The sequence below is a fragment of the Crassostrea angulata genome, chromosome 10 (assembly GCF_025612915.1).
Source record: "Crassostrea angulata isolate pt1a10 chromosome 10, ASM2561291v2, whole genome shotgun sequence".
NCBI lineage: Eukaryota > Metazoa > Mollusca > Bivalvia > Ostreida > Ostreidae > Magallana > Magallana angulata.
The window spans coordinates 29,916,572-30,042,825 of NC_069120.1; the positions used below are offsets into that span (position 1 = coordinate 29,916,572).

At 33.2% G+C, this 126,254-nt stretch overlaps 4 protein-coding genes and 2 long non-coding RNA genes across 12 annotated transcripts; 4 read left to right on the forward strand and 2 right to left on the reverse strand.

The window, feature by feature from the left end:
• Window positions 1-25,604: 25,604 nt before the first annotated feature.
• Window positions 25,605-70,333, forward strand: LOC128166590 (allatostatin-A receptor-like). Of its 5 annotated transcripts, none has more exons than XM_052831859.1 (5): window positions 25,605-26,882; window positions 40,303-40,353; window positions 50,817-50,849; window positions 64,663-65,871; window positions 68,575-68,713. In XM_052831859.1, exons 4-5 carry the CDS (start codon window positions 64,683-64,685, stop codon window positions 68,580-68,582), a joined length of 1,197 nt encoding a protein of 398 aa, XP_052687819.1. In that variant the 5' UTR covers window positions 25,605-26,882; window positions 40,303-40,353; window positions 50,817-50,849; window positions 64,663-64,682; the 3' UTR covers window positions 68,583-68,713. The 5 variants fall into 5 exon arrangements, with proteins under 5 accessions (XP_052687819.1, XP_052687822.1, XP_052687820.1 ...); XM_052831860.1 differs by lacking the exon at window positions 25,605-26,882 and adding an exon at window positions 37,681-37,705; XM_052831862.1 differs by lacking the exon at window positions 64,663-65,871 and having other exon boundaries at window positions 25,666-26,882; window positions 68,575-70,333.
• An 8,088-nt stretch (window positions 70,334-78,421) lies between these two features.
• LOC128167743 (allatostatin-A receptor-like) lies at window positions 78,422-79,572 on the forward strand. The gene has a single exon (XM_052833635.1). The coding sequence runs from the start codon at window positions 78,441-78,443 to the stop codon at window positions 79,521-79,523; it is 1,083 nt and encodes a 360-aa protein (XP_052689595.1). The 5' UTR covers window positions 78,422-78,440; the 3' UTR covers window positions 79,524-79,572.
• Window positions 79,573-80,570: 998 nt separating this feature from the next.
• On the forward strand, window positions 80,571-81,590 carry LOC128165927 (uncharacterized). The gene is made up of 2 exons (XM_052830864.1): window positions 80,571-80,719; window positions 80,924-81,590. The coding sequence occupies exons 1-2, from the start codon at window positions 80,571-80,573 to the stop codon at window positions 81,588-81,590; spliced, it is 816 nt and encodes a 271-aa protein (XP_052686824.1).
• Window positions 81,591-82,549: 959 nt separating this feature from the next.
• Window positions 82,550-84,602, reverse strand: LOC128166650 (uncharacterized). Its single transcript, XR_008241162.1, has 2 exons — window positions 84,394-84,602; window positions 82,550-83,876 (listed from the first exon to the last, which is right to left on the reverse strand). It is a non-coding gene; the product is annotated as an uncharacterized LOC128166650 (long non-coding RNA).
• Window positions 84,603-92,535: 7,933 nt separating this feature from the next.
• On the reverse strand, window positions 92,536-103,547 carry LOC128164500 (multiple epidermal growth factor-like domains protein 11). Of its 3 annotated transcripts, XM_052828380.1 has the most exons (7): window positions 102,990-103,547; window positions 99,252-99,342; window positions 96,671-97,180; window positions 93,851-93,986; window positions 93,716-93,768; window positions 93,160-93,238; window positions 92,536-93,035 (listed from the first exon to the last, which is right to left on the reverse strand). In XM_052828380.1, exons 2-7 carry the CDS (start codon window positions 99,289-99,291, stop codon window positions 93,008-93,010), a joined length of 846 nt encoding a protein of 281 aa, XP_052684340.1. In that variant the 5' UTR covers window positions 99,292-99,342; window positions 102,990-103,547; the 3' UTR covers window positions 92,536-93,007. The 3 variants fall into 3 exon arrangements, with proteins under 3 accessions (XP_052684340.1, XP_052684339.1, XP_052684338.1); XM_052828379.1 differs by lacking the exons at window positions 99,252-99,342; window positions 102,990-103,547 and adding an exon at window positions 97,274-99,175; XM_052828378.1 differs by lacking the exons at window positions 99,252-99,342; window positions 102,990-103,547 and having other exon boundaries at window positions 96,671-99,180.
• Window positions 103,548-108,695: 5,148 nt separating this feature from the next.
• On the forward strand, window positions 108,696-109,411 carry LOC128164501 (uncharacterized). Its single transcript, XR_008240948.1, has 3 exons — window positions 108,696-108,902; window positions 108,982-109,098; window positions 109,256-109,411. It is a non-coding gene; the product is annotated as an uncharacterized LOC128164501 (long non-coding RNA).
• The last annotated feature ends 16,843 nt before the right edge of the window (window positions 109,412-126,254 follow it).

Below are 126,254 nucleotides of genomic sequence, written 5' to 3' on the forward strand. Positions count from 1 at the left end.
CAATTTTAAAGAAAACTTTACAGCTTTTTTTTTTATTTATTTGCATCATTTGAAACGCATCACTAACTTCTTTAGAAATGACGTGAAGTCTACAGCGAACTGTATGCGCATAATTTACGCGCATGTAACCATTTGCTGTGTTACCCGTTGCCAAGTGAGTTGCTAACGCTGAGGATAATAAAACGGATAATAAACTGCGTTTGAACCAATCAGAGTTCAGTATTTTACACGAGTATAATAATTGAATTTGTTAATGTATATTATGAATATGATCATTACAAAATATGTTTCAGAATGAAATACGTGTCATTCTTTTACAAATGCCTGAACATCATTGAAATTAGAATTATAGCATATTTGCTTCTTTTTTTTTTTTGAAAAATAATCACGATATGATCATATTTCGTTTACTGTGCAAGCTTATACTTTTTCAAGCCACACTTTTAAAAAAAGCCATTTAAAAGCAATATTGTGCACTGTTTTCTTTTGTTCTAGTCACTGCCAGCATTTTAAACTGGATTCTCTAGTTCTTAATCAGGATAATCTTTTCCGATTCAGCAATGCCGACACTGCACTTGCAAGCAAATGCAGTTTGTATTCAAATGGGTTTAAATTACGTTCACAAGATGATATGGAACATGTTGATGCTAATTTTGGTCGATATCAATTTGGATCAGTTGACAGCACATTTGTATTATGTTACTGAATAGGTACCAATTCTGGTTATGATTTTTAAAAGGGAGAACGCAAATGATAGGTACGAATAAGGAACATGATAAAACATTGATAAAAAAGAAGAATTGTAGATATTGATACGCATTTTGATCTTAGGTAATTTGGGTTTGTGTTTCATTATTGTCATGTAGATAACCTTATGTTGGCTTCGAATCAGTATTTGAAAATAATTTTCCTGTTTGGAAGACCTTCCTATAATACATGTATAGGCAAAATTCTCGGAGTCTTTATGGATGGGAGATCTCGTTTTTGTGGTATCCCCCCCACAAATGATTACGTCTTTAAGCAAGGATGAACTCTGAGTATTAAAAGAAAGTTGACATCTAAAGTATTCGGGTATATCGGACGGAAAGGAATCGGTAATACTTTGATAAGAATTCAGTGTAGACACAGTCGCTTTGAGATCTTTAGTCTCTTTTACGAGTTTTCATATTTTCACCTATTTGCCTTTTTCTGTCGAAAATCCTATATGGAAGCGTTTACCATTTAAAGAAATAAGTACATTTTATGGCAATATAAACACATGGGTACTTGGGTTCCATATGGCTCTGGCTCACCGATGGGTGCCAAAAATTCTCGTATATTTTTGTATATTTGGTAATTACTCTTCTTTTGATGAAGTTTTTGTGTTCACTCATAGAATTCTACAAAAAAAGTCAATTGACGTACACATAACACTTTGTGGGAAAAATTTTAAATGCAAAAATTACCGATTTACAGTAGTTCATTACAATGTACAGTACTGAAAAGTAAATGTCTATATTTAATAAAGAACAATAAATGCCACTATAAGAAAGAACGATTGTATATTGATAAGACATTTGCCCATTGATTGGATATCTTTTATATGTTTTCTTTGAATCATTCAGCTTAAATGTCCGCTGAGCCTCATCAAATTGTCACCTTTCTGCTAATGTAATTATTTCCTCCATGCACTAAAATGCCTAATTCTTCAGACACCCCGTGACTTCTACTTTTTATAACTTAACGTCACAAAATGGCGAATTTAACCCATTAAATAAACAGGTTATATTGCAAAATTTTGTTTTCTAGCTCTATAACGCATTGGGTGTAGGTTTTCTCTACTGACCCTCAGGTCCCGAGTTTAAATACTGCATGGACATTAGTTCTCATTAATAACAGTAAAATTATAGAATAATATTTTAATCCCAAACTTGATTTTTTTTCTGTCATTTTCAAGTCGAACACATGCTAGAAATCCATATTTTTAAAGTAATTTAGAAGTTTGGGCGTGTGCAGAACTTTTTTCAAAGGTGTGGTGGACCCTTAAATTGTTTCGGAAGTTTAACGTCCAGAAGTAGATTCTGCAATTCAAAGCGTTGAATTCTTTATTTTGTATATACATGAGAATATTTATGACTTGAAGGAAAATACTTGTGTATCAATCCCAATTATTCGTTATTATCCATTTAACACAATTTGATTAAAACACTTTCTTGTTCCCCCTCACCCATCCCATGCAGAAGTTGACGTTTCGGTGACATAACAGTCATCCATGCTGAAAATATATTGCAGTAAATAAATGATATCGTTCCCTATCTGCACAGCGAGAATTTATGTCAAGTCATGGACAAAGATGAAATAAAACCATCCCATAGAGCCGAAATAAACTAAAGAAGGCTTGGTATCCACAGCAATATTACTTTGATACGCTGATATTACGCAAGGGATGAACAATTTTGGAATTTATATTTTTCGATTTTGTTAATTACAATCTAAATCACACTCAATGACACATCCTGAAAACTTAGGGAAGTCAATAAGAGCAAACCGAATGAACGATGATTGTTTCTTAATCGCATCATTTTCATTAAACGAAATCCCATGAATCATGTTATTTTATTTTACACGATTTTGTCTAATTACGTCATACCTTTTATTTTTAGAAATTAAGTACAGGACGTTTTATTCATGGAAATTTCTTTAAAAATTCCGAACTCGGGTCACATTAGTGAACATGTAATTATTATATATTATTTTTTCGAAATTGTTGTATATGTTTAAAAGATCGTCGAGGAGAAGCACAAACCAGGTTCATTGGGTATACATAAACATATAAAACTGTCATTTATATATTTGAAAAAATGTGCATCCTCTGAGTATTCCCCCCTTAAAAGTCATTAGCAAAGGCTTGTTCACGATTCAAGTTTAAATTAATTTATCGTCGTATGAATATACATTAGGAATAAGGAATCATTTTTTGAGTATTACTCAGTATGAGGTAATAATTTCGGTCGGGGCGTGATCAAATCCAATAAAGCTCGAAGGGCTTTAGGATAGATTTGATCACATCCTGACCGAAATTATCACCTCATAATATTCAAAGAATGATTCCTTATTACTTATATTTATATAGAGTAAAGCCATCGTACAATTAAATATTTAAATATAAATAAGTGTTTTAGAATGTAGTGAACTGTCACATGTAAGGAAAGAATTGTTTAGTAATTATTATCTTAAAAACCCAAACATCTTAAAATTTAGAACACTTACGTCATCTTCAAATTATGTAATACTTATGAAAATGTGTACTTTAATTAGAAAAATATTTGATTTGGTCGGTCATCCTACCTAACAACTATAACAAATTCATTGTTTACTTTATTCTGTTTCTTTTTTACAAATCCTGCTTTTCTTGTACTTTTGTATATAATTCTTCTGCACCTCATGTAACATTATATGTTATGAGTGAAATAAATGAACTTGGCGCCCTAATTTGGCGTCATTTGTACTATGGGTTATATAGTACAAAATCGATATGTAGTGTTATCACAGGCAAAGACACTGGAAAATGTAAATATATATTTTTCTTAACTTAATGCGTACATCCTAAAACAGTGTCTGTTTTCATACTTTTAAGGTTCACAATGCCCGAAGTATCTCGTAAATCATAAGAACTTTTGCTACATTGAAGCATGGACTGACGCCAGACTTCTTAAGTTCAAAGTATTCGCCGAGAGATATGAGTATACTAGTATACATAATAAGATACCTTCTTTGGTGCTTTTATACAGGTTATGAAGCAGCAATGATTGTTTAACTACTTTTATTATCATTTTACACGGGTTTTGTATTTTTCTAAAGTTCTTTATATCTTCATGAACAACCGAAGAGAGCATTTTAATATTTGAGATAAATGGAAAATTTGCCCTTTTTGTAAGTAATTGGAGGGTTTGAAAACTTTCTTACATCAATTTTCAGAATTATCGATGGAAAATAAAAGTAAAATGCTAAAGCAATTCTGTCTGATTCTACAAAGTTCTCTACACATATTAACGGATTATCTATTTCTCTTTGAAAAAAAAAAATGAAAATATATGACAGTATTCTAATTGCAAAAAGAGACTGTTAAGTTAATTACTTGCAAAATAGTCTGTAACGCTTCCCTTAATTCTACTTCGGAATCTTTTTTTAAAACATCAAACGTGATATAGATTAAGTAAACAAGGTTAAATAACTGGAGACGGATATTGTTTCATGTCAAGAGAAGAAATTTTAAAATCTTGTCATATCCAGTGTTTGCATAATAACGCCATTGAAAGCCAATCTGGTAGCACAATAGAGGATGCCAACATAAGCGAAGCCCTATTATTTTTATGGCGAATTCTTATAAGATTCTTAAAAGAATTATTAAAAATTCACATCTCGATAAAAATGATGTGATGGCGACTCCATAGATACATGTACACAAACAAGAAAAGTGTAGGCGTCGTAAAAAAAAAAAGAACAATGCACACGTATAGCAATGTTATTTGATCAAATAGATTGGTCTCAAGGCAGAAAATTACCTCTGTATTTATCTCCCTTCTATTTTCACAAAATCTGAAAGAAAATAGGGGGATAAGATATCGCAAATGCCCATTTGGTTAAGTCGTGAAATACAATTTTGCATTTATTATTTTTTCAAATAAGTGTAATGAAATATATTATAATACAAGTTTGCTAAAGCACCATTTCTTATTATATTCAGTTTTTATAATATTTAAAAATAGATAGGGAAAAAATTGCCTTAAATTTTGGTGGTATCTAACCCACAACATAAAAACACTAACTATATGAGGTTAAATTATGTCTGGTGTTCTAACCACTGAGCAATTTCAGACTAAGCAAAGTAGGCTGTTTAAATACTATGTGTGAATTTGGCAACAAATTTACCGGTTTGTATTATTTTGTTCAAAACGTTCAATTGTTGGGATACAACATGACATTTTTTATGTATAGTGGGTCATCTCTCCAAGTTTTTGTCGATTAAAATCGGTTTGTTTTCCATTAGACCTCACATTGACTATGAGGTGACTAGACTATGACTAATAGACTATGACATACCCACTTTTTGCTCTAATCTTGCTCATACTTCACCCACATGGTGCCTTTGATCAAAGAATATGCAGAGACCTTGAATGAATCAAGTGTCAAGGTCATATCAGATCAAACAAAATCCCTTTTTGAAGGATATATATATATATACTCTCCATTTAACCCTTTTGGTGAATACTTAAACAGAGCTTTTTGCAGTAACACTGAACCAAGTCAATGAGACGGTCACAGCAGATCTCTTTAAAATAAGTTTAGACCGTAAATACGGAAAATGACAATTTCCTATATATTCCTATAGTAAATTAACCCATATTTTGAGAGAAGAAGAAGAAGATGATGGTAAATCTTCTGAAAACTTAGCAAAAATACTATGGCATGTATGCTACGTATGGTTAAAAAATAAAGAGATTTGCTGTTTTAGTTCTTACGCACCCCCCTAAAAATATCCGTCGTTTTATTCTAAACCCGTTTTATCATCTCTATATATACATACAAATACTTTGGTTGCAATTTCAAAACTTTGTGATTGCAGTTTCCATTAAATTAAAATATATTTTTTTTAATTAAAATGTATTTAATACAACAAGGGACTCGCTAAAAGAACTGTAATCTCTTTTTTAATGTTATTTGCTACTTAAGGAATGAGAGTGCCAAACCCCTGGATGTTTACATCAGAGAAAAGTTATAGATCTGAAATTGGTAGTTGTTACGCGATTGGCTGGAATGGGGGAATTAATTTAGAGAATATAAAGACAGAAGAGAAAATTTCAGGGATGTGGTTGTTTTATTATGTAGAATGTCATTTACTGCCGATCGCTGTATGTTGTATACAACTGTTAGATTAAAAACTTAACTACATCTCAATTTCCAATGTAACGCAACTGCAATTTAGACCTGTAAGCGACTCGGGACCCTACAATGTATATTTTTTGTCATTTTCTGAAAGGGTTTGGAATGATACCAACCATTTGGCTGAAAAGTACTGAGAACATAAGGTTTGTTTGGAGATCAAGGTTTTTCTAGAGATAAATTTGTAAAATAATTGGTACTCCTTTCCCTATTATCGTAACTATCCCGCGCGTCAATACATCGAATTATGTTAACTCGCTCGTCAATTGTGTGTTGTATTGTTTATATGCACATACATTTTAGTTGTGTCTACTATTCGTCTATCTCGATAAATATCATTCACCAATAACTACATGTACATGTATATGGAATAGAAAAAGGTCATTATGCTTAAAATGTACACACCAGTTGACGAATGATCGATCTAAATACTATGGTTTAATCTCAACCATGCTTTTATACATAAATACATCCATTTAAAACTGATATGCGGTAATACTTTCTATGGATTAGTAAGATAAGATAGATAATATTTATTAAAAGTCGGGTTTTACAACAATAAACATTAGCTCTGATCATGAGGAGCTATTTTCGAATACATAAAACCATTACATATATATAAATACATGTACAAAATAAAATATACAATATCATTACAGTATATTATACAATACTACACAATATTAGTAATCATTTAACTAGCAGGTTTTGATTTGATAATCAATAATACTTAATCCATTTTAGGTCAACTTGTGCTTTAAAATTGTCGGGGAAATGAATCATAAAATACTGGCATTGGTCAAAGAATATATCAAAGTTAGCTTTAAGATCTTTGAAATGACCAAATACCTAACACTATAACGTTGGTCATCACTTTGTAATACTTAACTATATTTTGACTTCAATGTTTTCCTTTTTTAAGCAACAAGTAGAATGGAGTTGAGAGGCACGAGTTTTAAACGATACCAACATGTATCTTTTGTAATCAAGTATCTATAATAATCCGATAGCTATAATTCTGTTGCTGAAAGGTTACTTCATAACTCGGATCAATTCCCACTTGCACAATTTATTGCAGCACGTAGTGTCAAATTTCAAAGAGTATAATAAAGAAAGTAATCGTCCAATTAAAACGATCAACGATCTCTTTGCCGCTCCCAAAACGATTTTCGATTTCGCCTCTTTAAGTTTTACTTTCCTTGATTTTATATGTTGATTAGGCATAATTTTACAAAAATATAAAGAGTGAACATCCTTAATGTACATGCAGTTAACATTTTCAAATTCGTAAATACAGCAGATACGTGGCCATACACGTAAACACAGGAATTTCACAAACACCGATTATGCTAGTTAAAAAATGATTGTGGGGCATTTTTCTAGTCTAGCAACTGAAAATGCTGGAACTTTTAAAATGTCATCTTCAATTTCATTCTTTAACGGGTGTAGGTGGGGATGATTAATACTTATTAAAGACAACTGGTTTATCCCGTTTTCAAACTTGCTATTGCCTACAAGCAATAGTTAAAATCAGTTTACCTTGTATATCAATGGTATTCTAACCTATAGGTTAAAGTCACTGTCAAACAAGAGGCCCATGGGCCACATCGCTCACCTGAGGAACAATAGGTGTGATAAAATCAGCTTAATGGAGTCATAATTCAAACTATCTGGACAATGTACAATAATAAATGTAGATCCTGTATGAATAAAATCCATTTTTCCCCTGGATATTCTTATGTTTATAATCATTAGTCCCTTTTCTAACAGGATGATTTTATAGTCATATCACATGTTGAGTATTGCAGTTCTCAAAAAGATCCTAAACAATCGTTTATATATGGGATATAAAGCTACATCAAACTCTGAACCTTCTTGTGAGGCCGAAGAATTGTCCTGGAGCCAAAGTCTTAACAATTATAAAGAATCATCTGGCTGATTAGTTTCTGAGAAGAAGATTTTAAAAGATTTACTCTATATATTCATATGTTAAACTTTGACCCCCCATTGTGGTCCCACCATACCCCGGGGGTCATGATTTTCACAACTTTGAATCTACACTACCTGAGGATACTTCTACACAAGTTTCAGCTTTCATGGCCGATTAGTTTCTGAGAAGAAGATTTTTAAAGATTTACTCTATATATTCCTTTGTTAAACTTCGACCCCCCATTGTGGCCCCACCCTACCCCTGGGGGTCATGATTTTCACAACTTTGAATCTACACTATCTGAGGATGCTTTCACACAAGTTTCAGCTTTCTTGGTCTTATGGTTCATGAGAAGAAGATTTTTGAAAATTTCTCGAAAATTCCTAATTATCTCCCTTTGCAAAAGGGCGTGGTCCTTAATTTTCACAACTTTGAATCCCCTTAGGCTATGAATGCTTTGTGCCAAGTTTGGTTGAAATTGGCCCAGTGGTTCTCGAGAAGATGTTGAAAATGTGAAAAGTTTACAGACAGACGGACGGACAGACAGACAGACAGACGACAGACAAAATGTGATCAGAATAGCTCACTTGAGCTTTCAGCTCAGGTGAGCTAAAATCTCGACGCAAACTGAACGTAAATAAGAAACTGCGCTGCTCAAACAGAAAAGGTCCAATGGTGTCGGAATTTTGTTTTTTAAATCAGTTTCCCTTAAACGATGTTGATATATTAATACATTTTAGAGTTAAATTTTGAAAACCTGTTCGACAAAAATAATGTTTTTCTTCAATATGTCTTTTAGAACAATTTTTTCATTAAGAATATTTTCAGTTTACGGTAAATCAATAAACATTTTTATATATCTTAAAAAATAGATGTAATTCATCTTTAGTTGCAAATTCAGAAGGTATATCGATATCAAATCAATACAATGGGGTCCTCCTGTTCATGAAAAAAACCCCTGCAGGACCAAATTGAATTTTATCATACTTTTAAATATGTACAATGCATTGAGGTAGAATGGTATGCAATGGTAGGGGTATCATTCATGTATTCCTAATATAGTTAAAGATAGCAATGGACAGTTTCGGATAAAGTACAAAAAAATATTTTTGTAAAATTTAGAATTGCTGTACTTGAAGGCTTATGAGTGTTGCTAAAATTCGTGAAATGATTTTCAATGATTATCATTAGTTAGAGGGATGTCTCTTGTTGAAAATAATATGCAATATGTAGGCCCCATATGTTAGGTACATAAGAATCAGAAGTAAAATGCGAAACCTGCGGCTATGACTGTTCTGTTGACTTTACACAGTGAAATTGCAAGTTACAGACGGGAGGGTAAATAACACAAAAAGTAGGTGGATTGGACATTGTAAACTATACAGCGGTAAGTTTCTGACATGTGATGTTGCAACGTGCCCATGGTACGGAAGGTCAACCCTTTGCAGGTAATTGGCAGGTGAAGGTCTAAAAAGCTGAAAAATCATGAAAAATTAGCATCATATGAAAGGGTCAAAATCTCATAAAAACCAGTATGTAGAAAATTTTACAGGTTTTGACTAGTATCTTTCCTCAGAAATTGGTGATTGGCCATATAAAGACTGAATTAAAGGTACCGTTTTTGTGCTGAATGGGAACTGAAGAAATTCTAGTTACAGAATTCCGAAGACACCCACCCCCTTGTCTACAATAAAATGTATAAAAAAAAATTCCCCGTGCCACCTAAGGTTTGATCATACTATGACTCATTTTCATTGATTATAATTGCCAACTGACGACTGACTTATAACGGCCCACAGCAGTGGAGTGTTGGAGTAACGGAGGAGGGGTTAAAGAATTACTCTAAATTTTCCTAACGTACATCTTTACAAGCGTGAATTGGGCTATGTAAATTATGATGAAAGAAGCTTTAGATTTGATAACACTGGGACCAGTAGCTAGGAAGTGTATAGGTAGAGCATATCTTTGAAATTGAGTATGACTTTTTAATTATAACAAAATTAAAGCTATTGGAAATACTTTTTCCTGTGTTTTACAGTAGTTTTGCTGGTACAAGTCTTCATCAAACATGCGACTGACGACTCGGATATTATTTTTCACCCATTAAAATGGGACAGTGTGCTGTGATATGTAAACCCATTACTGTCGTGTAGTCTGTAAAAAATCATTACTCTTCTCTAACCAAAATCTCTTAGACCAGGTTTTAGCCTGTTTTGAAATGATGTCTCTTGCTTCTATCGGCTGTGTCTTTGTCATATATCTTGTTCTAATGGACTTTGCCATGATGATCAGATTTGATTAATACTGTTCTTTTTCATTATCCCGCAGTTAAGCAGTTGCAGTGCCACCATTTTTATACTTTGATCACGACATTCAAAAGACAGCGTTTTCACTTTCGGCATCCACCATATTGATTGACCCGCAAATCTAATATATTTCATTTAGACTGCGGCCCATTTGAAACCGATTGAAGTGATTTTACTGTCTTTTTCTATCAAATCTTCATGAATGAACAGGCAGCATTTGTTAAAGTAGTTATCGATTAGAAAGTCCAGAACTAGAAACTCAATGTTCGTTTTCTTGTTAAAGCTAAAACTATACTCTATTTCTGTTACGGAAATATGCTATAAAACTTCAAGAGCATGTCTTTGTTTTCAGTGATTACGGTAAATGCCATTCGCTGTTTCGATCTTGCATTGATGCTTGAAGTCTCGCTGATACAGTAATAAGTAAAATGTAGGTTATATTTACATTTTACAGTAGCTTTGTCTCCAATAACATACGAATCGATTTTGTAACGTATAGTCCAATACATTTCATCAATGACTATCTTAATAGTTAATCGTATAATTGCTGAATTATCTAAAAATAAGTACATGTAATAAGGAATCATTCTCACAATATTATGTAGAAATCAAATACGGTCGGGGTAATCAAATCTATCATATCTTTGGGTTTATTGGATTTTATCACCACAGACGTATTTGATCACATCATAATACTCAAAGAATGATTTCTTAATCCTTTTTTTTCATCAAACTATATAAATATTTTGTGTGTTTTGGCATGCTAAAAGTATCCTCTTTCTTATAATGTAATATTTTCTATAATATTTACAGAAAAGCAATTAAGGATGCCAGGAAAACAAGTTGAGGTTCTCTGACCCTCATCCTCAAAGTATTTGATTATCATAAAAATGTTATTTTTCCTTCAAACTTTGCAAAGGCAATGAAATAATAAGAAATTTATTGATTGTCTCCATGCATTTTACAAATGTATCGCAAATTTGCACACAGTGGATATAATGGAATAAAAATACAAGTTGAGATCAAATTAAAAAAATAAGTTGTACCGATGCATCAGTTTCTCAAACCCCTTTACATTGTAGTTTATCTCCGTGGAACAACTAAACCGATCATTTCGTTGAAACATTGATCGTAATATCAACACCAGAGGACTAAATAAATTTTCTACAAAAAATTCTGAATTATGGTACAAATTAAAAATCCGGATAATTCAGAGTTATCGGACATGGCTGAGGATCGGGGATCGTTAATTACCAGTATATAATAAATGACGGGTGATTAATCAATTATAATATTGTTTTAGAAGGAACTGACACTAAATCTTTGTAACGCAAACATGAATTTTTTTTCAATAATTATTCTTACAACATAATTAAAGGGATTTTGTTGTTTTATTATAGATTACCTATTATCGTCTATTTTCAAGTGTGTTCAGTTTTTCTTAACTATTGAAACCGATCTATTGAACTGCTGGTCAATAGTTTTCTGAATTTTAATGTTTTCTTTTTAGTTTTTTGCTAGAAATTTTATCATTTTAATTGCTGCAAGATGAAAAGATCATTGTAACATGTCTGTTTTACTATCCTTATACTAGATTTTATCATTTAGGTCATCTAGGTGCATGTATTTATTTACAATGATATGAAGGCATAATGGTAAGAAACTCTTCTGTAATATACAACTGTGAACACTAAAAGCAGGGAACAGCTCCTCAGTGTGTTCTCTTGCCTGAAACCAACTCTGGTCGTTGGACTGCTCAGACATTTAATTGTGTACCATCCATAGTGACCAACCATTTCATTTAAACTGAAATAAAACGGCATCAAAAAACATTTCAAAATATTTACATTTGCAAATATGTTTTATTTTATCAATTCATAGAGAAGCAAACGTCTTCATTTCTTTGTCAACTTTTTAACAGATCAAAAGGTCATAATTCGATGTCACAATGATCGCCGCACGCGCTTACCTGTATCAATATTGTCTGATGTTGAAACTTTGTAATATCATAAAAGTAAAATCACGGTCTTGTTTATTCTGACCTTTTTGCCTTTCTCAAACGTAAATATAAGTAATAAACAACAATATTTAAAACAGTTCACTGGGATATGAACTTGGTTGGTACATGTACATAAACTAAATTTCTGCAAAGCTATTCGGGCTTCACAGGACATGATCACGTGACAAACCAAGTTTATATGCCGGTGAACTTTTCGATTTGCTGTTTATTTCTCAATCGATATCGAAACCTATATGTTGTGCAATAGTGGCATGGACTTTAGTAAGAATTGAATATGTTTTAATAAGTTATATTTTATGTTTATAATAATAATAATAAAAGAATGTTTTAACCTGGAAATAATTGATGATAAATGAAGTAGACCGATAGAGGAGATTTATCTATTGTTCACGAAATTTCTTACCTGGGACCAGTTGTTTTATAACACATATACGTCTAATAAATGTTACTCAGCTTCTTTGCATTAAGACATAATCATTAGATGGCTGAAACAGATCGCCCTTGAAGTTTTACGGGGAAATGTGTCGTTCATAACGTTATGAGCAAGATCTACGCTGATAGAGGAATTTCTTGCGTCTTCCTATTAATTTCAGGACATAAAATATTTGTTCATTTTTTTGTTTCACGTGATAAGGAACTCTTCGTGAGTTTCCAGACATCAGATATTGTTAAAAGCCATGGGATAATACTCTAACCATATAACTTTGCTCAATCATGTCGCATAACGTAAGTTGCTGCGGAGTTTGTGCCGGAGAATTTGAACGTGAAATATATAAAAGTGAATACTTAGCTTTTACATGCATTGCATTTAAAGATTCTAAACTTCCGGAAATTTGTTTTAGAGCATATAAAACTCATTGCAATTAACTGAGTATTTTGTGTTTTGTTTTATGTCGTAAGTTCACGAAATTCTTAATACCCCTCGCAAATGTAGAAGGTAATGTGTTCACTGAAATGAAACACAAAAGATGATGAACGCGGCAATGACACGCACTGGGATATCGTGTACGCCTTGCAATCAAGTCTTTACAGTGTCAATAACCTGATTTTTGATAAAACACGCATAGAACACATTTTCAAAACCACATATCATTATATACGTATTAAATTCGTGCAATCCATCATTTATTATTTAGTAATATGATTTATACTAGTAATTAATCTGTTTCATAAGCTCGGATTAGATCATTAAACAGGAAAATGTAAGTTCGAAATTGCATCAAAAATTGCTTAATTGAGGAGATATGATTCAATAATACATCGTTACGTGAGAAAACATAAATTAAAAGGATATAATTTTAGCTAAGCCGGAATTAAATCAAATGAACTTCAAGATATAAGATATCATAATTAGCATCACCATTATCTATACCTAGTAACTTCTTCCCCTAAATTTGCTCACATTTCTCCCAAGTTAACATCTTTCTTCAGTTACCTAATAAAGAACACAATGTTTACTGAAATGTAGGGTGGACTACGTTGTGAGTAATGTTATTATGGAAACAGACACTGAAACATGACTATTCCGATGCACTTTTACAGTATAAAGTGCAAAATACAATATTGATCCTTTTTATACTCAACAACCTTTTCCACTGCTTCTATTAACTGTTGAATTTATTTTCGTACAAAACACAGTATTTCCTAAAATTAAACTATAAAAATATCCATGATATTTGTTTCGGAAATATCTTACTACTTGATTGATTGAAATAACGTCATTTGATGGCACCGGTTCTTTCAACTAAAGATCTGACATATGGAATGGCGGAATAGCTGCAATTATAATTGGACTATAAGATTCATTATAATCCTTGTGATGGAAGATCACTATTCATCATTGGCGCTTCTTATATCGCCTTGATTATCGGAGAGTTCTCTAAATTATACGGCCAGTGAAAATGGCAGGAATTCATATGAAGACACACTGCTTTTTGTGATATTGATGATGTATCAGTCCCTAGATGATTTTCGGACCCAAATCTATCAACAATGGCCGACAAAGGACATCGCGTCTTGCATTCTCATGTTGCGTTAATACTTATATAGAGTTGTTGGTATTTATCAAGGAATACTGTGACGGCTGATAACGATGGTTTTGTGTTATTTAGGCGCTCCATGAGGTGATTATTTTATGGAATGACCCATTAGGTGGTTCCAAGAAAATGGACATTGTTCAGTATATGTGACTGAAATATCTTACAGCTGATGTGACATGTCTGCCACCACAGGCTTAAAGCAAGTAGAGCTACCCACCTTTCATGAATGATTAATATTATCAAAAGTGTGCGGAAATTAATGTTGCAGCATATACCTAAAGATTTATAAGCAAGTGCCTATACCAAGAAGATACATATAGAAAAAAGTATTTTACGTATACTTTAATGTTAACTTAACTGACGATAATGCAGACAATAATTAAATAATTTTAAAAAGATGAATCATTATCATTTGAAGAAGTCTTCAATTTTAAATGAAACTAAAATTTCAACAATCAAAATTGAAAACTGTGTGAATTGAAATGTTGTTGTTACATGAGTACGTTGACTATATACTTTAAAATAAAAGGCAGCTGATTACTCAAACGCTAGTAAGTGCACTCATAGAGACGACAAATAGAAAATTTATTACGTCCCTAATTTAGTTATTGCGAGCTTTATTTCGTGGGAACCAAGTCACCACGTGGATATTTAAGGAACGTCTGTTCCGCGACACGTGTTAGGCAAGCGCATTAACTAAACAAGAGGCTCAGAAGCCTTGACGGTCACCTTAGTTTAGTGGACTATAGACCAACAGCAAAAAGGCTACCGGAGTGACTCAGGTGACCTAAAAATGTTCACTATATGGTTATATTGTCAACCCCTCCCCCTCAAATTAAAAAGCCTCAGCCCCTGTCCGATGGCAAATCTATTTATAGAATGAGGGCTTAAAAAAGCTAATAAAAATGTAATTTGATAGACAAATCATATTTTAAAAACATATTTACAGTCATTTTGAATTGCAAAAACATGTGATATTTTCGTACGCCAAACTTCCGCCAAAAATATAGTTTTTGTATGATAGTGAAAAAACAAAATATTCAGGCACTTACTAATTGAGAGGGGTCAATACCACCCCAGGGCCCATAACCTACATACCATTTGATGGCCCTTAACACGTGGAACAAGAATATACATGGTTAAGGGGTGGGGATCTTTACCATTTTCAAATTATTTGTGCACTTCCTGTTTGAGGGGGGGGGGGGTGGGGTCTGGACCACCCCAGGAGCCCATGACCTACATACCATTTGATGCCTCTTAACACATGGAACAAGAATATATATGGTTTAGAGGTCAGGATTCTAACAGTTTCTGAGATAGATGGTCATTTCCAATTCCTGGGGGGTGGGGATGACCCCAGGGGTCAGTTCTATAAACCCTATTTATTGCCTGTAACAGTCAATATATGATTCTGAAAACCCTATATTATTATCTTTGTCCGTATTCAAGTTATAACCATTTGCAATAGAGTCTAAGATTTTTCCCATACGGTTTAATGTTAGACCCCACAAACTTTTGACCCCCTAGAGAAGTGGTTGGCCAACCCCAAATGAGAAAAATCAAAATAGCGTGCACATTTAGATATGTAGGCCTATCGTATCCTAGAGTTTTGTACAATTCTGTTCAGCCATCTCTAAGAAACGCGACGGACAAGTTCAGAGCGGGAAAGAAGAAAAGGAAGAAGAAACCGTACAAAAACAATAAGTCTCCAAATTTCGTGTGGGAGACTTAAATATGATATTTTAATTTTTTTTTTCATCTTGATTTAATGAACATTTAGTCAAATTTACTTTTGACATGTCGAAAAACAGAAAAGACCCCTTCCCTAACGTTAGGTGCATGTAATTCGTCTAAATAATGAATTGTAACGATATACTTAAAGACAGAATTACGACTCTTATTCTTGTTCGAAAGACTCGTAAGACACATTATCTCATTAAAAACGACTTGGTAAATATGTATATCTTAATTATACATTCTTGTTCGAAAGACTCGTAAGACACATTATCTCATTAAAAACGACTTGGTAAATATGTATATCTTAATTACAATTAAGAATCTACATTTTACGACTTAATTGATATTTTTTGTACGTACGACTTATTACGTCGATCGTACAAAGCATGACAGATCAATCTAAAGGTTATTTTTATTATGTAAAAAAATATTACATAATAGGATTGGGCAGCAGGCAATCTGCCTATTTGAGCCCTCTCCATTAACAGTCAATTTGACAAACATTGATGGTACAATGTAAAAATAGAATATAGAAGAGAAAAACAAAGGAAAAATAAGTGGAATCAAGATGCTCGGTACCGGGTATTATTTATGTACAAAATGAAAAATAGTTGTAGAAAGCTAGCAGTTCAGCTGTTTGCGTGACACTGTGAATAATGCATTCAAACTTAAAATCTTTTGGTAGCTAATATATAATCATGTACAATCTTAAATATAGCAACATTTTTGTTATAAGGCAAACTACTGTCCCCATATAACAATAAGTCCAGAGAGATGGGGATATCTAAATGTAAATTACTTATTGACTGTATAAAAACTTGCCTCTGTGCATCATAATATGGACAGACAAAAAAATAATGATAAGCATATTCAGATACATAATCACACATATCACAGATAGAATTTTCTTACAAAAAATGATTGAATAGGTCAGCATTTAAATTGCTTGCATTATTTCTTATCTGACAATGTATAATATTTGCTTTTCTGTTTCCAAAGTCATAAAGTTTGTTTGGCTTTCTAAAGAATATGTTTTTATGGCTTTTTTGAATGAAGACTCAGTAAAATTCTAATGTGAAGAGGTAATCTAAAGGTTATAGTACTCAGGTGATTGTCAAGGCCTTTGGGCCTTTTGTTTTATTTTGTATCAGTGAAATCATCTAAAACTTTATATTTGGGGACAATGTCGAGAAATTTTAGTTATCATCGAAATGAGCTTTTCCGTGACTTATAAATGAGTAATAACCATTAATTAGTTGAAATCTTCCCCTAAAATTGAGTAGTGGCTATTAATTGGTTGGAATTACCGGTATGTACTCTATCAAAGATCCATACCTTAATGAGGGCTGCAAACATTATTTCGTGTTTTCATTTATCAGAAAAAATAATAATATCAACCATAGAACAGTAGCCATTTAAACCCCATGTAAGTTATCTCCCTTATCGAAGAGTCTATGTACCTATATAAAAAAATAGATAATAATTCTTGTACATTCTTTTACGGCATCATGTTTATTGAAAGCCGAAAACATTCAACATTTTTAATTAGTTTGTAGAAATAAGATTCTATCATTAAGACAGAGTTCAATTTGACCGATACAAATAAATTTTTGTCATGTTCAAATCAAATCAATTAACAAATGCAAATTTCATATCGTGAAGCAACATGTGCCGAACATTGTTAACTTTACAGCGGGGATAAATGGCTGATCATGTAGATTGCACGTGTTTTGCACAATTACAAGACTAACAATGGTTCCAGTAATTAAGGAGATGTAAAAAAAATACGAAAATATTTAATGCCATCTATGCAGGTTTGATACAATTAGTTCTTTGTGCCAAACGTAACTTCTCAGGATTTTGCAACAGAGTACATTTCATTTTTCGGAATTCTGGTTGATTGTCGAAAAGGCTGGAAAATTAGCATAGCCTTTTTGTCCTTTAGAATGACACCAACATTATAAAATAAAAATAAAAATGGTTAAAAGAGATTCATTAATTTCTGTATTGCGTTTGTCTCGAAAGGAAAGTCTTGCACTTAGTTATACCTAAAAGGCGCTAAAAGGGTTCGCATTTCACTGGAAAGTCCCCGAGCTACTGAACGTTTGATATAAGAACAGTCTACATGTTTTTAATGGTTTGAACCCCCCCCCCCCAAAAAAAAAACTTTGTTCAGTGTACACAGGGCTATTAAATGAGTTAATGTAGAGGCCCTGTAGTCAAGCATGAACTAACATATGCAAGAACCGAATCCTTTTTGTTACACAAACAGAAAAGATACATACAAAATCTCAAAAATGGCATCAATCAATTAAGCTTATAAAAATCTTCAACACATCCTCTAAAAAAAATCAAACTGAGAATATCCCAATGAAGATTAAAGCAAAAATCAATTTCATGTGAAAGTTGTTTGTTCTCTGCCTACATCCCGCTGTATCACTTTGATCTTTGATTATACCTACCATCAAGATACTTATCTTTAACGATTGCCTGACAGACTGAGAGAATCCTCATCATATCTACACATAGAATTGTATTAATAATTGATGTTTTTTTTTGTGTGTTATCGAACCCTTATTAGATCTAGTTTAATGATGAGATACAGTCGCCAGGCGTCGTGTGTTTACACGCCAGTCAGTAGTCGAATTTCTTCACGAAGTATATATCAGTTCTAGTTTTCTTTAAATAACTTTGCTTGTATTTTCGTGTTAAAATATGAAATATAATGTTGTGTAACGAATAAAACGATCTCTTGAAAATTAAATCATGTTATTTAACAGCATCACATATAGAGCGTATGATAGAAGGTATCGATCGGTTTATTTGTACAAAGAATGTAGATCATGAAACTTAAGTAAAAAAATGACTAAAAATCTGAAAAAAAAACTTAAGAAAAAAAAATGACTAAAAATCTGAAAAAAAAAAACATGTTTTGAAATGTCTTCGTTTACATATTTGTGTACTGTACAACCTTATTGTATTGACGGATAAAGTTTTAATAGTACATTTGAATTTACATTTAGATGTAAGTGAAAGAATTTGTGTAGTACAACTTTGCATGTCGGAAAAACTGTTTTCATTATGAGTGCCGGGAGTACAGTATATCTGTAAAACGTCAATTTTGTGTGCCTAAACGAGACATCTAGATATGTTATATGGAGACAATGCTTAGAATTATTTGTAAACTGCACTTGAAAGGTTTCATCAGCTTCGTCGAATAAATGGTTTTCTTAAGTCTACTCAAAAATTACAAATATGCTTTTGACAGCTGTTTAGAAAAAAGTGTTCTTCCTTTGCGCTGAGAGACAGAACACATTGGAAGTGCACATGTAAGACGCTTCATTCGGTGAAGAAACATTTGTGCAACATGGGCAGTTTCTGCAATAAAAACAAGGCAGAGGAAAAAGGAGGATTGTTTAGAAGAAGAGGTTTTTGTTATAATCTCTTTGTACCATTCGCCAACTTTGAAGAAGAACCAGTGTCGATCAACATGATATTTATGACTTCGACAAAGGGTTCTTGTTTTTCTCTAAGATTAACTCTAAAAAGGAGGTTCTATTAATTGTCTGCTAAAATAACTTTTTTTCATAAAATTTGAATCGTTTATGTACAATTTTTTGTTGTTGTTGTTGTAGTATCGACGTTCACATTTCAATACATTAACTTTGAATTGTTTTCCAAAGTGAAGTTTCGCTTTGATTTAAAATAACTGTTTTGAGCATTTTTTTTTTTTTTGCTTTTTTGTTTTTTTTTGGTTTTGAGCATTGTTACTTTTTGTTCAACTTAGGATAATTTTAATTGCTTTTGTCTATTTTGGAAGAGAACAGTAAATAAAATTTTCTAGAAATGATCATTGAAGCTTGTTCTTTCTATCTGTTTCTAAGCCTTTAACTTTTAACATTCACTATCATAAAAAAAAAACGAACTTTAATTTGTGTCTCTTTCCCGATATGTCATATGACAAAACAATTTCTGTCCAATTCGTCAGCTTAACAAATTGTCATGCAATAAATTTTCATTCTACATTGGGAAAAGGAGCTTTTCAATATATAGAAATGAACTCTCTATAAAAAAAAAAAAGAACGTCAGAGAGCTATATGTTATTGAAGGATTCAGCTGCGTAATTTTTTTTTAATTTGTAATAATTTGATTATCTGCGAAATCATGTTAGAAGATATCTCAAGTGGGTAAAAATCCGAAATCAACGAAGAAGTGGTACGGTGAACAGAAAACTCGACTGTTTATGAAATAGCACTGAACAGAGCGCGACCGGCCCTCATAAGCATGAATAAAGACCTTCCTGGCTATCATCACCCTGTGTCTGTTCTAAAACTTTTTAATCCAGACGTTCAAACACTCTCTCCCCCTCCAGAAACAGAAATCATAACATTTTAACACGTTGTCCTTTGTTAACATACTCATGCACAAGGAAGTTTGAGAATGCACACTTTGTCCAGGAATTACTTTTTTTTTTTTTTAAATATTTGCCACGTTTAAAATATACTTCTGTGTTTTTTATGTATGCGAAGAATGGGTTACTGAAAGTAAACATTAATTATTAATAAAATAAGATTGTAGGTAACTTTCTAATATTGAACTGCAAAGTGTCAAAATAATGTTAAAAGTTAAAACCATTTTTGCTCGAAATTTAACAAATGTTGGATAAAGTAAACACCATTTTTAACACTGGTAAAAACTTTATTAGCGTTTATAACTTAAGAAGTTTGCATTCTTATGAACGATATTGAATGGTTTTTAACACTGTAGACGGGGATATATATGCGGCATTTAAATCCATCTCGTATATAAGAACATTGCAAATTCAATAGATCACGTGCGAGGGTTTCTATAACAATTTCAACCTTTATTTTCGATTGATTTGTGATTATTTGTGATTACGTTACTTCTCAAATATCCTTGTTTTCAATTTTACTATTCGGTCTTAAAAAACAAGAAAAAAAGGATTCTGTTTTTCATTCAAATTTAACAACCACTAACCTCATACAACAAAAACATTTTTTTTTCGACCTTCTTTTTAGTATAATGAGTGCAAAAACGACTTGAGTACAAAAGGATCCAGTTCTCTTGATCCTGTAGACAGAATTCATATCCGTTCATAACTCGGTATGAATTATTGAAGGCCCCGGATGATACCACATTTATTGTTCTCCCGCTTTATTGTGATTGAGCCCTTTGATGGTTCTACCACACTTAAGCAACGATATTTGAAAGAATGCATTAGTATTGATTTCTATGCCAAAGATATTCCAGTAATGTATGCACTTTTTCAGGCAAGTTAATTTATATATAGCGAATTGTACATATTCTGCAACACATGTAAAACTGTCTAATAAACTATAACGTTATATGATATGAGTTTAATTTGGCTCCCATAATTCGCCATAATTATTAAAATGCTACGGGTACAGTAACATTTTATGTTATTTTTTAGAAGAGTTGATGTTAAATATATTATTCACTTATCTATTTGATTTATTTGCACTCACAGGCAGAATATGACATCAGAAGTGACGCTATTTCTATAATTCGATCAAATCAGTCAAAAATTGACATTTGAACATTATTAGTATTGGCTAGATACATCGCTGATTAAAATATTTAGTTTGTTCAAGCAATCACTCTATGTTTTCTGAAAGAAAAACTGCTTGAAAACAAGCTGTTTTATACTAAAATTGGCGGGAAAAGGTTGTATTTACGATGTCATATTTCTAAATTGTGGGCAGTTGAGTCAAAATGAACATTATATAAAACATTACATATATATATATATATATATATATATATATATATATATATATATATATATATATATATATAATATATATATATATATATATATATATATATATATATATATATATATATATATATATATATATATATATATATATATATATTTATGTGTGTGTGTGTGTGTGTGTGTGTGTACGAAGAAAACAAAGAATTACAGTAAAATGATGATATTCATTTTAGGAGCTATTTTAGGCCCATATAATATAATATTCACATGATGAAAGTTTGTTTTTGGTTTGTTTTTTTTTTTACCATTTATTGATTCCTTATAAACAAGTATATAATAACATATCAGAAAATAGCATATGGTGAAAACAGATTTACAAAATATATCAGGTTTTTATAAACTAAAAATGTACACTGTATATGTATATGAGTTTATCAGAAAAAAGGAAAAAAATCAACATATGTTGAAAAAACGTATACGATATATATCAAGTTTTTATGAAATAAAGATGCTACATGTACACCGTACGTACATTTATACATGTATGTGTTAATCAGAATCAACATATGTTGAAAAAACGTATACGATATATATCAAGTTTTTATGAAATAAAGATGCTACATGTACACCGTACGTACATTTATACATGTATGTGTTAATCAGAATCAACATATGTTGAAAAAACGTATACGATATATATCAAGTTTTTATGAAATAAAGATGCTACATGTACACCGTACGTACATTTATACATGTATGTGTTAATCAGAAAAAAGTGAACAAAATCCTTGCATTGATAATTTACATGTGATGTTTTTGGCCCACACATAACAAAGGGTTTCACTAAGGTTTGGGTTTGATCATGTTTGCTTTAGAAATATATATTTCTGCAAGTAGCCTGCATATTGTAAATCAAGTTTTTACTGCAATGAGTAATTAAGGTGAGTAATTTGACCCTTTGAAATGTGAAAGTGTGTATAATATATTTTGGAATGTAACATTTTGAGTATTTCTACTTTTGTTCTCCCGAAAGTGATCAAGTAGCTCTGAAAAATTCAGTGCAGTCTGCGTTTATTGAGTATTTTGATGATGGTTTTCTTGTCTTAACCATATCATGATCGATTTTTAAAGTTTATGTATTATTTTTTTCTAAATGCATATCTACAACGAACTTTGTATACATATTCCTTAAAAACCAATTATCAGCATTACCCATTCAAAAAATTGTATACTGGTCATTTTGAATAATAAATTGAGACTAAAAGCAAATTAATAACATGTTTAGATAAAAAACACCACTTTGTGTCGCTTACAGACGGCATATGTCACCACATGACGTCATATTGCTTTGTATTACTCAACTAGCCATATGGACTCCAAAGACTATCATTATATGTGAATGCACACCACGTGTTTGCGGTTTGAAACAACTTCTTTGTAATTACGATAAGAGTGATGTACGATGCTGATACGACTCTGATAGGATCCTGACAAAGTTTTGGCAACTGCCAGTGTTCTTCTATCGATAGTCAATGGTGTTCGCAAGACACAGGCGGCTTACTCTGTTATATGAAAAATATTTGGGAAAAAACCTTGATCAATCATTCTCGGGGTTCTGAAAATGAAAACTTTTGATGAAACTGCGCTGGAATAACGTTTCAGTGTATATCGTTTTCAGCTAAATACATGTATTGTAATCTCACTTGATAGGCCCAAATACAAAAACACACGTTATGTCGATAAGAGAAATGTGAACGGACAAACGGATGTGAACAATGGGGTGGTTGCTTTCTTCTTGGACTAAAGAACCACCGCATCAAAAGTGCATGTTTACATGCATTTATAACAGGGAAATCATCTTTGTTTAAAGATTCAAAATTGTTTGAGCCAGGAATTTTTAGTAATATTGGCGCCAAAGAGGAGAGAACATTCACAAAGGCAAAGTTTAAACATGTATAGCTGAAAATCTTATGAAGCAGTATAGGTCTTTAATTTGAAGTATTATAATAATATAAAACTCATCCTGATATATATACATACACATTTGTTTAAACTGTCACCGAAAGTTGCTTAGAGAAATATACATAAAAAGTTCAAATGTCACCGACCGTTGATTGGTATAATATTTCAGAGAGTCTTCGTTTAGACAACGGGAAAATACGACGAACAAAACAAGCCCCCCGAAATTAACGTATATGTTGCACGTAAAATTCGACACATGGCATTTATATTCTATAGTATATTCATTGTGCCAGGCCTGAAAAAATAAAAACAACTTGAATTGATTTGGTGTGAAATTTACATAAGCACTTACATATAAACTACTACTGTCTTTCAATCTGAGCACAGCCGTGTGCAGTGGTATCACTCTAAACTAAAAATACACGTATTTCTCAATGACTTAATCTTTAAAAAAGTTTCTTTCTTCTGATTACGATTGCAAAGTTGGTTGTGTTTTTTTGCATACAAAAGCAGGGGGGGGGGGGGGGGGGAGGGGGTCTCGAACAATTTACGAAAACACATAGATCAATTCATATGGCTTCGTGAAGATAATATTAAATTATCGGTTTCTCATTGATATGTTCTTGGTACATGCATTCGTTATACCGGTCCATTGACACATATCATTTTCATGGTTTAAGAACAATTCTTCAACTGATACATCAATTGTATGTTAGAATTAGTAGCAAGTATCTTAAATGGTGGGTGGTTTCAAATTTACAGAACCTAGAAATGTCCACTACAGAGTTTTGGGTTGCGTGCGGACAAGTCGTCTCTTGGAGATTTCGTGATCCTGCTGTACTGGAGCGTCATTTACCAATAACCACAATTTAAAATGTTACTCTAAACATTCGGTTTTAGGAAATGGCTTGAACATCGAAAATTAAGAAGAAAAAAATTGGTGCAACAGAAATGCCGGAATTGGCACAGAAGAAGATCGATACATATACATTACTATATTGCATTTTTAAAACAATAAAATCACAAAGGAACAAACAAAATATTGCGTGACTTATCTGTGTCAAAAAAGTTTAAACATTCTGCGTTACAATTTTGAAAAGATTACAGCAGATACATTTTATTTGATGTTTTAACGAGTCATTGAAGTTGTTGGTTCGAGTGAGATCGCAACAATGAATATTACGAGAACTCAAACCTCAACAGTATATATTTAACCAAAAAGTTTGCATAAATGAATGAACAAATGATTGACGGACGATTACAGCATTTTTATTCTTCAAAAACAAAGATATAATGTAACAAGTGTCAACATAAAAGCATCTTCAGAAAAAAGTAGCGAGTTTATCACGTGAGTTTTTTTTTGTATTAGTTCCCGTCAACGAGAATATCATCAAAAAGAATAATTCAATAATAATGTTTTACGATTTAAATACACGTATGGTTAAGAGAGAGAGAGAGAGAGGGAGAGAGAGAGAGAGAGAGTTGTTCTTCTGTTGATCCATCGGTCTCAGTATGGTTGATACGTGAAGTTCGTTGAAATTAATTCCAGACTTTGACCAAGAACACAAGATTCAACGCATTATGTATCACTATTTAATTGTTATGTAATGCATGTATAAATAACAAGTCATATCAGATAGACTATTTAATGATTTCAAATATCATAATTACTAATCATTACTAATTTCTATTCGTTATAATAGATGCCTTTGTATATATTTTCCCACTTAAAAAAAACCTTGTTAAAAGTTCTTTCACGAGTTCCATAGGATGCGCCCTAAAGCATTATCTCGAACATCGTTTATCAAATTTCCTCAACATCGAATACATGAATGATTTTATTTGAGGTCTGCCCGAAGGATATCGACTTCCATCTTACTTAATTTTTATCTATCCTTCAATGGATTTTAACAATGTAGTCACTGCCTTGAAAATGTTTCATGAGTGAAGTTACACATCCGGGGCTGTGCATGGAATAGCTTTGCGCATTAAAAGCAGGATAGCAATTAACGAAGTAGAAATGGATGTTCATTGTTCAGGATTCTGAAATAACTTAAAAGGAAATCAACCTATGAAGATCGATGTAGACTCTTTTTGATCTTGGACAAGAAACTGTGCGGTGTATTCAGATTTTTGTAGTTATTATAAAGGTTTTAAAATCCAATGGATTTAAGACCATGGCCTTTACAGGATACGCATTTGATTAACATTCCAAGGACACTTGCATAAATTAAAAAGTATCCCTGCGCTAGAGAAAAATAACTTTTGATGTGACAATGCAAGAACACACAATCGAAATACAACCTGCAACGTTCTGATAATCAACTGTGTTCTCCTCTAAAATAATCCTACAAATTAATATAGGATGATGTCCTTTTCAGCGTCCAGATATGAGGCCAGTAGCAAAATTTGACTCCACTCAATGATGTGACTTGTGCCTGATAAAATCTGATATAGATACCACTTTCGGAAGATGTGTACATTGAGTATAATTGTTATTGGCTCTCTTCCGACTTGACAGAGCCATCATTGGAGATTGAATATTAGCAAGCATGATAGATTTTCGGTTAGGTATCTAATGGAGGAGGATAAGTGTGATTTACATAATATATCTGAAAACCGACGGTATCATATATATTGTGTGTTTAAAGCTTTTCTTCCTAATTTCAGCGGACGCATTCTGTAGAGAAAAGGTGAGAATCTTTGCTCAAGAAAATCTTTGAAAGTGATAAAGGCAAAACTCTTGGCCGCTCGCACTTGCGATTGGTTCAGCGTTTACCCGCGAATCGATAAATCTAGAGGTAATCCGCAAACAAGTGTATATTAGAAAGACTTGGATTGTGTTTGAATTATATAATTGTAAGTTTACTTACGGAATTTACTAAAAAGTAGTATATTCCTCGCGCCGTACTCTTGTTAAAAGCAACAGAAATTCAACAGCAGCAAATTGTTTGAGGCGTTCAGAAAAATACAATGGACGAGAGTTAGCGCACTCTGTACCCGTTTGTGGTAAAGGAAAACGGATTAGAATGTGAGAAATGTTCTAAGAGATCTGCGATGTCCACACTGTAGTTCTCTGACTGACAAAATTAACTCTCTTCATTTTTTTCTCGGTTTACAAAATCTTTCACTAACTTATTGTGAGCGGAGATCAATCGAAACAAATCGGCATTGTGACAAGATCCTATAGTAGGAAAATCCAAAGGTAAGATATTACATAAAAATTCTCTATATACGATTTTGATTTTTTTTATTATATTCATTTCGCCCTAACTAATATTTTGGTTTTAATAAAGGATTACCAGTTTCTAGGAACCTGTTTGTGTTTTGCAGCTCTTAATAATGTGGTATTTTCACACATTGGTTGTTACTGACGATTTTCGAGCCAATAACATCCGACTTATTAATATTATATTAAATAGAGATAACGAACACGAGATAATCGTGCTTTCATTTCTTCATGAGAGTGTACAAATACTTCGATATTGAATGCATCACGTGACCTTCTGCAGGGGAAAGAAGTAGATTGAATTGTGTTCATTACAAAGAGAGATATTATTTGCTTACTAGCTAGAATTCTCACCAAACACAAGCGGTGGGGACATTGTATTCCAAACAGAATCAAAATCTGAAGGTGGTTCTCACTCGAGTAGTTTGTTTTCTCGCCATGGATTTGTTTGTATAGGGGTGATGCTCCGGTTAAGACTTGCGGAAACTAATAATGTTAAAAAAATGTCCTTTAGAAAAAAAGTTCTTTATCAAGAAAAGGCGCCTCACATATAATTATAAAAACAATATCTCCGGGCTTCATTTTAAAGTTCCATCAGGTAGATTGTACTGTATTTATAGACATATAAACAGATTAGATCTTTCAAAAAATATGGAATGATCTAAATTTACTGATTTATATAAAATCATAATAATGAATAAAAAAAATTGAAATGTATGCTGGTTTGTAAAATAATTCAGTACAATCATGTTTTCAATAATTCCATTTTATAATTGAAAAAGAAAAACCCATATCTACTCTACATTAATTCGCCAGAGAGATCTATATTAACGCTTTGGTTTATAGTTAAGAAACTGTGTTGTGGTGTGGTATCTCTCTTCAAAAGTACATGTATATTAATCATGGTTCATTTCATTTTATTAGAGAGAGAGAGAGAGAGAGAGAGAGAGAGAGAGAGAGAGAGAGAGCGAGAGAGAGAGAGAGATTACCTCATGACTGAGCTTAAATTGAGTAAAGCTTACAATGTAAAAATATTTGATTTCAATTGGAATGATTCCAAAATGTTTCAAGGGCTTGAAATTACATAATGGAGTCATGACTTTATACTGGTGTAGAACAGAGGTTCATCATTGATTTATTTTAAATACAAATCTCACCTTTGTAATTAGACTTCGTGGGATGATGCAGCAGATTCGATAAATTTTGATTAGATTTTGAAAACACAATTAGTGTTTTCAAATGATAGTGATACCATAGTGTTAGAATAACACTCATGTTTTTGTTTGTTTTTTTTTCTCTAAAGTGCTTTGAAATACATGAACACCTACATATACCACCTCTCTCCTTCTCTGATAACAATCGCGATGTGTACGTCCGGTGAATAAACTTTCTACAGAATATTTGTTATATCTCTTATTAAGAAAACGGATGCTGCCACCTTCCAAGCACTAACGGAGGGAAAATTATATATCAGATATAATCCCAAAATGTTTATCCAGGTTCCTCAATCAATTATTGGATAATAATTCCACCTACGGAGTCTAATGGATAGAACGAACTCCAGAATGGACCTGCAAAGACGTCAAATTACCAGCTCCATAATGCGCCATATTCTTACCTAATACATTGACAGCTGCAAATCGGATCTTTGTAGTGTATTATCGAATCTATGTTCCCTTTTTATCGCCAAATTTTATTAGCCGTGTCTGTGATTACTTTCGGGAAGTCGATATCCTGTAATTTTTTCTTTTTAACTTTGCGCTTGAAACAACGCAAAATCGTAAACAACGAGAAAATTACGGAAGACGTGATTTTCTTGCGAGATTACCGCTCCGCCAAAACAAAGTCCTTAAAACGCAGTCATTGCAGATAATGACTGCATATTCAATATTCACATTTTCAACTCTAGTTTCCATCAATTTGAGGGAAAAGACCTGCATATGATATCCTTTTGGACTAATGATGTGGACTGAACTCATAATCTCATATCAAGTTTTAGTTTAAGGTTACATAGATTTTAGTCAACCAGAAACCCCGCTTTTAATAGATTTCAAAAAATCGACGAATGTAATGAGAAATCAAAAAATTCTGAATATTTATAGGATCACCAATTTTACCTTTACCTAGGCTTTGTCAGATAAAGATTTTTTCAAACGATTGAAAAATTAAGAAACAAATCAGATTGCTGTATTTCCGAACTCTTAAACCGAGGCACCAATACATGTATTTACCCTTGTTCACACAGCTGGAAAATATAAGGGCTTTTTATATTGAATATTCATTACAAAACTAAATTACATATATATATATAATATATATATCTGACTAAATATGAAATTTTCTTTGAATTGATACGATTTTCGTATCTTTTATTATCAATCAATCCATAAAATTTCCCAATCCCGTGGAACTCTCTTGCCAATCGATTGTAAAATGGACAAAAAGTGGATAAAGAAATAAAGAGGGTAGAGATTTTCTTTCGGAAAATAACAGTCATATGCCTCTCAAGTCTTGGAAAGCTAAGTAAACATGATATTTTATAAACTGTGTGTTCATGCACACTCACAGACGGTAGCCTCGTTCGCCCACTTAACTTAGGACTTGGAATGTTACTTGTTATCCGTCACTGTGTTTTGAATTTTGTCCACAGGATCATTAATCAGCTACATGTGGCAATGAAAAAAATTTCATAAGCCAGCGGTGGTGGTTTCTGATTTATTCTCTATATAGATACATTGCATAATCATTCGACATACTTAAAGGTAAAGTGTAAATGCACCGACCTCTTCATCAGTCGCCGTAGCTGATCATCTATTTGCCTTAATTTGCTTAACAATCAGTATTATGCCAACGCAATATATCATATTAGCAGATGAAAAACATTCAGGCTCGAAGAATGACAAATGCTCCGGAAAATGATGGAAAATGAGTGATTCAAAAGTGATGAATTTTCACAATATGTAAATAATATTTGATATTTCGATGTACGTGATTTTTTTACCAAATCGAAATCAAAAGCATTTTAAAAGGATTGCTTCGGTAGCAGAATTCTCTTGAAAATATTTTAAAAAAAAAAGCTTTGAAGAAACTCTATACGCAGCAATAATTGCTTTCTACGCTTGCATTTTTTTCTATTTTTCCTGGTGGGAAGCAGCAATGACAATCTTCTTTATTAAACAAAATTCGACAAAACTCTGACTGAACTGCTCACTTTTCCTGAGCCCAAATTAAGTAAAATTGCCAATTAGGCAAAATTTAGACTCGTCTTGTTTCCCTTCCTTTTTCTGATTTATAGGTTACCAGCGTTGACGCCTCAAGCAAAGCAAACCACAAAATACATCCTATTTCACAGTTCGCCCTCATGATCAGTTGAAATTGTGCTCAACTTTTGTGCGTGCTTATTACTTGATAAAAAGATGAGATTTAAGTTACAATTTTTTTTGTTCTTTCTTTAATTAGACATTTTTCTTCTTTAATGTGCTGGTGCAAGATTAACCGCTAAATTGTTTTTATCAGGGAATCCACTCATTTCAAAACAATTAAGGTTGACTTATGCAGACTATGTGATGCCGCTTTTTTTTCAACCGATGATTTAGCAAGTAATTCCCTTTATTTTAATGTTGTTTTTGTTGTTTGAAAGAAAAACTCATTTGAATTAAAAAAAGGACAAAGATTTTAATTTGATGGCTGAAATGACCTTAATTCCTCTGTTTGGCAAACTGAATGAAAATGTGTAATTAATTAAGAACTTTCAAATGCATGTACCAAAGTAAAACGATAATGATTTTTTTTTACTTTAGAAACGTATTTTAACGTACGATAAGACATGAAAAGATTGGATTGGCGATGGCAGTGGTGTTTTTTTTCTTCATTTTATTGTTTGAAATTTGCATTAAATATATGCTTTTGCTGGTCTGAGGAATTTTAATCATGGGATTACAGCATGAGCACTGCACGACAACGAAATGGAATTGTCTCCGGTTTGCTATTGATACCAGTAGTAATCCTTTCATATTTTGATTTCATCCTCCATCTATCATCAGCAATATTTGCTGGATTTCCTCTCAATATAATAGTTCTTTATTCCATCGTGGGTTCAATACACTGCTCATTTGGTTTGGCTATACCGGAGATTTAATGCTAGTTAGGACATGCCTTTCACACCATCATCTCCAGATTTCCCGGAATTCTTTGCCTGTAAGAATTGTGCTATTATTTAACATGTTTGCATTATATGAAATCGATTTGTGATTTATCAACTCTTGATTCCTAAGTGATATTATCTTCTGATTACTTATAGCACAAACTCATCCACCATCTTATGACTTATTCTTCTCTTTAGTGGAATTTTTTCACGTTAGACACAGCTTTTCTTTATAATTTTGGATATTTTGATGGTATTAAAAATCAAACATTCTATTAAATGTGCATAATCATTCGAATCTTATAAAATAACAGACACTAATTTTCTTTGAAAGTTCACATGGTCCTTTGCTTACTGCAGACATGTTGCGCCAACATTACAACTAAAATACATGATCAGAATATCCCTCCCTAAATTCGAACCATTGACAAAATATTCCCTCATTCTGTCGAGTATGCAACATCTCTTAAAGAAGTTAATGGACTGAACAAGAGCTTTTGAGACTTATGACGGTTTTATGAGACGATCTGTACTTTTTCTTTCCGTGAATGAAGTTAATTGATACACAACAAAGTGTCCCGTAGCATTACTTTCTTCCCAAAACAAGATCATGTTGTACCTTTAGTCACTTTCAACCTCTCCATTAGATCCTTGTTGATCTAATCGGTGCGGGTTTCAATAATTGATAGATTGTTTTCTGTACTTTAAAGACTTCAGTTTCTCTACATACTTGCACTTCACTCGAGGCTGTGAATAATAAAAACGTTTTTTTTTGTTTTAATTCCCTTTTCATTCAGTAGATTTGATTGAACAGCTTTCCAATGCCTTGAGGCGGATGCTGGAGAACAGAAGAGATCAGATGGCGTCTAAAGACACCAGTAATCGATATCTGGCGCCTTTAAATAAGTCTAAACCACATTCCTTTGCAACTGTCAGCGCTGGGCGACTCTTGACAAAAAAATAAAAAAAAACATGAAAAAAAACAAGATTTGTCTTCACCTTCAAGTATTGTGGCTTTTTTTCTTCATTGACGAAAGAAAAACATTGTTAATTGAAAACAAATACAATTTCTCAAAAGAACACCCCCTGTGGATTTAGATTATGGGGGTTTATTGGTATTTACTCAACTTCTCGGAGGTCATTAAGGAGATTAAATTAAGGTCCGATGTGCCATTTATCAGGACCTGATATCCCCAGTGCTACACAATTTAAGATATTGGACCAGTGTTCTGATTTCATTTGTTTCAAACCAATGAATATAATAAAAACTAACAACTCGAGAAGAGTAACTGTGATGGAAATGGCAGTGGAGATCCAAACGAATCATGCTGATGACCCTAAAAGTAAATCACAACGTCTGAACGAGCCGACTCTGATACCTTATTTCTTATTTAGATATTCTATACTTTAGCCTCTGATGATATGAGTTCTATTATCTTCCATTTGATTAACCTTGTCGAGGCCACGAACGATTTATAATATAATTTTCCGCAAAATATCGGTTGCTTATAAATATCCTCTTGTTTTCATGTCTTTAAAAAAAAAAAATATGTTCATGTTATCAAAACTGAAATAAAGACAAGGTTATAAAAAAGAAATTTTCCTTAGGATTTGATACTGCTAATAAAGGGATATATGTTATCCTCGAGAGCTCTATAGGGTTGATATACATCACTAAACGTTCGTATTCTCTTACACATTGAACATTCCCAAAAGACCTGCTCCGATTTCTGAAATCTTCATACGAGTCTCTAGATAATGTCAGTGACGTCTGCCTCCGATGTAGTGCTCATTAAATGACATTATTACACTCTGGGACTTCATATTTTCGTGCTTCTTAAAAAAAAGATAAAGATCGTTACCATTAAGGAATTCTTCGTTTTATTTTATCGTTCTTTAGTTAGGATAAAGGGGAAGTAAAACAAAACGTTTTAGAAATACAGTGAAGTAATATAGTTAAAATCATCATCAGTTTTTTAAATGCAATATATTGAAATTGCCATCTTGTTCATGCTACATGTACTAAAAAGAAACAAACAGGCGACAGACCTCGCTGTTCACTGATTTTTGATCGATTGGTAGAAGATGTAAGCGATATTTTCGTAGCATGTTCCACTATTCTCATGTTGACTCTGTTTTTACTTGAGGTGGAACCTTATATTTATCGTTGAGTCCGACTTCCTGTCCTTTGATACCCGTGCTTCCATCAAAGACATTACGGCCATGCCATAATTATTTTCCTGCCCCATTAACTCTGTTTAGTTCCAGCGATTTTGGATTCTTTTCGTTTTGTTTTCGCCATCAATCATTCGGAGGTTGAGTAATAATTTGTCGTCTTTCCACACAAATACCATAATTACCGCCGTTTCCTGGCAAATCGAATTCAACTATTTTTATTTACATACACCGCTGTAAACTACTTTAGAAAACTATCGTGATTTGCGAAGGATAGTTCATTACATGAATGGGTGATTTTCCGGTTTTGAGGAATGGGCCAAATAACGGAAAACAGCGTGCGACATACCATTTTAAGACATCTTTAGTTTTATGTGCTAGGAAATAGATGTCTCAGGGCAATTTATCGGTTCTTCGTTATAAGTTTATGCTCAAGATAAGCTCATTATAACCTATTATGGCCAAATGACTGCTCCAAGCACGCCGATGCCTAGGCATTGTTCTCATGCATGCCATGAACAATCATCTTTAATAATAAATAAATAAATAAATATATATATATATATATATATATATATATATATATATATATATATATATATATATATATATATATATATATATATATATGCATAACTTTAAAGTATAAGAAGCAAGTTTTTGACGATATTTTTTGACCTTTTAACAATACCTTGTCATGCAACATGACCGACAAATGATACCTACATTTGGCTTAATTAGGTTCATCCATGTTTAACTACTGCACATTCTGTTTACATGTCGTTTTTTTGGCATATTTTGCGATTTATACATCGTCAGAAACCAGTCTTTTGAAAAACATGTTAGAGGTGTTATAGGCAGTATATATGCCTTATTCGCCCATCTTCTTTGATATTTCTATCTTTAGTCATTGTTTTCTTGCTGATAATCTTCACGATTGTGACAGTTATACGTAGTTCAAAACGGGCGTAGGGTGAACCCTAGCAATGCACTTACATGTATCCAACAGTGCAATGAAATGGACGTTGAGAGAGAAATATCATTTTTGTTGCAAAAACACCAACAACACTATTATGAATGACATGTTTTCATGCTAAGAAGTTGGTTATTTTCTATCGGAAGTACATTGTAATAATATCTGTATTTACGAACTCTGCCAGTCATTAGCTTGTATAGACCTGCGTGATATTTATTCGGAAATGAAAATTCTGATTTGATACCTCGTTAATTACATCACAAGGTCGTCTGAGGAAAGTATAGGATCAGACATACTTGTAATTACCAGAACAAGGATGAACTCTTCAGTTAGACTACTAGAATACATACAGACATCTACGATGAATTGGATGGAACTTATGAAAACAAAAGTATATTTACAAAAATCAGAGAGAAAAAATTATAGCTGAATGTAGTCAATCATCTAATTACATGAAATGTATCCATCCAGTAGATGACGTCTTTACAATATTTGCCAAGTTTTGCAATGCCTTTTCAAATAAATGAAAAACTTACGTTCACATTAGTCAGATAAAGCTTTAACTTCAAGTCATGAGCATCGTTAGAATGTAGTAAATTCATTAAGTTCAGTAATGAATGCTGAAATACCGTGACACAAAAACTGATCTCCTAAATACGATTGAAAGATTTGGTTCAAGTGCTACTAAGAATGAAGGCAAATGCAAGTAAATTTAGAAGATATACATTATGTACGCACACTTTAAAGGTCTGGAACACATTTTTGAAAGCACATAAAGTTTAGATGAAAGACTAATCTTGTTGCAGAGTTGGCAACTAAGATGACGTTTTGAAACCAAAAATCTTCGTGTGAGGTTAAAAAAAAAGACTCTATACGTACTAAACAGTTTAAAATATGCTAATGGGCTTTATTGTATTCTTATGATTCAACGAAGATGAAGAATTACTTATAGTTTTTGTGTTTGGTTTCATTTACAACCACATCCCTACTATCCAAGCGATTTCAAAAAACGTACATGTTATTTTTATTTAAGAGGGTGGATTCTGAATTTAATAAAACATCACATTATCAAAGCTCGTCAAAATGCAGATTACCAATGTAATGTTATACTTTACCAATGTGAAAAAGATATGACAACCTTTCCAAAATACTGAAACTTGGATCTAATTGAAGTTTGATTAGCAAAACGTGTCCAAAGCCTTAGTTACGCCTAACCGCATAACTGTAACGGACAATCAAAAGATTTATCATTTTAATCGCTTGCTTGCGTTTCTTTTGTAAATGTTCAAGATGGAACAGACTTCAGTAGACTTTTTGCATGGGTTTTGTAGGCTGTTTCTTTTCTTCACATTTCTACCTCCTTAGTGCATTTGAACCAACCCGGATATTAAAAAATTTCCGCCAAATGTTCAAGTAAGGTTTTCATTTTTTTTTTTTTTATGTTTTTTTTGGTTTGTTTGTTTTTTTTTTTGGCAAAGAAAAGTTCCCCACAATAATCAGGCGTTCAATGTCAAGATTGTTATGCAATACAACCTAGCTAATGTAATAATATCAGGTTTAAAGTATCTCTGGACCCCTTGATCTCTTTTTCTAGATCAGCAAATTTAATACGAGCCCCAACATTCAGTTCTGAAAAAAATTGTTTGGCAAAATGTGTAAAATGTCTTATTTTACGGTCTTTATAAGATGTTGCAGCTAATGTTTCTTAATTTTTAAAACTTTTAAATCTTCCCCAAGCTTCATATATTATTCTCGAAAGCGAATTGACAATTCTTATCACATGGAAATCTTACTGGTCTCTTTACTGCCAACTCCTCTTCAGCTGATTTACCATACTTAAACTCCACCCCCCCCCCCCCAAAAAAATACTATGTAAAACCAAACCCTTCTCAATGGCATTTGTTTCGCGTTTTTTTTTTTTTCTTATTTCGTGATTCTTATTTCATAAAAACAATAAAGGGTTGTACATAAGAATCTTATGATTTAATATTATTTCATGAAATTGATCATGACCAACCAACCCTATATACAAATATGTAAGTTTTATATACACCATGTTTATGTTGACAAAGCCGAATCTAACATGACCAGATAACAACCGATAAGTTAGTGTACCGATCGAATACTGCTTCGTCGGTTTCTCAAGCGTTGTGAATTTTTTCACATACATGTATGTACATATTAGTTGCTCAAACAATAAAACAATAAAGTTAGTTAGTCGACCGTTCTCGACACAAGCCGTTGGAGATGGCGCGGAAGTTAAGCTCTTAAACGTTTTAATACACATCTTAATAGGAATATCTTCTATGGTACTGTGGGTAAGAACTAAAGGGAAAAAAAAGACGAAAAATTAAAATTTTAGCAAGCCAGATCATTAGGCGGATCTAGTTGGTAATGATTTTTTTTTAAACTTAAAGGTAAAATCTAATGCACAATCAGTCACAAAATAAGTAGTAGCAATAATTAGATTCTGGACAATACCAATCATATTTTACCATAATCTAAACCAGTATCTTATTATTTCTTATTTCATATGAAAAATTGAGTTTATTGTTGGTTTGTGTTGTGTTTGTTTTCGTTTATAACGATGTTTTCAGTTTGATAAGGCCCATTATAAAACTATGATTAAATAATCCGGTCTACATTATTTCATGAAGGATTGTAATTACACTCTGCGAGTCGGAAAAAGAAATGATAAGGACAAAACACATACCATGTTAATGATCATTAACGTAATTATAAAACATCATAAAAACACCACCAACAGCAGAGTTTTGCATGATACGGAGTCCAAGAGCTCTTTCTTCGTATTACTTTCAAAGAACATAATAATAAAACGGTGTCTATTGAATTATGAGTTTTTGTTCTGAGCATTAGCGCCAGTCAGTGCTTATTCCTCCGTGCTTAATATGGCCTTTTTCTTGGAGATGTTATCCATGCTTTTTCTCGGGTACAACTTCGGACAAAGACATTACAGACTGTCGCTATCATTCCTCTTTGTTTTATCTAGCCAAGTAAACACATCTCGGTCTTCTTACAGAGATGCAGCGATCGAATCGACAACTATCCATTCTGCCACTTCACTCCAGAGAAACAGATTCCTATCTTCTTTGCTCCTAATTTTTTTTGACAGTTTACAAATGTAGCGTGCTACGGAACATAGGATATTATTACAGTATACAATTTAAACCAATTTGGGAAAAAGAATTCTGACGATGTTTTGGGGACTTTCTACAATACCCAGTCACGCAACTTGACCGACAAATGATACCTGCATTTGGCTTAATTAGGCTCATCCATGTTTAAATACTGCTCATTGAGATGACATTTCGTTTAATGACATCATTAGAGTCTAAAATCAGATAAGCTGTCCCTGGAAACATTTACGACGTTGCGTAATAAACCAACTCAAGATTTTCTAGAAGTATAAATACACACTTTCAGCTTAAAAAAATGCATTTTCTTTATTTGGCTTTGCTTGAGGATAACTAAAGAGGACGATTCGTAAGTAATTTTTTTAACTTATCAACATCCCTTGCGTATTTTGTGTATATAAGCTTCCCATGTCTTCATTTCATTTTTAGAGCATCATCGTTTGACTTAACGACTAACTAAATGGCCTCAATCAATTAAAAAGTTTGCATTTTATCTCAAGTGTTATCCCATTCGTAAGGAGTTTAGGAGACGGGAGATTAGTTTATATAAATAACTCCACAAAATACCTAATTAACCTTAGCAGCTGGAATATTACAGTGTTCTATAGGCAAAAGAAACTGTAATTCAAATCTGATAAAGGCAATTCCCTATAGTCAAAGATTCCTTCATTTCTTCTATAGCATACAATCTACAAACCTTTTTTCTGAGTTGATTTAGTTAACAAATTTATATTGGAGAGGATCGTAAATTGTTCTGGTTGTCCATATTAAAAAGAGTAATTTATGGCAGTAGTTAAGATAATTAGAATGAAATATTGGTGTAACGTGTTGTTAAACACATTTTCTTTTTTCTTTTCTATTTGCGAAGAGATATGTATCGCGTGGCAGATTTGAATCGCATCCCAGAAGTTTTAACATATTTGTTTGTCTGTTTGGAGTCAAGAAAACATCTAATTTATCTTATATTGCAACAAAACGAAAGAGCTGCAATGTGAAAATAAAATGAATTGAAATTCTATGACTAAGACTTCCTGATATACTTTTCCCGTAACTCTGATTTTGATGCAAGTATTTTAAGATAAAAAGATATTTAACTTGCGAATTTTTACATCATTTGTATTGTAATCAGAATAGAAAAACACCTTACCACACACGCGGAATTACCGCTGCACGTGTCTTGATAAATGTTTCATGTACCTTCTCTATTCTCACGTGCGCAACGGGATCGCTTGTACTATATGGGTAGTTCAACTAACCCTATAGATGAAAAGCCAGTGGTAAGAAAACATGTTTTGAGATCATCTGGATAATAGAGGAAATCCAACGAATTGTAAAATTAAATACATGATAATCCAAGCAAAGTCTTGTCAAAGTACAAATGCTATGATACCCCCTACACTCAATGATGTTTGCATGAACTTACTGAATTTAGAAGGTTGGAGGTTCTAAGACCTTTCTGCGATTGGAGCAATTCGCTTGTACAATTCAACGACTGCTTTCCGTTGATAAATTTTCAGCGAACCATGAAGAGAGAGGGTTATTCACTAGATATGCATTCACGTATATTATAAATATACGTGTGATTTATGGCTGTCAACTACTAACGCCCGATACGATCGAAGATTCCTTGCTATACGTAGCACGTATAGATTCCTATACGTGCTACCACTGTACAATTAGTCAGTCAATCTTATTTCCATATTTTACTCTTTATTTCTATAACGACAACGATCTGCTATATTGCGAATTATTATGCTGAATGGAACCATTTTTGAATTCGCCTATTCAGTGTATTCACGAAGAAATCTGTTTTTCATCACAAGATTTATCTTTCGTGATACGACAAGTCTTTCGTCATTATCAACTTGGAGCCATGCAATATGCATGTATAGAGTACGTGACATAAGCTTTCAGCCGCACGTCGGCTAACAGATCGTGTTCGTTTCCGAACTCTCCATGCCTGTGATTGATGCGTTCAAAGATCGTCACCGGAGATAATTTCCACTGAAGAGCGCAGTCTGCAGTTGGTAGATCGCTTCCTGTTAGATTGCACTAATCCATATCTTGATGATAAAGTGTATTTTCCAACTTGGAAAACCACACAATTGGCATTAAACTGATGTAAAAGTAATTAAATGTTTGAACGAAAAAACAAACTCGATACACGTCTTAGTAAAAATATCACCAAAACAAAGGCTCATTATTATTGTTTTTTTCCCCCAAATACTGTGGTTTCATCAATATTCGTTGAACACCAATTTTCGTGGATTTCGTTATTAAGTTGATCCATGAAGTTAACTGTTCATTGAAGTGCAATTATTTCTATTAACATTTTGTATTGATATGGTCATTGGCCACGAATTTACGTATCCTTGAAACTGTGTTTTTCACTTTATCCACGAAAATTGATACCCTTGAATATTAATGAAACCACAGTAAGTGAACTGTATTTAACAAACACTTCCCTTAACCTGGCGAACTTACATGTAGAATGTGAACACTATTTGTCATTGAAATACTACTATCCGATTATATAACGTCAATAGTACTTATCAGCGAATATCAAAAAGTTTTACTTCGGTCCAAAATGTGAATGTTAGGTGTTTTTTTTTCAGTCATAAAGATAGATAAATGACAGAGACGCAAATACGTAAAACATTTTATCATGAAACATCCATCATGTACTAGAATATAATCACACATATAAAACAAATGTGATCGGCTGTAATGATTATACGTACATGTACTTTTATTTTCCCAATTGTTGAAAATATATGAAAGAATCTGTTTATCAAAATATTATATAATTTAAAAGGGAATTTTTGACAAGAGAGAAAGAACGGAATTGATTTTTGTGTTTGTTATCTATCGATAGCTATTTATAAAAAAGAATTATGGTAAAAACTAGCTTGGGCACTTAATATATTGAGATTTCTCACTTTATAGGTAACCTGCGTAAAGGAAAAGTTACAAGCTCACAGATCAGTCATCATCAGGGTAAGTACTTTTATTTGATACCAATATGAACTATGCACTCGCTATACACATGTTGTTTTTGAGTGTGAAACCCCAACAACTAACCACCTGAGGTAATTACTCCACGGTTATCACTTCCTTGACACGTCGCCCACAGAGAATTAGCAGGAATTGACCAAAGAGGCTTATGTGACAAAAGCATCAATAAGATATTCACATTTTTTTGTTATCCAAATGATATTGCTTCACGCCGTAGTGTCAACTCGCCCAGAAGTCGCCGGTTCGAAATCCATCGTTTTAAACTAACAAATTTCATTATTTTTTTTAAAGAGGTCCAGTGAATATGGCTTGTTTTCAAAGATTTGTTTATCTTACGATAATAGCTAATAAAGTACAACCAAATATTGTATTGTTCGGAATAAATTACAAATAGATGTGATTTTGAATTTAAAAAAAACACAACGACAATGATTTGTGTCTCTGTAAATCCATGGCAAACCTTTCCAACATCCCTTATATTTGTAAACATGCAAATGATGAAAGTGGACATTTCTGTATCGTAATGAATCGTTTCAATTCTACAGTAACCTAACATGTGTTGTGCTTGTACGCACTGTCATTTCATCAGGTTCCTGAACTCAACATATATTGATTTCCTTTTACGATTTTAATCATCTGATTTTTCGTTTTCGAGAATCAAATTATTCTCGTACAATTAAATAATTAAATAATTCCAAGGGTAAGCTTAAAAAAACCTATAATACTCTGCACCCTAGGATCATGTTTGCAACCTGTTGATTTTTAGCCGAATAACCACAAAAAAAATTGACTTCGAACTGAATAAATAAAAGTTGTGATTCCGCCTTTAGATAGATGTACATCTAAACGAAACTACCAATGAACTGTTACTTCTGTGTGGCCAAAAAAGTGCTGGCAATGTAAGGAAAATTGAAAGTTGTAAAGATTTAATTTAATACGGCACTTCCTCTAAGATTAACCATCTGATCAAGGTGAAGGAAATGTTTAATCTCAAATGCATTCATATTTTGTGTTAAGGAGGCATGTTTTAGAAGATAACTTGGTTAGGCTATTCAAAGTAATCTCTAAATGGTTCTAGTAGATGAAATATTTCAAATTTTATAGAGGAAGATGCATCACAAGAGGTTTCAAATCTTGTGTGTTATTTTCTTTTATAGAATTATTGATGTTAATTATTTTGTAGTCGTGTCAGCCTTTAAGTGTTTTAATCTTATTGATATTCAATTATAAGCCCACACTTTTACAAGAACCATGTTTTCATGGAGATTTTTATTTTAAAATGAGAAGCAGTTGTTTCAATATAAAGGTACGTGCATTAAGGTGATAAATAATTAACATAGAATTTGCTTTATTAACTTTGATCTTGATTCACTTACCACAATGTACACGCTTTTGCCAAAAATTGAATAGTGTCTTGTTGAAAAACAATTGCAACTCTCTTTAATTTATTTGGATTACGAAAAGAATCATTAAGCAAAATTTTACTAAAAAGATTTGTATTTAATCTTTAATTCGGAAGAGGTTCTATCCACAGTCTTTACATGCACTCAAAAATTGTTTGTCGTTCGTTCGTTCAAAAGTATGGAATGACACAGGGAAGCCGGTAAGACAAGCGATCCAGTCGGTGATATGATCAGCAGGCAACCAGTTTCCTGGGCGTGATTCTTCTACACCTTAGGGGTGGATAAATAAAATCAGATTCAGACATAGAGGCACAAGTTTATGTTAAATAACTACATATCAGAAATCTAAGCTGGAAGGTAAAATTAAATCTTTAATCTATTGATTCGGCTTTTATTTACATCATCTGAATACGATGGTCAATGATACTGGAACTTTTTGGTTAGATTTGCTCTTTTGGTTTCTATTTATAATAAAACAAGCCGGTTTTTTCCTTTTCGTAAATTGAGACAACGGTGGCATGAACGAATTTATTTTTCTTATTACGTCTGAAAATTAAATACCCCCATAAAGATGCTGCAATTATCAACCCAGTGTTTAACTTTTCATGACTTAATAAAAATACAAAAGTGACATTTTTGTAATGCATGTTTCTGTTTATCAGGAATTCCTCAGACTGAGGTTTAATTAAGTTGAAATATCTTAATCGTAAACCTTCTCATAGTGACAGAGAGTGGCTAATGGTCTTTCTAAAAATCGGTTAATAAAGCCTTGATAGATATAGTAGATAGTCAGCGTACTGCTCAGTATCATATGAATTTGTCAAATATGTGTTTACTAGTATATTAGTATTATTAATATATTGCAATAAGATAAAAATGGAGATAAAAATGTCCTGTCTGGCTTATTTTATTCCTTAATTAAAATCTGCAACAGACAACTTAATTAAAAAGTCTTTTTTTTTTTTTTTTTTTGTTAAGTAATAAAATAGGTCATAAAGGAAAAAAAAGTTCATTTTAGAATATGAAATTTCAAGAACATCTACATAATATTTTATTGATTTGGTATCAGTAAGAAATAAAGTACTCCACGTTATTATCCTATTGCGCAACTAGTTTCCGGTGATATACCTAAAGCATCACTTCAAGTATTTAGGTGTGTTAAACTGAAGAACAGAAAACCAAGTAAACGCATAGTTAATGTTCGGCATCAAAATTACCCATGTTAGGTGATGCTATCTGTATCAAAGTTACCTTTGTTACGTGGTACAATCAGCATGTTACGTGTTCTACGTGATGCTATCAGCAACAATGTTACTAGTTTTACGTACGCATATCAGCTTCAAAATTAACCGTGATACGCGAGCATATCAGCTTCAAATTTACCCGTGTAACGTGATTTTGTCACCTCAAAATTGCCCGAGTTATGAGATGCTATCATGATCAATGAAAATTATCCGTAGTGCGCGAGCATATCAGCTACGAAGTTACCCGTATTACGTGAGCATGTCAACTTTAAAGTTACATGATGCTATCACCAATAAAGTTACCCGCGTTAAGTAAGCATATCACCATGAATCAAAACAATTGAAAGTTTGGTTTCTATATATATTAAACGAAAATCTGCAAATGTAACTCCTTTTAAGCGCTTTGAACACATTATCAACGTATGCACATTCGTTTGGTAATGAATTGGTTTTTCCCCGTGAATATGTATATGTACAAGAGTCAGATGTAAATTTGAAAAAGAAAACAAAAACAAAAGAAGAAACCCTCTCCAGACATGCACTGGAGTAAATCTAAAATAAACTGCCTTATGGTTAAACCTACTTTTGGTAGCTGTATTCCATGAGAGAGAGAGAGAGAGAGAGAGAGAGAGAGAGCGAGCTGATATTTTTGTAATGAGAGCTTTTTTTTTAAATCATAAAGATTGAAGTTAACAGCAGATTTATCATTATAGATCAATGTTTTTGCAGCAAAGTAATATTCTTAAAACTACATCTCATATTGCTTTGAATAATGTATGTATTTGTACCGATTTAAACGATTATAGGGTTTAGGCCTCGCAACAGCGTTATAGTCACCGGGTCGTCAATCTACCATTACCGATAACGACAGCTTAACGTAATGGTCTCCAAAGGTACATGTATTAACATTTGAACCATTTGCTCTAAGATAACTACTTTCACATCGGGAACTTGTATAAAGGTAGTCCTTGTATATTATTTCCGTTTGCTGATGACTTTGACAAACTGAAATTGTTGTTGCAAGGTTTGATAAACAAGATGCAGTATTGTAAAAAAAAAACAAAAAACTAAAGTGGTATTCAAAATTGAAGTTTCAATTTCTGTCTATGTATGGTACACTAATAGTTGTAGGGTAAATAGCATACTGTTGTGATTTTGTACTACATGCACTCGAAAAAAAAGTAAGATGAATTATTAAGAACAGCTCAAATTTATCATTTATTTGTGATCAATAAGGCGATCCTATCGAAAGACCTCACAGCAGAGTAATCATATGTCAACAGGTACTCATAAAATAATTCGAGATTATTGATGATCATGTGAAATGATGATGGGTCGCAGCAGCAGTTTTTTTAAATTTGGACGCAAAAAGGTGTTGCTCGTGTTAAATTAAGCGCCAGTGGCCAACTTAATATTTATGAAATTGACACCGCCCTAAAACCGCATGAGCGAATTCGAAACAGCAGCGAGATTTTGGATCATCTGTAATTGTAAACATAAATTTATGCAATCGCATAGTCAATAATTTGAATTATAGTTCTTTCGGAATGTTCATCAATTTCAAAATCAAAAGTAGATTTGATCGCGTGTTGAACTTTTTTAACTTAAAGGGTATCAAACAGCAATAAAATAAAACAAAATTTGATCAAGTTACAAATCAATGAGCACTGTGTTTCGAAAAAGTAATATGATACCACCAAGGTAGGGCTTAAAAAAATAAATAAGTTCAGTAACGGCTTTTCTTTCATTTATGTGTGTATGTTTATCAAAGCTTTCCATGTTCATACGAAGTAAAAATTGGGTATTATTCATTATCTGTTATAAAAAGTTAATATCGTTTTCAAAAATAAGACATCTAAAACATGATATAAGTATGATAATAAGATAATGATCAACGAGTTTGTACATTATTACAGGAGCATTAATATCCAAATCATTTACGCAATTTCTAAGAATCGCATAATGATCAATGAATGTACTTAAAGGGGACCGATCAATACCCATTCCCATCAGAACCCAGTGTCAAAGGATTGTCGATCACGCAGGTAGACTCAGAGGATATGTCCGTCGAAACAGCGTGTATTTCACCATCTTGTCAAACAGCTACGGAAGCCAGATATAAAACTTATCCCCTCATTGGTCAGTTGTAGATACAGAGAAGGTATGACAAGGAAACATCCAGCTGTCGATTCCTATCCATCATCTAGTCTGTCAAACTGATACCAGCCTATTCCCATTTCATCTGGTTATTTCCCAGTGTACATGTACTTGTCAATTGATAGCCGCCGTGCAGAGTCACGTGGACGATGTGCTATTCCGAGCAACCATTTGTGTGTTTTTTTTTGTTTTGTTTTTTGTTCAAGGTTCGGTTTATTTCTGCAACACGTGTAAATGCGACTTCATTTTGTTTAAACCACCCGATCAATGACAAGCACATTTTTAATGGGTAGTGTGATTTTTAAGTTTCAAGTTTCTGACCGCAACACGTGCGAGGTATAAATCTTAAAATTTTAATTTAATCTACTGAAAAAGTTATTGTCATTTTTGAAATGAAAACGATTCTGTTTAAAATCGGGTTAAATAAGCGTTGCATTGTTATTGCACACTTGTACACATCATATACACTGTAATAAGATTTATTTCACTCGTTTCATTAAAAATATTCACAGATACGGTAAAAAACTTTGATCGACCTGGAAACTGTTATCTTGCAGGCATGCTATTCCCAAAAGTGTTTCTAAAAGCCTGCGAATCACAAACAAAGTGATCTAAATCACCAACATTGATCCAAAAATTGAATTCCTCAAAAGTCTGAAATCAGTTATTCTTGTAAAAATGTGTCTAACAAGTACTTTCCGCAATTTTTGTAGCTAATCATAACGAAGATCAAACACAAAATCAGCTGATCTGGTCAACAAGTGAAAATTGTTTATCGATGTTCATTGCCTAGAGCTTCAAGTACCAGTCTCCAACGTCTGAAGTACGAAGAACAAAGATTGTAATTATATTGAAGCTACAACACTAATTAACAATCAAATGGGATGAAAAATATAAATAGCAAAAAAGATTATGGAATAAAACCAACCTTAATAATTTCTCAATTCTTTGCGGTTAAACTACTTGATAGTGTAGAAATACAACTTGTGGTCTCTTCAAAATGTCTGAGTAGGACGTTGGGTTAATGTTTCTTTTTTGATTATTGAAAAAGAAAAATCCAGACCTTTATGATGCGTGCCACTGAATCGATAAAAAAATGGGGGATCCCAATACAACAACCCTCTTATAATGGAAATGTACTTCTGAAAGTGATTGAAAAATGTAGTAATTTGTATGCAAATAAATCTTTTATTTGTTTAAGATCTCGTACCTTCAAAATCCAATTTGTAACCGTGATTCTGCTCAAGTTTTCCTGTTAAATATCTTGTATTTTGAAATTGTAACGGATCGATCAAGCATCCACTGTAGTTTTAAGTGCCTTTTTATGATGTCTACTGATTGTCTTTTTTCGATATGAACAATTTTCGGCCTTGGTGTTCATCAGATATGGTTTATCATTCTTTTATAAACCAGTAAAAGGATATAAAAATCATGTAGATAACGCTTTTCCTGCATACGAAGTTATCCGTTGTTCGAAAACTGATAGTATCGAATGCTGACTTATCTAGTACTAGAAGCTGTCAGAGAAAAGTATAATTACCCCCATTACCGACTAAGGTGTTTGACAAACTATTATACCAATTGTTGATAATTACACACTTAAAGTTACTCGTATTGCCCCACGGTTGTCATGTTTCTTATAAATGTTACTGCTGGACGAAAACGAATGCAATATAGTTTCTTTCTCTCTCTCTCTCTCTATCCGTCTCTTTAGAATCACAGAAATTTATTACATACTACTTATGGTTTTATATCATACAAACGCGCGCATTGTTGGTGAAATAAACCTCCTATTAAAACTTATAAACGTGTCAAAATTAAAATATGGATAACGACTATCTTCCTTTTTCAGGTTCCCTTTCCAGCTAAATGATCAACAATCGCAACTCGCAATCCGTCTCTGGGGTGTTCGAAAAGAAAAAAGCGCTCGCATCATGAAGATGATCATGTTGAGAGACGGAATATTCTTAAATTTGGGTTGTTTTCTTTATGTTTTTTTTTATTGGGGGGGGGGGGGGGGGGTAGGGACTCCGATGATACAATATCGGACACAAAATCTACATTACGTCGTTTAAAAATCGTCAACCGAAATGAACATGCAAATTAAATCGATAGCACAGTCATGTGCATTTTGTAACGTTTAATTTACATATCTATCTACTTACTAGTTAACGTTTTGTTTTTAATCAGAACGCGAAATCACCGTGCAAATAATTAGCTTTTATCTACATGTATTTCTATTTTAACAGCTTGTTACAATGTCTTTAAAGAAAGGGATGTTAATGTTTTTCTCTGGGAGGAGGGCCTTTAATTCTTTTCAGTTATTTAGTGCAGAGTATTACCATAAATCCAAATGTCTCATTTAATTATCTTTCTTTAAAGATATTTCCCAAGCCTTTTCCTGAGCATCAACCCTGTTCTTCGATGAAACGTATCGATCCAATGTCTACTTTCTTCGAGACCCCCAACACCCATTTTTTCCTCCTTTTCGTATGTTACTGGATATAATTGCGATTCTTTGCCTATTATTTGAATGCTCTGTCTTGAGTCCATTTCAAGAAACGGAATTAGAAGGGCGATCCTGTATCATGTCTTTGATTTATGACACCTTTTAATTCATTGACATAGACATATTCATCATTTTTAAAGAGAAGAGGAAGGGTTGTTTACAAGTAGATTTACAGCTTTTGCTCGTCTTGTTTGGAATAAAACAAAAACCGTAAAATAATATACTATTTCAGTCAAACAAATACAGCAGGAGTTTTGGACACGGTTCAGACAATTTTTAAAAGAGTTGACTTGAAATCGGTCAGAACAGAAATTAAAATAATATTCATGTACTTTATAGTTAATCAATATTCTTAGTAAGGATTTTTTTCTGTGAGATATTTTTACAGAAATTCAGCGGTCACCTCAGTATAAAACATTCATGTAAAGAATCATATAATACATTTATCGTAATTTCACATGCGAGAAAAAATGTTACTGGCCCGTCGGCAGGTAATGGGAAATCTACGATTTTGAATCTGAGGGCTTTAACAGCCCCTTGACGACAGACTAAGAAAGAGAAAAATTACGTGTAGATATACGATCTATGAACAACACACTATTCGGGTTTGGGCCGGTACCAACCACTTTGGTTTAAACCGGGCCGCAATAAAAAGAACGGTTCGATATTCTTCATGTTTCCCATCTTACAAGTGAGATGATATGCTTTTTATAAATGTTAATCAAGACTCTATAGTTTAGACATATATTTATTTATGTAGACTACACAGTAGATGGTGCAATATACCATATTGGAAATGGGATAGTGAATAAAAGAATATGGATATGATATTTGACCAAAAAAAAATCCATATGCAAGTATACACAGTTAAACAAAAATGACAAAGTATAAATAGACTATATGCTTCTTTTGGGGGTAAAAAGGAATAACAACACTAAATCAAATACTGAACATTTTGATTAATGTTCGAAAAAGTTTTAACATGCGCATTAGATGGCACGTTCTGTAATGCAAATTAATATTCAGTTACCTTATCAGTGATAAAATTCCTGTTAAATACCATTGATTCAAAAAAGAGAGATAACTCTTACACGTTTGTGATTTCTATATCTATAGATAATGGCCGTCCGCATTCCAAATGTTTTTTTTTTAATTTTTTTTAGGAGGGGGGGGGGGGGGGGGTCGTAGCACCATGTATAAATTCAGTGTTATTATCATACACTTTCATCAAGTAAACTAAACCGGTAAATTGCTGGTTTGGGCTAATGTATAAAGCCTGGTTAATTCGTTTGGGACATTAATTTGTATCATATTATGCGGCGTGACCTGAATCGTCGAGAGCTGGATAAACCAGGAGATTTGGAGTGATCAATTGTATTAGCGTTTTATGCCATGTATTGGAACTTTATCAATATCCCGTGTTGTAAATGATGATCTGCATGTCAGTGATAAATGCAAGAGTTAAACTTGTAAATCCATCATTTCTGATCCAATCTCAGTAATTTTTACATCCACGAATCTAATAAACATTCGTCAGATTTCTGACATAAAAAAAAAACTCCAAAAACTATGGAACCGAAGAAAAAAAATTCGATAGGTTGTGAAACAATGGATCAACAAAATAATTGGGGAAGAAATCAAACACCATCTACTGTCAGGGTCCGGGGTAATAAACTTTTTTATGTGACTTGCTTGAGTGAATATTTATAATGGGCCTATTTTTTAAAAAAGGAAGCAGAAACAGAGGTGAGCTCATTTCCTCTCGAGAAAACAGTATGCATGAATATGGCAATTAAAATTGCTGCAGATGTGAAGTATGCTGAATGCTATATACCGTTCCAACAATATTGAATTTTACATTTCATACTCAGATTTGAAACTTCAAAATATGCTTTCCGTTGCACAAATTTGAAAACAATACAGCTGATCAAATAACACGTTTGTGGAACGTTTATTGGTTTTTTTTATATTTAAAATTACGAATGAACACATTATCTGCATGATCATGCAAAGCGATTTCATTTTGGATAGTAAGTACATTATGTATTCATGTCGAAATGATACAGCTTTCATTTTCCCCAGTTGTCTTTTAATTCATATTTAATTTGTTTCACGAAAACTTCATTGTACTAACGTAATGAAATTACCCGCGTTTAGTCTGCGAGATAAGGCCATAAACAACATCAAACTGTCCCTATCTTGACTTTGCTAGACTGGCCACGGGCGTCATTTCTTTTTTATAGCTTTTTTTAAACCTGTCACTCCTGTATTTTTCTAAGCGGTAAGCTCATCAAGTACAAATTGAGCATGTCAATAGCTGCAGTTGTTAATTTGTTCTGACATCTGCATATGTACTTTTCTTTCGGTATCAGGGACAATAAAGAGAGAGCATGACTTCAAAAGTAGCAAGCTTCCAGCAATAGACACGGCTCTGTATGCTATTTACAAGCTCTAAGCAATCAACTCTTCCCTTACCCGACGTCAACAAGGCGTGATCAAAGAAAGCAGACTACTGTTGTCTAAGAAATGAAATTGACACAACGCTGTCAGAAAATGTACGCTATGTAGCGCATTATATGTCATAAACTTATATATAGATCTTAAGTGATAACTACTGTTAATATTTGTTGAAATAAGTGTAAATATATTGTGTGTTAGTTTCACACGGACAAACTCATCCACCCTTAACGCACACATTGACTTGCGCGCGCAAGAATATATAAATGTTTCCTTTTATGTTCCTTTTTTTGCCACAGAAATCTGATGATGATCTCAAGCACTAAATGAGTTTCATCAGTTAGGTACTTTTTGTTAGAATAATTTCATTTTTCATGCATAATGGATGACTGGAGAATATTTTTCTTTTATATAATTGATCTGCAAAGGCGTTGGTGTATTTTTTCATATATATATCTAATGAAGCATAAAAGAAAATGCCTGATTCTAATACACATATTTAAATGATTTTATTACTTTCTTTCATTGAATCGTACTAGAGTCCCTTAAAACTTTACAAAATGCTTCAAATAAATGCAGCATGCACCGGAAACTGCGAACACCGTTCTGTAAATAAAATTGTTTGCTGATCAATAATGTGTTTTCATTATCTAGTTTTATACCTTTTCATTGCAGATCACCTGAAAGATACACATTCCCCCAAGCCAGGTAAGTGATTAACTTAGCAATACATTTTTTTGGAATATGAAAACTTTGGACCTTTATTGTGGTTTGAATGTGCAGTAACCCCCCTATCTGAATCCTTGCGATTATCATAAATGTAATTAAATTATGAGTGACAACGCAAATGATAAATATTGAGCAATATAGTCAGACGACTTGCTCCGCGCGAGATTTGCTAAAAGCTGCCGTTGAGGTTGCATCGGGATAATAGAATATCGAGAAATATAACGAGTGGTGATCACGCGGCTCGTAGAAGTAAGAGTGGGCATTAATGTGAGAATTTTAGCCAGCCTCATGGAGGTAAGATTTGTTTTATACAACTATCTGCCGACGCATATTGAGGTGTTAATGACTCAATGATTGATTATGAAAAAAGGGTTTTTGGTCCTTGGATGGTTTTTTATTTTAATTGTTTCTCTAAAATATCGACGTATATTGGGAGAGAGAGAGAGAGAGAGAGAGAGAGAGAGAGAGAGAGAGAGAGAGAGAGAGAGCATGATTTTTTTTTCTAAAATGTCGTTTGAAATTGACTGAAGTGTTCTTAATTGAAATTAGAAACTTAAGATAAAAAACACAAATGACAAACACATCAAAGTAAATATTGATAAAAAAGTATCAGGTTGATAATGAATAATTTATGAATGTTTTGAGCAATTTTGAAGCCTGATCGAGGATTGATTAACCTAGTATTTGATCAAATATCTATGATTTCCATTGTCAGTACTCAAAATACTGCTTTATTAAGTTTGCAGAATCAATTAAAGACTTATTTACAAATGAAAGTGAAGCTTTTAAACAGCTAAATTCGGATCACAACCAAGCTAGGCTATAACAGACAAAGATGTGCTTTGTTTTCTAAGAGTACGAGTGGATTCCACGTTTTCTTTTGATTTCTGAAGAATACACAGCTGTTTGTGTATCACGGTGCAAACTATGTAAGTACTTGTAAGTTACGATCGAAATGTCAGAGTTGCTAGATTTGAAGTAATTTTCACACCTAGCTCTTTAAAGCATCCTCTTTTGTAAACAGTTGTAGTTATTTAAGGATGTCTAACCTGTACCTGAAATATTTTTGTAAATCGAAAACAACTCAGTATGTATCCAAAGAAATCAATGTTTACCATTCAAGGTATCAATTCCGATTATTGAAAATGCACTTATTTTAAAAATAACTTGGATATTAAACGATATAACAGCCATTATATTAAAGCAACATATTCATAGTTTACGAGATGGAAATTTGGCGACATCTGGTATCACGAAAGTTTAGTCATGCAGGTTTACCAACTTATATAAAAAAGTGTTACTCGGGACATACGACCCAACGAGTACACTGGGTAATAAATATTTGATTGGATTAATTAGGAAAATGTTTGATGGACGGAGTAGGGCGCTCTGTTCTGACATTTTTTTTTCAAACACTTGAAAACCATTATTAAAGTGCTCGTGGTATGTCAATTTCTTCCATTTTTGTGCGTCTTTTTTCTTTCACGTCATCTTGGGAGTAATGATTGAGTAATATACACTATACATGTATATGTTAGTACTCTTCTGCATGCTCGTTATTATGTGCCATAAAGGTCAATTGTTTAAGACTTATTTGAATATAGCTGATCAGAAATTGATATGGCTTATTTTTACTACATGTACTTCCTTATATACAAATTACAGTTTGTTTTGCATAGATAGTGTGTTGAAAGAGCTCGTGTATCATCGTCAGTAGTAAACTATAAAAGGATATCGATGTTAAAGTTTATGGATCAGAGACTAAAGAAAAAAAGCATTTTATGTATCAGTGCACATATTGCCCATGGGAATTTTTTGTTCCATATATAATTAAAAGCTAATGTGAACTTCAAAAGCTTGTCATTTTCTTGATAATTGTTACTCATAGCAAGCAGCAATAATATAATTTTATTTTACAGTACTCATTCTAGTACTTCACTGTTGATCATAAGAATGTGAGTAAATTAATGTCTAGAATGGTTAACATGCGTATTTTAAATGCTTTGTTGGAATTTGAAAGTCAAATTTCTTTGTTTTTAAACAAAGCTCGAGTCTTGTTATTGTTTACATATGTTGCTCTCTTTCGTTGAAAATATAACTTATGAACACACTGAACCAGTTTATCTTGTTTGCAACAAGTTATTTTGTCAAAGAAATGTTTTTTTTTCTTTCTGTACTTTATTTTTAAATATAAGACTCAAGCTTTGTTTACTAAACAATGAATTCTTACTGAGTCTCCTCACTCCTGTATCTCGGTTATAACTTACGTCTAGCATTCAAATTTTGCTCCATCATTTAAAATGCGCAAATAAACCTTCTACACAAAAAAACCCCCAAAACACAAAAACAATTTGAACAAAAACATAACCAAGTCCCTTTAAGTTTCAAAAGAATATACTAGTACAGTGTATATGAAAAAATTGTAATCAGTGTTTTGATTTTCTTTAAAATGAATAGGTGTAAATGGATCTTCTGGAAAAGCTTACTTGTACTTCTACTAAAATATCTCAAATATGAGAACTTGTATTCATAAAATATTTAGATAATACAGTTTCATACTAAGAAAAGACATGCTGCTTAGATTCAATTTCCATTATAATATCTACATATAACCGAACTCGTCTGACAAGGACTAAACTGTTTAGTGAAGTTTGAAATGAAGTTGCACATCACCATGCTAAGAAAAACAATTAAATTATAAAGCTGTTGTAAAACATTTACTTTGAGAGAAGATGGGATTCGGTGAAAAATAAAAGAGCCAACTGGAAGAGTTCTGTGTGTGTGTGTGTATGTGTGTGTGTGTGTGTGTGTGAGAGAGAGAGAGAGAGAGAGAGAGAGATTGGTGGTAATTTATTGTTGGGTGTTCCCGCTAAGACAATTAAGCGAAAATTACAGGTACATGCCTGGCAGTGAGCGTTTATGGTTGTTGTATGCCATGTATAAATTATTTTCCTACTGTGAATAATCATTTTGCCATATTATATAGGTAACAAACCAACCACATGTGCCAAATCTCGGGGATCCCTTGAGCATGTGTGTTTGAGGGGCATAAAATCTCGGGAGGGGATTTGCATCTTGGTATCATAAAAACGCTGGAAAACAGACCACGTGATACAAATAATCGTTGTGATATATCAGATACGTGTCAAACACTAAAGGGACCCTATCATTAATTGCTGTACATGTAAAAAATCTCTAAGCAGGGTCTGATAAACCGAGTTTCAATTCTTTTTTTTTCTAAAGATAAATGTGAAGCAGAAGTCTAGGTCTTGGCGAGTACAAAGTTTGATTTTTCCATATCTTTTTTAAAGAACTTACTATTGCTGATTATTAATTTATTAATAATTTATCCATATTTGCTTATGGGGTTTATAACATGTAGTTTCCATGACGTATGACCATCACCTCCATCTTTCGATACATCATATATAAATTAAACAAGACATGGTATATGTTGCTCTTTGCCACCAACGTGACTTTAATTGTTACATCACATTGTAACACATTATATAAAATAATATTATGCAATACTGCATTTGAAATTTAATTGAATTATACAACAATTATGCATTTGATATTAATATGATGTAATATTATAATAAATTTCCAAATAGTAATTTATAATAGTATACAAATATGAATTTTAGTAATTGGGTGAATTGAGAATCTGGATCCGAAAATTGATTATGTAATATCGTAAAACAAATTCCTTGTGGTCAGAAAACGCCTTGTACTTGATTAAACGTATTCGTTAAGTTTAGACCCCCAAGGAAAAATAAAAGGAGGAAAGAAATACCGGTGGAAAAGTTAAAGGGATAAACATATACCCTTTTATTAATTACTATACATGTCAATAATCTCTAGGCAGTGGATGATAAATTGAGTTAATAATTAAGTTAGGTACAATGGTTATAAAACTTAAATCAATTAACAGTTCTCATTCGAGTTACCAGTATTAAAGCACAGACGATCGAGTTCATAGTTAAATGATTTTAGGAGACATTATAACGGTAACAACATGCATGGATCTAGAGGGGGCGGAGTAGCCCGAACCCTCTCTGAAAAATTAAGATTTGTTCCATTTTGTTTAGCTATAATATATTACTGTAATAATGTTTGTGATTCATACATTGGAAATAATGAAATTGTTGATAAAAATGATAATTTACCATTAAATATCAAGTGCATATTAGGTTTTTTTATTCATGTTCTATTTAGGAAAAAAGTCTGGAAAAAACTTTTAAGAGGTTCTATGCTCTAATCGAAGCAAAATTGCATTTTAGTCATATTGCGCAAAAAATTATTTTTTTTTTTCATATGACGGTACATATTGCATTATATTCCTCCTTCATTATCATAATTAACATAACACAAAAATACAGCTCATATTACTAGTACTTAAAAATACTTCTGAAATGTAATTGGTTTCTTTTAAATATAAAAAAAATTATGCTTGGTTTTTACACGGCCAATCGCTTAGAATTAACCATCTATGGGTATGACAGCAAATTGTCACACGAATAAGCGCTATCCCTTTATAACATAATATATTCAAACACGTACTTTAGGAAAAGAATGTCAACAGCTAATAGATTATCATTAGATATGATGTTACCAAAGATACAACCAAAAGCGAGATTAAAAGCTATGGAAATTTTGCTTTATTTCAGATAAATTGATTTATTTCGTGTTTGCAACCACATAATCAGTGTTTATTTTGGCGGTGACCTGCATAATGTTATAATATATGAATAAAAAATGAGTCAGTTTGTAACAAATCATGCAGAAGGTAATAATAAGCTTTAGAAATGTTGGAATACGAAAGCCGACACGTAGAAAATACAGAATATATCTTAAGGGTTCATCCACTCGATTAGATAAATCATACAAAATTCCTAAAGAGAAAATTGGGATGTAAATGAAAATATCATTGTTACTGAATGTTGCAGATTTGTACTCATTCATTCTTTCAGTCCTCCTCTTTTTCTCTCTAGAATAAAAGATAATCATCACATTTCCATCTTGTACACTTGACGTACATTGAATAGTGAACGTTATGATCACGTGGTACACTTAATAGACGAGGCATCCTAGGGAAAAGAGATTTTTTAATTGTATTCACGGAAATGTAGCAAGATGAACCCGAGCCCAATCATTACTATGTAGTTTTAAGTCTTCTTATGACGGGAACCTAAAGAGACATTGATTGCATTTGGCATCCATTTTATTACTTTAATCTAAACCAAGAAGCCTTCATGATTTTCCGATGAACTTTATTGAGCTGTCGTCTTTCTCCTTTTAAGGATGTGCTTGTTTGGAGTTATGGGTTTTTTTCGACAAGTTTCCTAGCACATGAAATATGGCTTCCACAAAATAAACCAAGAAACAACAAGGCACGACATCAGTTGGCATCTTGACTTGCTACTGGACAAAACACGTTGCTGAATGCTACATTTACATGTAGTTGAAAGAAAAGTAGAGCATTTTCTCTTATCCATATGCGACTTTTTGAAATAGAAACGAAGAAATGATAATTATGAATTATTATAGAAATTCATGAGAAATAATAAAAACGTACTTCTGTAACTTATGAATCTGCGATAAAATTCAAACAGGAATACCCCTAATAAGCATTTGGTTTGCTTAAAACATTGTCAATTCACTATAACGCAGTTTTCTAGAAATTACTCTCTATAATCACAACTAGACACATAAGATGCACACCAGAAAAAAACTACTTTATTTTTGCCCATTTTCTTTTTTGTATAAGGTCAAATCAAACATATCTGCGGTGTTTTCTCCTAGGAATCAAGAGAGTATACTGGTATAGAATTGTTCATGCATACTGCATATTGAAGTACCATGGGAATCAGTTCATTATTACTTTTCTGCATAGCGGATCTGAACTCTCTTGCAACAGCTGAAAGATACAGTAACAACAGCCAGCACAAGACGAGCAACTACATTGCAGAATTGCAGCGAGCAACATTTTTCTGCGAGGCGAGCCTAAACGATTCCGCTTTTGTTCAATTTCAATGTTAAAGTGCCGATTCGTTAGGGCTTGCCACGTAGGGAGGTGACTTTGAACAAAACAAAGGACCAAGTTAGAGAAATAACCGTCGGCTGGTTGCAGAAATTATTAGAAGTCTTGTATCATTTAACTAGAGCGAATGTGGGAAGACTTGGAAAAAGTTTGAGAATTGGTTTTGGGACTTTTTAAAACTTGTGTACATGTACATTGGTATATAATTTGATCAGTATTTAATACAAGGTTCTAGAGCTGTCTCAGTTGAAATCAGACGCCATTTTGCAACAATTGGTCTTTCGTTGTGACAAACATTTTTATTAACAGAGAAAACAAAACTTCGTAGACTTATTTAAGTTTTGTTTTCCTTCTAAAACTTCATTAAAAGAAAATGAATGAACAAACCGTAATGTGATTTATAAGAGTATAAGACAGTTAACTTTGCTTGAATTCAGACACCGATTTGGAGGATATCAGATATACTCTGTACTTTGCATTGGTTAGGAGTTCCAGTAAAAAGGGTATCCAAACAATTAAGCATGAAAAACAACGTTTCACTGAAGTCTACATGTCATCATGCAAAGCCAGCTGCTACTGTATCGATAAATAGTTCTAAGATTAGAAAGGCAATGTTTACCCAAGATATCAAGCAGACATTGAAATTTTCGGAGATGTGGTTTCATTCATTCTTTTTTTTTTTACACCGAATATTGTTCATTCTCATCAAATTTTATGTAGTAGTCTTGGCGTTAATTCAACATTTTCTAAACTTTAACACAAAACGTGAGATGCAAGCACCACAGAAGGCAGCTGGTTCCCGTCATGATCTATCGCGGTACTCTGTGAATAATAATAAAGGCATCTCCAAGAAGTAGGTATGATCGCTTAGTATTTGGATTCTTTAATTCCCCAAGCGATCTGAATGATTTTTCCGAGCAAAATGCCTGTATTGCGAAAAGCATTTCTATTTACTTGCAAGAGGATTGCCTCAAATCGCATTAAAGCGTACGATTCAATTCCCGAGTGTTTGGTGTGAATGCCTAACGGTTCGATCATGCTAAAATATATTTTTAAAATGATTTTTAAAAACATTGAAACGTGTAATGTATTTCGATCTGTTGTATTGGATCTTTTGATCTATTGCAATGTACAGCTGAACTTCGATATCTCGAACACTGATATCTCGAATACAATGGATATATCGAAGTGACGTGTAAGTCCCAAGCACTTATTTTTGAAGTATTTTACCCTCGATTTCTCTAATACTCAGAGATCTCAAAGTTTTTAAACGGTCCCATCTAGTTCGAGGTAACAAAGTTTGACTGTATTTTGATCTATAGCGAATATACACTATATTTTTGACTTCAATATATGGTACTCATTGATCAACACAACGGCAATAGTAACAATGATTAAAATAATGTTGATGTTTTGAGTCCAATCTAGAACTTGAATCAACTGAATCGTCACAATTACCGATGAAAGCCAACATTTTCCTTATGATTTCTGCTTAAACGGTCCTAGTATTTTTTGTTTGATTTATTTTCCACCGTAGTTCGGGTCCGATGTATTTTGTGTTTTGCCATGTTTATATGTTTGCTATTGATAAAGTTTACTCAGATTAAAATACAACAATAATTATTGTCAATATCTCAACTGGGCCATATGCCACACTCTACCCTTTTCCCCCTAGATTTATGGGGTGTGTGTCAAAATAGTTATATTCGACTTCTTTGATTTTCCTTTTTTTTTGGTGTGGGGCGGGGGCGGGAGTGGATGGCTAGTTGGATGTGGGGCACTATCCCCCGTTTGAGGTTTGACGCTCTGAATTGTCGTCGATGGGAATATTATTTAGTTCTTTCAGTGTCGGCTGCGAAGCAAAATAAAACATACCTACATCTGTGCGCAAAAGCTGTCATTTAACCACCAGGTGTCACCTCATTATATCAAGATTTCTCCCATATCCATTATTCCTTTTTATCAGTCTGTAATTATCGAACGCAAACCAATGACTAATTTTTTATGAAAAGGCACACAAAGATGAACTACTTTAATGTAATATTTCATGCACTTTAATACATAGAACAACATTAACATCATGTGCAGGATTCTCAAATATGAAATCATTGTCTAACTAATAACGAGCAATGTTTAGCAACTTTTTCAAACATCTATCGTAAAATTGTTTAAACAATTAAATGCGTCTGTGGCAATTCATGCAGGATATGAAGTTAGCGACATTGCATAAAAGTACGTCGGCGGATTGTTAATTTTTTTTTCACCAAATCAGCAGTACCAAGTAAACAATGAGATTGCTTAGAGGTCACGTATTGGTCAGTGTTAAGAAGTTTACCAAGAAAGTGTTATTGTTCATATTTTTATCTCTATTTTAACAAATTATTGAATTAATCATAAAAAGTAAGTAAAAGTAACCGAATTACTGTTAAATTACATCAGTAGGTTAGATAGAAGCAATATCCAATTATTGTTAGTTTTAGTTTTAACAATATTTATTGAGTTTATCAATGTCAGGTACAAATAGTTGACAACGTGTACAATAAGATTGGGAAAGAAGCAAAATGACTTATAAAAATCAATTTCTTAGGTAAGAAAAACAGGAGAGGTGCTTCGCGTCGACTAACAATGGTTTCCTCGGGGTGTCAATTTCAACTGTTACCCTCCCAAACAGGCACTATTTATATATTGGTATGTGCATGTATAAATGTGTGTACATCTAAGAGGTCACTTAACCGTCATTTTGAGGTGCTGCGCCAAAGGTGACAATCAAGTTGTTAATGTCGTTTGGTTTCAGAATTATGTACTTGTACGGTTGTTATGGCCGATTGCGTAAATCTTCCCATTCCAAATGAATGGGGATTTCGCTTTCCCGGTATTTACCTATTGGCGTGCTTCGCATGTTAATTTGTTGCGCGTTTTGGTCAGATCTTATTTGATGGCGACTTTTTTGAGTCTGACATAATCATGATTATTTCTTGCACTCCGTGATTTTTTTAGGTTGTTGAAGGATAAACTGGTTAGAAATCGATCACGTTGATTTCGGTCATTCAGTTTCTATAGAACTATGAATTAAAATCGTTTTCTCGAGAAATAAAGGATTAAATACTGGATAGATTTAAATATACATGAATTGTTATAGATCATTGATCAAAATTTTTTTTCTCATTGACAATGAAGTTAGTTCAGAGAATAAATTGTGGACTTTCAAGAATGTTTTTGTGATTGAAAGAGGGATGCATATCACTCTACAGCAAACTACAAAACTATCAACAAACAAACCAAAAAAAACCCATCAAAACACAACACATACAAGTACTGTAACAGCAAAATAATCATTTCTTTCGATTCTTGAAAAAAACATTCGACATATTAGACCCACCTGGTTATTGACAAGCATTTTAGCTTTATTTCTTAAATAACGTGTATTTAAAATATAATTTTTTTTTTTAGAAGATTGTAACACACATATATCTTGCATTGTTGAATGTTCGTCTGATATACACTATTTTTCTCCATAATATTCCGTGACCATCTTTTTTGCTCTGAAAGTGTACAATACAATGACTAATGAAAAACAATCTCTAAGAAAATCTCATCAACAGTGATAAACAAAACCGTTTTCATGTTGATATTCGAAAAAAACTAATTATCAAAAACTATTTAAGTTAAGAGTCATCGCCGTGTCCTCTATGTAACCCTGGTCAATCCTTAATGTACCTTAAAGTGACGCATATCGCAGTTTTTAGAGAGAGAAAAATGCTATTGCAGTCTAGTTAAGGAATAATTCTTTGAGTATTATGAGGTGATAGTTTTGGTGAGAATCAGTTTGATAGATTTGAACACACTCATCACCTCATAAATTTCAAAGAATGATTCCTTATTGCTTGTATTAATAAATATTCGTTAGCAATTGTACGATTAAATATTAGAAAATTAACATATATAAGTGATTTCCCTTTCTTTTAATTATGCAAATCAAGCTTGCGCCCACACGATTGAATTTATTGGATTGTAAATACAAAATAGATTCTTAGTGTTATCACAGAAACTGAAAACTGTAAATATATGAAGTTAGAGTGTATAATCATCATTCCCTTTCCCAACCCTGGACATTTATGCCTGAATGAAAATCCAGCTCTGTAAATTTAATATTCATTTTGTAGCAAATCATAGCCTCACGTGCTTGCTTCTCTCTCTGTCCCTTCTTGGCATTGTTTCTCTCTCGTTTCTACTGTCTGATGGGTTCTTGATTAATTGTATCAATGCATGCTATACTTTCAACCTTAATATCATAGCTCTTTGCGAACATCGACATTTTCATCACAGAGCCACGAAATCGTTCATAGTTCTCGGCCATAAACCTCAGGGTACTACATGTATCAGTTTAATATAGTTTAAAGTTCCTTCAGTTAATCATTTTCATTTAAAAACTTAATGATTTGCAGTGTTTCTAAGCATCAAATTGAATGATTTTCTATAGGTTGTTACATAATTTTCAAACACGTGGAAAAAGTTGCTCAACTGACTTTTCTGACAAGATGTTTATGTAGGGCAAATTATTTTAATGTAAGTGTTAAATTTACATTCTCTAACTTTTTTTTAATAATATGTTCTTCAAGTGTTTCGTTTTTTTCAGCGGGCATTAGATTTAGGATTTTTTTTTTCAATCGGAATTGTTTTCGCAATTTTAAGAGGGAAACGCTGCACTCTATGACAATTCCGTAAAAAATTAGATTTCAGTAATAGTGACCACTACTGGTAATCCACAGCTGATAGATCCACAGCTGATAGGTTCAGCTGAAATGACAACGTAAATCTATTATCCCTGGTTGTGTGTTCACCAATTGTACATTGTAAAGAACAGATTCAAAATAACCAAAGTCATGTAAGTTAAACATCATAATTGAAACAGAGTAGTATTATAGGGTTTTGAAATCCAAAACATGGGACCCGGGAGAAGATTCAGCAGACAGCATGGCTGTGGTTGAGAGAGAAACATATTTTTACAAAGTTCTTACAAAAGACCATGCTACGTTTACTGTGTTTATGACAAGGTGTGACGTCAATTGATTAGAATTCGGTAGAAAATGACGGGAAATACACTTGATAACATAACTTCATTCTTCTTGCTTAACCCTGTCGTCTGTCAGTAGAGATTAGCACGATTTCACATTTGATCTTTGCCTCAATACATTTTCCCGCTTGGACCAGAAAAACCGACTACCGTAAACAAGTTTCTTGCTAAACTACCTAATATTTCTTGCGTTTAATAACTGTATTTATTTAGTAATTATAGCATTCCCTCCCTGGTCGTTTTAAACGTCGCCAATTTTTTTGTTGTTGTTGCAAGTATTGGCGTAGCAAAGGTGAGATTTTGTAGTGCTACCATGATGTAAACTTAAACAAGGTCAGTAAAATCAATAACTACAATGTAGGTCCTTTGGCCAAATAGAGGCCCGTGTCGGTTTGCAAATCAACAAATTTCTAATCGCCCAACTGCTTCCATCATTAATATATAATAACAGTTCAATTTCAGGTTCAAATATGAGTTATGTACAGTGCTACTAATGACGTCCTCTCAATTTTAACACCAACTTTAGTTGAAATTGGGAAAAATCTTAAGGAATTCTGATAAATTGAGATCCAATTCTTTGCCTCCCGTTGCAATACACAGAATCCTTGAGTTTTCTTTTGAATGTAGTTTATAATGAAAAAGCTTTTAACAAATACATGTTTACGTACACATTTATGTGCGTTTAGAAATCTAAGCACACAAAGAAGAATAAATATTTTCACCAACATCCGTTACCCTGCATCGCTATAAATGGAAATGATTTTCGGTTTTGTTTGAAACACTTTAAATATAAAGCTACACATAAAACTTGGTTTTAAATCCAAATTTTTATTTTAGCAATAATAAAACTTTTAATTACATTTTATACAATTACAACAACAAAATTACATGTAAATGAAGAGGCAACCACCTTGCAATAACATACCCGGAGAGCAATGAATATTCCAAATATTACAAAATTTTAAAATATTAAGCAATTCCTGCCATCCACTAAATTTTAGTGTATTTGCACTTTAATTTTGTAGTAATATAATACATTTTTGTAAGATAAAGAGCTAACTAGGAAAAAGAACCCCAGAAACTACATTCAAGAAGGCTTCAGACAACAGTAGGAGTCTAAGTCTTCATAATCGTTCAGAATTCACAATCCGAGATGAAAATTCGAACAGTTGTAATATAGATTTAATCTTCAATCTCCGCTCATTTTAAATCTCCGCAGACAATTTGTCTGCCAAACCAAATTCACTCCACTTTGCGCCCCGTCAACCTCACAGCCGCGAGTTAATAAGATCTTCACATTTTTCATAATACTTCCGAATTATCTCAACAGTCAACAAAAAAGAACGCCTCTATTGATTCTCTTGCTGTCTTAGGCAAACTGCTTTAGACAATGCTACGGGGACCCACTGCGTTATCTAAACTATGTAGTTATGTATGACGTCATGAGTAATCAACATTTCTCATTTATTATGATTAAGTTAATGTTGTTCCTCATTAAGAGTGATTGAATTAATAGATCAAGTAGATAAAAATTATCCTGTTCAAGGTCTAAAGTTTATTGCTGCAAAATAGTTTAATTAAGCAGTAATCTATTTTGATGTTTTGATTATTTAATTTAGTTATGTGTGCAGAAGTGTTACTGGCCAAAATATTTAATATCAGAGAGAGAGAGAGAGAGAGAAAGAGTTAGCTCTCTGAAGGGTTTTCCTTAACCGTCTATATATACAATGTATCTACCGCATATTTTGTTTCGCAATTACGCCACGATTCTCTCGAAATAAACTGTTCTGCATATTCAAACCACTTTTTACTTGTTAATAGCTATATTGTTTCAATTCTTTAAACATAATTATATGCTTTTCAATACCACTATCCGTCGAGTCCGACATTTCTCTTTTATTGTTCCCACAAAATAATGTTCATGGTAACACTTCCAAACACGAGCATCATGCATGCATACTAAAAAAAATAGTCCGTTCACAGCGAATGCAGATCGATTTCTACAGGGCACATCCTTATGAAAAATCCAAGAAAATACCACATATAAAGTCTTTGTTTAGATTTGCTGTAGTCAAAGAAAAAAGGTTCCCACCAAAATGTCTTGATTTAAGTTCATCATTTCCAAACTGAAATGTTTTAACGTAGTCAAAGCAACAAGTTTCTCACCAAAATGTCTTCAAGTTCAACATTTTCAAACTGAAATGTTTAAGTATTAAAAACATTTCAGTTTGGAAATGTTGAACTTAAATCATGTCATTTTGGTTAGAAACTTGTTGCTCTGACTAAAGCAAATTTTAACAAAGACTTTATGTCTGGTATTTTCTTAAACTTTGAAGAAATTCAATGATAAAAATCAATGTCATTGATTAACGCATTTAGTCTCGTTTCCTATTACACATAGACACTAGCAATATACACTAAAAAGGGATAAGTTTGTGTGTTGGGGTTGGGTGTGGCGCACTTGACCTTTTAAAGAAAAAACACTAGTAGTTTTGAAAGTTTTGACCCTCAGCACCCATGTATCCCTGTTAAATACCTGTTTCTTGTTTTACAAGACCATAGATTCATGTTGCACAGGCGCATATTGAAATCGTATCATACCTTTAACATAAAAAGTTAAATGTCGGACTCTACAATTTGCGTAAATGATAAACGCAAAACATTTGTTTTTTTAGGTGGGTCGTTATTTTAAAAAATGGATGCAATTTATAACGCAAGTTTTACTCAGAACGCTTCAAACATCACCGGGCCGGACACCAGTGCCTTGCTTTTCGAGAGCTTAGTCCGCATCATCATTCCCACCATCTTTGGATTGATCGTCTTCCTAGGACTAGTGGGAAACCTTCTCGTCATCATTGTCGTGTTCTCGTACAAACAAATGCAGAACACAACCAACATTCTTATCGTCAGTCTGGCATTCGCAGATCTGTTCTTTATAATTTTTTGTGTGCCTTTCACGGCTACTTTATATGCATTGCCTATATGGCCGTTCGGTGATATTTGGTGTAAAATCGTAAACTATCTCATGTATGTTTGCGCATATGCAAGTGTCTGGACGCTTGTGTTAATGTCGTTTGACCGATATTTGGCAGTGGTTCATCCTATTTCTTCGATGAGATTTCGAAATACTCGCAACGCATGTATTCTCATTGTCTTGACTTGGTTCATTTTTAGTGTCGGGCATATTCGCTTGCTCTTGCAGTATCATATGCACGAATACGAATACAGTGGGGCAAACAGATCTAGTTGTATTAATCCAGAGAAAGACACATTGCCATTGTTTCATGCCTGCTTTTTTGCTTTCGGCTACGTCATCCCACTTCTAATTACTTGTGTTTTATATGGATTCCTGCTAAAACGTCTTTTATACGGTGTGGTGCCAGGGGGAAGCCAAAGAGCCGAGAGTATCCGAAGTAAAAAGCGCGTCACGCGCATGATTATTATAGTGGTTGTTGTATTTGCAATATGTTGGCTTCCTATTCATATTTCCTTTATGATTCAGTATTTAGGTCCAGACTATGAAGCAAGCATTGTTAACACATCTTTTATGATGACTGCCAATTGCATTGCATATATGAATAGCTGTATGAACCCTATTTTATACGCATTTCTCTCGGAAAACTTTCGAAGGAGTTTCAAAAATCTGTTGTGCTGTAAACGTGAGAGGAATAACAAATTTGAATACGAGCGAACTCATGCCAGAGGTCACGAAAAAGACCAAAAAGATACTTTGTTAAACAATGCTACTAAACCTTTAGATGTGACCTCAAAAGAATGTTTGTTAAACAACACTTTGAAAATAACGGAGAATGGAAAGGATTCTAATAGTAATTCGGAGAATGAGCTTGAAATGAGAACCGTTATAACAATATGTAATACACAGGGTAGGTAAATCAATTTGTTTTATTTATGATATTAGTAAATCAACTTTCAAATCGAAACAGTAATTCAAAAGTACAAAAGGGAAAAAAAAGGATTGGATGAAAACGAAGTTCAATAAGTTGGATTTTTTTTCAATGAATATTCTTTATGCATGCAAATGACTGAAAATGCATGTTACGTAGGTTTATGTAGTTCACAGTTTGTGAAATTTGTAACAAATTTTACGGATTGTTAAGGACTTTCTTTTATACAGCTTTAAAAATATATTTTGGAGTGAAAAACATGCATGATATTTTTCAAATTTGTACATGTTCCGTTTGATATGTTAATGATTTGAAACAAAAGGGAAGGGTATTTTCAGTCGCTAATAAACAAAGCTGCATTTCGCTCGCCTACTAAATAAAAACAAACAAAACATGCAAACAAATGCTCAATTCATTTTTTTATAAACGGATCCAAAATAAGGTTTTGAATATTTAATTGATTTCAACTAATGATCATTGTAAATCGCAGTTCATTATGTTAGGATCATAAGGCAGATCATTCTAATTCTATGTACAAATAACCTCGAAGTTACAATTCTCAAGTATTTAATCTGGAAAGGGTCCTCAAGTTAAGGAGCATGCGAGTATTTTATATGATACGGTATTCTGTGATAATTTGATACATTAAATAGGAATGCCACAATACTATTATGACATGGCAGTCAAATTGAGTCGATGTACTGTTATCAAGGGATAAAAGATGAATTGTACAGTTTCATATTATGATTTATTTATTATGTTCGTTTTAACATTGAACCAAAGAAAGACTGTTTATCTTCTAACCATGTCATTATATAACTACTAGAAACTTCTTCATTGAACAAAATAAACCATCAATAACATATTATTTTATAAAACAATATCATTTCAATTTACGGTTTTTGCTAAATCAGATGATCTGGAACGTCAAATATTATGTTAAGGTAAAGCTAAGGTTTATATTCATAAAAGATTCGTCTACATTGCCAGAACAATGGAGACGAATCTAAATTGTCTCTTGACTGGACTCTTGAAAAAAAAATATTAACCTTTCTAAACTATCACTGGAAAGTTAAAGTGAACATTGTGACAGCATTTTAATTAAATCTTATGCGTGCTTATAAAATGGTTTATGTTCAAATGTTACTAAAGCTGCTTCACAAAATTTGTCATAGAAGACAAGTTAACAATCTTTGGTTTTTAGATCTAAGCCTCGTAAGTAATAGGTTTCTATAACCATATCACGAGTTTACAGAGATCTATAACCATATCACGAGTTTACAGATGTCTATAACCATATCACGAGTTTACAAAGTCAGGCTTTTCTAAGACTGATATGAGAGTACACAGTCAGAATTCAGATGGATTTATGAATGTAAAAAGTTGACTTTATTCACTTAAAGAATGATTTATAAAAAGTGTAGAAAGTCAGACTTAATTAAGACTTAATTATTTATGAGTGGACAAAGTCAGATTGACTTATGAGTGGACATATAAAGTCAGACTTAATTAAGACTTATTTACATGTATGAGTGTACAAAGTCTAATTTAGGTCAAACTTTTCCAAAAGTATACGTTCAGACTTTAAAAGGGCATGGTCACGATTGTGGTCAAATTCTATTTTTATGTTTTTACTATTTACAATGCTTTAGAATGCATTTCTAATGATCAAATAAAATTTGAGAGTCACTCGTAGAGTTATAAGCAAGATACTGGGCTCACAATTCTTTGTCATGAAAACAAGGCTCGTGCCCTGTTTTTGTTTACATAGGTTCAATATACCAGTAAAAAATCTTTTTCCAGTTTATTTGTCCATCTTTTCATTTATGTTAAGCATAGATAAACAGTTCTTAACGTTTAATACATTCGTTTTAGGTTTAAAACTGAAATTTTTACGTCAACGTTCAAAATGTAAACAAACGCTTTGTTTACATAACAAAGAATTTCAAGCTCTGTAACTTGCTTATAACTCAACAAATGACACTCAAATTTCGGTTGCCTATTAAAAATGCCTTTCTGAAGCATTGTAAATATAAAAATCGGAATAATAATTTTTGACCAAAATCGTGACCATGCCCCTTTAAACCACGGCTTTTCATAACTGGGGACGACTGACTGTTTAGACCATAAACTTTAAAATCAGCACAATTTGCATTATACATGTTGGTAAGTACAATGTATAGTACACAAATAATGGGGTAATTTGACTTGCAAATTTTGTTAGGCAAGTTTTGTATTCTTGAACATTTACCTGGTGCTTTACTTCTTAACTCTCAGACTTAAAGAAATATTATAAAAATGATAAAAAGTTTTTCTTCTCGAATCGGCAAAACAATATACACGTAGTTTATTGTCTGATCAAAATAAGCATACGTGTATTAAGATTTAAAAATGTTTGATTTGTGGCATACAATATTTAAATGTTGTATGCATCAATCATATAGACTTTTTAAATCAAGTTCCAAAAAATTGATTGCATGACAGAAACGTTTCGTTGTTTTTTGTTGTGTTTTAAGGTGTTTTTTTCGGTGGAGGTTTGTTGGAACATCATATAACATTAATGTTATAAGCAAACTATTTTGGATATTTTAATGACACAGAATTGAGCGAATATTACTTACATTAAGCTAGATCACATATGCTAAAAAATTGCTACATATTGTTCATAAATTCTCTTTTCAGATGAGTAACATTGTTGGAAACCTATCTAATTTCACAACCATGTATCCAAACACATCTTGTGAAAATCTGACTTTGTGCAACCGTACGGACGAGTACTTGAACATGGAAGCTTTTTTAAGGTTTGAACATCTTGTGCAAATCATCATACCCATGATATTTGGATTGATAGTCATCCTGGGATTCGTAGGAAATATCTTAGTCATATTTGTTGTTTGGTCTTACAAACAAATGCAAAATACCACCAACATTCTGATCGTCAGTTTGGCCGTGGCGGACTTATTCTTTATCATCTTTTGTGTTCCGTTTACGGCAGCCAGCTACGCAATGTGGATCTGGCCGTTTGGTGCCATCTGGTGCAAAATTGCGCACTATTTGATGCATGTCTCTGCGTACGCTAGTGTCTGGACTTTGGTATTGCTTTCCCTCGATAGATACTTAGCAGTCGTACATCCGATACCATCGATGCGCCTGCGCAACCGACGTAATACTTATCTTCTCGTATACATTACTTGGACCTTCATCTGTTGCGGAAATGTGCCCATTTTCTTACAATATGGCGTAGTTCACTACAACTGGATGGGTTTTCAGCGATCGGCATGCTTGAATCTTGATGGTATGAGAAATAAAATGAAGCAAAAAGTCTTCTACGTGTGTTTCTTCGCGTTTGGATACATGATACCGCTGATGCTGATTTGCCTACTGTACGGGTTCCTATTGAAGCGACTTCTTTATGGTGTTGTACCGGGGGGTAGTCAGCGAGCCGACAGCATCAGAGCCAAAAAGAGGGTCACTAAAATGGTTGTCATCGTAGTTCTGATATTTGCTCTGTGTTGGCTTCCTATTCAAGTGATCTTTTTGGTTCAAAATTTTCACCCCGACTATGAACTCACTACTAAGACTTCTTCTATTAATATGGCCGCCAACTGCTTAGCATACATGAACAGTTGTGTCAATCCCATTTTGTATGCGTTTTTGTCTGAAAATTTCAGACGAAGTTTTCGTCGATTACTTTGCTGTCTACCAGAACCTTGTAGCAAATACGCACACGAGAAAACAAACGTCAGAGGAATGGAAACCAGAGATACGTTGCTTAACAATGGCAGTTCAAAAAGTAAAAGTGAAAATGGCAAAGACAAAAATTGCAATGTTGGTGAATGTATTGAACTGAAAGCGCTCACTGAATTGTAACATGCACGACCTACGCTGTAACAGTGTTTTCGAAAAAAAAAATTCGCCATGCAGACATTTTCGTACTTATACTGTGGCAATCCATTAAGATGGTTGAAAGTGCATTTGGTGCATTATGGGTATAAATATATACTAGTATACCATTGACAACACATGTATCATTTACATGTGACTTTTGTGTTGTTTTCCATTGAGTTTAGTTTGCTGCTAAAATTGTCACTGAAATATCTTTTGTGTTGTTAAGTATCTTTTATCTCGTAAACTTTGTAATTTATGCTTTCCTTGTAATAAGTGAATAAACTACTGGACCTAAATTTCCGATTTTAATGACGACGCATTAATTTCCTTCCCAAACAAGGGAGAATAAAATTAAGTTGAGCAGCGTTATATCTGTTAAAGACACACGAGACGTACCTCAATTTTAGATAGCTTCGTAGAAAGATTATTTAATTGCTATATTTGCATTTAAAACTGTCAATGACAAAAAGTTCATGGTATATTACCAGGCTTTTTTTTGATATTGGAATATTTTGGATTTTCCTTTTAATAGCAGGCAGAATGCAATTTGATGCTTATAATAAATAAAGTTATACTTAATCTATATTTTTTCCATTGAAACTACATGTATATGTCAAACTAGAAAGCTATCAGGTAACATGAAATATGATTATGGAATCAAAGCGGAAATCTTCACAAAAGTTTTTTTTTTTTTAAAGAATAATGGAAGATACATGTAGGTCGCGTTTGACCTTAAAGGCTTATATAATTTACTTTTTATTAAGACCTCAGAAATATAAATATCATTCAATGGTATAATTTGTAGACACTGCATCTTTTTGTTTACAAAAACTTATTATGCACGATCAATTATTACCTATAGGAATTGGATTGTTAAACAGTCACATCAATGAAACACCAAGGCTGTCAATAACTTATCATTCGTAAAATATCAATTGGCATTCTTATTTGCCAAATTTATTAAAAGAACAATTTTTCAATTAACATGAAATAACCTTGAACGTTACACCCCAGATGATCCATAAGGATGGGAGTCTGCATTTGATTACAAGTACCTGTCAAATAAAGACTCTTCGATTTAATATGTCTGCTTACGAACAATTATAAATAAAACTGGTGGACACAACAAACTATGTTGGTCAAAACCTGCAGTTGTTAAACAGTTCTGACATCTGCATATATAAATTTCTTTCATATTCATGGACAATAAAGGGAGAATGTATTCTAAACAAGCCAGTTTCCAGCAATAAACACGATTCTACGATATTTACAAGCTGTAAGCAATCGTCTCTTCCCTTACCCGACGTCAACAATGTGTAATCAAAGAAAGCAGACTACTGTATGTATATGACCAGATTGTTGACCAATATCAATATTTATCTTCGATATCGAAAATATAGTGTTTGAGCACTCTCTCTCTCTCTCTTTTATATATATATATATATATATATATATATATATATATATATATATATATATATATATATATATATATATAAATAAAATTATATATACACTAGCATATATAAAGTGTAGGATCTAATATATACATACTAAGCCAGTAAACTGAATATTTAGAGCACTAACAATGGCTAACGACACGAACAATAAGTTACATGGTTTTGTTGACAAGCACAAAGTTGCCAATGCTCTTTTGTTTTCATTGATTAAAACGAGGAAACAGTTGATATTATTATACTTTCATGTTAAATACTGAAATCTGATTGGTTAAAACACAGTTGACAATCCGTTCTATTACCCTCAGCGTTAGAAACACACTTAGCAACGGGTAACACAACGAATTATTACATGCGCGTAAATTATGCGCTTACGGTTCGGCGTACAATTCACGTCATTTCTATATAAAAGCAGTTAAAAATTCTCTATTATTAAGACATTCAGTATAATAAAATAAATAGTGCCTGTTTGGGAGGATAACAGTTGAAATTGACACCCCGAGGAAACCATTGTCAACCTCCGCTTCGCGTCGGTTGACAATGGTTTCCTCGGGGTGTCAATTTCAACTGTTACCCCCCCCCCCCCCCAAACAGGCACTATTTATACAATGTTACTAATGATTCGAATTTAAAAATATTTTCATCGCGTCGTCAGGATTATCTTCTTGACAGTTAACGTGATTTGCAGTCTATTAACTACACACGTGTGTGTTTTCCTTTATTTTAAATTTAAATCTGCGACAAAATCTACGTTAAGTCAATTTTAGGTGGTATAGTGATTTAGAATATTACACAGGAAAATCTTAAGAACTAGGTTACTGAAGCGTGGAAGCGAGTGGAAGTAACAAACATAGTTATGTCCCGAAGTAGGTGTATTTAATAAAGCATCACCTGTTTTTAAAGCAAAAGGTTATGACGTTAGGCAACCATCCGGGTAGTAAACACCACAAGTATGGGAATGTGTTGTTGATACAAAAATAGCTACGTAGACGATTATATTGAGAGGATACATTTGTGTGTCTTAATATCAGGACAAACTACACACTATTGCTCATTTTTTATTGACACACAATTCGATTTTCGAAGATGCAGTTGAGAAGATGACCGTTTTTTGGAGTTTACATAAAATAAATTGGTCAAGCGTATTTAAAGCTACAATGTACATGAAAAAAACAGGTTATGGATCTTCAAAACGTCCGAGTTAGTTCTTGATTGTAATAATAACTATGGCATATAAATATAATATCTTTATAAGGGTTAATTTTAGATTTTCCATGAATTTCATTTTAAGTATTCAAGGGCCGATGGGCACGAGAAGACTTGCATTTTAAGTCTTATTCTTGTAACCTTGGTCTATCTAAACTATATAATTATACTATTCAATGTTTAAATATGAAGATGTTCATTCACTCTCGGGAAATTAAATTGGCAGCAACTAAGTTCATTACAGCTTTCAGAGGAGCATACGTAGGCTTGTAAATATTTTCATTCTAGTATGGTTAAATCACTGCTTCTTACTATAGTATCTACTGTTGTGGTTTTTCTGGTTCCATTTGGGTAAATCGGCGTACCGTTTCTATGTATGTGTTATGTTGTAAATTTTGAATTTATATAAAGGCCAAGAATTTCGTGTTTGTATAACGGAATGATGTTTCGACTTAAAGTGATGGTGCGTATTCATCACGGAATAGAGAATTGGCCTAATGTAAAGATGTATTCACATCACGTAATAAAATTTAGACAAAACGTCAAGATATTTTCGCATCAAGTAATGTACTTTTGACATAAAGTGATAAAGTGTTAACATCATAAAAGGATGTGTTAACATCATGTATTAAAGTCTTGATAAAATGTAATGATATATTGATAACATATTACAAAATGTTGACATAATGTAAGGATAGAATCGCGATATGTACTGCGGTCTTGATATAATGTAGGGATACATTGATGGCACGTAATAAAATGTTGACAGTGTCGAAATAATGTCATGATGTATTGACCTTTGGTTGTACAAAGTTGCCATAACGTTAACGTAAGTATGAATTTACATCACAACATAAAGTTGACATCATGTAAAGGCATGTTTACTTCACCTAACGTGCTTTTGAGATCACGTTATTTAAGGAATGAATTCAATATTTATTTGTTTTATACGATATAAAATGGTTTGGGGCAGTTTACGCTTTATATAAACCGCGAAGCGGTTTATAAAAAGGCGTAAACTGTTTCAAACCATTTTATATCGTATAAAACTAATAAATATTGAATTCATTGCTTATAATTTAATTTTTTTTACTCTTCATTGTAGATATAAACGGTCATTTGACCTTTAAAATGACGTAAAATTGTACAAAATTCAAACATAACGTCAGGCGTATTGATACGTTTTTGACGTTAGTCTTACTATGACGTAGGCAACATTCTTTATACGATATAAAATAATTTTTTAGCCAATCAGAAAGCGCGTTACAACCAAAATTAAATTATAACGATTTGATAAAAATTTAAGATATATTCCCACCACGTAATGGACTTTGACATAATGTAATGATAATTTGACATAGTGTAGCTGTAGTTTTATGCTATAAAGCAGCGATGCCGTTCCATACTAAGTCTTGATAACATGTTAAACAAACTTATTCGTACATATTTTCATCTACCGATTAATTTATAGCCATTCATACTTTTTTGCGTTATATTTGCTTTTACCTACCTTTACACGCACGTAGGAAATCAGCATGACTTCCATTACATAATAAAGTGATGTTTATAAACGCAATGGAAAAGTGATAATTTACCTACAAAATCATATTTGTCGTGCATGATTATTTTTTTATTTAATATTCTAAATAATAATTCTAAATAATGTGCATAGGCAGTGTCCAAACATTGTTCGCTAACAGATAGATCGTTTTAACGACAAATTCCGATATTTTAGCAATTCTAGCTAAACAAAATACCCAGTTTCATTTAACAAATAGTGAATCATTCTCTGATCCCCTAATAATACTTAAATCATGATTCATTATTACCTATATTTATGTTATTTTCAGCAATTGTACGATTAAATGTTAATAAACAGTGTTTTTTGGCCTCAATTTTTTAGCGTTTAGGTACATGTATTATAACAGTAAATGTATTAGAAGACATTGCAACAAAAAAGCCTCGGTCGAAAATCAACTAAATCAACTGGTATATACCTACGCAACGGTCGAAGGAAATAGTCCTACGCAAGGGTACACGAAAATTTAAGAAACACCAATACAAATACAAAAGGAGATAATTTCGTAACGAATAAAGTTGCTTTAGAGTATGCATAATATTTAAAAACTGATTATTTTTTTTATTTAATATTCTATTGGGAGCTATAAATCGGACTTAAAAATTTTTGGCCTCAATTTTTTAGCGTTTAGGTACATGTATTATAACAGTAAATGTATTAGAAGACATTGCAACAAAAAAGCCTCGGTCGAAAATCAACTAAATCAACTGGTATATACCTACGCAACGGTCGAAGGAAATAGTCCTACGCAAGGGTAGACGAAAATTTAAGAAACACCAATACAAAAACAAAAGGAGATAATTTCGTAACGAATAAAGTTGCTTTAGAGTATGCATAATATTTAAAAACTGATTATTTTTTTTTATTAAATATTCTATTGGGAGCTATAAATCGGACTTAAAATTTACCCTGAAAGTATTTGGTCGCCATTAGTAAAAATGTATTCAATTGATGCATATTTTGCTGGTTGGATATACCCGATCAACCTCGGAGGGTGGGGGGGGGCGAAATTAAATGACATTCCTTTTCTTAACAAGCCCATGATGCATTTGCCCTATTGTTTAGTGTGCCTATACAGAGTTTTTTCTTTTAATATTTCCATGAATATTCCAGCAAAGTCGGGTTTTGCTTCATTCTCATGAATCTAAAATGTACAAGCTGGATGGGGTATTGAAGAGGGAACTTGTGAGATTGTTAGGGAATGATCGATTTTATCAAAACAATAGCTGACCTATATTTAAATGTCATTAATAAGCTTATGAACAAACATGATGACAGAGTATATCAAATAAATACATACCTGTATGATATATTTTTAACATAAATGCTAAAATGTGCGTATTGCTTAAACGGCTGAACATGATATAGTTTTTATATCAAAATAATTTATTTGACTTGAATTTGAGAAGTAGATTAATGCTTAGAAACCTTCAGATTTTGCATTATACACGGGTGAAGCTATTGATTTGTCATCTTGCTTTTGCCTAAACTCTGTTGAATTTAAATAATATATCAGAATTTGGCGGTATCTTTGGTTGTCACCTGCCCGTTCCCGATGATGCTAGACCATAGAAAAAAGGGTTTACAAAGAAATATGAACACTTTATCTGATTAAATATAAAATAAGTTAGGAACTAAGTCCATATTTTGTGATTTATACATATTTTTTTCAAAGTGCGTCAAGTATCTTGATGATAACTATGTTGATGTACAATTAATACGCACTCTTAAAAAACAATTGTTCAAAGTGCGTTGACTTGGTCCCAAATATAAAGCACTTTGAACAAAAATTTCCGAGTGTTTTTTAAGTTACGTTACCCGAGGGAGCGTACGGTATGTGGACTTGCTACTACATGTATTTTCTTATATTGCTCTTGAAAAGCATTTTACAATGTCTATGAGTTCACAATCTTAGTCTTAAGACACAGTGAATTTGTTTTTCATTCAAGGAATTTAATATGCAACAGAAAACTTCTATCTGCCAACTGCCGTCAGGTTATCGCCCACTGCTACATGTACATTGTGAAGATTCACATGTATACCTTTTGCTTATGCTCCTGTATGTGGGTGTGTGTGTAAAACGGGCTATTTTCTACCGACACGCTTTTCAGCGATAAAACGGTGGACTGGCGTATAATGAACCCAAAAACAAAACGACAAAAATTTGCACTGACTTACCTCATCCTAACTGGCAGATTCTCTCTATTTAATGAAGTCGTCTTGTGCAAGGGTCCCCGTTTTGCGTTTTCTGTTTCCTTTTCCCTCAGACTTCAACTGTTTACGTTTTGACATGAGGACTTCCCTTCGATGAGAAAACCATTGATTCAACAATGTTGTGCCAATAGCCTTGTTCACGAAGGTGACGAGCGAAGCTCCCGAAATATCCTCTCAGAGTCTCTGGTTCGTATTCGGAACCGCCACGTCTTCTTACTGACAAGAAAAACCTTGCATGGTACATATTCAATTCAGGTGGCGGAATTTCGCACATTTTCTAGCTTCTTAACAAACTTCTGAAAACCAGTTGTAAAGAATTTTAACGTTACTTTCAGTTTTTCTTGCAGTGTTTGTGTTGTTTTATTACGAATTCTAACGACTTGCAGGAAACGAGATCCTTCCTCAAAATTTCCGTTGGCTGCATTATTGTCTCAACTTGTACCAGTATTTTCAAGAACAACATCATTTTCTAAGTCAACCATGTTTTCTTGTTCCAAATAAACAATTGTTACCGGGGTTACCTCCCTGATTTAGATACTCATTACATTTGGCGGAATTTCAAAAAATCATTATAAGAATCCATTGAAGTGAGAAAAATTAATCAGATGGGTATATTTAAGTAGAATTAAACTCAAAACCACGGATTAAATACACTTTATTCAAAATTTTAGGCCTTATGAACACATATTTTCATATATTTGAAGGCGATACACCCCCTTAGTTACAGGACAAGAAAGAGTGAACTCAGTCGTGAGGGCGGTAGAGCCCTAGCTCTAAACACCTGTCTCACCTAGTCCAAAACACATGTATCAGGGCTGATAGACAAATATTGCACGAGTTATCTTTCGTGGTGTACTAGGATTATCGTTGCATCATCACTCCCGAGTAGCTTTCTTTTGCATCATTTAGCTTTTAAGAAAATACAACAAGTAAGGATGTGACTTAAAATGCAGTGCTAAAGGATATAACAGGTAATGCATTTCCCTCTGAAATATTTATATTTATTTATAATCTACATATATCACAGAGGGTCAACACATTTTACAGAATGATGTAAATTTCTACTTGTACAGTCAAAAATTGTAAAGGAGGCTGGATGGTCAACAAATTACCCATATTCTATCTTGAAATTTTAATTATAATAATTTTGTTCATAAACTATTATTTCGTAATGGAAAAAATTCAAATATTTTAGCGCTTTAAAATTTGTTTGATAACTATATTTATAGACAGCGCTCCTGTCTTATGAATATTTAAAAAGGTCTAAAAAAAAAAATCACCACGGCCATCCATCCCTCGTAAAAGCATCGGTCGTAAACCGGAAAACCGTAAACCGGAAAGGATTTTTTTTACTATTCAAAAAAAATATATTAGATTTATCGCAAAAACTATCATTGAAAGATCGCGAGAGTACATAATTCGCTTGTAGATCCATGGACATTGCAAAGAATTTTTCGACAAAATATTTTACGAATATCTTGAGAACAATATATTAAGAGCCATTCAGGGGCACATACTATGAGCACTTTATATGTATAAAAGCATTTTGATATTTAGTTATTACATGTATACTTAGATATATTACATATCAAGAGTCAACATTTGGTTTCATACAAACAAATCGGTAAATATAAATAAAATGTTTTTGACTCGACTTGTAAAACCGAACATTTTTATGTATATTTCATTAAAATTTCAAATAAAAAAATTAAAAACTTAGTTAAGTGATACAATAGTACATAAAAACAACATGGTATTATATCCGTTATGACATTCGATTTCGTGTTCTTTATTGCTATATGTAAAAATTTCATTTGGAGTAGTGAAATCCGCTATTACAATGCTATTACAATGTCTTGGTTTTAAAATGTTCATTCAACAAGTGCGGTATTACACGTATTAAATTTACATGTATATACATTGCAAATGAAATGCTATGATTGGTTAGTTTTGATAAGCAATCGCAAGAAAGTATTGCGAGTATGGGTAGACACTTGTAAATTATTTTATCGCATATTTATATATATAAATACAACTGGCGGAGAAAGCGTTCATTTGTCATCTCATCAGGTAAGCAAATTGTTGTTATCAATGTATCGCTTTGATTTTACGCAATCGAATGCATTAAATCTTTAAAAAAAACATGTTTTTATTAAATAGAATTCTTTATTTAAAGTTGCCCTGACCAACCAAAAAAAAAAAAGATGTTGAACGTCTCGTATCAGAACGGAACAATCCATCAGGAAGAGAGCGGACTCGACATCAGTGCATATCTGGATTTCGAAAACTTTGTAAAGTATTTCATTCCAGTCATTTTTGGACTGTTGGTACTTTTTGGAATGATAGGAAACACGATGGTCATATATTGGATCTCGTTCAAAGAAAAACTGAACCAACCAACCAACATTCTGATATTTTTCCTTGCACTTGCTGACTTGCTATTTGTACTTTCGTGTGTTCCATACACGGCAGTCCACTATGCAATGTCGGATTGGCCTTTCGGAAATATCTGGTGTAAAGTTGTAAACTTCACCACACATGTCTGTGCATATGCCAGCGTTTGGACACTGGTGCTTTTGTCTTTAGATAGATGCCTCGCTGTTGTGCACCCTATGGCAACCAAAAAAATAAGAACCCGGCGAAACACTTTCCTCATGGTGTATGCAACATGGGCAATAATCATTTGTGGTAATATTCCTGTTCTTTTGCAATTCGGAGTTATCAGGTACCAATGGGAGGGCTTTGACCGGTCAGCATGCCTCAATCTAGCCGGTCTTTACAACAAACGTGTATTAAAGGTGTTCTACGGCTGTTTCTTTATCTTTGGCTATGCTTTTCCACTGACTCTTATTTGTACGTTGTACGGATCTCTTGTCAAACATCTACGCCTTAGAACCCCTTTGTCCTTGCGACGACACCGGAGAAGCATGCGGGCCAAGCGACAGGCGACTCGGATGATCATCAGTTTTGTGATTGCATTTGCCTTATGCTGGCTACCGATCCATGCTATTCTGATTATTAAGAACTTCATAGATTTTGAAGCAACGATAGGGTTTACTGCAGTAATGATGTTCGCCAATTGTCTTGCATATATAAACAGCTGTATAAATCCAATCTTATATGTTTTCCTGTCCGAGAAATTTCAAAAAAAATTTCGAAGTTGTTTATCAAACTCCAGGAGTTGGACTTGCATTAAAAAGGATCAACCCAGAGGAGGAGGATTGAAAACCGTTAAAATTAACTGTAATAAAGAAATCAATGATACTAAAATCACAGATATTGTGTAAGTTAAGAAAAGGAAAGCACTCTTTTTTTATATAGATGCATACATGTAAATGAAAATAAAGTTGAAACATTTGAGTTGATTTGTTGTTGACATATTGTATTATGCAAATATAGATATTTACATAAATGGATTAGGCAGCAGGCAATGCCTATGCAAGCTTTTTCCATAAGGTGAAAGGTAATAAATATAAAGTGTAAGATTTAAATGACAAACGAAATTATACAGTTTTGCTATAAAATAGTATGATGTAGCATAAAATTATATATTCAGATGAATAAAACAGAAAATCAAAAACCGGTTTGTGGAAAAAAGAAATCAAAAAATCCAAATAATAAAAAACTTAAATATTACAGTAAAAGCATAAGCATACTACTTTTGCGTAAATGTATTTGATAAATAGCTGTAGTTATGATAAATTTAGCTAACTCTCTTTTGACAATGAATTATATTTTCTTCTGGTATTCCCAAAATTATAAAGTTTATTTGGAGTTTTAAAATATCGTTTCCTAATTGAATTTGAAAAGAAAACAATGATGGGAGACTTCTGATGTCCAAAGGTAGTTCATTCCAAAGCTTAATTGTAGATGGTATAAAACTTTTTAAGTAAGATGTACTTCTGGCTTGAGTAATGACAAAAGTTAGACCATCGTGATTTCTCAAGGAAGAAGTATTTTTCGGTGGAATACACGATTCTAAAAGTTTTAGTAAGTAATCTGGCACCATACCATTAACCATCTTATAAAACAAGATTAATTTAAGGCCTTCTTTCTTTATGATAACTTATCCCATCCTAATTCATAATACAAATTTGATCTGGAGGAATTAATTCTTGGACCTGTAATAATCCTAGCAGCTGCAACTTGAATATCTTCTAAAAAAAGGTGATTCCTCATCATTGCAATTGTCCCAGATTATATACCCATATTTTATACAGGTCTTATAAGTCAGATATAATAGCATCGATAGACATTTACGTCATAATTTATGCGCATAAATTAAAATAAGTTTCTCGCTAGAGGCGCTACGGTCGGTTCGGACAAAAGTTACGATGGCGGCCAATTTGTTATTAGAGGAGGACGTTCCCGGTTCAAAGTTTGTTCACGCCTCTGTAGAGGAACACACAAATATTCAGTTAAAAAGGTGGTTGAAATGTCGGGGTCTTCCTACTTCTGGAAAACGACCGGATTTAATAGAAAGGTAACCAAAGTCTGATTACGTTTTATGTAAACAACACAAGTCATGGCTATTACGAATGAAACAATAACGTAAACAATGAAATATTTAAAAAAATAATCTCAGTAATGTTTCGTGTCAGTTAAATGGATACATGATTGCATCTACAAAAACACATGTTTTGACCTTTTGGCCAGTAAAATTAACGATTTTTATAATATTATACAGATGTCAGAATGCTGTAAACAACAACGTGAAAATTGATCTGAAAGTTGACGATGGTAAATGGCTGAATCTTAAAAAGAATCCAACGCCTGCTGAATCCCAAGTTCCCTATGTTCCAATTCAAGGCTGGAAGAAGTTTCCATCTGTATCTATACCAAAACATTTTAATCATGGGTATATCTACTATTACCTTGTAGAATCAGTAGCATCAGTAGAGTGTGACTCAAACAGCTCTGATGATGACTGTGAAGATGATGTACATACTAGCAAACCATTTACTAAGGGTATGAATCTCTTTAGGAGTGGTCATGTGAAAAACATACATGATGTCAGTTGTAAAGGACACTATTTTGTCAAAGCATCAGTGTTGGCTTCCTACTCACAACATTCCTACAACTGTACAGTAACATTATCCGAATCATCTGGATCAATATTAGAGGGAACATGTACTTGCTCTGCTTCTGGCATGGGTAGATGTTCTCATGTTGCAGCTCTGTTGTTTGCATTGGAAGACTACACGATTGAATTTGGGACTGACTTGCCTACATGCACAGACAAACTACTTCAGTGGAACAAAGGTAGAAGAAAAAAAAAGAATCCTGAGACGATTTTCAACAAGGAATACAAGTCCATGAAAAAAACTCTTAAGCGTCAAAAAAAACCTCAGTGAAAAATATCCTAAACTCTGATCCAAGACCTGAAGAGCTGAGGGAGGATGAATTATCAAATGAACAGAAAAATGAATTTCTATCAAATTTAGTCTTAAATGGACAAGAATGTGGATGGACAAATTTATTAGATTTTTATTATGAAAATTTCAGTATAGATGAATATGGTGTAGATATTCTAAAGATTCAATGTAGACAATTTATTGATAATTTAAAAGATATGTGTTCTGACAAATGCTCCCCATTTGTAGTTGATAACACAGTAGGTCAGGCATCATCTCTGGACTGGCAGGTAAATAGATCGTGCAGGGTAACAGCATCAAATGCAAAAGATATTAAATGTGTCAGAACAGGTATGACGAGTATAGTAAATAGACTTCTGTGGTCAGACACCCCTGTAACAGCAGCCGTACTGTATGGGCGTGAACGTGAATCTAATGCTCTTTCACATTACAAACAGCAACATCCAAACTACAGTGTGCAGGAAACTGGTTTGTGGTTGAACCCCAAACACCCTACTCTTGGATGTAGTCCTGATGGAATATTCATTGATAAATTAAATGAAACAAAGGGTCTAGTTGAGATTAAATGCCCATATGTACTTAGAAATTGCAATCCTCATAGAAAATTTGTCAACAAAGCAATGTAGAAATTTTTGTTGTGTTAAAGATAATCAAGGAAAATTGAGACTAAAAAGAAATCACAAATACTATTATCAGATTCAAATGCAGTTAACTTTGTGTAAATTAAAATTTTGTGACTTTGTTGTCTGGTCTCCTAAGGGTATGTCAGTGGAGAGAATATTTGTCAATAATGACTTGTGGTCTTACATGTGTCCTCAACTTGAAGCTTTCCATAGAGAATATCTTGTTCCAGAATATTTCCTCATGCGACTTCCTCGTGAACTTGAAATTGTACAGCTCAAGTATTAATTTACATTTGTACATAATAAAACATCAAGTTTTCATTCATATTCTTGCATACTGTTTTTATTTTGCAAATTCACAGGTAAGTTAACAAGTACATACAGGTAATCTTTCAGGTAAGACGAAACCCTCAAGAACAAGAAAATTCTGAAATTACCACTGAAAAAAGTAAAAATTAAATTTATTAATTTCTACTAATAAATTTACTCAGTTTCAAAATCTACATTGAAATCAGAAAAATTTTCATCACATTTATTTCACTATTGGTTTCTGAAAGTTTACCAAACATGCAACAATAAAGATTGTTTGGGAGAAAGTTGACAGTGTGTTCAAGGGTACAATTTTCTTACAAATTTTATATTTTTTTATGCGCTCTATTACCCTCTCAACATGAATTCGTAATTTTGCGATAACACGAGTCTGCGCTTCTTCTTCTTGTGACAAATTGGTTCTATTGCCCAAAAATGGTGGGATTACAATACCTGCACCTTTCTGCAACAAAATGTCTCGAACATTAAATCCCCGATCTACCATTACCAGATCACCTGGATTGATTTTATCCATAATTTTGCTCTTTTTAAAAATTTCTTTATCAGAAATTGCCCCTTCATACACATCAGATACAAATGATATTGCACCTGAAGGTGTTATTCCTATCAGAACTTTGCAAGTACAATGATTTTTATAAGAAGAGTAAAGATTGCCCTGCTGCTCATAATTTCTAGGCACTTGTGTAAAAAACTCAGTAGCATCTAATATTACACGTACATTTCTATACTTTCTAAAAGACTTTGGTAAATGCTTGGTAATTATTCTTCTAGATGGAAACATAGCACTACGTAGTCTATTAAACTGTAAATATAAGAACTGTATCCATGTTGATGTTATTGACAGTACTAACTGAAACACTAAAACGATAGGCTAGGTCGGTGTGCAATAATCCGAGACGAAGTCTAACCAGTGTAAGGAAAAGTTCATCTTCTGGTGACAATTTTCTCTTCGGTCCCCTTGACTTAGATGGTGTAAGCTCAAGTTTCCTGGAATAATTTATTCGAGAAAGATTTCTAGTGGCTGGTCCCAGAAATTTCCACAAGCACATAAACTGCCCATAAGTTAGCCCCGTGTAAAATGTCATTTTCTTGTCATCGGTTTTCACGTCATCAATGGACAACGCTTTTGACTGTATACATTTTTTTTCAAGTTCAGAAATCTTGTTTTTTAATTGAAAAATTTCAGTGCTAAAGATTCATTCAAGGTTAAGCAACAAGATGATGTCTGTGTTTCTTCATCACATGAATTCTTTAACATCGAATGTTGATCCTGGATATTTGGTCCTTTCTGCCCATCAGAAACAATGTTTACCTGAAAAATAAAATAAGTTTGACTCTGACTCTTTCAAAATCAATTTCTTTTCAAAAAATTGGTACTTGCTTAGTGTTAACCACTGAAAACTTTTACAAGTATAAAGAACTTGAGGTGAAATACATTGCATTTAACATTAACCTACCTGATCAGGATTAATTGAATGGTAAATGATTTCTTTGTTGAATAAAGTAGGCTAATCAGTTGCAGGCATTGTAGAAAAACTGCATAACATGCATATTTTTCTACAATTATTGCAACCAACTTACCAATTTACTGAGTAATGCAGTATCAATGAAATCATTTTGTTGTTTTAAGTTCTTTTAACTTATCTAAATTTTTAACAGAGTGGGTGAAAGTGTAAAAAATAATTTTTATATACTTGTTATTTAGATGGAAAAGGCAGAACACATTTGACCAAAGATGCCTCCTCTTATAAAATATACACCATAGACACAAGATAGCAACCTGTTGATATGAATCTAAAAAATTTCCAAAACCCCTAAGTTTAACTCACTCGTTCATTTTCAGAATTCTGCAACATTAATAATGCCTCTGCTGCCTGGACTGCATCATGATTAGTAATGTGATGATCCATATCCGGCGGTACACCAGCAGCCTTGATTTCAACAAAGTTTTTATCTACCAAATCACTTTTCTTGCGTTTGAGTTCTGGGGACCTTGTCAAACTTTTCCGCATTAACGGCCTTTTTTTTGCTTCTGACAAATTTGTGTTGTAGCATTTGTTATTAATTTTACCTATATCTACCAACAATCTTAGTGTGATAGTTTAGACTAATGAATATGATAAACAGCTGATATTAAACATTCATTGGACAAGGCGGCCTTTTACATGTCTTGTAAAAAAAAGTTGTTACATGTGGGTCAGCTCTGTTTACCTCATATTTGGTAGCTGTTGCCGGAATTGGGTCAGGATATTCTTCCGTGGGGCCTCTACCACCCTTAAAATGCAAACTACATACGTAGGTATCCTTCTTTACTGATAAAGCAGTAAAGTGCTCTCGTCGACATGCATTGGCCCATCGAGTACATTTCTCCGGTTCCCGATGAAATTGTGGAAAGCGAATAAAGTAAACGCCTTCCATACCTGGTCTATCCATGTATCTAGAGTCACTTTTACATAGACCATAAGCACAATGCTTAGTTGCACCTCTACGCCCGTGTTTTTCACTAATATTAACTGCTGATACATGAGATACACCACAGGCACCTGAATTTTTATCAATCAGTCGCTTAATAAGTCATATATCGAAAAATTCTTCAAGGTGTATTTATATATAGTAGGGGTAGAATTTTTCGATATATGACTTATTAAGCGACTGATTGATAAAAATTCAGGTGTGTATTTATATATAGTAGGGGTAGAATTTTTCGATATATGACTTATTAAGCGACTGATTGATAAAAATTCAGGTGCCTGTGGATACACTTTGCACATCCATTGTTATTGTCCGAAAGTATGGCGTCGCGCGCAATGCATTGTGGGATCTGGTTATATTTAGCACACTCGAGAGTTATCGATCGGTGCTATTTTATTAATACATCTCGACAAAGAGAGTGTTTAAGCATACGCAGAATATTTATCGACTGCGAGCCTTTTCATACATAACTTGAGTACATAGTTTCCACCCGGCATCAGATTAGAAATTGAAACCTAGTAAATGAACGTGGATTTTTGAAAGTAAAACATCAGGACAGTTATTTCCAAATTAAATAATAGGGTAGGAATATTTTTCCTAGAAAAGTTTAAATTTATAGTTTTCTTACGATTTAAATCAACCACCTATTTGTTTAGACCACTTGCCTAACTTGTCAAGGTCCCTTTTCATTTTGTGATATATATTTTGTGAAGTTGGATAGGACGATAAATAGCGTTCCATATAAGTTCATTGTTTCTGAACTAGTTGCCCTTTAAAAATACTTTTGAATCGAAATGTGTTTTTAAGTAAGCAAATCTTTTGCCATATTGGTGAATATAAATTCTCCCCAGACCGAGTTTGAACTATATCCGGCACTCAGGTGAAAATGTGACGTATCGTTTTAGTATATAAACACCTAAAAATGGTTGCGTTATCGATATCAAATATAAAAAAAAATATTAGATATTAATATTTTTATCACCTTTCTGCACCTTTGAAATAAAAGCAAAAATATAAAGTCATGTTCATATGGTTGGATACAATAAAGCAAGTGACCGGGGATATGATAACTATGTAAATACGACTTTAAATATAATTTGAATTTATGTAAACATGTAAGATACAATAAGGTACTCTTAGATTATAATTGAGTCAGCAGGTTTTAAAGATAAAGCTCAACTTGTATAAAATTTGTTCTTGTTATCATATGATTCTAATATTAAATTAATTAAAAAGTATGTGCATTAATCGTATCAAATAGGCGGAGCCAGAGCATGCTATCAGTAAAGCTGGAGAAAGAATGCCATCTAAGGCATTGACCACAATTAATAGAACAAGCATTCTAAGAGTATTGCATAAGCAATACACGTCTCCTACCGGTTTGTGGAAATTGTGAAAACAATGCACTGTTTTGCAGAATATCGAACCCGAACATTAAAAAATTTGAATATAAATTAATTTTCCCGAAAATATGTCAACCAGACGCTAAAAAAGTGTAAACTTGATCTGTAGTTTGACATTTTGAAGCTGTTCAACAAATTTTATATTATTCCTCAAACACATAAAGAAAAAAGTGTGGAAAACTGAAGTGGGACAGACAGACGGACGGACAGACGCAGAGGAAAGCTATAGTCCCCTCCGATGACAATTGCTTTCTGAACTAGCTTTCTTTCTTGTTTTAATTGTGATAGATGTATAAATATTTATTCAATTAATATATTGACCTATAGGATTTCTTACTCTTATAAAAGGACAAATTTGTGCAATTCAATCAACTGAAATATGACTGAAATGTATTTAAGTTTGACTAAATTGCACAGCTCTACCATTCGGTCACCTTTCCAGACTTTTAATATATTATTAAGTTGATAGTTCATCGTGTGTTATAATTGATGAAGTTTTATTAATAATGCCATCTAAAGCTTCCTTTTGAAGAACTATCATGTTTTCAAATGATAATTACGTGCATGAGAGTCGCTGAATATGTCTTCCATACGCAAAGATATTTTCCACCAGAATCAGAAACACAGACGAAGAGACACACGATTTAATTTTCACACATAACCTGCTAGGCCATGTGATTTTTTAGGGATAATGATCGGTACTGTAAGGTTTGCGGCAAAAAATATGGATATCCTATTTAAATTCTAAGCTGTATGTAATACTTTTGAACACTAAGATTTATTGTTCCAGGATGTTTGTTGGAGGAAAGGCTAGAATGTGGAATAATAACGGGAAATGGTTCAATTCATTGGTAGACAGATACTGGAGGAGGAGGGAGGAGTTTTAATTCAGAAACTGGAAAAGAAACCCAATGGGAAGGGTATGGGGAGTATGTTCTCCTTCAGCTATAAACAGAGCTCAAAGTACCACTTTTTTCTTCGAATAAGGCATGTATATTCACTGGAAGAGCTGTGAGAACCAGAAGGAAAAATAAACCCGCCAATGGGGGGATGCTATACAGTGTCTTTCATTGCAAACTGAGGTAAAATGTACATGCATATATTATACATCATGTACCGTTATAAAGAATATAGCTAAATTTGTAGGTGCATGTATGTTTTTTTTAAAATAACCTGTAGAACAGTAAAAGTCAATTCTAACTTTTTTTATGAAGTCACGATTTGGTTGATACGTTTTCAAAAATTGTAAGAAGCCGGCCTGTTTATTTCTTAAATAACCTTTTTACTTGATAAATTTATGTACCGTTATTTAAGTTCAAATATTTAGAAAAGTAATGGTATATGTGAACTGATGCCCTAGCAACTTATTTTTAAATGTACTTTTTTACAGGTAACTAAGAATTTTTGAAGTCGGGCTTATCATAAAAAAAAAAGCTGAGTGCAGAGGTTGTCAATGCAGTTAAATCATTGAAAAGACTGGAATTTCAACAGAGACTGTCTGTAGCATTCCTCAGGTGAAAGAAATGGTCGTTTTTTAAAGCCTGAGCAAACCAGTACAGGATGAACATCTTTTTTCACAATTGCAAGAAGACATATGTCTAGTGACAAAGAATAACTTTAATGAGTAGGGTGTTGTACAACACAGAAATGTGAACTCTTATATATGGAAACAAATGTAGATTATTAATGTTGTGCTGAATTTATTGATCACAACATTCGTTATTTGAATTGATTCTATATGTAATGGTCTCTGATATCTAAATGTAGGAGATATACTCAGTAGTTGTTAATTTAGTGTTTGAGTTTTTGATATATTGTGAAATGGAATCGAAATTAGAACACTTGTACTTTTATGTATTAAGTTATTTAATATTTTTTTACAATGGGTAGTGCGCTTTGTTAAACCTATACATGTGATCCAGCACAGACTAAAAACTATATTTTGAAAATATAGAAACTCTATAACGTAATAATTGAAATTTCAATCGCACAAAATCTTTTACTCTATCATATATGGTTTAAGCCGAAATTGGAAAATTCTCTATATCTGTCAATATTTGACAGTCACAGAGAAGACCATTAAAACTGCTTCAGCCACGCCAACTTCGTAATAGCCGCCATCGATGAGCATGAAGTTTCCCCCGTCAGCGATGAAGAAGAACCAGAAGATGACATCCCCTTAGCCGCCCTCGACTTTTGAGTGCCGTTTGAGGACTACACCCAGATCGTCGATAGTGATAACAACAGAAGCAGTCACAGATAAAGACATCGTAGACAACATCATCGCAGCGAGAAACGAAGAAACAGAAGATGTAAAAGAAACCACAGAGCCGCCCCAGAAGTAGCCTACTCTACAGACTACAGAAAGTTGACGCCGCCCTTAAAGTAATTCAAGACTGGATCGAGATGACAGAAGACACAAAGGATCCCCTTCCCATCTATCCGGAGATACATCGACGAGTGACATCAGCAGAAGTCCGTGCAGCTGTTTCAGTACAGAGATCCCTCATCGCGCTCCTCAGTGACTGTGCCAGTAATCACAGTGCAAATCAAAAGACTGTCACAGTGTCATCTGTAATTTCATCACCCGTGTAATGTGAGATTTGACAATAGTGTAAAATTGTTCCATTTTTACTCTGAAAACTTGTATACATGTATAATGCTTGTATGTTTGTTCAAATGTTATTCAAAATAATTGTAACGGTTCATTTTATTTTATTTTTTTATTAAAGTGTATTTGTGCAATGTCTATAACTAAAACATCGTTTCAATATTCCGTCTATTTTTTTTTTATTTCCGTTCATACCGGTTCTCGACTTACAGTGCATATATGAATACCTGTGTCAACTGTTAGGACAGAATACTAATGGAATTGAAGAATTTTGTCAATTTGACTTCGGTTATCTCGAGCACCCGGATATCTCGAAGTTTTTTTCCGTCAAAAAACATATTGATGTACCTCATGTACCGTCACATTGATGGTGTGTGAGTGAAATAAATTGAATATAGAAAACCGATATCATCTGGACTGTAAGCCTAGTTGCGTGCTTTTGATTGGTCACTTTGTGTACTTTAATGCAACAGGCTATATGTGTATTCCTATTTGCATACATTCCTATACATCTGGAGTAATATAATTTATTTGGCCTGTCATTTTTCATTGACATTGCCTACCCAGGAACTTGGGAAATGATTTATAGGCATGCTGAAAGTGTAGTAGTAATCGTTTCATTGTATACATTCCCTTATGTTTAATAAATGACCCATTTTTCTTTATTGGTTTGGCAAGAAAAGTTTGAACTTTTTTTTATTGACCTAACCGATGATTTATTGACCTAACCGATTAGTGAATTTATAATCATCAATTAACCTCCTCCCCGGTTATTAAACTAGAAGTTAGAGCCATTATGTCCTCCGCTGGGGACATCAGCTAAACGTCTGACAGGTTCATGTGCAATGGCAATGAAAATTTCCTTATTCTCCTAACTGCATCATTATTATGTTGAGAAAAAAATCCAATAAACAAATGTACAATAACACACATAATACATTGCTAATGACGATTTCCTATAATTCTGTATTGTATTTTCTAAGAAAAAGAGCTTTGCTATTTCGTCAGTCTCTAAATATTATTTACCGAGTTCTTTTTGCAAATCAGGAAATAAAGATCACAATTAGACACTTTCTTCTGACAAACAGACTAATTGTATCCATTTAAAAGTTCAAGCTCTTATTAAAATGGCTCTAAATATAATTGAGTGAGTCAGGTGACCAATTGCAATTGGTTGTTGTCCGTCGTCGTGCGTCTTGTGTTTACAATGGAACATTTTTAATTTCTTCCTCAAAACTACTTGACAAATTCTTATTAAATTAAGCATGTTTTACGGTGCATCTTTTGTGTAAGGGGAACATAAATTGTAAATTTCATTGATTCTAGCCCCACTGGGAACATGGGACAAACATGGTAAAATTTTGATTATTTCTAAAAAAAATCTTCTTTTCTACTTTCGCACATCTGAAAGAAAAACTGAACTCATAGTTACATATGCCAGAGAGCTCTCTACTAAATTGTGTATTTCATGTCCCCCATGGTAGGGGTTTCGAAAATACTTTAAAGTACCCTATCAAGATGGTAAATTTTATGTCCCCGGAGTAAGAGGTTTTGACTATAGGGCGTGGCCAAAATGGTCATATAGTGTTAATGCACACAATGTTTAAAAAACTTCTTCTTTACTTCTACTTCTGCTGACAGTGAAAATAAACCGACTGCATATTAAGAAAGACAATAAAGTCCTTTATCAAAATTGTAAATTTCAGGTCCCTAAAGGTAGAGGTTATCCCTCTAGCGCGAGTCCAAAACAGTCATAAAGTGTAGATGTATATTATGGTTTAATTTTTTAACTGGCACTAATTTAAACCTGACTTCATATTTAGAAAGGTTATTAAGCCCCCTTCCTAGATTTTAAATTTCGGGTAGATGTTTCATATCCCGTTGGGTAGAGGTATTGACTCTAGGACCGGGCAAAAATATATGGCGTATATTGTTTATGCCCGCAATCTTTGATGAACTCGTCCTACACTTTTCGAATTGGCTATTTCTGTTTATTCTACATTTTTCAAATATTAGCTTTTATGTGTACTCTCAGTAAGTTCCTTGTAAATATAGTTAGTTTTTACGTAATCATTCAATATTATTTCATTGCAATTATATATTTCAATGCCAACTCCCACTGACTCGAATCCGCCAAAGCGTGTCCACCACCTTAGTCTCGTTTTCTCTATTTCGGGCTGGTTTATAAAATGAAAGAAGGTTTTTGATTAATTTTACAATTAATACTTATATCAAGTAAAATTCAATTATAGTTTACGGACATCTATGGTGGCATATCTCTACCCTTTGTGTGCAAGTTATTTTTCTATTAAATATGTCGCCATAAAGATAAATATGTTGTTTTGCAAAATAGTTATGTCAACATGCAACATAACTATGTTGACATGCACGAAAATTTATGTCAACATGCAACTTAGTTATGTTGACATGCGAGATAAATATGTTGACATGCAACTTATAAGTTGCATGTCAACATAACTTAGTTGCATGTCGACATAAATATGTTGCATGTCAACATACTTATCTTGCATGTTAACATTACTAAATTGCATGTCGACATAAATAAGTTGCATGTCTACATATTTACCTCGCATGATACCATACGTAAGGTGCATGTCAACATAAATAAGGAGCACCTAGCATCTTGGAAGTCATACGTTGGCGATACATGTATAAGAGATTTTTAACCGGGTTTTCCAACGGAAAAATCCGGTTATTAAAATGGTGAAAATGGCGGGCGGCTGCCAAAAGGGTACCCTCATTGTACGGATAACTCCTCCTACAGTTTTCAAGATAGGAAGTTGTTCTTTTTCAGATCAATTGTACTTATATTAGAGGTGTATATATTGCTAGAATGTTGATATCCGATAATTTATCAAAAAAAATACCAGCTTTTGAACTTAGTCATGTTTTGGCAAAATATTGCATATAGGGTACCCTCATTGTACGGATAACTCCTCCTACAGTTTTCAAGATAGGAAGTTGTTCCTTTGCACATTAATTGTACATATATCAGAGACGTGCATATTGCTAGGATTTTAATTTCTGATTATTTATGAAAAAAATACTAGCTTTTGAACTTAGTCATTTTTTGGCAAAATGTTGCATATAGGGTACTGCATTTCACTGGATACTTGTTGACATGGATTATGGATACAGTTCACTTAAAAGAAAACCCAGTTTGCTGTCACATTGACAGCTTTTCACTTGTTGGAGATTTTTATAATTCTCATTTGATTGCAATTTTCTTGAATGTCAACATAGTTATATTGCATGCTGACATAACTATCTTGCATGTCAACATATTTATCTTGCATGTCGACATATGTGATAGAAAATTAACTTGCACACAAGGAGCAGAGATATGCCACCATAGACATATATCACGCGTGTTGAAATACCAAACGTTTGAGCAGTTTCTATGTCGGAGGCATTTAAAGTTAATAGCAAAATGTTTTAATTTATAAGTATAAATGTATAAGAAACCAAGTATTTAGATTTATTTTAGATTTATAAAAAAAAATTGTTGTTGGAGTGGGTGTGGGAGGATCAAGTAAAAATCTGTCCATGAAGCAACTGACTGAAGAAAATTCGTACATGTATTACTACAATGGAAAAGGCTTTTTTAAAGACCCTTGACGCTTTAATAAGCTTAAATGCTTTGAAAAAAAATGAAAAAGGATTTAGCAAAGCAGAAGTGGTGAAAATCAAATCAGGTGCAAAAAATGGAACATATGGAACAAAAATGAAATTAATTTCATGGCAACATTGATCATCAAAATTTTGCCGGCTCTTTATCCAGGCTAGGAGAACAGGGAAGGATCGAAAGTTCACTGTTGTGTACATAAATGAGTAAAAAGTTAAATCTTCGGGATTTACCGTCCACACTGTAATAAGTCTTTTGAACAGAGCAGCGTTACTACATGTAGCGTGTCTACTGGTTCTTGCCAATCCTTATTATGCATTTATTTTATTTATTTTGAACCTGAAAAAGACAAACATTAGTTCATCAGAAGAAATTTTTTTTAAATCAAATAATTTAGTATTATGAATGATTAAACCTGGTTTCATTGTCGAGTAAATATAATAAATTATTTTTGATGTTTTACCTGTCTATGGAATCGCTACGAAGTTCGATATACTCGTTTTCTGGAGGCAAATCCAAACTATCATACACAACAATAGCTCCTTATTGAGAAAAAGAAAACGGGTTCATTAAAAGAGAAAATCAATAATTGATTAATAGACAGAAAGATAATTATACAATCAGCTAAATGTTTGTTAAAAATCAGAGTAAAACAGGAGGGAGTATTTTTTACCAAATATGCGAAGTCTTTTTTTATTTTTTTTTAAACTTTCAACTAAAAGGAAAGTGATTCTTACCAGCATTTTCCATTATATGTCATTTTTCTGTATCGTTTGCAGAGTTATTATATAGAAATTTATGGAACAAACTTAAACTAAGTTTTAATATTATTTTCAATAATAATCCCATCATCCTAACCACTAATTCAATTGTAAATTGATAAAAGTGTGTTAAATATAGCTGCAATTCACATGCAACAGATAAATAATACAAATTTTATTTATTTCACTTGTTAACATAAATGGATGTTTAAGTATGATTACTTAAAGATCAGTTTAAAAAGTTAATGTTCGATGTACCTTCGGATGGCGGAAAAACGGGTCCTTCATATACGTGAAACTCCGGCCGTTTTCTGTAGAAAAAAATATATTACGTTTTCATAGAACCAAATGCTGGTAAATTCGCCATTATTGAAATCTGAACGTTTTTCTCACCGTTTGTTATATCCCACTAATAATAGAATGACTATTACTAATAGTATCAACACCAGCACAAGGGATACCGATAGACCAATCAACAATGCTGTGTTGTCGTTCTTGTTGTTTATGTTGTCATTTATATCAGATACAGCTGTAAAAGAAGGAAACGGTGTTTGATAAATATTCTGTAAAATCACTATGGGAAAAACCTTAGCAGGTCAATATAATCAGAATGAAGCGAACTTTAAGGTTTGTTTCTCAATCATTTGCTTATCTTATGAAAAAAGAGGAAGATGCTATTGCTGACATGCGCACCTGCGATGAGATGGTGTAAAATACAAATACAGGTACACACATGCTGAAATGTTATTTATTTAAAAAAAAAAAAAGAATTTGTCTATACGATTTGACAAATGTATAATTCAGAACGTAATTTAATGACCCTACATGTATTACGTATCTAGGTTGAATGATCAATTTCTATCGTTCCAAATAGAGATGTCTATGAATCATTCAACCAGTAACCGGTCCTTTATCAATTTTTAATATATACATGTAATTATCTTTTTGCACTGACACCGCGCAACTTTGACATGCTTACTTTTGACCTCGCACATTTTTAAACAAAATCCTTAGGAAAATACTGTGCAGCATTCATTATAATAAACCTGAAATCCGCCTAATTTCCTCTCTGTTTGAAAAGTTGTCAAAATTGAAAATGCGTCTGAAGCATTATCTTAAAACGGGTAATTTCTGCATGATTTTTCGACGATTTAAACCCTAAAAAACAGATGTGAAAAGAAACTTGATTGTTTATTTTATTTTATGTACCTAAATTAAAGATTTTTTTTTGTATCAGAGTTTTCGATTATTTACTAGTATTTATATTTACGTAACCAAAATGAAGGCTACATACAAATCGTATCGTGGTCAATTTTTATATATAACAGTTTCCGATAGAGCATGTCTCATGTCAGACATCACATCTTTGTAACAAAAAATGATATTGTGTAGAGTGATTTACAAATGGGGAAAAACGCTGCTTTTTTATATCTCTTAAGAGCCGTAATTATAAGGGTCCCGCTCTGCTGGCGCCCTTTGGTAATCAGTCTTTCCGTCCGAAAATTCTAGTCTGGAGCATATCTTTTTTCCCTTTAGTCATTGTGGCTCACTTCACCAACAGTGTGTCTTTTGGCTAAGCAGTGAACTTGAATAAGGTTTCTAGGTCTAAGGTTCAGGTCATAGGAGAATTATGAAAAATCTTTTGTACTGTACATATCTTCTTTCCCCTTGCTTGAAAATGGCTCATACTTCACTCACACAGTGCTTATGGTTGAAGGGCCTTGAATGAAGGACAGTTACCTTGAATGAAGTTTGTATGTGAAGGCTATATCGAACATTGCAAAAATTCTTTTTTTCAGCATATACATGTACATTCTCTCCACTTAACCCTATTTGGCTCATACTTCACTTAAACAGACTGAGCTTTTGAGTAAACGGTATTTGGTAACCTTGATTGATGTTTGTAAGCTGACGCCTGTAATTTAAGTGTCAGGGTCATACCGGATCTGACAAAAATCCTTTTAAGGAGCATATAAACTTTCCACTTAACCCTATTTCGCTCATACTTCACATAAAGAGATAGCTTTTGGATTAAAGGTGTGCAATTACTTTGAACAAAGTTAATATGAAGGTCATAGCTGATTTTCATAATAAGTTTTAGACTGTACACAATTTCTAATTTGCTTGATTTTGCTAATATTGAACAAAACTTGCCTGTATGTAATGGGTAATGGGGTTGAATTAAAAATGCTATACCAGCAGGAAAATTTCGAAGTTATAGGTCAAGGTCAATGCAAAATAATTCTCTGTAATGCTCTTCATACTATTCCCCGCTTTTTTAGCGGGGCCTATTGAGATGATCACCATCTCAATGTTGTCTAGTATTATATTTAATAATATTATATTATACGTTCATGTTTGATGGTTTTTAACTCTAGATATTGTAAATTTTATTGCCAATAATTAATGAAAATAAAATAAAAAGGACTCATCTGGTACTTTCTTAATGTAAATGTTTTGTAGCATTGACGAGTTTGTTATACCTGATACATTACCGTGTACATCGACTGTTCTACACATCTACTAAGTACTGCTTGTGAATTAGAATAAATATACAACTCCATGTTATTTAAAGCTGAAGATTATTTTTATTTATTCATCTATAAACATACATGTTCCTAATGTTTTCAAGTAAAATAGCACGTCGACTAATTGGAGAAAAAATGCATTAACCTTCAGATCCGATATAATTGTGTTTGACCAATGATATTGCGGAAAGAAGCAAGTGTGTATAATGTCTTTATTTCACAAAATCTGATGTCGTATTTCGAGTTAGATTGTTTAATACATTTGGGGGTGATAATTGTTTTAAATGTATTCTTTTCATTAACTGTGAAGAAGGAAATGCATGTTGTCTCTACTTCACGGTTAATAAGTGGTTGATTGATATCATGCCACTGAAGAATATGACCAGTAGTCGATATCCAGGCACAGATTATATAACTGTTCATTGTGTTTAAGTTTTTCTTATTACTACCTTATCCAACAAGAATCATTTGTTTAAAAAAAAAGTACTTTTATGTAAGTAACGTTTAGTCTGAAGAACTGCTTGCATTTATAAGGGAGTCTGTCTATAATTTCAACTGTCTAAACAATAACATATTCCCGTAACCTTGTCTCTCGAATGATTAATCACATTTCATAATTTTAAAAGAAGTATGAAGGAATAAATATTGACCAAATATCTGTAAGAGAAAAGGTTAGAAGACTTACTTGTCGGAACAGTTACACTTGTTGTCAGAGATATCGACTCACAAACACCAGTATCCTGGACACAGGCGCCATTATTTTGACAGTTACAAACTCTGTTGCATATATCTCCAAAATAACCAGAGCGGCAACCGGAAGTACATATCCCTCCATTTATTGCTTGGCATGGGTCTCTACAAGTAGAACTAGGACACGCAACAAATAGTTCGCACCTGGTTCCCGAAAATCGTGATTTACATCCTTGAAGACAGTTAGCCGTTTGAAAGTCGCAGCTTCCGTCACCTCCACAATTCAGAGGACAAAGCTGTATACACAGAGGACCAAAATATCTGGGTAAACAACTACTCTCGTCACAGAATCTGGACTGTCTATTACAACTACCATTGCCCCCGCATTTACCACAGCTTTGTGTACAAGTTAAAGAATAAAACCCGGGTAAGCATCCGTTGTTACACACTGAATCCATGTTACAGGAACCATCTCCACCACAGTTTGTACAAGACTGAGTTTGACCTGTCGTAAAGAAATTACAAACACAAAGAAAAAATACTTTTCTTGACATGGAGAAAAATACAAAGATGATGGTAAAATAAGATGTATCCTTACCTAATCTGCATAAAAAACAAGTATACATATAACATATAATAGTAAGAAATATTGGTCTGTTCATTTTTGGCAAAGATTACATTGTTTGTGTAATAATGTATATATATATATCATAAAACAAACTTCAACATAGCTAGTTAGTCATATCCTTAACTCTTGACCTTTTCATTCGAGTCAAACAGTCATTCAAGATGATATTTAATTTATTCACGGGCGTAAAACTTTATAGGAAATGTGCACTAAAGACAACACACCGGATCCACAACAGACTGTATTATCTATAAGAAAAAAAAAGGGAGGTAGAATTTTTACAATCACTTAGATGGTTTCACAATGTTTTTTCATAACCGTTTTATAAGACTCGTATATGTCAGCAATTATTTACAATTGTTTAATCACAATATTTTTTTATATGAGTGGGTGACAAGAGTTGATAAAATATTTTTTTCAAAATAGATAAGTCGAAAATATTTTATGGATTTATCAATGGAAACTAAAGTAATAAAGGAGGCTAACAAATTGTCATTAGGGTTTTTCTTAAAATTTATAAGGAACTTGGTCCAGGATCATTTGATAGTTTTAGACGAGTTAAACTTTCATGTCATACATCAATTAAAAAAGAACACCAGAACATCAATTGGCGATTTTGGTCATTTTGGTCATGGCTTATTTATTTTACAAAATTTACCAATAGATTAACAACCGACCTGCCAACCACTTGGTGGGCAGGAATATGGCTGTACGTACAAAAAGTCTTGAAGTAATTTTTTAAGGATTTGGGTTTATCAAGTCTGCTGCTTCTTGTAGAAATAAATTTATCATTAAGGTTAAATTCCAATACTTATGATTGCCAATAGACTTAAGATTATATACATTCTCTGTAAGAAAACATTGTTGAGTTATATCTAACATGTATTATTTTGACAAACCATTAATCCTTCTTTAAAATAGAATATGTGTATAATCAAAGTTCTTTTTATCAGCGGGCCTGTAGCTCCCACTTCGAAACACAATTCGGATGAACAACCTGGCAGCTACTAATCCTTACGTATTAAAAATTTGTAATTTACGGAACACAATAAATTGTGCTGTTTTGAACTTATTAATTAATGACAAAATTTGGGTCCGGTTTCCTATATTGCCCAACAAAACCCGTCTTATATGTGATATTTAGCTTTTAATAAAACAGCCATATCCAAAACACCAGCTTGTGTTACATTGTAAAATGTTATTTTTTAAATTTATACCCCAATCAACTTTTACTTGTTGCATATACCTAAAATAATGACTGGATCTGTTTTAGCAAATCAGTAGGGTTCTGTTCACCGAGAAATATGTTGTTCAACATTTTTTCTTTCCATTCCAACTCAACCTGCCACTTGCATAACTGCTTGTCTTGAGGTTTTATTGAACTCGAGATTTTTATTGGGTATGAATGTTTTGGTACAAGTACGTATGAAATAAGTTTTTTGTTATAAATCATGACTGTCAGATGTACAATATTACTTTATCATAATCTGATTGTTTTTTAGCTATTTTTGACCAACAACAAGGCGCTAAATCAACTACCATTGATACTCTCTCAACATCGCTAGTACATGTACAGTGTATTTGGATGTGTTTTAACAAGAGCTTGGACTTTGAGCAGTACGCTACCATCTCCAATTTGATAAAAGCGGGGTTTGCCCATGATAGCTGTACAGTCATTGGCTATTCGATATGAATATTTTGAACGCAATGGTACTCTTTCACATTCATTTAGGGATACACCGGTATATCTTAGTTGAAACAGAGTCAATTTTGTTTTGATGAGTGAAGTAAGTAGTAACTCGCCGGAAAGTCCAATCTCTTGTTGAAACGGCTCTATCTACATCATCGTGTGCTCTGAGAGTGAATACCGGTTAACTGAATATTGGTCATTTGATACGGATATTTAAAAAAAAACTACTGAACATTATATCTGTAAGTCAATGCTCACTTGTGATATTCTTTACTACTTCTATAATAGGTACGTACATCTAGCATTGGGGGAAGGGGGTAGGGGTTGGTTGGGCAGCCTTCTGCATTTACTGTAAAACAGAAAATTTTCTTAAATACATAGGAAAAAAAATGAATTTTGAATGCATCCCACCCCTTTAATCTATATGAACATTTTTAAAAGAATAGATAGCTAAACATAAGTTATGGTGTACCTCCTACCTTTCTCACAAGAATTATGATATTGAAGAATGGTGTACGGTGTTTTTTATTTCATGTGAAGATTTTGGTTGGTCTATATCTCCCCCTTTCATAGTTTATGCAGCCTGTACAGTGCCGTAGAATAGGTAAAATTGCAAACACTCTCTAGTTTTAATTCTCTGGTGGAGGTGAAATCACATTGTTTAAATTTGTTTGTTCTATAATAATTGTTAAGCCGTCTATTAATGTCTATCATATACTATGATGCGTAGGATATATTTGATATCAACTAGCGGCATATATTTATGAATTCATGGATTGGCCAATGTTTATACATGTAAATTATCCTACATAGCAATAACGAGGCGTAACATGAAGTTACTTTTTGAGTAATTTAGTAGCTGCTTGTCAATAATTAAACAGTCTGACTGTGTCTCCTGACCAGGATATCCGGCGTTTAAAAATTATCAAAGTTGATATCCAATCCCACGGATTGGCTTCAGTTATCGTTTAAGGAGATTATTTATCATTACAAAAGGAAAGCTAGACTATTCTAAATTATTTGATTTTATATGTTAAAAGATAACATAATTAAATCTCATTTAATTAAAACTATCTTTATTGGATTGGACAACAGGCAGAACTTATATAAGGTTACCCTTTCCCAAAAGGCAAAATATAGTAGCAGAATAAAAAGATATTTTAATAAAATAGCACGTTTGGTAAATCGAATGATATTATTTATTTAAAGTACATACAATAAATATCAACGAACATAAATTGTATTTGAAACAATTAGTTGTATGATTGCTAATAGACCTAAGATTATATACAAGTCATTCTCTGTTAGAAAATATGGTTAAGTTAAATCTAATATGTTATGTTTTGACAAACCATTAATCCTTCTGTAAAAGAGAGTATGTGTATAATCAAAGTTCATTTTTATCAGCAGGCCTGTAGCTCGATCCCCTTTGAAAAACAGTTCGGATGTACGACCTGCAGCAACTGAGAAATCTTTGAGGAAAAAATTGGTACGGACAGAAGGACACACAAACAGGCAGACACACAAGGGTAAAACAGTATATCCCCTCTCCTTCGGAGCGGGGGTATACATGTAACTGACGAAAGCTCTAGTTTTATAATAAAGCCTGAATTTTCCACAAAAGACTACCAACAAAAAACAGGAAATTATTGTCGAGACGAATAGTATTCGTATTATTAAGATAATCGATCATATAACCATACGGAAGCCCGTTGGTGCCACTTAGAAAAATATTTTATTTGGCGGCCTGCCCTTGTAATGTGGCGGCCGCCATATACTTTTCTGGCGTCCGCGACATAATTATCTCGCGACCGCCAGATAAAACCTGGCTTCCTGATGCGCGCGCATGTTTTAAAGGGAGCTGTTTAGGGAGTTCTGGATACTTACTAATTTATTAGTTTTATTAATAATTTCTAAAACTTGACATTAAATATCAATTGCAGAGCTTACGTTTTGAAAAACTGGTGGAGTTGAATGTATAGTAGACTTTGTTAAAATCTAGAATGATTTATATATTTATTGACTTTGTGCCTTGTATTAAAATGTATGTTGTAAAACATTGTATTTTAGAGTTGATCTAAACTTTTAAAACTAAATTAAATACCCGTTCAGGAAATCTTAACTGTTTATGTAAATATGTATAAGTAAAGGAACACACTGCTTTCTATATGTTTTAATTTTGGTATAATTTACCAATGCAGATTAAGGTCAGTTTATATGTATAAGTAAAGGAACGCACTGCTTTCTAAATGTTTTAATTTTGGTATTATTTACCAACGCAGATTAAGGTCAGTTTTATTGACCACGACAGCTGTCACAAGATCGCGATTGGCCACAGTCTCTCTGGGTAAAAAATGTATGGTCAGTTAAGAGACTTTATATGAATGATATAACTGATGATCAGCATACCAAATTCAAGCGTGAGAATACATTAGCTAGAAACCTATACAACAGAAACACTGGAATTGCTTAATTTAATACTTTTCAGAGAGTTTTTAAAATACGGCTACAAGTTATATATAACATAACAATAAAGGGACATAACAGGGACAGCTTGCATTTTCATTCCATTCTTATAATGAAAATAATCATGCATGTAGTCTAGCTATCGACATGTTTATTTTGTGGTGTTTTTAGATTTCTTTGTAGATAAACACCATATTAAAATATAGAGCAGCGGCTGTGTCAACATCCATCTTTTTAACCAAATATAAATACACTTATACTCACGTTTTGCAAAATAATTTATGTGGCGGCCGCAAGAAAATTATGTGGCGGCCGCCTGATAATAACTGGTGGCTGCCAGATAAAGTATTTTTCCTACATGGCCCAATGGGCTACCGTATTAACATCACTGACTTCCGGGGTTTTATATTAACACTATTAAAGTTAAACAAAAACCAAAGGAGTGTTAATTAATAATCCATTAAAGCATATGAAAACATATTCTTTTTTACAATTCTTCTTTATACAATTATAGCCTTTTGATGAGGTCAAAACATGGTTTGATGGATCTGACGTAGAGAATATCGACCGAGTCCAAGGTCGATACAGTCTCCGTCAGGTCCATAAAACAACGCATTGACCGACATCAGAGGGATATATCTGTTCAATTATAATAAACCTTAAGTGGTTTGAACAGAAGATAACATTTGTTGATTATAACATCATAATATCACAGACATAACAATGTCATTAACAATATCACATATTTACTTCTAAGTGTAACTTGATTTCTGTGTCTTGGCTATATGTTGTAATTAAAGGTAATGCTGGAACAGTTGTAGAATTGTTAATGAAAAAAATCCTCCATCAAAGAGCCTTCATGTGAATTTAAATCTGTGAACAACAGATTAAAATTAGGGGATACACCATCCAACGATTTTTTGATTTTTCCTTTGTTTTCAAATTTTCCTTTATCTTTTCGGAATGTTTTCCAGACAATATTTGTTAGCATTTTCATCAGTAATTCCAAAACAAGTTTTAAGTGATAATTCTGACTTGTGTCCGGTTACAATCATTATATGGCGTCTCACATCTAAAACATGCACTGTGGTTGCTCGGCTTGGGTGATTTGTGTAAACATAACTCAAACCTGCTTTTTGCTAATTTCACTTACAGTTTATTATGTCTTAAAGGCACATTTTCAAAATAAACACCGTTCTAGGCAGGAGTCATTTCATTTCATTCATCCTTCCATCGGAGGCTATCTGATTATCTTCCTTTTTTGCCTTGTCAGTGGCTTTACACAGAGTGTACCATTACCATTTATGGTGACGGCAAAGCCATCTCCCTCTTTGTCAATAGTGCAATGTAATGCAAAATAAAGTTTGATCATATTGGGGAGAAAATTGCTCTTTTAAAACACAAACAAGAATGCAACTTTTAAATAAATCAATAGTACAATTGTATGTTTTAGTTAACCCTTAATAGTGATGAAATTTGAAATGAAGGATCATTATCCTAAATACATGTGCAAAGTCATGTACTACATACCTTGTCTTGTAAACGTTGCGCATCTTCCTGGTCCGGTGTTAGGTACGAATAAAATTGTTTTTAAGTCCTAGTCAGTGATAGACGGATAGTGGACAACATTACCGAGTCCTTGTCTTTTCATTTCCTTTGTTATGCACTTAAAGGCCATCATTGATAACTTGGACTCTGCTCCCTTAATAACATATAATTCCTTCACGGCTTTTTCAAAATAACACTGCAAACCATGTTTATATGCTATTAAAGTATCTTTTCTTTACATTTCCCCCTTTCGTTTCCTCATCTCACAATATAACGTTGTCAGCTTTTTATAAAGATCAGCAGCAGATAGATTTTAGAAGTCGGCAGACATATTTTCAACAGCGTAATACTCTTTTAAAAGCTTTTACCGCTGTATCTGTTAATTTCTTCGTGTTGTCCAAGTCAACATTGTCAAAAGGTTCCTGGAAATCACGCTTGTTTGATGAAGCAAAGCGTTTGGCTGCTATGTTTAATTGCTAAGTTCATCAACAAATCTAAGCCGATTGCATCATAAGAGCTTAACGGTGTGGTAGTAATAGTTATGATCTTGTCGAGTAGACCAGGCAGTTTAACTTCTGACTCGGTAACTGGGCGAGATATATGTAGTGATTTGGAGAGGAAATTGTTAATTTGGATCCCGTATATACTAGTACATGTAAATCAGATTTACTTGAACAAGAACTTTTAGTTTCCCCAAGTGGTGAAGTTATTTTAAATTTCAAGGACCCCGCCACTGTAACGGAACTCCCGGTCAGGATTGCGGAGATATGGCAAGGGTGAATCGAACCCCCGATAAATCGTAAACATTGTTAAAGACCAAATAGTGCAAGAACATTTTTCTTAATTGATGAAATGCCAGTGTTCCAATACTCTGCAGAATCAATTGACTGTAGTTATTGTAATATGGAAAGCAGCAACTTAGCTTTTCAAGTCAAGAATGTGCGTTTGTCTGTCTGGCTCACATACGGGTATGAGGGAACATTACATTCCCAGTTCATGCAACAAAGGTTTTAGTAGGGTATCTTTCTTAGAAAGGATTGGATTGCTGTCAGCTCGTCCACTGTTTCTAACAAGACCACGAAGGTAGTACAGGTAGTCAAGAGACGGGTGAGAGAGGTTTCTACACATATAAGACCGTCTTCTCGGCGACTCTCAGTGTTATCCCTGTATAAATTACAGGATGAGTAGTCCTACAGTAACATATTATGAGAATAAATAGACGCATATAACAACACCTAGCCTGTTCATTTGGTAGATCAATGTTTAATGAACCAGATGGTGTGTTAACTGACTTTTCAAGAACACCGCACCAAAGTTCGCAGTCTAACGTACGAGTACCCATTATTGCCGAACGATACACTAAAAATTTTTCTCATCATATTAACTGTCTTGAAAAATTTTCTATGCAGATCTCTGCAATGTTCATTCATACAATTTAAAAGGTGTTTTTATTTCATACCATTCGATATCGACTTCTGACTAAAAATAAACAATGTCAATTACCTTTGATAAACAGGAAGTCGAGTACCCATTACTGCCGCTTATATCTTTTCATCATTATTCACTAATTAATAGACATACTACCTAAATAATGTGAGAAAAATTACAAGATAAGACAGATGTAAGTTTCTGAGAAAAATTATATTTAATCAGAAACAAAATAAGATTAAAATTTGAATTATTATTTGAGTTTTTATCAAACATGTGGAGTTGGACGAGGTGGCATGAAAACGCTATTCCTCCCAACGAGCGCAGCTCTGGCATACTGGAGGAATGACAACAAAGTCCTCATCATTTGTAAAGCCTTGGCATACACAATGATACCAACTGTCACAAATATCACATGAAAACCAGCCATCGACAACTCGATCTGATGTGCTGGTTGATGGGGCCTCGTGACTTGAGCAGAAGAAGCACAATGTCGTGTCTGGCGTTTCATGAAAGGTGACTTCAGGATCTTCTACAAGCTGGTCAGCGAACTTCTAAAAATAATGATTTAGAATTATAGTAAAAAAATTTAATTTTTTTTACTGTTTAAATACTGGCTTAAATACCGTTGATTTTCTTTTTCTGCATTGTTTTAGGCTTTTCTCTTCTTTCTTCTCCTTAATTGTCCTCTTCTTCCTGTCGGCATCTTTCTTCTCCTTAATTGTCCTCTTCTTCCTGTCGGCATCTTTTCTCTTCCTGTCAGCCTCTTCCCTTTTCCCTAAGAAAGTTTTTTTCACAACATTTGTACATTCTGGTGGTACATAATTTTTTTCTCTCAAAATTTAATTCAATTGGGAAATTTTGATTTTATATATATTTTTTTACTTTCTTTAATTGTGTTATTACTGCATGTAGACTGTTTGTTCTCTTTTCTTTGGTCTAGTTTAATTTTCCATTCAATAGCATACAGACAGTACAATTTTGATAAACTGTGTTTCATAAGTTATTAAATTTTGATTTTTAATATTTGTTATCCTTTGATTAGTTAGCAGAGAGCTAACTACCATTCATTAGCATTTAACACATGTATTGCATCACTATCTTTATACTAACCCATATCTTTCAAGTATTTTTTCCAGCAGTTGGAAATAATTGTTGAATACTGTTGTGTTGGCCATACCATATCGACCTCAATCGATTGAATCTGGTGTCCTTATTCTTAATTCTGGGTGTCTCTTAATGAACCATTTACTGGATGGACCGTAATTATTTTTATAAATTCATTATCTTGACTTTGTTCCTTGGTGATAATTTCTCTTGCAATAGCCTGTTGTATTATGAGATTATTATCGATGTGAATTTGACTTCTTAAGATTTTTTGGTATTTATTTTGATTGGCAAATCATTTTGATGTTAACAAAAAGTTGTTATTCATTGATACTTTTATTCGTAAATTATAAAACTTTTATATTTTTAAAATATTTTTAACCCATGTAAAAATGTTTGTCCTTCTTGACAGGTTGTAGAAAGCACTACAAAATGTCAACCATTTTTGGGGTAAAATAGAATTTTATAATATGTAATAAGTTATTTGTAAACTCATAGTGTATTCAGAACATTCTTAATTTCACTAGAAGAAATTGCTGAATTTTAACAAGAGATTTAACTGTGTGGGTGGGTGGGGGTGGGGGGTTATCTTTATCTTTTTTTTGTGTCAAAGGAAAGGCTCTTTCTGCACAGTATTTTACATATTGTACCAAGCCCATTTCCTGGTTGTGAGTAAGACACCTGTTTGGAAACCCTTTAAGTTTTAGTTTACTTCTGTAGCGTAGGGTACGGACAGGTACACCATGTTTTATGGAAACTTTTTCAGCAGACAACTTGTTCTTCCTCATGTCTTCCAATGCATTTTCCAAGGAAATCCTACTATATAATTTCCTTTTCCTCATCTTTAAAATTAAAAAAGCCAAAAACCATAAACGAACCTTTTTGATTGAAACACATCAGTTATATGTGATATTCGCAAAGATTCATAGAGATTATTTGGAATTTAATTTCTGTAAGTCATATTTTCAGGAACCCGCAAGTATTCGATTGTTCGTCACCTGACCATTAAACACTCTGAGAAACCAGTCTTGTACTCAGTGAAGCAACGAGATGCTTTCCTCATTAGTGTTTCCACATCATCATGGTATTAGCCATGACCATTTTACCTTTCCTCTTGGAAATCTTCCCTGAGGATATCACCTCCTTAACCCTATCTCTTCAGAAGCCTCAAATCGTCATCGACGGAAGTATTTTGAGAATTCACCAGCCATCTCGACCGTTTGTCCACCACTAACACCCTTGAGATCTCCCTCCATCTAAATTTCATTGGGAAATCTCATGGAGGTGTAACTGAACGAACTAGACGGGTCTCGAAGACTCCACCACAAAGAGTTGTACTGGACCCAAAGCCAACTGTAGCATATAGGTCAACTAAAACCCTCAATGTAGGGACTTTATTTTCAACATCCACAGAATCCTTCCTCCAGGAACTTTTCCCTGACCTGTGTCCGACCTCATCTCCACCAAGCTCGACTAATACAGATCTCCTTGATGTCAATTTCCGAGTTTCATCAACCAGACAACGACTACTCAAACAGTAAGTACTCCGAGTAACATTTTACATCGCTGTGAAAAGTCGGATCTTACTTTGGCATGATGTCATCTGGCCAATGGTCCTAAAGTTTTCTTTGCTCTTCGCGCATATGAGGATGATTTTAATGCCCGGATTTTACAGATATCCAATCGTGAGGCTGGAGCTTTCATTCAAAGGATTCAGTAGTGCAACTCGGGTTGAAGAATTAGTGTTCCTGACGGCCAAACATTTAGAATGAAATCTACATTTTTTCACAGACATGGAATATACCTTAAGGTATTCAATCTTTAATGAAGGGACATTGAACAAATTTGAATCATTTTAAACTTGTTAAATATGTATTGCTAGATAACAATGAAAGTGAAATGAACCCAATTCACATGACTGACAACATATAAGAAGCCGATCATTTTGCGCCTTTAATATTTTAAAAGAGTTATCTCCCCTTAATGAAAAAAGAACAATTTAATTTCGTCAAAATAGAATATCGGACTATTCATTTATTAAGTAAAAAATGTGGTCGTTATACACAGAAAACCGTAACTGATTCCAAAGCCATCCAAATAGAAGATGTACCAACAAGTGCCTTCCCTACCCCTGTTTTCAGATGTGATGCGTCAACACAAGTGCCTCGAGTTACAGTCCACACCTTCACCTTGGGAGATAAACTGATTTGATTTTGCGTCCTTTCCAGTGTGTTTCCTCTTCCATTCCATTCCTGTGTCTATTAAAACTCTGTAATATATGTTATATAATGTGAGAACATTCAATCTCTAAGTATGGAATTTAATACTAAAACAAGTTTAAATGCTGTTGATAAATATTATGGTTTGTTTCATTATTGTTCCCATTGGTACTATATGTTCTGTTATTGTATGCCATAGAGGTTTATTATAATCCATGCATCTTCTCTTGCCAAGTGTCCTATTCGTTTTTCTCTTCGAAAAGTTGGTTAGCGAAAATGTAAATCTATGCTGCATGCGTAAGGACCTGCTGAAATAGTTAAAGTATAACTACGTTTTTATTGTGATACCTATTAGTCGGGTGGATTTTATCAACTTTAAATAACCTCGTGTGTTATCATAGACAAACGCATTGCTGATTGCATTTATTTTTACATATCGTGCATTTATTTTTACATACCATACATCAAGTAACATGCCTTTTTTAATCTTCATGAGTTATTTATCATTAAATAAGCTACAAATATGTATTTTGAATGCTTAATTCACATTCTATCATGCACTTGTTTACATCCAAACTTTCGTTTTCACTACCAGACATTTTGTGGCTCTGTTTCGTATTGTTGCTAAACTCGTTATATCTGCCACATTTTGTGTCATTATTTCTTACTAAATTTGTTGAACTGTTTGATACAACGAAAGGGCCCTTACGCCACAACAAAAAGATAGATGACTTTCTTAGCAAATTGATATCTGAAAAGCAACGAGGCAAGGGTATTGACGTGTTTCTTACAATGGTCTCCCCCCCCCTTTCCCTCGAGGAGGTACCAAAGACCAAGAGATTGATAACATAACCCCGATAAATATTTACTTCAGATTTGGAGTTTCGGGACTAATTGACAAATATTTATTTTTTATGTATATACATGTAGTCCTTGAGGCCAGTGATGGGAGGTGACATGAGTGTACAGTCTATGGCCCGCACCATTTGGTAATTGGAGGGAAAGAAGGTGCGTACTCTATGGCCCTTGCCCAAGTAGTGACAGGAGGTGACGGACGTGAAAATGTAATGGTCCTCACTGGGTCGACTTCTAGATGCACTTGGCCATTGCATCCCAGGATTGTGACAATTGCCTTTGTTATGTGAGTAAATAATTCTGATGTTGTATTGTAGGTGTTTTTTTTTTTAATCTATGTTAGTCTCCTTTTGTCATCGTTGTAGTTCCGTGATAAAACCTATCCATAGTTTTGTTCTGCTGCAGTATCATTGTTGGTCGTATCAACATTTGGACTCCTTGTCATCTTGTATGTTTACTATCTTAAGCCAAAGTTCTGACAGGTAAGAACTTCATACCTTGCAGACAACAGATATTGCCATCCTCTCTTGTCATTCTAAATTATGCTGTCATGGCACTACATTTGTATTGTGGTTTTGTTTAATGCCAGTGTCATCTAATGCCTTGTATCATTTCTAATGAAAATTGTTCCTTTTACAGTGTCCAACAAGTTGACGGAAAGCCGTGTAATTTTCACATTGATAGATGACGGAAGCTTAAGAAGCACTTAGTTCCAGCTCTCACTGTGCTATAAAAGTTGTATGTATTTTTGGTGTCACAAAGAAAGCAACCTCCAGCTGACCTTAAGGACCATGAACCTGTGGACAACCTTTTCCATGAAAAGAACCGGTTTTAGATCTCCTGCTGGCCTGTTGTGTATTGATTCCTGGTATAGCCAACGAACTCAAGACGTTTCAGTAAGCTAGGGGCCCTGCACCTTGATTGGACGAAGAAAGTTGTGTTCAAGCGGTCCAGGCATTGGTGTTATGAGTGATGGGAGGCCCAAGCTTTGAATTTCGTGCGGCATCATATGTTGAGTATAATCAAGAATTCCCGGACTATTCACCATTCTCTCAAATTCTTTTGTCCCCGACAACTTACTGGCAGTGCTGGAGGAGGGCAGTTCATATTAATGGACAGAAGTGAACAACAGCATATTGCTAGGTCCCAAGAGCATCGCCAGCTTGTCCACAAAGATAGCAGTTCTAAAACCAAGCAACAACTCCAGTTACGAACCCCTTTAAATTTACAAAACTGAACCTGGAACATTAATGCATTAATCGTGTTTCGATATTTTTTAGCAAAGATGAAAAGTTAATCAAGACCATTTCAAAATTCTAATTACTGAACCTGAATTACAGCTTTTTGCGGAGTCAGATACTGAATCCTCGCAATCCCCTTCTAGAACAGCCATCTTGAGGACCCCCCCCCCCCCCCCCCCACCAAAGTTTTCCTACCAAAACTAAGGAGCTGTTTGTTCCTGACACGATCAATAAATGGAATAGTTTAAGTTTACTTATCAGAAACAATTCCTCCTTTACAAGTTTCAAAAGCAGTATTCAATTAAACCAAATTAAACCTCCGTCCTATTTTTGCTTCGGCAAGAGACGACTTAACATCATACACACAAAACTTAGACATAACTGTATCTTAAACTTCGACCTTTTCAGAAAAAATATTATTGAAAGCCCTAATTGCCAATGCGGATTACCAGAAGATTCTTATCATTTGTTTTTTGGTTGTAAAAATTATATCAATGCACGAAATGAATTGTTTTCAAACCTTTTGAACTTAAATCAAATTAATATTATTAATTGTCATTTACTTTTGTGGGGAGACGAATCTCTGAGTGTCAATTTAAACCAACATATTTTTTTAGCCGTTCAGAGATTTATAAGAGATTGTGGCAGATTCGTGTAACTTCAATTTTACTGCCTAACCCAAATTCAACAGAACTTTTTATACATGTACGTTTGTTCAATAACTTAACTATATTAGTAATATCCATTTCTATGTACTCTCCATTGTAAACTACTATACAGTTGTAAATTGTTATACTTGGTAAGAACCTCGTAAGTTGTAAGAACTTGTGTTCGAACCATTTGTATATGTTTATACAATAAAATATGTTCAAACCTAAGGAGCTGGAGAGAAAGAAATGCGGCTGAATGAAACCTTGCTCCGTTGTTGCCTACCCCCTTCGCCCGTTCTCCCAGATGGCCTTTATATACCAGCTTTCGCCATTCCCCTGAATGTGTTGCTATTCCCGTTACCTCCCCATTTCAAGCAGAATCTGCCGACAAACACTGGAAACTCTCTGACAAAGCTAGGGTGCATGTTTTTTTCCACCAGCTAGAAGCCTCTGGGAGCAGGAGGAGACAATTAACATTTCCAGTGAAAGTATTAGTATTTCCTGGTCCCTAAAGTATTTCATTAACCTGAGTTCAGACCAGAAGCTGTTGGAGGTAAAATTGCAGCCATGTCTTTGAGGCGAAGTAGCACAGGAAGTGAGAGACAACTTGACCGTTTCTTGCTCAGTGACAAGTTTCATTCTCTGGTGTAACCTCGAACAGCAGTTCTTTTTCAAAAGAAACAAGCATTAATTCTGAGAGTATTGCATAAGCAATACACGTCCCCTACCAGTTTGTAGAAATTTGTGAAAACAATGCACTGTTATGCACAATACCATTTCAAAATTGGAATATAAAAAATTAATTTTCTCGAAAATATGTCAACCAGACGCTACAAAAGTGTAAACTTGATCTGAAGTTTAACATTTTGAAGCTGTTCAGCAAATTTCATATTATTCCTCAAACGCATAAAGAAAAAAGTGTGGAAAACCGAAGTGGGACAGACAGACGGACGGACAGACAGACGGACGCAGAGGAAAGCTACATGAACACCGGTAGGGGACTAATAATCAGGCCTTCATTGTAGATTCACAAATAACAAAAACCTCTTGATAATTACATAAAGATGTAGTTTTAATGTTTGCCATTCATTAAACTTGCAGTGCTAAATTTGCTTGTTTGAAAGTTAAGTGCACAGCCATCCAGTGAAGTCATGCAAGTCTGGGATAATTAAAGGATTTCCCGATTGTTGAGTTATGGTGCAATTATTAATATAATAAGAAAGTTTCATTTAATATGCCATAAAATGTATATCCGTTTCCTGCCCCCTGACCAAAAAAAACCCGTAGGTAGGGAGGGAAAATTATTTTTAAAAAAAATTATAAAATCTCAGAACAGGTGCGTAATAATGAGGAGAACATGCTGAAGATAATATAGTTGCGAGTTATAAAACACTACAGTGTTAATTCATGCAGTGAAAATGTCTTTTGAATTAGTTTACTATCATGTTTTTGCCAATTAGAAAAACTTACACGATCGTTAACTTAGAAGACAGCGACTTCCACTTCTCCGAGGAAATTGCAATTACCGATCAAATAAAAAAATCTATTAGGGTCGAAGCACAGGGGGTCGTCACGAAGTTTTTTCAACCTTTTATATCTACCACCTCTATACAATAAAATACACACCACCTTTATACAATAAAATACACAAGTGTGTATTTTATTGTATAGAGGTGGTAGATATAAAAGGTTGAAAAACTCCCTGTGGTCGAAGGGTAAAATGTAGGGTCAGTCGGGCGAGAGGAAACATGATTATATATAAAAATTGGGCACTGATGTCTTCAAGAGCTTCGGTGAATGTTGATTGTTAAATGTCTTTAACATTCTGAGTTTACCGCCAACGAGTATGGTCAACGAGACCGCTTTCAACCAATTGAAACTGTTGAAAACAGAAAGAAGACATCGTCTGAGCAACCAACATTTCAACGATTGTATGCTCATTTGTTTAGAATCTTCACAGAAAACAGAGTTTGATCTTCAGCCAGCTATTGACAAATGGATGGTAAATAAATAAAATATATAATTTAATGAAAACTTTGCTTTAACATGTTTAATATAATTATACTTACATATTTGATTCATGACAAAAACTAATGTATGTCAAATTTTTTTTTTAGTTGACAGGAAATAGAAGACCTTCCTATAAAAGATCATTCAATGCAAAGGGCAGTTGCAAACTGTAAATGTCACTGAAATTGAAAACACTGAACTAAATTTTATTGGTGATGAACCATTTTCTCAGCTTGAGACTGAGAGTGCGAAATTGAATGAAAGTGAGAGTGAAAAACAGAATGAAATTAAATCAGAGTAGAATGAAAGTGAGAATGAGGAGAGAAAAAGAGAGATGTACATGTATATGTAGTTAGAGAAATTGAAGCAGAATTCTGAAATAACTCTTGACTGTAGTACATATCTTGGTTTACCTTTATTAAAGCTATGGGTAGTTATTTAAGAAATAAAGTACGAGTTTTCGTGAATGTTGCAGAATAACCTCCGAGGTCGAGAAATGTTGTTTTGAAATATAAAAGCCGAGGCTTTTATATTTCAAACAACATTTCGAGACCGAGGAGGTTATCCTGCAACATTCACGAAAACAAGAACTTTATTTCTAGTCTAGTATTTCTACAGATTGTTTCTCCTATAGAGAGACGATCTAGGTCATTTTGACGGCTGTTCCGTGTAACCCCAACGGTTTTGTTAATAATGTTTACAATTCATGTGTATCGATCAAAGGAATCACATGCAGACGACAGACTTTTTGGTAGGATTTTAATACTCTTCATTTATTTATAAATATCTTTGAATCACATTCCTAATATTTCAAGGGCAATTTAATACGATTATTACTACTACACGTTATATATATGTAAAAACACGCTGTGAAAATGTGCTACGGAGGTCCCAGCCGCATTTTTCCTTAAAAATAAATATGTGAGGCATCACACATTGTTTTGACTGCAACTAACACGTGAAATTGACATGGTTTTAAAACTTTTTACGGTATGAAGTTGTAATTCCATGATCAGTGCGAGACAAATAGGTATTTCTGATCTGATAATTTACTGATGACATTCGTGGTATCCTGGAGAATAATGTCCGCGGCATCTCTTTGATCTCGGCAATAACTGTAGTAGAATGTTTTATAAGGACTGATAGAATTTGCTCCGGACTGATATCATCCTCAAAGTCATCAGTCCGAATGAATGATAGAAATTTTGGGTTTTCGGAAACATGCATGTAAAGACAGAAATCCTTGTAATCCAAAGCACGACTTAGCTGTTGGCGTAAGAATAAAGACATTCTTCTGAGGCCTTATTTTCAAAAAACTGTTTTAAACTGCTTTATTTAGCCTTTAACATGTCAACTTTTATTCAAGTAGCCATAATTAATTGAAGAGACACGGTGACGCACAAACCAAATATCGCAGTTATTCACGATTTCTTATATATTATAAACATATATTTACTTTGTCCAGTGTCTTTGACTGTGATAACACTACCTATCGATTTTGTACTATATAAACCATAATACAAATGACGCCAAATTGAGGCGCCAGCGGGGTTTGCTTATTTATATTTAAATATTTAATCGTACGATGGCTTAAAAATTATATAAATATAAGAAATAAGGAATCATTTTTGAGTATTATGAGGTGATTATTTCGGTCGGGGCATGATCAAATCTATCATAAAGCCCGAAGGGCTTTATTGGATTTGATCACGCCCCGACCGAAATTATCACCTCATAATACTCAAAAATGATTCCTTATTCCTTATATAAAAAGATGAACTTTTGAAAAGTTACGGTGTTCAAAATAAATAAATCTAGTTAAAAAGGGAAAAATAGAATGAGTTGTTGAGCCAGCACATAATTACGAGTTTCCCTCAAATTGTTATTCGCTTCATGGTCACGCAAGAGCAAGGGACACATACCCTGGAACGGACAAATTTGGTTAAAAATATACAAATAAATGTGCATGCGCTCATGTATTGTTTCGTTGACCACTGAATTAAAATAAATGAACTTTATGTTTAGTAAAAATTTGACGGTCACATTTTCAAAGAAATAACAATATAGGCATCGTAAAAATGACGCTTAATACGCCATCATTGAAAATTTAGTTACGAAGCTTTTCAACGAAAAGCACGGTTTGAATTTGAACAGAAAATGCCAATCCATATAATCATTTCACCATGGATTGGAAACAAATTAACCATGCGTCGAACATTTTTAATGCATGATTTTTTCAAATAATCGACATGTAAGGTGCCCATTCTTTGTGACACATTGTAACGGGATGGGAGAAATAATGACGGACCAGACCGGGTTTCGAACCCGGGCCCCTGAATATCTAGTCAGGTGCTTTACCAACTGAGCTATCTGGCGCCGGTATTCGAACCGGTCTGCCCGTCACATTCCTCCCCCCTTAAATGATCTTCGTCCCCGAAGATCACCCCAAACTCTTCCCCTGGCAGGAGTTCACCTGTCAGTTCCAGGGGTTGGTCACGGCACCAAATGTAACGGGATGGGAGAAATAATGACGGACCAGACCGGGTTTCGAACCCGGGCCCCTGAAATTCTAGTCAGGTGCTCTACCAACTGAGCTATCTGGCGCCGGTTTTCGAACCGGTCTGACCGTCACAACATAATACTTTAAATGTATATTTAAAAATACAATTAAAAATTAATTGATACAAACATTTTCCTCAGACCAATTAAAGCTATACACGCTATACTTTGCGTCAATTTTGAATAAAGGGGAAAATGTATGTGCTTGATTACTAATAAAAGTTACCTTTATGCTGTTAATTATAATGCTCAATTCGATCACGTAACAAATATATCAAATATTAAACAATAAAAAATATTTATTTTCCTGCCAGGATAGTAATGCCTCCTCGTGAATATCAATCTATCACGTGATATCGACAGCTAAATTTAGCCTATCATACCAAAACTGGTGAAGGGTCAACATCTTCATAATTGTGATAGTTTCACAAAGGAAATGATATTTTGAGTAAAGCATAAATTTGTCCGATATACGAGTACAAACAAAAGAAAAAAATACAAGCCTGTGAGTAGATATGAATACTTCCTTTAAAAAAATGACGTAGACCTGTGTTTTTCCCCTATGTGCTATTTATAGATCCTATAAGTGTTAATGCAGAAGTAAGGGTATCGTGAATGACAAACGTATTTTACTCATTATACATGTATGTATTTCAAATTAACAACTGTTAAGCATATTAAAAATCAAGTTGGATATTTAATTAGGCAAACAATAACGGCCACCTAGTTCTCCGCGGACATGCGCAATGAGGTCGGTTTGCTCTTCCTTCATCAATATTCATGAAAAGGTATATTTTCCTGGCAGGAAAATAAACAATTAAAAATCTATATCTTTGTAACGAGATGGAATTCACCATTGTAATTTACAGATTAAGGATAACTTTTATAAGTAGACAAACACATGCGTTTTCACTGTCATTCAAAAATGACGCAAGTTATAGCGTGTATAGCTTTAAAGTTCGAGTTTTATGGATACTGCCTTTTTTAATCCAAAGTTCCTGTACGTGCTGGCACGATATATAACCCCTCATGATAAATATTCTCTAGAAGCACTAGGCTAAATTCCTGACTGTAGATTAAAGGATTTTTATTAAAAGAAATGTGAACAGTAATTGAATAAAATTATTTTGCAGAACCTCTGAATTTTCGCATTAAAACAAGTAAATTTTGTTAGTTTTAATCTCTACTGTATAGCTGTCCGATGCTTGGTAAATATTGTCCAATCCTTGGTGATATAGATCAACAGTTCATTAATTTGCTATACTTTCTATGTTTTTAGCAATTTCACAATTTTTTTTTCTCCAATTATTAGGCAAGGGGAAAAACTGTAACTTTTAAAACAAGTGTTCTTTATATTTGGACTTAAACTGATGTGTGATCAAATAAAAAAAAACCAAGGGTGTCTGATGCATGGTGAAATCACCAATTCTTTTCTCAGTGCGTCAATCCCACTGTAACTATTTTGAGACAGCAGTCACAATCACGTTAAAAACAAAACAATCTCCAACACAACTCGGAATGATAAGAAACAGACTTTAACTTTTTTAAATAAACTTTTTACAAATTGAAAACAATTTAATGCCAGATTTATCCTCAATGTGCAAGAACTCCAGGGAAATGTCGATGTTGGCGACAGAGATTTAGCAGCCATTCTTGATAACCCCATGTTTGAAAATCTGCATGAAACTGGAATCAGCATTCCCAATGTTTAAGACAGCTAAATCCGTATTTTCTTTCCATGGCTCAACATACATAGTTATTTCAACATACATAGTTATTTCACAATAACTAAATTATTTGCATAACTTGCTATGATTGTGAAAAAGTGCCTGTAAGAATACTTTGGGTGCTGGATGTTACATTTAATTTTATTAATTAAAAGTTTGTTGTTGAAGTCATAGGTTACAAAATGTGATAGCTACAATTATTTTTATTGCACTTGATTTTTTTTTTAATTAGTGCATTTTTAAATGTCTGTGATCATAATTTGATTTCATGTACTTTATTCATAGTCTTGATGAATATAGCAGCATTTAATGATTTATGTTTGACGTCATCGCTTCAATAACTGTGCTTTATTTACCTTGTTATTTTTTGTTTATTTAATGTTTTAACTGTTTATAAATGTTGCCTTTGTCTTAATTTTATAAACACATTTTAAATATCTTCACACACTGCACAATGAAATGTACGGTATTATTTTTTTTTATTAAATTAAATTTTATACTATTCAAAATTGCAGAATTTAACATTTTTTCAACTACGTTTTTTACACACCATGTTGACATTCGAAACTCTCGGGATTTTAAATAGTAAATGCACTGTGTTAGAGTTATGTCCCGTATTTTCTTTGATGAGCAGAAGAAAATTTCCAATGAAAATTTACAAGCATTTGTTTTATTGTTTCTGAGTTTATCCATGCAAAATATGATATTGTGTAAACATAAAAGAAAGAGCCTCCCGTGATTTAGCGTGAATGTAGTGCGCATGCGCAAGATTGTAAAATCCAAAAAATTCAGATGCTTTCCGGAATTTTTTGAGAAATTTTCGTTAATTATTAATTAGCGAAACCTTATTGAGAAAAAAAAATAAAAACAAATTGGTTATCTTCAAGTACCAATGATGTTTAAAATATATAAAACAAAAGGTAGTACTCTTCTGATTTATCGGTATTAAAGCCCAAAATTCGAGTCTGTTACTTTAATATAGTAGTATAGATAGAGGCATGGTTGGTAAATCAAGGGATAGGTATATATTGTACGTTGATATATAAGTGGATGGAGGGATGGATGGATGGAATGAATATATAAAGAATTGATTTATTTAATACATTATATTCTAATTTAATCAAAAGAGAGACGGTCAAGAGTTATGGGACAGGAGGAGGTCCCAGTATTGAGGATGATTTAAAATCATGAGAACAGAAGGCATGTTTTAATTAACATCAAATACAGAAACCTAGTGACAGTTTAAACAGCTTATATGTTTTAAGCATTTTTTTTGGCGACCATGTTAACTATTCAATTCATTTGTTAACTTCATGTCATTATTTCAATATTGCTATTATTTATATGTAATAACCTATGCCATAAGATGTATGTCTTGTGCAAATAAAGAATATATGTATGTAAGAATGCTGTGAGTTTGTTTTAATGTAAGCTTTAAATATTAGTAATGATATTAATACTTTGTTGTTACATGTATTATCAATGCTGTTATTTTTTCATTCATTACATATTATGATGTAAAACAAAACATCCCTATTTGAAATATTAATTTACACTGGTATTAAGATTTTAGCCATATTGCATTCCATTGCAGATTGTTGGAACGATTTCTAGGTTCTTAGAGTCTTGTACTTTTGGAGAATGGTACGAACTACATGTTTATATAAATGTAAACAAAAATTGATATTACTGGTGTAGTTCATTCTAATGGCATGATATTATACAAATTTTAAAAGAAACTTGACATACATTTTTACCTTTTCCAGAAGCAGTAAATGTTTAAAATGGAACTCCTGCCTCAACCTGCTGTCAACTTTAACCCTCTTTTCCAGGTATAAATAAAATTTACTGTAACATGTTAATTAATGCTTCTCTGATTTGATATGATTTTCAGAATTTTTCTCTTTAACTGCTCATTCAGTTAAGAAATGGTTCAGATGATTGATCACTTATATGTGCATAAACACCCCCTTTTCCTCCCAAAAAAATTGGAATTAAAATTGTTATCATTTATAAATTATACAGATTTATACTATCTATCACGTAATTATTAAGGGATTAATTTCATTTTAAAAATGTGAATCTATTTCTTTTTCTCCAGAAATTGCTTCCTCTGATGAACAGGAAGTGCAGTTTGAGACAGGTGATTTAAATGTTTCTACATCTTGGAATGTATACCTTGTGTTTCATTGACGTGGTAACAATGTTACAGCTAGCTAGTCCAACTTATGCACAGTATACAGTGTATTCTTGAATAATATTTATCATATTGCCATTAGGGTCAATATAATTACCTCAGGGTATTAAAAATATATTTTTACTGACTCCTTGTTTTGCAGTTATTTTTGCTAACCCTTCATCAGAGGTAAACTCTCCGGATGAATACTCTTCAAGAAAACTTCAGAACAAAATGAAAACGAAAGAGACCATACTGTGAGTGAAAAAAAATACAAACATGAATGTTGTGTATTAACTTTTTATTCGTTGGCAGAAATTCAATATAATATTACTGATAGTTACATTAATTGTTGGTAGTTGACCTTATATGATATATATGTGGTCAGCAAGTTCTGTGTAAGCACCCTATTGTATATTCTAATAACTGTGACCCCTGGACAAATAGTGGGGCTCAAGATGTATCTATATGATCTATATAAGTTTTAAAATCTTAATAATTATAAACGTGGATGGAGGGAAAACCCTTGCGGAAGGTGAAATAAATGTTGGGTTCGTCATCTCCAGACATGCCCTGTATTGGTATCCGTGTACCATCTATATTACCGACTACGTTTGGGAAATGTGCAATCTTATAGAAGACATCCTTAACTCTCTTCAGTTCATCAGCTGTGGTCGGATAATTAATGTTATTAAGCTGTCTTTATAAAGCTGGGCAAAAAAAAATGTAATATCCTTGACGCGGACGGAATAGAGACTCCATGCAGGTCAGCCACCTCTGACATGTAGTTCCTCTTGGCCAAAAAGCGAAGAGTAATCAACACCTGAAGAAAGAGAGACAGAAATTGTTTAAGTGGGGTGTTACAGATGGGGAAGGTGGGGGATATGAAAGAATTCTGAGACTCATTTTTTTTTAAATTAGAAGTTCTTCAAGACTTTTTGAAGGAAAATAGATTAAAGGGCTGAAAAAAACCCTTAAACATTTTTACACAAAATTATAAATTTAATGGTAATTATAACTACCAGCCACACCTACTACATACCCCAATTATTCAGACTCTTTTCTTACCAAAAACCTTTTTTTTTTGGGGGGGGGGGGGGTCAGTCAGTCTTGGAAATCAACTACCAACAATGCAAAATAATCAAAATATAGGCTGTCATTTGTGATAGATAGTTTAAGGCCGTGAAACCTACTTTGTTTGGAATATATTTTTTTAGCAGAGTACTGAGAATCAAGAATAGTGCAGCATTGCTTAAATATCATCATAAACCATTGCATGTATAATTTCAAGTGTTAAACTCTTCTGGGTTTTTTTATACTGGGTTATTAAATAGTGAGATAAATCGATAATATTACTGGAGTTGATAAAGGTATGATAGATCAATACTGACAGGTGCCTATTTAATTATACTCAAAAATTGTCTTTTCAATGCTGTCTGGGGCGAAATTACAGAGGACCGAAAAAAGTGCCAGTATAATTTCACTACGAACCGTTAACTATCTATGAAATTTAGGTAAAAAACGGAAGTTTATATTATAAACTTACTTGGATGCAAACAGGATCGCACATGATCTAGATGTTGGATGTTTAACAGTATCATTTATCAAATCAGTCAAGAGAAGAATTTCTCGCCGAGGAAAACGGATTCGTGCAACCAAATCTAAGTCCGTATATCTCTAAAATGGGTTAATTCGGTCCCGAAAAATACGTTCTCTTCGCATTGCTCGATCGTCTTCAAAAAGCAGAAAAAAGGCAGCCATTTTTGTTGTCAATAATCGTAGGGCAAAATATTTGCAATTAAGTTTCCGTGTGTTTCTGGACCTTTCAACAATTTTCGGCGTCAGTAGCCAAATTGAATGTTATAAATGTCTCGTCCATATTCCAGATAACATTGGCTATGTAGACTAATTCGTTCTTGTACAGCTCTCACTTCAAGCTCTGGTAATATGGCTTAACCCTCTCTTTCGTCATCATCTCGTGTCTGATGGCGGCCGTAGACTCGGGAGGTCATTGTGCCTCTTGTTTAATAATCTCCAACATATTTTCTGACGGGCAGCCGTTTTGAAAGGTGTAACCCGTTTATTAGCCAGATCACCTGCGAAGCGAAAGAAATTAGATTTGGAAAATCCAATTCCTTTGCTCCCAATGTCATGAGCATTCTCTATTAAATTCTTTTCATCCTCATGCGTAAGTTTGAACGTAGCACCATCTTTAGCGGTTTGAAACTCTGTCCCACAGTGCAGTATGAGGGACATTGTGTTTGACAACCGCTCTCCTTACAGACATGCCCTTGTGTACATCATGATATGCCGCTAGCATATCATCATCTGATAAACTTTAATGTTCACTGCTTTTTTGTTTTCATGTAAATAAAACATAATTCAGAATACTTGTTTTCAGCGTTTCGTTAATATATAAATTAAACTATAGCCAAAAAACTCACACACAATCAAAATATTACAATTTCAAGGCTATAATCTTTCCAAGTCTTTAATCTTATTTATCCATTGTTCACTGTTGCTGCACTTTAAATCTAAATTGCATTTCTGCTCAGGACCAGTGTGTCTTTGCCATCTTTCTACTGGGTCTGTGGCTTTGAGATAACATAGGCTCTGAGCTAAATACATGTACTAAATTAAGTCTGAATTAAATACTAAATTAAATTAAGTTAAATAGTTTTGAAACGACCAAGTGAAATTTTTCCTTAATAATCCTTTAAAATTGAAATTTAAAAAAAATGCATTGTTGGATATACAGAGGAGCGGGCAGGGATGAAAAATCTAAACTGAAATGGATATTTTTTTGACTCGACAAGATTTTTGATAGATATGCTACTCCCTTTCTAAAACTATGCTACGTACCTGTTAGTGATTTGAAAATCACACTAAATCAGAATTGTTATATTAATGTAAAATGAATGTACATGTACTTATATTTTGTTGACCAATAAAAATACCGGTATAAGTACTATTACGGCGTTTGGGATTTGTTTATTAATTATAATGTCAAGTTTACTTTATTTCAAATTTAATTACAATGTAATTGACAATACAGGTTTTGCAAAGGATCAAATCTATTACTATCTTGTTGAAATTTCTCCAATTTAAACAACTTTAACCGTTCAGTGTACGAACCATGGTCGAAGGGTGTACGTACCTAGGTACATTTTGCTTTTTCATTTCGGGAGAAAATTCTGAACACATTTAGAATAAGATATGTGTGGTTTTTGACGGTGAGGAAAGATTATAAACCACTAAAAAATGTAATATAAACAACATAATATGGAAAAAAAGAAAGAATTTTTTTGTTTTCCTTTCAAGTGATTATATACTCTATCTGTCAATCTAATGACGTACACAAGCTTCGCGTACTCTCAAATCTTACCGCCGCGACTTACTTGAGAGTTGAGATGCATATATATGATACAGGGATACTGATATATGTTAAATTTATCTGCAAAACAAAAACTTTGTGAGTTGTTACTCTTAAAAAAGGGGTACCCTATATGCAATATTATGGGGAAAAAACGACTTGGTTTAACAGCTGGTATTTTGGTAGAAGGTATCAATAACGATAATCAAAATAATATCCACAGTTCTAATACAAGTCAGTGTTAAGGGTCATGAATCTGGGGATCGCATTCGTTGTTGTCCACAAGAGAGACAACTCTTGAAAACGTGCATTGAGAAGTCTATTTCTTAATATTAAAAAAATAAATACAGAAATGTTTTGCAAATATTTCATTTATTATGTAATACATATAACAATGAGTATAGGGCATGAAGAATACATATTAAATTTAATTTTATAATTTTTAGAGAAAAATGTTTAAAAATAATAACAAAGGGGTACATATTGAAAGATAGTGAGCTGGTACATATACCTAGTGAGTATTAAAGTATGTTGCTTGTAAGTATAAACCTACACAACTACAAACAATTAATACTCTGTATTATGTAAATTTAAAAAGGCTACAAGAATGCAAACAAGATTTAATCAAGACTTCCTAAGTTCTGGATGAAAAGGTTTTCCATAAGAAAGACGAGGGACTCCATGTGGTGAAAGACATTTCTGCTTGAATGAGGTTTTAAACAAAATGCCACCTCTCTGTACATTCAATATACATTTACGAAATATACTGTCGTGTGCCCAAAAGATATGATTCAGGTGTATATAAAGGAAACTTCAACTTGCTCTTTCTAAACATCCACCAACTGTTTTAAGTTGCAGTGAATGAACCAAGAAATCATAAAAAAAACTATGCATGAAAGAATTAAACAGTAAAATTGCTGATGATTTGTTTGCGTGTACTTCTTTACCTCGAGTAAATGCTTTGCCGATCAATTATAATATTAAGCCTTCTGAGGAATGACGAAGAGAAACGTGCATGTTAACCGTATCATGACTGACACATGGTCAAAATTATCAACTTCTGTCGTGCAATAGAAAATCACTAATAAAATTCTGCGCAGCAGTTATAAGTTTTCTATTCTGATATAACTAAACTGTTTGAATTTGTAAAGAGGTATAGCAAACTTGGTATGCAATATGACCTAAAAGATAGCCCAATTACAAAAATGAGAAATATTTTCTTGAAATTTTTTCATGAAATTAATTATATCTGGCTTTTTAAAGTCACAAACTTAACATTATTTTAGAACATTGCTGCAAGTTAAGTAATGGAACCAAATTAAACAAGTGTAATAGAAAATGAACTAAGTAAAATAGATATGGTACTATTTTGATGTACATATGTTTTTTGTCACTTTTTTTTTGTTTAATGTGGTCTTCGTATTGAAAATCAACATTGAAGAACATCACCATATTTATCCGGAAAATACATACCTTATAATTGATCATTCAAAGAAACCTGCCGCATTATTGTGTTGTGCATGATGTAATGATTGGTAAAAACTGTTTTTTTTTCCTTTTGCCCTAGGGTTCAATTCTACAATCCCCAGTAATTCCATGTGTAACGTTATATGCATGCATGTCATGGATAGTCTCGATCAAAATATATAGAGTGAATAATATATTCACTGTGAGCCTATTAAGATAATACATAGAAGTTAAGATTTAACAATTGTTGTAAAAATAAAATGGGTCAATTCGTTCTTTAATGGGCGATTTTAGTTTTAATATTCATTCGCTTGTGAAGCAGGACCCCTGGTGAGAGAATGGGATAGAACTTTCCAGAACCGGGTAACCAAGAACGCGGATTGACTAGTAGTATATATATATATATATATATATATATATATATATATATATATATATATATATATATATATATATATATATATAAATTACATGTAAGGCATTTTGCAAATAAACTACAAAATACCTGCGCCAGAGTACTTGCTCTTAAGGTATAATTGAATTTTAACTGATAAATTAAAATTGTGAAATTAATCAAAAACCTACTTTCATTTTCTATAAACAAACCCGAAATAGCAAAAATGAGAGTAAGGTAGTGGGCATGCTTTGGCGGATCCAAGTCATGGATAGTCTCGATCAAAATATATAGAGTGAATATATTTACTGTGAGCATATTAAGAGAATACATAGAAGTTAAGATTTGACAATTTTTTGAATAAATAAAATGAGTCAATTCGTTCTTTAATGGGCGATTTTAGTTTTGATATTCATTCGCTTGTGAAGCAGGACCCCTGGTGAGAGAATGGGATAGAACTTTCCAGAACGGAGTAACCAAGAACGCGGATTGACTAGTAGTATATATATATAATCAAACCTTTACCTTCCTTCCCGTTTTACGATTGCAAACAATTCAACAATTGTTTTTTTGGTCCTACGAGGTTAAGAAAGTCATTGTCTGTATAACGCTCTAGATCGTCAAGGCTGAGGCACCTTGTTAATAACATGGATGATGATCTTCGTAGAATTTTTTAGCAGTTGTGTAGTTTTCGTTGTTGCGAGTTTCCAACGAAGCATCGATTAGAATTACACTTTGAAATTAGCTGTAAATGTCTTTTTTCAACACTTTACGTCTTCTTAAAGTAATCCTAAGTTAATCAATATACATAACCGCAGAGATTCACATACAAATAAGAGGTCTACATCTTGCATAAACATTATGTGACGTGTTGAGAGACATAATTGGAATTGTTATAATTTCTTCATTGTCATTCTGATTACTAAATGTATTCAGTTCTTTAATGTCATCCTAATTATTACATGTATTCAGTTCTTCATAGAACCTGCATGGCGACAGAGGTTTGCAAATGACCAGTCTGTTTGCAAATAGTTCTATATTTATTAAACACCTTTATCCTGCACGCGTTGTAGACTCTTATTTTTGTCGATATTATCTTGTTTGTTGAGCTCAAAGCTCAAGTGAGCTTTACTAATCAAAATTTGTCCGTTGTCTGTTGTCGTTGGCGTTGTCGTTGTTGTAAACTTTTCACATTTTCATCTTCTCCAGAACCACTGGGTAGATTTCAACCAAACTTGACACAAAGCATCACTGGGTAAAGGGGATTCAAGTTTGTTCAACTGAAGGGCCACGCCCTCTTTAAAGGGGAGATAATTTAGAATTATTGAAAATTTGTTGGTATTTTTCAAAAATTATCTTTTGAAAAACTATTAGGACAAAAAAGTTGTTACTTGTATGGATGCAACCTCAGGTATAATTGTAGATACAGCTTTGTTCAAATCATGCTCCCTAGGGGAAGGATGGGGCCACAAGGGGGGAAATGGATTTTTACATAAGAATGTATAGAGGAAATCTTCTCAAAACCATTTGGCCAGGAAAGCTTAAACTTGTGTTGAAGCATCCTCAGGTAGTGTAGATTCAAGTTTGTTCAAATCATAGTCCCTGGGGTAGGGTGGGGCCACAATTGGGGGATAAAGTTTTGCATAGGAATATATAGAGAAAATCTTTAAAAATCTTCTTCTCAAAAACAGCCCAAATTTGAGTGGAAGCACTCTCAGATAGTATAGATTCAAGTTTGTTTAAATCATAATCCCCGGGTAGGGTGAGACCACGGTGGGGAATTAATTTTTACATAGGAATATATAGAGAAAGTCTTTAAAAATCTTTTTAAAAACGATTAGGCCAGAAAAGCTCAAAATAGAGCGTCCTCAGATAGTGTAGATTCAAATTTATTCAAATCATGGTCCCCGGGGTAGAGCGGGGCCGCAATGGCGGGATGAACTTTTACAAAGGAATAGATAGAGAAAATCTTCTTCTCACAAACTATTAGGCCAGGAAAGCCCAAATTTTAGTGGAGGCATCCTCAGATACATATAGATTT

What these genes read in the sequence shown, in the direction of transcription:
- LOC128166590 (XM_052831859.1), top strand. Translation starts at nt 64,683, where the DNA reads ATGGATGCAATTTATAACGCAAGTTTTACTCAGAACGCTTCAAACATC.
- LOC128164500 (XM_052828378.1), bottom strand. Translation starts at nt 97,337, where the DNA reads ATGAACAGACCAATATTTCTTACTATTATATGTTATATGTATACTTGT. An exon ending in TTAGTGGGATATAACAAACG is followed by an intron (nt 93,769 to 93,850) that starts GTGAGAAAAACG and finishes TTTTTTCTACAG; the next exon opens with AAAACGGCCGGAGTTTCACG. An exon ending in CGTTTTTCCGCCATCCGAAG is followed by an intron (nt 93,239 to 93,715) that starts GTACATCGAACA and finishes TTTCTCAATAAG; the next exon opens with GAGCTATTGTTGTGTATGAT.
- LOC128167743 (XM_052833635.1), top strand. Translation starts at nt 78,441, where the DNA reads ATGTTGAACGTCTCGTATCAGAACGGAACAATCCATCAGGAAGAGAGC.
- LOC128165927 (XM_052830864.1), top strand. Translation starts at nt 80,571, where the DNA reads ATGGCGGCCAATTTGTTATTAGAGGAGGACGTTCCCGGTTCAAAGTTT. An exon ending in CGACCGGATTTAATAGAAAG is followed by an intron (nt 80,720 to 80,923) that starts GTAACCAAAGTC and finishes AATATTATACAG; the next exon opens with ATGTCAGAATGCTGTAAACA.